General features: G+C 40.3%; 3 protein-coding genes across 7 annotated transcripts in view; 2 read left to right on the top strand and 1 right to left on the bottom strand.

Moving 5' to 3' along the window:
* The window catches only part of si:dkey-1j5.4 (leucine-rich repeat-containing protein 15), a 5,275-nt gene extending 1,852 nt beyond the window's left edge, over positions 1-3,423 (top strand). For both annotated transcript variants that reach the window (XM_020056127.2, XM_010882661.3), the window contains exons 3-4: positions 120-818; positions 2,535-3,423. In XM_020056127.2, the coding sequence (XP_019911686.2) occupies positions 120-818; positions 2,535-2,725 (890 nt within the window). In that variant the 3' untranslated portion in view covers positions 2,726-3,423. The remainder of the gene's footprint in view (positions 1-119; positions 819-2,534) is intronic.
* Positions 3,424-53,430: 50,007 nt separating this feature from the next.
* On the bottom strand, positions 53,431-97,056 carry cnih3 (cornichon family AMPA receptor auxiliary protein 3). Of its 4 annotated transcripts, none has more exons than XM_010882665.4 (6): positions 96,427-97,054; positions 88,947-89,015; positions 77,363-77,410; positions 61,575-61,687; positions 59,212-59,355; positions 54,716-54,848 (listed from the first exon to the last, which is right to left on the bottom strand). In XM_010882665.4, exons 1-6 carry the CDS (start codon positions 96,502-96,504, stop codon positions 54,821-54,823), a joined length of 480 nt encoding a protein of 159 aa, XP_010880967.1. In that variant the 5' UTR covers positions 96,505-97,054; the 3' UTR covers positions 54,716-54,820. The 4 variants fall into 4 exon arrangements, with proteins under 4 accessions (XP_010880965.2, XP_010880967.1, XP_010880966.1 ...); XM_010882664.4 differs by having other exon boundaries at positions 59,212-59,358; XM_034287980.1 differs by lacking the exon at positions 54,716-54,848 and adding an exon at positions 54,857-58,689 and having other exon boundaries at positions 59,212-59,358; positions 96,427-97,056.
* A 3,307-nt stretch (positions 97,057-100,363) lies between these two features.
* On the top strand, positions 100,364-104,220 carry LOC105017779 (spermatogenesis-associated serine-rich protein 1). The gene is made up of 6 exons (XM_010882666.3): positions 100,364-100,598; positions 101,294-101,418; positions 101,699-101,866; positions 102,980-103,079; positions 103,534-103,593; positions 103,775-104,220. The coding sequence occupies exons 1-6, from the start codon at positions 100,468-100,470 to the stop codon at positions 103,890-103,892; spliced, it is 702 nt and encodes a 233-aa protein (XP_010880968.1). The 5' UTR covers positions 100,364-100,467; the 3' UTR covers positions 103,893-104,220.
* Positions 104,221-144,179: the final 39,959 nt, after the last annotated feature.

The raw sequence follows: 144,179 nt of genomic DNA on the forward strand, positions 1-144,179 counted from the left end.
TTTGAAGCTATTTTAATAAGAATCAGTTGGCAGTTTTCTATAACCACATGAAAGAGGCTGGAAATACCCTCTTCTGTTGTTACTTTCTATCCCTGTCATTTGTATGGTTGTTGTCCTAGGTGAGAACGGAATAACAGACCTGCCAGCAAATGTCCTGAAACCCATCCCCAAGATCGAAAGCATCAACTTGGAACGCAATGCCATCAAATCAATACACCCCCAGGCCTTTTCTGGAGCCCAGAGGCTGATGCTGCTCAATTTGTATGGGAACCAGATCAACAAACTCCCCCTGAATGGCTTTCGGGACCTGCTAAACCTACGGTTCCTCATGCTGGGCCAAAACCACATATCAATGGTCAAACCCGACATGTTTACAGGCATGAGTAACCTTTCAGACCTGGACCTGCCCCTCAACTCTCTGACCGCTGTTCCCTCCAATGCTTTCAAGCCCCTGATCGCCCTCAAGGTCTTAGATTTGGCCTTCAACCGCATCCACAAGATCTCCCCCAAGGGATTTGTGGGCCTGACAGAGCTGCTGTTCCTCAACCTGGACAACAACAGCCTGAAGAGCATCTTGGCTGGGGCCTTCAAGCCTCTGGTCTCCCTGGAGATGCTGGTGCTAGATAACAACCTGTTGACCACGCTAAACTCAGCCAGTCTGGAGGGCCTGTCCAGCCTCCAGGAACTCTACCTGAGGAACAACCAGCTGGAGAGGCTACCCCCGGACCTGTTCAGACACACACCCAGGCTCTTGCAGCTGGCCCTCAGTGGGAACCAGCTCAAAAATGTGGATGGGAATATTTTCACCCAGCTGTCCGGTAAGGGACTGATACTGCACTGCAAACTATTATTTAAATAGACAAAAATGTTATACAAAAGAATGTATCACACAAAGTCATAGACGTTTGTATTACAACCCCGTTTCCAAAAATATTGGGACGGTGTGTAAAAGATTTAATTTTTTTAAGAATGCAATGATGTGCAAATCATTTAAACTAGTTCAAAAACAATATATCATATGTTGAATATGAGAAATGTTATTGTTTCCAGAAAAATACATGGCCACTTTAATTTGATGTCACCAACACATTTCAAAAAAGCTGGGACAGGTGCAACAAATGACTGGAAAACATCTGACAGGTGAAGTGAATAACACAGATAATCTCATTATCATGGCACCTGTCAGTGGATGGGATATATGAGGCATCAAGTGAACATTCTGCCCTCAAAGTTGATGTGTTAGAAACTGGAAAAATGGGCAAGTGTAAGGATCTGAGTGACTTTGACAAGGGACAAATTGTGAGGACTAGAAGACTGGGTCAGAGCATTCTTTTACATCATGTGGATGGCCAGGTGCATGTGTGTTGCTTACCTGGAGAACACATGGCACTGAGATGCCCTATGGGAAGGAGGCAAGCCTGCATTAAAAAAGACATGATTCTGTAGTGGACAGGATGTCACTGCATCCACAAATGCAAGTTAAAACTCTATCATGCAAAGAATAAATAAATAAACAAGATCCAGAACCGCCACGGACTTCTCTGGGCCCAAGCTCATTTAAGATGGACTGAGGCAAATTGGAAATCTGTCCTGTGGTCTGATGAATTATGGACGCTGCATCCTCCGGACTGAAGAAGAAAGGGACAATCCGGCTTGTTATCAATGCACAGTTCAAAAGACAGCATCCGTGATGGTATGGGGGTGCATTAGTGTACATGGCATAGGTGACTTGCACATCTGTAAAGGCTCCACTAATGCTGAACAATAAATACAAACATTTGAGCAACATATGCTGCCATCCAAACAACATCTTTTTCAGTGCCAAACCACATTCTGCACGTATTACAACAGCATGGCTCTGTAGAAAAAGTGTCCAACTTGCCTGCCTCCAGTCCAGACTTGTTATGAAACGAAAAATACGACAAAGAAAATAGAAAATCCTATCTCAAGCAAGAATGGGAATACATTTCACTTTCAAAACTACAGCAATTGGTCTCCTCAGTACCCAAACATTTGCAGAGTATTGTTAAAAGAAAACATAATGCAACTCAATGGTAAACATGTCCCTGGCCTTTTTTTTTTTTTAAACATGTTGCTGCCATCAAATTCAAAATTGGCATGTCTTTTTCCAAAAACAATAACATTTCGCAATTTCAACCATTGATATGTTGTCATTGTACTCTTTTCAATTTAATATAGGGATAGATGTTTTGCATATCATTGCATTATATTTCTATTTGCATTTTATGCAGTGTTGCAACTTTTTTGGAAACAGGGTTGTAAAAAGAAAAGGATTAGGGTCAATTTTAGAAACTGTATTTCAATAAAAAATGTGTTTGAATTCAAGACCTTAAATGTGAAAGTGTCATTTATTTTAAAATGTACATTATATTTTTTATGCAAAGATACCTATTTACATGTGATTTGCAATGCATTCAGAAGGCAATATACAATGCAATTCAAAATTGACTCCAACCCTGATGAACTTTTGTCAAAATAAGTATGGTAACTGAATGTCCTCTGCCTTGTGCCAGGCCTGAAGGAAGTGTATCTCCATGACAACCCCTGGACATGTGACTGCAACATCAACGGCCTGGTGCGCTGGATGTCCCAGACGAAGGCCAACCTCTCCCCTTTGGAAGCGCTGAGGTGTGTTGCCCCGGCAGAGTACCGCAACAAATCCATCCACAGCCTCAAAGACCTGAATATGCGCTGCAGAGCCTAACCTGGAAACACACCAGCTCATACATTACACCAGCATCACATGGCTCTAGCCACGGTCCGGCCACAGAATAACCTGTATCCGTGCGACACTTAGGCAACCACGGCCTAACGATTTACAACTGAATGATTAATTATTAGTGTACAACCATAAGCTGAAGCTGTTGTAACGATATACAAGCAAAAGAGAAAGAAGACCAAAAGGGGCTTGATAGCTTGCCATGAGCTTTCTGCCATTGGGACATTATACATTTCCATTGATGCCAAATTCATAATTTTCACCTTCATTAAACCTGTTATTATTATTGTGTAGTGAGAAACATTCTACTGTATTACCTCCTCTAAAATGACATGCATTTCTTTACCATAATGATCTTGATAAACCTAAAATTATCTCAACATGATAAACCCATCAAATATGTAAGGCAATTTTATGATTCTCAGATATGCAATAATCTTTTCATGCTTATTAGTTTGACATCTTTGAAGATTAGCCTTTGCTTCCAAGCTTGTCACTCACGGTTAGTTGTAATTAGCTGATCTCCTAATCTGAAGCACAATGAATACATCTCATTGTTTGCATCGAGTGAAACATATGCAAATGAAACCATAATGATCTTGCCCATGTACAACCTTAAAACAGCCTTTCCATTGTCTATACTCTAATTGAGTTCATACTGTATATTAATTTGTTAATAAATGAAACCGTACTATATACACAGCATGTTCTAACTAACAGTTACTGTATTGCAGTGGATTTTGTTTATTCACATTATTTCATCATATCAAGAATTATTCAAGCCTCAATACCAACCGCAAAATTATTCATAAGTTTAGAAAAACATTTCTGTTTTAACCACTTTTGTATAGAAGCAGTGCTGCTTTACAGATGGAAAGTAGGTTAAAAAGTCTGTTTTACTTACAAAGTGACAGTAAACTCTCATTACCACCTGAGAGGGAATAAGGAATTCCTCATCAGATCGTTATAGCTGAATAAGCTTCCATAGAAACCGTGGTTCCACCTCCACATTCCAGAGTCAGTCAGACAGATTGCTGAGGCAGCATAGACCTGAGCGTCCCTGCAATCCACAATGGCACAATTCTGTCTCCAACTGACACTAACCTGCCTTACCTTTCACGTGGCTGCCTCCTCATAGTAGCAGCAACATAAGGCAGGGGGTAGAGTAGGCCTATAGCCTGTGGTCCACTGGTGAAATATATTTAATTCAAAATTAATGACGTATATTTTACATGTCAGGATCATCGGTATTGAGCTAGAAAATGACACTACAAAAGGAATATTGTCAGGGACACGTACTGTAGCAGACAGGAAATGTGAAGGGGAATGTGAATCAGTTAATTGGGCAGCTTTGTTGTGATGGGTCGATAAGCCTGAACGAACGGTGTGGTCGTTGTATGGTAGTGGTATGAGGCCACTTAAAATCACGGGAAGGAAAAAACATGGCTGATGACACTCTGATATAGGTACTTCAGGGGAAGCACCTGGGGCTGACAACACTACACCCATGTACTGTACTGAAACAATGCTTTATTAATGTAAACTAATACTAAAATACAACTCAGACATCCTCTGTGACCTTCCTTAAATTCTTGCAGTATGGTAACAGATCACTTGAGACAGCCACTCCTTCCACACATCACATGCCTTTTCAAAACACACATTTGCCAATTCTCCAGTAACCGTAATGATGTGCAGATTCTCATACTTGTAAAAAAGCTACGGCTCAATAAGTCCTGGTTTTCTGTGATCTGACAGTGAAGTAATGAACCAGCAAATGGTGAAAGAGCAGCTGGATAACTGTCAGCCAGGAGCCAACAGGAACTGTAGCTTTCTGATGATGCTCACTCACCTAAAAATCCAAACCACAGGCCCCACATTCTGGTGTAGGATACCCTGTGGATGGCGCCTGATTGGAGCCAATTTCCTCCTACAACAGGACAATGACCCAAAGCAGCTCCAAACGGTACAATAACTATTTTGGGAAGAAGCAGTCAGTTGGTATTCTGTCTATAATGGAGTGGCCAGCACAGTCACTGGATCTCAACCCTGTTGAGCTGTTGTGGGAGCAGCTTGACTGTATGGTATGTAAAAAGTGCCCATCAAGCTAATCCAAATTGTGGGAGGTGCCTCAGGAAGCGTGGGGTGAAGAAAATTGACAATGAGAATGCCAAAGTTCTGCAAGGCTGAAATTGCTGCAAATGGAGGATTCTTTGACAAAAGTTTGAAGGTCACAATTATTATTACAATTAATTTCAATTAATCCCTATTTTTAACCTTGTCAATGACTATGTTTTGTATTCATTTTGCTTTATTTTATTTTCAAACACATTTCATGTCTGTCTTCATGGAAAACAAGGAAATAAAAGCCTATAAGATGTAAAATAACGCTACTGTACCTAGAATTAGGCAGCAGACAACAGTCGATTAAATGTCGGAAATACTTGTTTTTTACAAAACACATATATGATGAAAAGGCCAGGGAAAGCTGACAGGGTAAAATGTTGAGTTATGTAAATGTTGCTATATCAATTAGTGGTCGTTATTAAAAGTTGTGTGACAAGTTGTAGAACAGATGACAGAGAGAAGATATCTTTACAAATACTTGATCGATAACAGGAGTGGTAGGTTTAAATGGGGAAATGTGTAACACCTGAATCATATGGACGATAGTGGAAGGAGGAAGTGTATGTTAGTTAATGCTTCCACAAGTTGAAAGTATGTTGATAGCCCTCAATGTGGCATGGGATTGTGTTTTATTTAAATGTTGTTTTTTCGTAATTGATAAAACTTGAATAGTTGAATGTTTCCACACACAATTCAGCAGTAAATCAGTAAGCCTGGGTTCAGCATAAAAGTGTAAGAATGCAAGTTTTTCACAATTATTTTAGGACTGCAAATTTGAGACACACAAGCATAAGGAAATTATGTTCAGGTTTGCTCTAGTTCCCCTGAACCTTAACACATGAAAGGAAAATTGAACTTGTCATATTGATTTGGAACACACAACATCACATTAATCTAACAGGCTTATTACTGATTTAACACAGCTACATAATTCAGGTGAACACAAACCTCAACCTGAGGAGGAAAAGGTCTGAGAAGAACAGCATTTAGTATGTAGAAAACGCTCACGGCCACACAAATTATTACCAATGACCCGATGGGATCTTGGAATGTGCATTATTGAAGTTAAAATAACACAGAAATCAATTTTAGCATGACTATTGGTCTGATCTCCTTTGACATGAATGCGTGATAAAAGGGTTTAGAAAATGAATGAATGGTTCCTAAACATGCCGGGCATATCGTCCTGAATGCCAGATTCATTTAAAGTTATTTCTACTTCTAACTCAGATGAATAATGAAACACTTCAGAACAAATTAAAGCTTTAAATATGAATGAGAATTAAATAAGTTGTAAATGGGATCGCAGGTTTGGCACACCCATGACAGGGATAAACTTATGATGAGGGTACACTACCAGTCCTATAGTTTAAGTCCAGGAACTCTGAAGTAACTACCTTGTAAACTGTTTGGCTTCATTTCAGTTTTCTCCAAGTCTCTGTCTGTCGCCAAGCATAAAGCACCATGACAAGACAAGTTTAGCTTTGGAGTTAATGGAGGCCCTGAAATGTTTATCCAATTACTTGATTGTCTCTCAGAACTTCCCATGTATCTTGTCTTCAAAGGCCATTCGATCAGGGAATCTAGATCATCGCATCTGAGATGATTGGATTTGGCCATAGATATAGCTGGTCCAATTCTCCAGGCAATACGATGAGCTCCAGTACTGAGGCCAAGTTGTTTTTGGAAGGAGTACTGTTAAAATGTCTCTACTGTCTCTTGAGTATGAGAATTGCACATTTTGAACATAAATTGCTCACCAAACATACACATGTGTTTAATAAATTTGAAATGCTCCAAGCACAATGCATTCGTGCATTCACCAATGAATGGAGTAAATGAAGTGATTAAAAACAGCCAGATAACCTCTGGCAGAACAGCAGATTAGTTTTGTAAAATTATATGAGCATTTTAAATAAATAATATGTATTTTTGCCAATTATAACTGTCTCACTGTAAATGTATAATGACATCTTTTATTTTTTTTACTTCTATATATTTACATTTTGTGGAATGATACGGTGTCATCAGTCTGTTGTATTTTCATCTTATTTGATTAATATTCATTAACCCTTAGATCAATACCAGCTTTGCCCCACCTTTAACAACACCATACACTCTTTCTTACATTGCCTGTATGTGTGAGCTGATATTTAATTTAGGATATTATTTTATCAAACCAGGCTTTCTGAGAAAACTGGAGCAGAATAATAATGAACCAGGGATCCTTTTGGTCTCTTAGCTACTGTAACTATTAACCATATCTGCATGTGTCAGCATTTTCATCTTATCTCCCTCTACTTTTTTGACGCTCAAACTAAAGTAATTAATGGAATTTGGAGGCGATTGAGAGAGGAGATCTACAGATGAAAGGACTGTACCAAAACAGAGCGAGGAGGAGGTCAATAAGGAACTTAGTGACTTATACAACAGACTCATTCCGGCCCATTACCCCCATCCACTTCTGCCTTCTTATCGTTTTATTCTTATGATTTAGTTTAGGGGTAATCTCAGGACACGGTGCCAGGAATGGGATGTAGCAATTGTAAAAGACTGACTGAAGATTGTGGAGACGGCTGTAACACAATTCTTCTTGGGCACAGGCAGTTCTGCTCGTTGGTGAAACATATTCATTTCAAGTCTCCACAGAATCCCAGTGTGTGAGACATGTCATTGGCCTGTTGTCCTGCTGATGCTGGGGTTTAGCTACATTACCATCTGGCACACAAGTGGGATTTTTCACATTGAAAAGCCATTTCTAAAAGATGTCAGTCAGCTTTTTATCTCTAGCAGGTGCAGATAATATATCCAGAATGAGAATAGGAGCTGGTGTAGCAGCAAAAGAAAGAGCGGCTGTTTCAGAACTGTGTCCCATAATGAATTCAGTGGGAGGTGATTATAGAGCACAAAATAAAACCCTGGTATGTTTCCTATGCAGCACCTCTACTCCCAACTATTTGGTACTGCTACTAATGACATTGTGCACCTTACAGGTGTGTGGAGGGATTTGTAAGAGACACACATCCTCCACAAACACTGTCTTAGACTGGAGAGCTGACCTGCAGTACACAGTCAAGTCAAGAAAATGGGATTTGAGTAGTATTTGGCTCTAAGGCTGAACTAAATGAATGCCGGTACAAAAGACAAGTATTGTGCAATCATGCAATCATTCAAACGAAGGGGCTACTTTTTCAGTACTTTTGTGCAGGCATATATTCAGACCATGGCATGTGTGAAAAATAAGGGGCTTGTTTTCATGTGAGTCTTCTCCAAAGTTTGACATTCTTGACAACCATTTCTATTTTAGTGAGGTCTTTTGACTTTTCTCACAGAGGCATCAACAGTGGACCTTCTAGACTGAGTATGACTATAGAGATGAGATGGGAAAATCAGGAAAGAGAGAGAGAGATAGAAAGAGGAAAGAGTGAATATATAGGAGAGGGGGCAAGAATGAAAAAGACAGAGAGAAGGAGAGTCAACTTGAACAGTCCCACCCATTTTTTTTGAAAGGGGAGATCTATGGGGTAGAATATATGATAGATGGCTGGACGACTTAAGCCTTACACTGGTATTACATCTCAATCGAAGCAGCCAATAAAACAAACATTAAAGCCCTGATGGCTTTAACCCAGTGGTTTTCATTTCAGCTCTCTCTGGCTGCATGGCCAGTGTCATGTGAAAGTGGATATCAAAAGCAGTTTTCAGGGGACAGGATCTGCAGACACACTAATGTGTAGAAAATGAGCAGTCCCTAATTCAGTGCTGTTTTTACACTGCCACTCTCTCGAGGGTGTTCCATGGACAGTACGGTACGCCCGGCCGGCTGGCTAGCTGGCTGGAGGCTGGGTGCACGGCTCCCACCACTTCAATGCAAGCAGCTCCAGTGGGATGAGGTGTGAATGTGGATAAGTGAACAGGGGAGAATCACACAGAACATTGTGACCTTGTTCTTTGTCTTGTGCATTAAATGAACGTCCTGTCGCACATGATTCAGAAAAAGTTTGAATAAATGAATGCGCACACTGTGAATAAAAGTGCCTGCTAAATTACTTAAATGTAAATGTTCTGCAACCCTTCTCAAAGCAGTGCAACTCCTCGGAACAACACACAATCATTGATGGACTCTATTCCTTTAAAAAGAGTCCAGGATAAAAGGATGCAGACGCTTTAGAAGCGAAAGAGAATCCTGAGCATTGGTCTACAGCCTTAAAATCAAATACAAAACTCAAGCGAACCAGTGTTGGGCACTGGTCCTATGAAGCCTCAATACCAAGCTGGAGAAATGCCCATCCTTTGAGGATGAAATGATCAAGAACCTCAGCACTCTGGATCAGATTAATAGCCATCAAATCCCAGCATCCAACATGGTGAAGTAGAAGTAAGACGACTGCGTTTCAACTTGTGCACAGAATAAGCAATGAACAAGATATAAGGCCTAAAGAATATCCCAACAGTGAATCCTAGGACTGGAAATCTCTCATGAATTGTATGCAAACATCACTGTCAGCGTATATTCAACTTGTTAATGATTCTAGTTCAACTGGGCCTGGCCTTGGTCTAAGCTGGTCTAAACCTCTGGCACTGGTGCACCTGAAACATTCTGTCATGCCTTTCATCACCTGTCTAATACATAAAACACCTGACAAAATCCATGTTTAAAAAAGGAAACACGGTGCCCTCTGCTTTGTAATGCATGAAAACCCAAGCAGAAAGCAAACACGTCTAGAACTCTGTTTGAGATTGTGAGGTTGCAAAGTGAACAACATACTGCCAAAAGGTGCACTATTTGAATTGTCTGGGATTTTCTATTGATATGCAATCGTTATTTGCATTTATATGCAATTTCTGTGTACCTCTCTGTTTGCAAATATTCATTATTAAAAGACCAGATCCCCTCTCCCGCATGTACAACACTGTCACCACCTCTGGCATTCACCCAAAGATTCAGTCCTATTCCATAATCCCAGTACTGAACTAGAAAAATACAATGGACAGTCCATTAAAACATCAGTTCAACAAATTTCTATAACAAATTCTAATATACTGTAGATGAATGGTTTCAATTATGTAAATTAAAGATATCGGCTACATCACAAACTGAGGTGAAGTGTCAAAAAGTGAAATGTTAAATTGTTTATGACCAACATTTTGCCTAGCACTTGGATGCTTAATAGAAAATCTATTTTTCATATATAGAAACCATAATAAAGTCTTGAGTACATCTGGGAATGCTTTAGGCCTACTGAACATTCTGTATCTCCATTCAACACTTTATCTTCTTCGTCTATTTTTTATTATTTATAAGAGGGGTAGAGTGCAGCTTATTCTGAATACCTTTTCACACTGCTGGCCTGGCACTGATATATTATTCATATTTTCAATATCAGCACAGTTCTAGGCTTCAAGCAACCATGTTTTGAATTACTTGCAAAATGGTTAACACTTGAGTCAATTAGAAAATATTCATATCCAGGGCAATGTACAACATTAAATGTTGTTTTATTTTTGACATTTGGACATTGAGGCATGTCAAGTACAGAAGAGTTGGTGTGGACATACTTCCATCATAATGGCTTCTAACACAAATTTTTGTCATTTAGCAGTGCAATGATTACTGACTAAAAACCCAAAATGAAATTGATAATTTAGGGTAATTCAATCAGAGCACGTCTCTGTTTCTCATAATATTTTTCACATAGACTGCACTGTCTTCACCTGATGGATCATAAAAAAATACAAAATAACAAAATATATATATAATTAATTTACCCCATTTTCTAGGCATATACCACCAATATACCACCTTATTTGATACAAATCTTGATTTCAACTTTGTAAGACTATAAAGGGATTTAATATTCTATGTTATTTTGATTTAATTATCCTTTCAGAGGGGAAACGTTACTTTAAATGTTCAGAAAGGGCCAGGTAGAAATATGTTGTCCTCCGGGGGCCGGCATCCAATTCATTTAAAATAATCCATTCCAGTTATCCCTCATTTAAATAACATATAGACCCTTTATTAATAGCTATGTGTGTGTTGGTGCTAAATACCATGAATTAATGTATTGCATTGTACAGGGCTTGTGGAATGCTGTGCTTTTTCAGAAAGTACCTTCTGGGATCTTTTATTTCAGCTCATGAAATATGGGACCAATACTTTACATTACATTTATATTTCTGTACCCTAGCTGCAGAAATGGATAAACTTGCATATGAAAAAACGCTCATGCCAGACAAAACATTATTGTTTTCTTGTAGTTGTCAGATTTATTGGAGATATTTGTCATTTAACCCCACTACTGCCTACAAGGGGAATAGCAGAAACAATGTGTATTCGACTCTAGATTGCCTTATACGCTGACTAGATATACAGCTAGTGAGCTTGGCAATGTAGCTAACATTATTCAACGTGTGGTTTAGAATAACTTTATCACCTGACCACAGTACAAGTATATCCAATTGAACAATGCTTTCCATACAGATCCTAGGCTAGTGTTGCCCGACAAGAAGCCTTCTTATGCATGTGTTTTATAATGCACTAAAGCAGTAAAGGCAAATTTCAATGTAATTTTCAAAAAATACATACATATCTAAATAGATCCTAAAACGTACAATCAACTTCATAAATGATCCACGTAATAACCGTTTTCAAACAATTCCCTATGTTATCTGTACAGAAAGTGAACAGCAAAGAAGGTCACAGTGATTTTTAAAATATTAATTGATAACTGATATTAATTGATAATTGATATTAATATGGCAAAGCTTTGTCTTTCTTAGTATTCAGATCAATTAGAACCCTATGTTTTATTATGCTAGCAGAAGGCGAGAGACAAAAATAATTCAGCCGCTCATGCACACCTGTTCACACAGACACAAGGACACAGTCAACTACACACAAAAACACACACACACACACACACACACACACATAGCTTATGTATACGCACCCATCTCTCTGGTGGTTGTTTTCTTGGCCCAGATAGATCGGTTCGTCCCTCTTTTCATTTTTCTTTCTTCTTCCCTCTCTAACCCCCTCCTGTGTTAGCCTCCTCTACTCGTCCTTCCTCCTCTCAATCCTGTGGCCACGTCTTTGAGGGGGCTGATATCAAACGTCGGCTCTGGAGCTGCGCAGCTGTACCATTTCCCTGCCACAGAGCCCATACCTTTATATATGTGCTTATAGCATACTGCACAGCAAATTACATGGCGTTTACCCCCAATATCCCTACAGTTCTCTTCTTCTGTCCTCTCACTCTGCAGCCGTGTGTAACGGAATGTACTAATGGTGATAAACTCCTCTGGCATGCTGTACACCCAAACCAAAACCCATGAGATCATTTTTATCTGTATGTTTCAAATCATAGGTCTTACATTGCTCTAAGGCCGTTGTCTTTCCTGTTTCGTGCCTGCTTATAGTTCTTCACCCTGTCGCTGCCTGTTTCCTTCTTTTCGTAGGTCCCATCAGGCCTGGCGATCAGTGGCAAGAGGGACATAACAAGAGGTCAATAACAAGGAGTAATGAATGCTTGTAAAACATCTCCCTCCCATGAATGTTGTTTTCTCATTCGCTCCTTTCTTTGTCTTCCAGATCCCTCTTCTATCCCAATCTTTCTCTTTTCTCATTTCACACCCCCTCACCATTTTTCTCAATTTCTCTCTGCTTCTCTCTCTCTCAGTCACTCTCTTTCCCCTCTGTCTTTCTCTCTGTATATCTATTTCTAACTCTCTCTTCCTTTCTGTCTCAGACCCAACTGGGTGGTTTGGGGGTTTAAATATGCTCTTTTTGAATTGTATATTAGGATTAAACTCATCTCTTGCCTCTCCTCTTCCCTCCTGTCACATCAGAGTGGCTGCCCATTTTACTAACCTGAACCATACATATGCCATCTATCAACAGATAAGACATGTTCCGATTGGATACAATTTGGTGACAAATATATACGTCTGATTATATCACCAGATAACGCGTCCACTTTGGATTTCTGTTCAGTGATTAACAAGGATAAAAATGCTGCATTTTACACAGGGTGTTGCTGGATGTGTTATGCCTACACATTTCTATTTGTGTGTCTGTGTGTGTCAGCGTTTGTGTATACGTACGTGAAAGCAGGTCTTCTCTATTAAGCCAAGTTAGAGCCCCTGCTGTACTGCTGTCAGATTGGCAGTGGGATCTGTCTCCTGAGGCGCTTCCATAAACACAGCTCGACGCCACTTCAATGGGCCTCCCAGCTCTCTCCCATTCCCCGTTAAAAACACACACACACACGCACACTCGTACATGCAAGTGCATGCATAGCCTCCAGTGTGGTCACTCAGTTTCAGAAGTTTCAGAGGGCTACTGGGAGCAAATATTGTTTTCATGCCCATGACCTTACCAAACAAAAAGTGGCAAGCCATCTAGACACAACAGTTTATATTTTATGCAATGCTGCCTTTTTCTCATATCATTTTCAGTAATAATTCTTATTTTGTTGATAGGTACGTGTCTAATGATATTCTGAAGCAATCCCAATTCCATAGAGTCAGGGAAACCTTGCTAACTCTCGTTTACACAGCGGTTTGCTCTTACCTATGGAGCAAGATTATGTTTCTGTCTCCTATGGACAAGGGAACTGAACACTGTAATTATATAAATAAGATTGATATAGCATGTGGACAAAAATGGAAGGAATTATTGCCCAATATTTATTTGCAGCAAGCAAGCACATTTATCCCTTACAGCTAAAGACTGAAACATGAAGCACATTGCATTTGGCAGCCAAGGAGCTAGAGTAATCATTTTTGTGGTGTTGCTGGGGATTTTGTGGTGAGCACATGGGTGAACTATATGAATATGGACTGGTCCTGCTCTACAGTAGTGGTACTGGACTAGGCTAAGGTCAACTCAGAAGAAAAGATATCTCAGTGTTAGTGTAATCCCTCTCTAACACTGACACCAATCATTACTCGCACAACTAGCCCATAATGATCCTTCATTTTACAAAGGACCAAATCCTAATTAATCCCTCAACAGCCTTCACAGTCCTCTCATCATCCCCTGGTTCTCATTTTCCTCGCCTGTCCCTGCCACTTGAACCTTTAAAGTGTGTCTAGTCGGAAATCGAGATTCTAGAACATTTATGTATATACATATATATAAAGTGGGGAGAACAAGTATTTGATACATGGCCGATTTTGCAGGTGTACCTACATACAAAGCATGTAGAGGTCTGTACTTTTTATCATAGGTACACTTCAATTGTGAGAGACAGAATCAAAAAAATCCAGAAAATCACATTGTATGATTTTTAAATAATTTATTAGCATTTTATTGCATAACATAAGTATTTGATCACCAAGAATTCCGACTCTCACAGACCTGTTAGTTTTTCTTTAAGAAGCCCTCCTGTTCTCCACTCATTACCTGTATTAACTGCACCTGTTTGAACTCGTTACCTGTATAAAAGACACCTGTCCACACACTCCATCAAACAGACTCCAACCTCTCCACAATGGCCAAGACCAGAGAGATGTGTAAGGACATCAGGGATAAAATTGTAGACCTGCACAAGGCTGGGATGGGCTACAGGACAATAGGCAAGTAGCTTGGTGAGAAGGCAACAACTGTTGGCGCAATTATTATAAAATGGAAGAAGTTCAAGATGACGGTCAATCTCCCTCGGTCTGGGGCTCCATGCAAGATCTCACCTCGTGGGGCATCAATGATCATGAGAGTAGGTGAGCGATCAGCCCAGAACTACACGGCAGGACCTGGTAAATGACCTGAAGAAAGCTTGGACCACAGTCTCAAAGAAAACCATTAGTAACACTACGCCGTCATGGATTAAAATCCAGCAAGGCACGCATGGTCCCCCTGCCAGCGCATATCCAGGCTGTCTGATGTTTGCCAATGACCATCTGGATGATCCAGAGGAGGAATGGGAGAAGCTCATGTGGTCTGATGAGACAAACTCCACTCGTGTTTGGAGGAAGAAGAAGGATGAGTACAACCCCAAGAACACCATCCCAACCGTGAAGCATGGAGTTGGAAACATCATTTTCTGGGGATGCTTTTCTGCAAAGGGGACAGGACGACTGGACCGTATTGAAGGGAGGATGGATGGGGCCATGTATTGCGAGATCTTGGCCAACAACCTCCTTCCCTCAGTAAGAGCAGTAAGAGCAAATCAAACAATGTGATTTTATGGATTTTTGTTTTACATTCCATCACTCAAATTACAGAGTTGTTATCATGTTGGAATACTGCCCTGCGGCCCAGTTTCCGAAGGGAGGGGATCATGCTCTGCTTCAGTATGTGACAGTACATGTTGCCATTCATGGTTCCCTCAATGAACTGTAGCTCCCCAGTGCCGGCAGCATTCATTCAGCCCCAGAACATGACACTCCCACCACCATGCTTGACTGTAGGCAAGACACACTTGTCTTTGTACTCCTCACCTGGTTGCCACCACACACGTTTGACACCATCTGAACCAAATAAGTTTATCATGGTCTCATCAAACCCCAGGACACAGTTCCAGATATCCACGTCCTTCTTGTCTTCAGCAAACTGTTTGCAGGGTTTCTTGAGCATCATCTTCAGAGGAGCCTTCCTCCTGGGACGACAGCCTGCAGACCAATTTGATGCAGTGTACGGTGTATGGTCTGAGCACTGACAGGCTGACCCCCCACCCCTTCAACCTCTGCAGCAATGCTGGCAGCACTCATATGTCTATTTCCCAAAGACAACCTCTGGATATGTTGCTGAGCACGTGCACTCAACTTCTTTGGTCAACAATGGCGAGGCCATTGTGGAACAGGCAATAAAATGCTAATTAATTACTTAAAAATCATACAATGTGATTTTATGGATTTTTGTTTTAGATTTCGTCACTCACAGTTAAAAAATTACAGACTTCTACATGCTTTGTAAGTGGGAAGACCTGCAAAATTGGCAGTGTATCAAATTCTTGTTCTCCCCACTGTATATATATAAAACATCCCTGAGTAATGTGGAATGGCTGACCCATAGAGACTGTAATCTGTTTGATCCAGGTGGAGAAAGCAACACAGATGTTGTTACTGTACGTGTAGAGAGGAAGTGGGGACAACCAAGTGTCCCCGGAGAGCAGAGTGGACCCCTAGAGACTGTTTAGACCTTATTGGGACAAGCCCTCATGCAGTCTTTGTGAGTTTATTTTTAATTCATCATTGTGTGCAGTGTTCCCTGAGTCCTATCTGACACCTTGAAATGCTTAGACTGGGAGTTAGGAAACCCATTTGTGTTAGAATACTGTATCGTTTTAGTTTGCACGCACAGAACAACCGAGACTTGGCTTCCACATTCGATTCCACTAATTCGAAATTCGAGAGGGTTCACGGACTGTCACAATAAGCAATAAAGATTAAGTTTTTTTCACTTTGCTAGTTCTGCGATTTAATGTTAAAACCATTTTGACACTGGTCAGATGTTATAAGTGCTGCGCCTCCTGCTGCCCAGCTGAGGTAAAATACTGTATTTATACAGTATACATACACAGCCCGATTAGTTTTTCTTTACAGGTAAATCTAAACTTTGACTGCACTGGGCCTTGACCTTTTTTGTTTACTGCAGTCTGCTGCATGAAAAGTATTTCTATTAACTTGGGTTCAGTTAGCATTGTTGAACATTTAATGTGACTACAGAAGAGCCCAAGATTGAAGACATCATGTATTTATAGAAGAGACTGTTTTAATTCCCAAAACAGTAAACTAGATTCAGTACAACAGCCGATTTCTGGAGCCCTTCCTAACATATGCCATTGCTGAAGTACCTGTAACCCTTGGGGCATAAAGTACCCTAATGGTTTAGTGTTGGGTAAGTGAAATCACTAGTTTGAATCACTGAAAGTGGTGAAAAAGCTCTTGTGCACCTAGGACAAGGAACGTAATATTAATTAATTCTGTAATTTGCTCTGGATAAGTCTGTCTGCTAAATGAAAAAGCAAAAAATTAAATGCAATATATAAGTACGTCCAGTTCTCAACTATGTGCTCTACGTAATTGACATAATTTCACAGCAGGTGTGGGTCAATCAATGATTGAAACAAGTTTCTTCCGAAGCACATCTCACCAAGCCTTTCTGCTTGTTATCACACTGCTTGTTCAACAAGGGTGTTTTTGCAGGGCGCATATGTGCTCGTGGTAAATGCATTGTTTGAGCAACAACGACTGATCTCACAGGTAACCAATCAAGCATAAGGAGTTGCTGGAGTGTGGCGAGACAAAAAAGCCCAGTCCGACACCCACTCATCGACTGCTAGTGGCGCAAATCCAATGATGCGCAACCCTTTGCTGGAATCTTGGACACTGTCAGTACGCCGCAAAGCGGGATACACATACCTGACCGCAAAGAAGCATGTGTACCATGAAGCCAGTATGAAACACATTGGACTGATCAATCTAGATATCTGACCTTTGAACTGCTGAGGTCAGTGGTTATTTTAAACTGATAAGCTGATACCAGTAACCTGGAAAAGCATCTATGAAGGCAATGTGAAGGGCATTCTGTGTACAACTAGAAAGTCATAATCTGACCTTGTCAAGGCTGATCAGGCTGCTGATTTTAGGGAAACGTATGGCTAAATTCATTAATTAGCACCTTGCTGTTATCCTTCCATTTTATCAAGATAATTGTGTGATTTTTTCCTGAAGTACATCAAAGAATTCTTAAGCAGTGGCGTAGCGTGGTGTTGCCACCCCCCCCCCCCCCAACCAGGACGACAAATGAACGTGCGGTATAAGCTCACAGCCGACGTCTGACTAACACAGCCACATGGAACAACACAACATAAATCACAGAGGCCAAGCATGGGCCCTCCCACCCATCGCGGGCTCACAGCCCCGATAGCTAATTGACTGAATGCTCTAGTATTACTACCATAGTCACAGGTATGACAAAGAAGTCCTTTATCTTTTGTAATTGTGTTGGTTATTGGTTCATTATTGAACTGAAACATCTACCCTGTTTGCGGTATACAGTTTATGGTAAAGGTATCCAGTGTACTCAGCCTAAAAACATCCCTCAGCTGTTGTTTGGTCGTATAGAACATTTGCACCGGAGGGAAACACTTTGACTTGCGGACCCCCACAGGCTACACTTGAGACATGTGATCTAATGCCAGCTTGGTCCTCCATGGCAGGTGACTGAGATCACAGATGTACTATCTAATGCCAGCCTGGTCCTCCATGGCAGGTGACTGAGATCACAGGTGTACTATCTAATGCCAGCCTGGTCCTCCATGGCAGGTGACTGAGATCACAGGTGTACTATCTAATGCCAGCCTGGTCCTCCATGGCAGGTGACTGAGATCACAGGTGTACTATCTAATGCCAGCCTGGTCCTCCATGGCAGGTGACTGAGATCACAGGTGTACTATCTAATGCCAGCCTGGTCCTCCATGGCAGATGACTTAGATCACAGGTGTACTATCTAATGCCAGCCTGGTCCACCATGGCAGGTGACTGAGATCACAGGTGTACTATCTAATGCCAGCCTGGTCCTCCATGGCAGGTGACTGAGATCACAGGTGTACTATCTAATGCCAGCCTGGTCCTTCATGGCAGGTGACTGAGATCACAGGTGTACTATCTAATGCCAGCCTGGTCCTCCATGGCAGGTGACTGAGATCACAGGTGTACTATCTAATGCCAGCCTGGTCCTCCATGGCAGGTGACTTAGATCACAGGTGTACTATCTAATGCCAGCCTGGTCCTCCATGGCAGGTGACTGAGATCACAGGTGTACTATCTAATGCCAGCCTGGTCCTCCATGGCAGGTGACTGAGATCACAGGTGTACTATCTAATGCCAGCCTGGTCCTCCATGGCAGGTGACTGAGATCACAGGTGTACTATCTAATGCCAGCCTGGTCCTCCATGGCAGGTGACTGAGATCACAGGTGTACTATATAATGCCAGCTTGGTCCTCCATGGCAGGTGACTGAGATCACAGATGTACAGCGATCTGTTTTTTGTTCAGCAGAAAACAATTCTATCAGTGAAGGCTTGATGGGTTTTGGGCTTTGACATTTTGTTATCACCAAAAAGCAGAACATTCCAATAAAGCAGAACAGCGTAATGTGGTTTAAATCCCTCGCTGATTTCAGTATAATTAAAAACATTTATTTTCATTACTCAAGTTTGAAACATTCAAGCATGTGGTTTGAACTGCTCCCTGGACCCTCTCAGCCTGGATAAGCCTGAATAAACTACAGTTAACTGCCAGAAAACCAAGGGATTATTTACTTTTTTCTTTATGCCACAGAATTCGGTCATAAATCATCTCTTATTAATTAATTCACTTTATGAATTAGGATGTTATTTTTAATGCATTTGTCAGAATTGGTAAGCATTTCATAGACTGAGAAATTGACAATGGTGTTTTATTTTCAAATAATATTGCTGCAAATACCATTTCTCGATTTCGATACATTACCAGTGGTTACTAACACAAGCTATATACATTAAGAGCCATTTGCTCTGGTTTTGAGGGAGGGAGAGAAGAGGAATGATTAGCACATTCAGAGAAAGATGAGTCTGTGATCCTGTGGGAGTGCTTGATAACAGCTAACTGTGACAGAGTGTGACTGACCTCTTCCTCAGCACCATCTGCATTCCCCTGAGTACTAACACGTACAGTACACCATGGTCATCTGGGGGTCAAAGACAAATCTAGGAATTAGACTTTAGTGCACAGTAACTCAGGCAGTGACTTCCAATAGTGGAATTAAATTATTGTACTGCCGAACCTATCAAATCCTTTTCCTGGAGAAGACTGAAAATGTTGTTTACCGTCTTAGTTGACTTAGTTGAATTTTGTGACCTCATCTGGCTAGTGCCTGTGTGACCAGGGTTAATAATTATGGATTTTGCAGTCAAGTAAAATGATATAGGATCATTTGTACATGAAGCCAGGTATTCCAGATAAGGATTAATCCAGTCCAAAGTCAACGACCTTCGTAGCTCTCCTTGCAACACAATGATTTTCATTACTACATAATGTGATCATTAAAAATGTCTATTAACCAGAAATGCTTGAAAAGTCTTTATCCAATAACAGTTTATAGAGTGAACTATCATGAGATTATTTAGCCTAGTCACTAAACATATACTCATTACTGATTTATCTGTGGGCCATATTACAGTCTCCCAGTGAATTCTGGATCACTTCCTTAGGGAGATATCCACAACCCAAACCCACATGTGAGATTGGCATGTTAGTAAACTCCAACTAACTAGAGATCTGCTCAAGCCCAGCAGAATAACAACAGCCCCGAGCATGTTCTCAGGCGGAAGCTGATAAGATGTTTCAGTGATGTTTGTCTAATTAACATTATGGAATCACAGAATAAAGCAATCCTAACAGTAACTGTACAGAATCAGTGAGACCTCTGTGATGTCTCAGCATGACCGTGCTGAACCACAGTAGTTTGTTGAGCACCTCATGAGGTCATGACACATCTTTCCTTTTATGTATAGAGAATGAGGTATGTACATAGTTATTGTGAGGATAAAAATACGAATGGGGAGTGTTTATCTTTTTGAGGTGACTGTAGTGAAATTCAATTTCCGGTAATCACAGCTTTCCCTCTCCCCAGACACTTCCTCCAGCTCTTCCGGGGGGACACCAAGGCGTTCCCATGCCAGCCGGGAGACATAGTCCCTCCAGCGTGTCCTAGGTCTTCCCCGGGGTCTCCTCCCGGTGGGACGGGACCGGAACACCTTCCCAGGAAGGCGTTCCGGAGGCATCCGGAACAGATGCCCAAGCCACCTCAGCTGAACCCTCTCGATGTGGAGGAGCAGCGGCTCTGCTCTGAGCTCCTCCCGGGTGACCGAGCTTCTCACCCTATCTCTAAGGGATCGCCCAGCCACCCTGCGGTTGATTTTCTTATTTCCCATTCAGGAAGCAGTTATTTGGAGTCACACCACTTTCAGAGCTAAAATAAATCATAGTGGGTAAAGCTATGAAAACACTGGGTAAAACCCTGTTGACTTATTATCAGGATGTCTTGTCTCCTGCCATGTATAGCCATCTGAGGGAGTTTCATGTGGTTGCGTCATTTTGGAAACAGCGTCCACAACAACAATCTCAAAGCACTTCCATCAGGGAAATAACAGTATCTGGAGGCATCTGTGATGTATTTATGACTCTTTGTGATGGTCCACCCTGCCATATTTCACTCTACAGTGGAGTGAAATGTACTGATTTGCATATTTCCCAGGGCCCCTTTTCTATAAAATTGAAGTGTTACATCCCATAATTGTTTTTCTTATTGGCAGAGAAATTGTTGTTGAATTTTTACTTGAAAATGCCTGTGGCATTCACCAAGTGAGTTTCTAGGCCAATGTTGTAATTCAGAAGAAACTATGACAATGCATTACATAAATCACAAGGCCTTACTTTGATGGCCTAGTTTTATCCTGACACAGTGATGTTAGGAAACTCCTGGTTTACAGTGCACTTTAGGTCTGCATGTCACATTATACTGGCTTGCAAAGCAATACTGTATTACATTTGGAATCCATCCAGAGGACAGTCATTCAGAAGGACTGTCAAGGTTGGGTAAAAATAATGGAGACTAGATAAACCATTTAACCTGCAACAACCATTTCAGTAAAAGGTTCAATAAATTCATTTCATTTTTGAGTAGCATAAGAATAATCAAACAAGGAATGTACAAGTTGGATGCTGTGTAAAATGTAAATAAAAACAAAATGCAATGATGTGCAAATAATTTAAACCCGATACTCAAAGACAACATATTAAATGTTGAAACTTAGACATTTCGTTGTTTTCGTGAACAATATATACCCTCTTTGAATTTATTGCCAGCAACATGTTTTATTGTGGTAACAAGAGGCTGGAAAAGTTATGTAATGGTAAAAAGCTAAACCTGGTGGAAAATCACACAACTAATTAGATCAACTGACAACAGGTCAGTGACATGAATGGGTATTAAAAAGTATTCCAGAGAGGATGAGTCTGTCAGAAGTGAGTATGGGGAGGGGTTCATCACTCTGTGAAAGACAGCGGAATACTTCCGAAAACCATTGTCTGTGAACACAGAATGTCGTTGCATTCACAAATGCAAGTTAAAACTCCACTGCAAAGAAGAAAACATATATAAACAAGATCCAGAACAGCTGCCGCCTTCTCTGGGCCTGAGCTCATTTAAGATGGACTGAAGCAAAGTAGAAAACTGTCCTGTGGTCTGACAAATCAAAATTTGAAATCATTTTTGGGAATCATGGACACTGCGTCCTCCGGAATAAAAAGGAGAGGGACCATCTGGCTTGTCAGCATCCATGATGGTATGGAGGTGCATTAGTGCACATGCCATGGGTGACTTGCACATCTGTGAAGGCACCCCTAATCCTGAACAATATATAAAGGTTTTGGAGCAAGATATGCTGCCATCCTTATAACATCTTTTTCAGAGAAGTCCTTGCTTATTTCAGCAAGACAATGCCAAGCCACCTGTATTACAACAACATGGCTCTGTAGTAAAAGACTGGCATGCCTGGAGTCCAGACCAGTCACCCACTGAAAACAGTTGGCGCATTATGAAACGAAAAAACAACGAAGGAGACCCCGAACAGTTGAGCAGCTGAAATCCTATATCAGGTAAGAATGGGGATATATATATATATATTTTTTAAACTACAGCAATTGGTCTCCTCAGTTCCCAAACGCTTACAGAGTATTGTTAAAAGAAGTGGTGAGGCAACACAGTGGTAAACATGCCCCTGTCCCAAGTTTTTTGAAATGTGTTGCTGGCATGAAATAGTTTTTCCCCTTTTTGTACTATTTTCAATTAAACACAGACATAAATGATTTGCACAATCTGCATTTCACAGTGTCCCAACTTCTTTGGAAATGGGGTTGAATGTGAATGGGGTTGAATTTAAAAGGACATAAATATTAAAAACAATATTAAAATCTTAAAAACTCCTGTTGTAGTACATCGTGTAAAATGTATTGTTTGTCATTTAGAGAATAGTATTGCCCACAGTATGCATACATTTGTACCTGTACTGACCCCCTGTGGGAAACAGGGTAACACTGGTGTTGGAAGCACTATGTTCTACCAGCTGAGCTACACAGGATGTGGTTTTGATCGGCATTTTAACCCTCCACAGTGGAAAACATTACCCAGGGTTATTATAAACCAACGAGGGACGGTTTGGCAGAAACCCGGTACTAAGAAAAAAGCCTTTGAGCTTGACTTTTTTAGTCTAGGACTAGGTTTAATCTGTGTCTGAAAACCTGCCCTGAGTGTCCACTGAACTTAGACTTTAAAAAGAACCCTGGCCAGTTGACTGTGTGACTGTAGAATATGTGAGGTAGACATCCTCACAGTGAGTGTAAAGAAAACCCCCAGCAGACGAGTGCTTCATCATTTTGACAGGTTAAATTCCCTACACAGTCAACAGAGCCATTTACTCTGGGCAAAGCAAATCGTCCCACAGTGATGGAGCAACATCCAGGTAGTATGCAATTACAAATGTTGGCTAATGGCTCAATGGGTTTGATCATGCTGCTGGCAAGATCACGGTTGTGGGTTTCATTCTTAATTCGACTTGGTTTGTCATCTTGTTTTTGACACTTGAGAGCACAATCGCAACATGTCAGTCAAAGAACACACCGCGATGACCCCCACACCACACCCCTTTGACATTCTTGCTATGTACGCCCACACGTGCTGATGATCACAAAGCAAACGCAGCAGTTCATGATGTAAAAAAAAATGTGCACCTGGGAACTGTTTGTTTTGCAAGCTCACTTGCTTTTACTAATCACTTCTGTTTTGTGGTCTGGCCAGCTGCAGAGCATAGAACACTGCCACTTACATGTTTAGCCTATTGTAGCATGACAAAAAAAGATGCAGCCAAGGAAATACAGCCGCAAACGACAGAAAATACTATCTTTTTCGCTCTCTCTGTCTCCCTCACACACACACACACACATGCGCACACGTACAAACACACTTATTTTACTACAATTGTGAGGACGGAAATGTATTCCCATTCAAAACCCCATTTTCCCTAACCCTATAAATGAACCATACCCTTACACTAACTCAAATCTAAACCACAAATCTAAAGTTGATGTTTTAATAAGTCAGGACAGGCCACATGCCTTTTGTAGAGTTCTGATGTGTTCTGCTGACATGCTAGAAAACTCCTTAAGGATTCCCATAACCGTGGTAACAGATATTGTTACGTAAATATCCATTGCCTGATTAAATAAAGGACAACAACCATTTTTTTTCTTCATTCCTTTCCCAATGGTGTTAAACGAGAAAGGTTTTATATGCATGTTACCACATTTTTGTACCTCAGTGAAACAGAAAACTATGGAAATCTACAATACAGATCCTTAATACTGAGATGTATTTATCCAAAATATACGACACTTAGACAGTTATACAAATCCCCACCAAAACCACTGCTATTGGCATAAAATAATTGTTTCATCTCCAAAAACGTAGTCACAAAATCTTTATTTTATACAGCCTTCATTGATAATCTTTATCGGTGGGAGGGGGAGAGCAATCATTTTGGACGTGACTGTATTTAAGCATCACATTATTCCCACCCATTTTCATACTCCTTGTAAAAGAAGTAGTAAAAAGACCTGTGAGGTCAAACAGCTGAGGGAGGACTTATCTTTCTTGCCTTAATAATCCATAAATCCACAATCTGGGGGATTAGCACTACAAACAGACCTGGCCGGCCCAGTCGCCTCCCTAGGTCTTCTCCCTCAAATTCCTTCCTGCTTCTTATCATCGCAAAAACATTTTGTCTAATAAAGCACTAATGTAGGGACATCAGGTCTCAAGAGGGAGCTAACGAGAGAGTCTGCCCATGACTTGTAATGCTACTGGTGCCGCATGCCTTCGGGAGTAAGAAGTAAAAAAGGAAATGCAGGGACTCACTGGAAATGCAGGGACTCACTGGAAATGCAGGGACTCACTGGAAATGCAGGGACTCACTGGAAATGCAGGGACTCAAAGTTTGCATTTGAGCTAAATCCGTGTCCTCCCTCCCAAGCACTCCCACTCCCTCCAAAACATCTCAAAGTCTGCCGGGGACGTCTTGAGTCTGACAGCTATTCCAGAGAGGCTGAGGGAATCAGGTTAGAGCAAAGTCAAAACATACAGCGTTTAGAGGCTTCATTTATATTTTGGGTTATTAATTGTATTTTTATATGTACGGTGCTGAGACCCATGTTAGTCCTGATGAGTCCTGTGTGAACACATTACAAATCAATGCACATACCAACAAAAACCAACACACCCTAGACAAATCAATATACAATACACAAGAATATACAGATCAGAAAAAAAGCTAAACACAATCAGGTAATACTTTAAAATCACCTTATTACTGTATAGTGATAGCTTCCTTGTGACTTCCTTGTGATAGCTATCTGATCTGCATGGACTAGTTTACTCCACACCATCATAAGCCCAAAGTGTTAGCTTATATCTTTTGATAGGTGTTAAGGACAGCAAATCTGCCTTTATAACCCATCAAGCTCGTAAGGGTCTTTCCCATTTTTTTATGAATAGTGGACATAACGGTGAATTTAGAAAACTGACTAAATCTTTCAGGAACGCCGCTGGAGAGAGAAAGTAGTTCCACAGTCCAATGTTTGACACTTCGAAACTTGAGGCCTCTTATAGCCCTTCCTGATAAGTGCCCTTCTCACCCAGATTGAAGACAGCCTGTTATAGACAGAGTTCTCTCCATTTCAATGGGAATTTCAATATTCAGTTCCTTGGGAGTGTTCTCATGTCTTACACCAGATTGGCGCTTTTGAAATTCATTATTTTGGATTTGCTTTAAATGTGACTTCATCTTCATTATATACTTTTTGTTTTTGGAATTGTACTAATCAACCCTGGGAATTCAAATAGACAGGAGTATTTAACATAAAATCTCTTCAACTATCTAAATTGCATACAGGCGGACTTTGTTTAACCAATTAAGTGACTTCTAAAGACGATTGGTTGCACCACTGCTCCTTCAGATGTGTCGTAGCAAAGGGAGTGAGCACTTATGCAAGCAATTGCTTTCTGTTTTATATTTGTAATTTATTTAAAACAATTTGCTTATTTTGTGGGCATTTTTGATTTCATGCAGTAACACAATAAAATGTGGAAAAGCCCAAGGGGGTGAATACCATTCAGAGCCACTGTAGATCAACAAACTTTGGTGAACTGTTGGAATCACTGAAATATAAATATAGATTTAAAAGCAAAGTGGCATACACTATTCTTCTTGGATAGAACAATTGGTTCACTGTATTTGAAATATTAAATATTTAAAATACCATATTAAAATAATCTCAAAGGGACTTTGTTGAGCTTCACAATATATTTACAATAATGGATGATTTGGATATCAAGCCTATATAGGTCTCTAGACTTTGATGGCATTTGATGCCAGGCAAATGAAACCAAAGCAAATACCCTTCACTAGACCAACTACTCTACTGATCTGTGTAACAATTTAAAGAGTTCAGTTAATCAGGCTTCTAAACATAGAATACAAACCACACCTCAGGATACCAGTTATTTCTAATGTAACTCTAATGTAAGTCAAACTAATCCAATACGTGTTCTTGCCACTATATACCCAGTGCTGGTTTGTTTTTAATAGAGCAGTTTTTTGTGTTGATGCTCCTCATAGGAGGTGAAAAATACCTTCTAGAAGCCTCTACATTTACAGTCACTGTTTTAGTCTGGTATACACATAGACAGGTGAGGCTTTTTATAACCCACTTCTGTCAACGACTAATGAGCCCCATTGGGTCCAGGAATTTCTCTTCTATAGCCTAATGAGTCTTACCCGGGGCTTGTTGCATTTATAAACAAATCAGAGCTATCCTTCTCATTGATTAGCCCTTTTTTTCTGGGGTCACCAATGACGCTACTGGCAGTCCTTTTTTCAAACAGGACCTTTCTTCTAACTAAGTGACCATTGATTGTAGAAAAAGCTTGGCTTTTGTTTGAGAAGGGTCCCCTGGGAGTAGTAGACCTCTCAGCTTCACCAGCTCACTCCTTCACCTCACTCCTCACTAATCTGGTCTCTCCCAGTCAATACTCAAGGCACCACTGACTCATTCACCCGCTCAGTCAAAATGCTTTGAATGTCCTTGTCTCAGTGTCATCACTGGTTTGGGATTTGTCGTTAAAACAATTGCACTTTGAACAGTGTAACATTTGAACAGAAACCGAGTGAACTGTGTAGAATTTAAGCATTCAGATAATGACAGAGGGATTTTGGGACGGGTGGAACTTGCCCCCTGTCTTCCACTGTACAAGGAGAAATGATCATGTTTTTAAGTTCGAATGCAGACAGGGAGAGTGCCTCTTTTCCATTTGACAAGCCAGAAAGACTTTGGTTTACCAATAGAATCCAAAGACACTCTCCCTGCCCAAGTTTTGTGTGCACCCGAAATAACTTCTGTAAACACATTTTTGTGAAACACCATCATTCCACTATTACTGCAGATTATTATGAAACATAATTCCCGACCCGGCCCCGGATAAGCGGAAGAAGATGGTATGGTATGGTATTATGAAACATTTCTGATATCACAAATTTTACATAATGCCCCTTTAATAAAGGTAGTTGGGTTTTTTTACCCGTCTGGCTCTATTTTTACATTTTGGCATATTAAATAGTCTTCCTTTATATTAGAATGAAGAGCTTTGTATCTGTGTATACTGCAGACTGTCAGCTACTTAAGGAAAATTAATTACAAACTACCCTTTTCAGACACTTCTGAGTTATAATGTGACATAATGGCAAAAGAAAATCCCAAAACGAATGTTTAATTTTTTGCTTTTCATTCATAAAAGTGACACTTCTGGAGTATAGACATCACACTGGAATACCCCCAGGTTCTGAGAACCATTGTAACAGCATTAGGTGTATATAGCTATTAGTAAATAAAAAAACTAAACATTTTTGATTATTTGCCACATGCGTTTTATCAAAAACCTAAACATATTTGCCCAAAAAGGATCAGTTTCCATCCGGTCAGATATCTTACCTCATTCCAGATATTTTGAAGCAGCTAACGGTTACCAAGACAGACATTTCACCACTCCCTGACCTTCAGATCAGGTATATTCTACTGAGGAAGTGGAACAGTGGGGGTTGGGGGGAGGTGTTGGAGGCTCAGTGGTGGAATATCTCTGGCTGTCATTCAGGTATAAACAGAATCTCAGCTTTCATCTGGGTTAGAATGTAAGTCCTGGCATACCTGCTTCTACTACAATGACTAGAAATGTGTCTTACAAATGACTTTGTCAAATGACTTCTAAGGATTAAGACACATGAAATAAACATTTTAATTATGGTTGTTTTTACTAGTCCATTTGCCAGATTGTTCTAATCATTATATTTAATGCATATTCATCTACAATTTTCTGAGTCATACTGCCATCACTGTCCCTAAACTCCAATCACTCGTTAGTAACAGTAACTCTCTGACAACTTTGATTCCAAGAGGGTCAGCACAATTTGGACCACGTTTAATTCCGTGCAGCACAGAGGACAGTTAAATCAGTCTCACATCCTGAATCAGTACAATATAACTGGTATAGAGGAACAGATCTGGAATGCTATCTAGACCTTGTTTCTACTAACCCTGTGTCACTAACTCATTAGTTATGCCTTGTGTGTCAGCCGAACATGCTGTCATGACAATATCCTTGACAGGGCAATGGCATCATCCTTCAATTAGCCCGGCCATAATTATCACAAAAACATATTCTGGACTGAACGTGGTTTTTACCTAATCAATAAAATGTTATATGGGTTTCATGTTTCTTCTTTGAAAATTACATTCGGTTGTGAAGGAGAAGTAGTGCCTTTTGTTTTCTGTGTTGTTTTTGCAATTAGGGCGAGGATATTAGCCGCTACAGTATGAGGTGGTTCAAACAACCAGTCTTTCATGGGGAGACGGCAGATGAATGTCTCATGCTTGAAGGAAATCATTTGCAGTCTTTTTTGTCTCTAGTCTTCGTGTTACAGGCTTGCTGCCCTGCTCAATATGTCTGAGCATGTGTTGATTAGTACACAAGACATTCATAGGAAACAAATGAAGTGAAAAAACATGCCAGCTTTGTAATTGCATTGGGGCTATACTAGTCTAATTAATATGTTGGAGTAAGAAATTATCTTGTTTCTAATTATAAAATAGGATTATAATGATAGCTAGCTACAGTATCAGACCGTACCTCTAAATGAATGGACTGCCACAAGAACTATCACTAACACAGGGAGGGAGTGAGGGAGAGAGAGAGGCACACATTCAAGTACACACACAGCCTTTTCTAGTTTTACTATCACTAAACAATATAACAACATTTCATTTGAGTGTGGAAAACTGTTAATCGCTGAATTTGTCCTCGTTGCTCAATCGATCATGGAGAGAGAGATGCCTCAACATACCAAACAGCAAACATTACTCTAGGATGTTTTGAGAAAACAATATAATATCAGCAGTCATTATCATTAGGAATGTAACAATTAAAATACAGCTTGATGCAGATGTTCATGAATCTCCCTCTTACAGAAGCTGTAGGGAGAGGCATCAGTGTAACAGCATAGTAGTTTCAAAAAGACATAAATGAACGTTATTCCTTGAGGAACTAATATGCGATGTATTTAGATGTTATTTCAAGACCTTCTCAATGACTTGTGTCATCCAACTGAAGTTGCGACATTTCATCACAGCTAACAGTGTTGCACGGAGAGTTAAAAGACGTGGTGACAGGCCATTCTGATTCTTTTCACGCAGCTCCTCCAAACACAGTGTATCGCCACGCTCAATCAACTAACAACCTCACTTAGCGCCAAGTCACTTTGTGCGAAAGTTCTGTGAAATAAGGTTGGACTGTGGTAAACTCAGCTTGCAGATTTGAAAAATAGTCAATGTTTTGCAGGCTTAACATGTCCATGTAGCCCCACTATGTACTGTACTCGTACTGTTCAATGACAGTAAAGTTGAATCTAATATCAAATCTAAAAAGGTACGACCATGAACAACATTATTTTCGATGTGTTCCACAAATGGGTAGGCTACATAATGACACCAACTGACAACGGACGATGGGGTTACTATAGATAATAATAATAATGTAGCTATTTTTGAGAGAGGCAAATGTCATTTCAGATCTTAAACATTAAATACTCGCACGCGTGTATTAAAGATGATTAAATTGCATCCCATTTAATCCATTAAAATGTCTGATCTCACTGTGTTGTAATTTCTGAAGCAGTTTCCCCTTCCTCCTGGCTGGATGCAGCTGCTGTTATTCAAGTCTTGTAAAGATAGGGAAGTTCTCTCTTTGCCTAAGGCCCTCTACACCACAGCACTTGAGAAAAAAGCCTCTATGAAGCATTATTTTCTATTCAAAACATGAAAATTATATTAAGATAATTACATTTTTTAAAGTACGATTTTTAATGAAGTGTTTTAAAGGAATCTGTATTCATGAAGTAGTTCCATACAACATTGTGCAGGGTGCCAGGTCACTGGCATGGGCAGGCGATTAATATTGAATGGTTGGCTCCTGGGGTTGTGGCTTCAAGGCAATAATAAGGTCATCAGCTCTTCAGGAAGTGTATCTCACTGTGAGATATACCGGTGGGGAGGGAAGCTGAGACCAACCGGGAGGCAGATAAACACACACACACACACACACACACACACACACACGTATCAAGGCACAACCACACCTTAGGACAAATATTGAATAATAGATTTATTCCAAAAAAATTATTTCTGAACCACTAACCTAATCTCAATAACCAAATAATTTTAATGCCTTAAGCCTAACTCTTAATCCTTAACACTAACCCTGTCTCTAACCCATAAGTCTACAAAATAATTCAGAAAAGTCCAGACTTTTAACCATGTTTCATATTTTTAAGTAATTTCTCGATATTTTGGAAAAACTGTTGTCCTTTAAGGTGAAGAGGTACACAGACACACACACTTTCTTTTCTATCCTTGTGCAGACCAGAAAACCAGAAATCCCTTATACCCTAACCCAAAACCTTACCTTAAAATCACATTAGAATTTTACCTAAACTTAACCTATCACTTAACCCTGTAATGCCTAAACCTAAAAGTAACCACAATTCTAATACCACTTCCAAGTTTCATCCTGAACTCTTAAGCCGTAAATAGCCTTTTAGTTGATGGGGGCAGTTTGTAATGCCTTACTATTTTGTAGGGACTTCTCATCCCCTCCAAGTATTGTTAAACCTAAAACACCAACACACGTAAAATACTTTAGTTAGATCCAAATACTCCTCGGTCCCTGAATGTATGAACAGGGGAGAGAGAGCACCTCGTTTTCTTAACAGCTAGGCTGCCTTCATCTTTGTCAGAACTGCAATCTGGTACGCGGCAGAGACTGCCAAATATCAGCATCACCAGCTGGCACCTACATCTGAGCCTGTCCATTCTTGAAATGAGGGGCTGCTACTTAAAGGGAAATTTTACAGCTGCTCTATTTATCTATATGCTGTTTATGTCTGTTAATATTGTATTTACATATCAGGTCCCATCAAAATTGTGAATTTCCTCACACAATTTTACCTACCTGAAATGTAGGTAAGCCTGCCTTTGAGAGTGGGAACAGGGTTCTCGTCATTCTGTAGTCTTTATAAAGCCAGAGAAAATAAGTCAAACTGCCTGTCCTGCAATGTTGGATAGAAGTCCAGTTGCTCTATTGACCAAGGAAAACCACATCTACTCGCTGCTAGTGTGACCACGCAATTTGCAAAGCACATGACTCCATCAACCAATGAAGTAATTGGTTGAACGTTCCGGGTGTGAAATTGTAACCATTTATCTGTGGTGCATAGTTATTTCTGAAACATCTTCGATAAATCGCTCACAAATTTGTAAGGTGACTGAAAAAACACCCTAAATAGTGGATTTTCACTTTTAAGGGCAATGAATATCAAATAAGGAGTATCAAACAAGGAATATCAAACAAGGAATATCAAAAACGTATCTATGATCATGATGTCTCTAAGAAAAGGTCAACGTTAAAACCTGCAAAAGACATTCAGCACATAAAATGTATATAATGTATGCGTGCACCACAATTGATTGGGGTTCCCCACTTCTGTATTTTCATAGTGACAGAAAAGTAGTTCTTCACATAATTGCTATTTCAAAGAGTTCTATCAAATTGCATTATTAGTGGGAGTGCAATATAACCACATGGACATGTGCTCGCTTGAACCTGCTCTCCCTGAGTGAGAGAGTTGTGTGCAAAGAGTGGCAGTCTAGCAATAACTTCAAGCGGTTTATGAACTTAGATTTCCCCTTAAGGAGCTTTCTCTTTAAAAGCGTACTCTGTGTAGCAGTTAAAAGAGCAGCATCCTGCTCCGAACTCTACAAAACACTATTTGGCTTATTAAACATGCTAAAAATACATAATCATCAGCAATAAATAAGGCTCATCTGACAGTAGAATGATTTAAATATGTATTGTTGGGGAGACCAATCTTCTCACCTCCGTAACCAGGTCAACAAGTTGCTCATGTCTGGCAATGTACAAGTTATTTCATGAGTGGCATCCATGATCAACGTGTGCAGCCAATAAAGGTACATTTAACACAGGGGGTAAAATACAGAATGGTTCATGGTTTGCAAGGTATCAGAGGGCCAAACTGTACTTTGGCAGTAGAAACTATAACCTTGCCTTGGTAAAGGTTAGAATGTCCTGGTTACTGGCAACATTCTTATACATGGGACTTGAGACAGGGTACACAACATGATCACAATGCAGGGAGACCATTCAGATGACCACTACGTAGCGGTACTGGTATGGTAGTCCTTCCCCATGACAGTGACATGGCTAAATCACAGCTTGAGCATCTTACCATAACCATTCCCATTGTTATCTGTAGAGAATGTACTACATCCCTTGATGTCACAGCCTGGTGGGTATTATTCCATATTCAAAGTGCTGCTCTACCCTACCTGCATTGCATGTGTTTACGAAGTGATGGTGTTGGCAAGATATTCTTGCTAGAGTTACACAAACAAAACAAAAAAATCTCTAAAAACTTTGTATAAGTCATAAAGGTAGCAGAAGTCCTCTGCAGAGTAATCATTGACAAATCCGAGGCCAGACTCTATCTACAGACTGGTTAAAACAACAGAGAGGAAGAAGTGGAGCAGAGCGTATATGATATGAGGCAATCCATGTCACATCTGTTCCTCAATCTGAACCTCCATTTGAGTAAACACTCGAGTCCCATAGAGAATAACGCCTCCATTAAAACACACAGCATTTTACAACCCAACTCTAAGGGATACTGAAGCAGTGGATGCATCACTGCTTCAGTGAAAAGATATCAGCCAGAGAAGTTGACTACAACATGTCCACCTCCATCTCCTAACTGGATTATATCTCTCCTATTCATCCCAACAGCTCATAATACAGATCATGAAAAACAGGAGGGTTATGCTGGAAATAAGTCTGTCTTTGCTTAAGTTGTATGTCTGTTTCTATTATTATAATATTTTTTGTATCTCAATACTTTCCAATTATATCATAATGGGTATTTTATTCATGACATCATCTGTGCTTTGTTATCCACTGAAGTGCATGAATTTACTAAGCAGCAATGCCTGCAATAATTTTGAACTGGAAATGCAAATTAAGTTGGCATTACTGAAATATACAAATTCAAAAACATTTTAATGATAACATGGATGGCTTAATAATGAGGATTCAAGGCAAGTGATGAATAATAAAGAATACTGTTTTTTAAAGCAATGTCTCTTATAATGGTCAGGAATTACATCCGGTTCCATTACTGTGCACTACTTTGACCAGAGCCACACTGGGAATATGCTAAACTTGGTGATTCATCCATTTTTACCATCTTCAACTTGGCAACCCATATTTTAACCACATATATCCAAGACATAATATCCAGCAAACCAGTACTGGTCTATGGTTTCTTTTACTAGCAATATTTTTATATTTGCAGTAATTTACAGTGTGTATATACAGTATAGTGTGTTGAATTGAATATAGACACACAGTACTTGACAAATTACAGTCAATTTGACTGTAATACCATAGTAAAATAGAATTTAGCTACTGTATGTCAGTTAAATAAGAAAAATTTATAGTTTGAGTTTTCTATTCAAGCAGGACAAGCAGCCTACAGAACAAATACAAATCTAATTCCTGTATGTTTAAAATGAATAACCCTGCGATCCATTATGCCAGGGGAGGATGGTGTCTAACTCTCCTTGTTTCCTGTTCCTTTTAAACTTAGAAGGACATGGGGCCTTGGACCACACCTCTGGACAACCAGGCCTGAAGGACTTGTAGCTTTCCCTGTCCAAAGTCCCCTGGTTGTGTTGCAGATCAAGTAGTTGACGATACCTGACAAATCCAGCTGCCACTACCCTGACCCCACAGCTCTTTGGGGTTTCAAGCTGGGTGTGTGTAAAAGCACTATGACTGCTGATGTAAAAAGGGCTTAAAGAAACACATTTGATTGGTTGGTTATTCATTCTACTGAGACAATAGTTTTTTTCTGAACAGGCCTTGAGGTTCCAGTAGTCTCTGCGTATAGTTACATATAAAGATTGTTCAGACCATAGCAGCTGTTGTTCTTATTTCTTATTTCAGAACATACTGTACATGTCCTCCTTTAATCACACTTACAGTAGTCTTTTATGAGTCATTGACAGTCTGGAGTGAGTCATTTACTAAATGCATTAGAGATATTTTTTAATGCGAAAGTTGAAAAGAGATTCTGCAGAAACTCCTCCACATATCATCTGACATTTTGGGTGTGAACCCCTTTGATGCTTGTTGGGAACAGTGACACAGAAAGAGCACATTCATGATACTGAATCGTTACGCTGTGATGGCTGACTCTAGTCTACTGCTGATTGTTGCCTAACTGCATATCTCTTATGCATAAACCGCATTTCACAAGTCCTGTGTAATGCAATACAGTAACACCTACACTATAGGCATTGGGTGGCTTTGTCATAGGAATCATGTCAATATGACGTTGTTACTAGTAGGATCTTGTCCGTGTACTCCATGGACCCCATTGGAGTATGGTTTTGGCTAAAGGCTAAAGGCAAAGCCTGGCACTCAGACGCTCTAGTTTAGCAAGGTTGTTATACTGGTGAATTCGAGAGACAAGTTGACATAGTAAAGAGTCTCTAGTCTGGCAGAAACACGCACCAGGTCTACTTAAGACAGAAATGGGGATATAATGCAGTCTCAGATAAGGCTGTCGACCGCTTTTCAGTCCCGGAGTCATCTTTGTCTGAATATGTGCAACTACCGCATTATGACCAAATTATCAAACATACATTTATGTGTTTTATAGGGGGGCTATACTGACTATGTTTCAGTAAATGAGAATAGACATACTTATTCTAATGTGATAATTATAATAACATTGCTGATTACATAGTAATAACAGTGGTAATTATTCCTACATCACCGTATACCTACATACGCATCTCTGTAAACCACCTTCAATCTACAAAACTGTCCTAAATCATGACAATGCAACATATCAGATGAAAAGGAATGACATACACAAAACTCTAAAAAGACAACGAAATCAACTTGGGTCCCTATTACATCATCCAACACCCTGCTGCCTGAAAGATACATGCAGGGATACGGTCTGTAGAGTCTGCAGACTCTGTTATCAACACCATGAGTCTATGTACCACAGAGATGTCAACCGGAAGGTGTCCTGGTGTGGTCAAAATAAACTGGAACCTAACACTGACAAAACCGTGAGGGTGGTAGGTGACTTCATGCCACTCATCTAACCAAATTCAACCATAACAGTTCCCCAAAAATGGTATACTATATTATGTGCTGATGTTCGGCCCATATAATCAAAACAACTTGCATTCAATTTCATAGCCGACTGAGGTATGATAGTGATTCTACTTGTAGATTATGCACATTTAAACCATGTTTTACACATGCCAAAACAGGAGATTTTGAAAGATTATATTTGGGGAAAAAATCCTTTAATTGGATGCTTTGAGGATTGTTGACTCTTATAGCTTGCCAAAAGTGACTTCTTTATCCTTCGAAGCTTTACAAGTGTAGGCCTACTTACCCTAGCTAGACATTTTTTATGATATTTAAAATAGAGATTTAGAGATTCCTACCAATGTGTTGTGGCAGCACAATGTTGTAACACAAAGATTCAAGTCTGAATATGGCTATTAAGGTCAAGTACTGTGATTGTCTTTTATCCTCCTGGGAAAAATTCCCACGTGCCGTGATGCAGGTTATATCATCCTGACACTTTAGGTAGACTTTTAGCAAGCTAAATACAATGCTGAATTGATTGATTTGAGCTCCAGTATGGTTGGCATTAGGTATCCTATATCTTTGTTTGTGGAGTGAATTAGATAGCTAACATTAGCGAAAAGCCTTTAGACAATTAAACAAAGATAACTTCCAGAAAGATGTGGACTAATTAACTTCAAAGAAATACCAGAAGTGAACATTAGTGGGAGGATTACTGTCTCATATATATTTTGTGTATGATGATCTCTAACCATGTCAAATTAAAATACTGACAGGGAAAAGCTGGCTACCTCACTGGGGGCATTTGCCAAACACAAAGACCACTTTAATAACGAAGGTCTGAAATCTGTCCAGAACATTCTTTGATGTACCATTGTTATTGCACAGTTGTACAGGGAGCTCAAGGAGAGAACAGGGGTGCAGAGAGAAAAGTGAAGGAGAAGAGATTGAGAAGAAAACTCTGCTGAATGCTGTTGCCAATCTTCATTCTTCCTGCTGTTGCTTGACAATAATTAAAAAGTGAATCAGATGTGCAAGCCAACAAGCACTGTTAAAACAAAGGGTTTCCTAACAAACAACTTGTAGCCAATACCCTCTGAAGCACATCAGCCTGAACTGTTTTGAAACATAATGCATCACCACGTAATTAATTTTGCCTGATGCTTTTGATATCCATTCATCATGATACTCATACATGAGCTTTGGGTCATGACCGAAAGGACAAGATCCCGGATACAGGCGGCCGAAATGAGCTTTCTCCGCAGGGTGGCTGGGCGATCCCTTAGAGATAGGGTGAGAAGCTCGGTCACCCGGGAGGAGCTCAGAGTAGAGCCGCTGCTCCTCCACATCGAGAGGGGTCAGCTGAGGTGGCTTGGGCATCTGTTTCGAATGCCTCCGGAACGCCTTCCTGGGAAGGTGTTTCCGGTCCCGTCCCACCGGGAGGAGACCCCGGGGAAGACCTAGGACACGCTGGAGGGACTATGTCTCCCGGCTGGCCTGGGAACGCCTCGGTGTCCCCCCGGAAGAGCTGGAGGAAGTGTCTGGGGAGAGGGAAGTCTGGGCATCCCTGCTTAGACTGCTGCCCCCGCGACCCGACCCCGGATAAGCGGAAGAAGATGGTATGGTATGATACTCATACACCGTACTACTCTGCAAAACAATCTGCTCAGTACTAACATTAAAATGTTTGCTTTCTTTAAACATGCTCATAAAAAAAGAAACATTTTATAAACCCCCATTTTACAGCATCAGTCGTCTTAAAGTCCAAAAAGCAATCAGCAACAATATATTGAAGCACAGTGACAAGACTGAAAAAACCTAGGAAGGAACCTTGAGAGGAGCAAGACTCAGAGGTGTGGCAATTCCTCTTCTGTCTGTGAAAATATGGATATTAAAACAAAACTTCAAATTAAATGTTTGTCAATTTCAAATCACCCGAGAATAATGTTTACATGTTGGTGGTCATTGGAATCTGATGAAATTCCAATGACCTGTAACATTTTATTACCTCAGTCAATATTTATGAAAGTCATAAACAATTTGCATTCAAAGGGTAACTCCATTGAGGAAAAACACCTTCTATGATTGAAAACACATATATGAGTCACTAACATGCATTCTAAAATGTACAACATAGTGTAAACTGCATCATCTTAGTCATCCCAAATGGAGTTTTGTGAGGCATGTGAACACATCTTACAGAACTGTTTTGCTGTTCTGATGCTGCTACTTGATGCTGCTACTCATAACCACTTAAATTGAGGTTCACAATCAAATGCCACTTCTCAGTGGTGTTGCAATACTTGTCATGGTGTACCACAACATCTCGGTATATGGAGTCTTTTTAGTTTTACAGTAAGGAGTTGGAGAGAGAACGTCCACACTAGTTTTGAGCGTTATGCTAGTTTCCACATTAAAAGGTCCCATGCTGTGCAATAGAGCTGAAGGCAGGTGTTGACTGTTGATTTTAGGTTCCCTTTGATATAAAAGCAAGGCATATTGAGGGAGCAGCTGTTTTAGCGGCACAATACCCGGTTTGAGGTAAGCCTTATGAAAGCAGATATTGAAATGAGCAAAGTATGAGGGGAAGGAAATATACAATATATTTTAGGAAAATCAACCAACTGCACTTATGCTAATCCTTCTTTCTCACATCCCTTGCAGCAAATATTATTTCAAAATGATGCACCTTTTGTGTGTCGTGTGCACTGATAATCAAAGTATGATGGAGGAGACACATGTGGAGCGTCTAACATTGGCCTACGTAACCGCAGCCCCTAAGAAACTGAATCGAAGATGGCTAATGCGGCCCAAGGGTGCCTCGGACAGCCCCTCAACTGGGTATAACTGAGCATAACTGGGCATAACTGAGCATAACTGGGCATAACTGAGCATATCTGGGCATAACTGGGAATAACTGGGCATCTGTAAGCTCAGTTAATGTAGAAGAACAGAGTACGCATTCCCTCCAGTAAGTGAGGATAACGGTTCCTTCCTGGTTGTGCAATGAACGACACTGGATAGGCTTCGGAAGACAATCTTGACATTGACAACCGCAATTCCACTGGATGTATTGGTGATGAAGCATAGCCTAAATAGTGAATAGGAAGTTTTTCTATTGGGAAGAAAAGGGGGTCAATGTTTCATAATTATAATAATAGAAAACATGTCTATCACTGACCACTAGAATAGTGGTCCTTAAACAACCTTAAACCAGAAGCTGAACACACTTTAGCCGAGTCAATGCATTCATAAGTGCACTAAACGTATGCTAACTCTGAAGGCTGTTGACCTGTAGCTCCACCTCAGACATAATAAACTAAGTCAAAGGTAAACATGACTTTAGCTATCACCCCATAGTTTTGTCCTTCAGTCTCTTTGTAGAGGTCCTGGGTAATACAGTCCTTCCACCGTCAGACCACGCCCATACACTGTCTCCTACAGTATATATTATCAACTGATGTGCATGCATGTGTAGCCTACAAAACGAGTCTTAACAGCTTTTATGCCTATTGTTTTCTGACTTGATTAATGGCTGATGGAGGTTTTGCCATTCTTAATTGATGCCTCTCATTCAGAATAGGTGTTACAGTTGTGCTTTTTGTCCAGGGGAACTCTGGCTTTCCCGGGCACCCAGAGCGCTATCTGGTTATCTGTTTATTATCAACAGTCTAAATCAATCCTCCAATATGTTCATGTACTCCACAATTTACAGGATATTGTACAATCTAGCAAATAGCGGTAAGCAAATAAAACTGTTCAACAAAATGCAGACTACAATATCGAGCAGTTCTTTCTTACTTCACTTTTAATGTTTCAGAAATCCTTACATTTGTGATAAATATTACTTTCTGTTCTGCGAGAAAACTATGTGGCTCTCCTTGTGATCTCCCTCTTCCCTCCTTTTCCAGATTCAGCCAATAATGATGATGTGTTGTCGTCCAATTATCATTTACATGGTCATCAAAGTGCCAGGGTGGTGATTGACAAGGGGGGCAAAGACTTTGACAGTGGCGAACATAAACAATGCCCCCTTGTTAATTGAATGAAAATCTACTCCAGAAGTGAATAACACTATTGAATTAATTGGTGGGATAGATAGAAAATTATAGTTATAAAATGACAGTATAAGGTCATCTGTGCAACAACACATCTTGATTGACAGGGGAGCACAGATTTCACCAGTGGCTGGCAGAAATGGTTCCCCATTGCTTATCAGATGGAAATCTACTCCAGAATAAAATAACTGTATCGAATTAGTTGGTGGGAGAAAGACAAAAGAACTGTATACATTTAGTCATTTTTGCAACAATCCACCATGAATGACAACGGGCACAATAAATGCAAATCTACTCCAGAATGAAATAACCCCATTGAAAGTGCTGATAAGAGAGAGACACAATAACAATACAAATGTATGCAGTTTTTATACAATTCCTCTTTCTTGATAGGAGGACAAGGGCTTTTCCTGTGGGCAACAGAATATGTGCCCCCTTGGTTTGGCCTGAACGCATAAGCAGAGCCGGCCAAGAAGAGCGAATGTCGCTTACTGACTGAGTGAGTGAGAGACTGACTAAAATAGAATAAAACTGTTTAGCCTATATTGTGACTATTTCTCGTGGATTTTTTAAGTACGCATCCGTTCAGGATTTTTTGGGTAATATAGGCTTGATCAAAACCCCTTGGGCAGTAAAAGAGTAGGGGTTTTCACGATTCTCTTGGCTTTTCACTTTCCGAAAAAGTCAGTTATCGTCACCTATATTGATAGTTATTGTATCAATGAAAAACAAATGTTTTTGTGCCATGAAATAGCTTTGGCTGTGTAATGTTCATATTCAGTCTCGCTAGAAATTACTCAACTCTTATGACTATTCCAAGTAGTAATAAGTTAGATACTAGTTAGCCTATTACTGGTTAATCAGCTGTTAAAACCGCCATTGGCAAAAGCCATACAGTTCATAGGTGCTATTTCTGGTGGAGGTAAACTTAATAAGAAACGTTAATCATTAAGCATTAACTCAAGCGAAATATTCAAATTTGGCGTGATGTTAATGCATGACAAAATGATCTAATGTCGAGATGCTATACCGACATAGGGCATACATAATGCACTACCGACATAGGGCATACATAATGCACTACCGACATAGGGCATACATAATGCACTGTGGTGTAGTGGTAAAAGACACCGCCACTCATGTGGGAGGCCCAGGTTTTGAAACCAGTGACAAACAACATTTATCACTTTTAATTGCGGACAGGCTAAACTAGGCTTTCCTGGCTCCATTTCTGGTTAAATGCAACAAAACATTACACATTTCTAGATACTTGTTTAAATAGCAAATTTTTAAATCTTGTTGGTTTCTGGTATAGAAAGTACATCACAACCTCACACTGACACAATGATACAATGCATGTTTGTATTGCAGCTGAACTGGTATGTTCACTTCTGGCTTAAAATTCTACATAACCGCTCGCAAAAGAGTTCTGCAACCTCAGTATTACATTTTTAACCTCTGATTACTGAAAAGAAGCTGGAGAGTTTTACCATTATGTTTTACTTAATTCAGCAAGTAAAATAAGATGATGAAAACATGGTCCATACAGACAGTTGTCATATGCACTTCTACTTTATTTAATGAAACCGGTCCATTGGTTAGAATGAATACATTGAGTGTCACAGGAATATGAAATGTTCATTATACAGTCATTACGGGAGTCAAACATCACATCAGCCATGCTCTTTGGTGCATAAATGAATAAAAAAGCCCTCTGATGTGAGCAGGCTTTGGCCTTTAGAGCACGCTGCTTCAGAACAATGGATCAAGGTGAAAAGGTAACACCTGCTCTAAAACTGCAAAAACAAGTTCTCTCTCTTGTTAGAGGTACATGACCAAAAGAGTTTTGAGAAGGCCAGATCAAGGTGGACATTTAAAATATTAAAATATTCCAAATTAAGTCTGTATTTAAGTACTTGTGTGATTATGTTCATGTTGGTCATTCAAAGCAACAAGTGCCCAGTCAGAAATGTCTACAAGTGGATGACAATTCATTAATTCAAGGGAAGATTGCAAACTGAACTATGCCAGTTTACAAATGAAAAGGATTTGGCTACAAAAAGCAACGTAATGGTAGGCTGTTGCATCTGAATTTGGTTTGGAATTATATTGAAAACACGTTAAGGTATTAAGCTAAAAGCTTATTGTAGCTGGCTAGCGTTTTCTAGCTTTTTCTAGCCAGCTACAAAGTCACAGTTATGAGATGATAAATAAAGGCTTCAAGTTCTCTATGTATGGCTTGACTACCACCGCTTCTCACTTCTCACCACCGCTTCATAGTGCCAACCTTATAAGAGAACAACACAAGCACTTTTGCACGTTATAAATTAGTGTTCATGCTAAACAGGTACCTGTAAAAAACATGTACTTCAAATTGTTATATGCCATGGGCTTGATAGGCTGTAACATTGACAATTCCTAACCAAACGTTTGAAGTTTGCAAGATCTCAAAGTTATCTGGCTGTATCTAGTAAGCTGCTAACTTAATAAAGAGTTGTGAACATATGGGTTCTGCTATTCCCCTTGTTGACACTAGAGGGCCGAAATGGAAATAAAACCACTATTTATCAACCCTGTTAAAAAAAATAAAAATAAAATATTTACTGTCCTGCTACTTTCTAATAAATCCTCACACAAAATACTCTCATATCAACCTTCAAATATTAATCCTTCCCTGTCATGCTGAGGCAATCTATCTTAAGGATTATTCAGCATTTCATGGATCATGTCGCCAGTAACATCTGTTACTCCTAACTACGCTGTATCCACAACAATCCGCAGCCTATCAATTCTACTTTTCTCACTCTTTTTCTTAGTCAAACTGACTAATGAATGCTTTTTCATAAAATTGAAATTTTATTTACTATCAACATTTTCTGTCAGTGCACATTTATTTGAGAGATAACTCAATAGGTCTCCAAACTGCGTCAGAACAAGCTGTAGCACCAATTGATCCACTCACTGCAGTCTCGGGATAAGAGACATACAGTACATCATTATTAATTCTACATCTCTGGGCTTCCCTAGTGTCTCTTATTGAGTCTCTACTGTGTTCCTCCCATGATTGCACCATTTAGTCTTCCAACAGTCACTGTAGTCATGTTCCTCTCCACACTTTGCACACATTTCTTTTACACTTAGTTTAACTGTGCACATTTGTGAGGGCGGGATATATTGTCAGATTTTGAAAGGTAGGAATCGCATCTGTACTTCATTTTGGTTCCAAGCGCCATGTCTTCATGAGACGCGGTGTGGGTGAACGGATGATCGCCGCATGTGTGGTTCCCACCGTGAATCACGGAGGAGGTGGTGTGATGGTTTCAGTGTCAGCAATTTATTTAGGATTCAAGGCACACTCAATCAGCGTGGCCACCACAGCGATACACCATTCCATCTGGTTTGCGCTTAATCATTTGTTGGACCACAAAGGGAAGGGAAAGCAGCCAACAAGTGCCCAGCATATAGTGGATATAAAAAGTCTACACACCCCTGTGAAAATGCCAGGTTTTTGTGATGTAAACGAATGAGACAAAGATAAATCATGTCATAACTTTTTCCACTTTAAAATTGTACCTATAATGTGAACAATTCAATTGAAAAACAAACTGAAATCTTCGAGGGGAAAACCTTGCAATAACCTGGTTGCATAAGTGTGCACACCCTCTTATAACTGGGGAGGTGGCTGTGTTCAGAATTAACCAATCACATTCAAATTCATATTAAATAGAAGTAATTACACACCTGCCATAATTTGAAGTGACTCTGATTAATCACAAATAAAGTTTAGCTGTTCTAGTAGGATTTCCCTAACATTTTCTTAGTTGCATCTCAGAGCAAAAGCCATGGTCCGCTGAGAGCTTCCAAAGCATCAGAGGGATCTCATTGTTGAGAAATATCAGTCAGGAGAAGGATACAAAATAATTTCCAAAGCATTAGATATACGATGGAACACAGTGAAGACAGTCATCATCAAGTGGAGAAAATATGGCACAACAGAGACATCCCTCCAAAATTGATGAAAAGACGAGAAGAAAACTGGTCAGGGAGGCTTCCAAGAGGCCTACAGCAACATTAAAGGACCTGCAGGAATTTCTGGCAAGTACTGGCTGTGTGCTACATGTGACAACAATTTACCGTATTCTTCATATGAATGAGCTATGGGGTAGGGTGGCAAACCTTTTCTTACAAAGAAGAACATCCAAGCCCGGCTGAAGTTTGCAAATACAAACATCAAGTCTCCCAAAAGCATGTGTGAAAATGTGTTATGGTCTAATGAAACTGAAGTTAAACTTTCTGGCCATAATTCCAAAAGGTATGTTTGGGGCACAAAGAACACTGTACCCACAGTGAGGCATAGTGGTGGCAGCATCATGCTTTGGGACTGTTTTTCTTCAGCTGGAACCGGGTCCTTAGTCAAGGTCGAGGGAATTATGAACATTTCCAAATACCAGGCTATTTTGGCACAAAACCTGCAGGTGCCTGTTAGAAAGCTAAAGATGAAGAGGATGTTCACCTTTCAGCACGACAATGGCCCAAAGCACACATCCAAATCCACAAAAGCATGGCTTTACCAGAAGAAGATTAACGTTTTGGAATGGCCCAGCCAGAGCCCAGACATGAATCCAATTGAACATCTGTGGGGTGATCTGCAGAGGGCTGCACAGAAGATGTCCTCGCTATCTGACAGATTTCGAGCGCTTTTGCAAAGAAGAGTGGGCAAATATTGCCACGTCAAGATATGCCTTCCCATAGGCTCCTACCAAAAAGTGCTGTAATAAAATCAAAAGGTGCTTCAACAAAGTGTTAGTTTAAGGGTGTGCACACTTATGCAACCAGGTTATTGTGAGTTTTATTAAGTTATTTTTGTATTTTTTTTAGTTGGAAAAAATGTTTGGAAAAATAACTTGGAAAAGTTGGAAAAAGTTCTGACACTGATTTATCCTTGTTTCATTCTTTTACATCACAGGAACCTGGCACACAGGGGTGTGTAGACTTTTTATATCCACTGTATGTGGGAACTCCTTCAAGATTGTTGGAAAAGCAATCAAGGTGACTTCCTCATGAAGCTGATTGAGAGAATGCCAAGAGTGTGCAAAGTAGCAAAGAGTGGCTGCTGTACTTCAAAGAATGATTTGTTACTAACCATAACCAACGTTTTGTTTACTAAATTAATCTATATGTGTTATTGCATAGTTTTGATACCTTCATTATTTCTCTACAATGTGTAAAAATAAATACCCTTGAATGAGTAGGTGTGACCAAAATTATATTATAATTATATATATATATTTTCAAATATTATAGGTTATGTTAAAAACTGATATACAGCTCCGGATAAAATTAAGAAACCACTGCATCTTTTTCTTTCCTTTCCAAAAAAGTCGAAAAGGAAGGTTTTGAGTGAGGAACAGAAGGGTTAAAAATAAGAGACCACTGCAAATTGAACGCTTCTGTTCCTCACTCAAAACTTTCGTTTTCAACTTTTTTGGAAAGGAAAGAAAAAGGTACAGTGGTCTCTTAATGTTTTCCAGAGTTGTATAAATATCTTTTTGAACACAGATACCACACCAACATTTTTTTTCTCTCCTCCTGATAATAGGGAGTGGCTGATAATATGGGTTGTTTGTTATCACTTTATTGTAATTACTAGCCACTGCTGAGATGACTTCCTGAGTGTGCTGTAGCTAACTAATGAGGCAACCTCAGCATCAGTGTGGTACAAGCGATTGTTAGATTAGTCTTTTAATAACATTCATGTGTTTATGGTAACTTGTGTTTAGGGGAGAGAAATTACAGACATCTCTTTTACATGTGTGAATCAGGCAGGTGGACAGAATTTATTTTTCAGATTTTGACTTTCCAAGTACCCATGTAGCTGCCTGTTAGTGTGAGAAAGTTTATACTTGTAGCAGAGGCAAGGTCTATGAATCCACACGTTTGCGTTTTGCATGCTAATTACCACAAGTCTGTTATCATTGCCAAAGACTGCTTTCTCATGAAGTGTTTCATCATGTGTGCAATACTAATAGCTAAGTGTTTCCTCACTAGTGTGCTGTCCTGCTGCTACTGCATTGTGTTGGCCCTGGGCTAGACCAAGCAAGTGTGTGTCTCTCTCTGGGAGAAGTGATTAATGTGTACTTGTTGTTATTTTTTAACTGAACCTTCACAATAGTTGGTTGATTATGATTCTTGTAAATAACTTATCATGAGGCGATCAGCACCCAAGTAAATGCGAAGTGTACACACAGTGAAGTATTAAATATAGAATTAAGACCACAACATTGAGTACTCAATGTAGGAATAAACAGAATTCTAAATGCACAACCTTCAAAAAAAGACAGTGAGGAGGAGTAAGTTATGGTGCATAAGTCTTCCCATTGTCTGGATAAGGACATGCATTTGACCTAATTGAAAGCTAAGCCCTTCCTTCCTGCTGAGTCTTCTGCAGAAAACAAAACACTGGAGAAAAAGAGTGCTTGTGGAAATGCTGTGGTCTGGCTCAGTCTTTAATCCCCCCCTATAGAAAGACTGAAAGGATCTCTGACTGGCATTGACTTATTCCGCGCACACACACTCTCACACGCAAGCACACATAAAGGCAATGGCTATTGGAAAACAGATGCAGAGTTAGTTTGGCATGAATCTAGACTGTAGGGTTTTCCAGGCTCCATCGGTATCATCAACATGCCCTGTAGAGGCACATTAAAAATTGCCAGTGGGTGAATAACAATAGAGAAGAAACGGTTGTCATTGCGCGTGTGTGTGAGTGAGGGAACAATACTAGTACTGGCAATGTCACAATGTATATCATGTTAATGTTTTCAAACCTTGCTGGGTTGGCAGCCCAGTTTGCCCTACTATACCTGCATGGCTGCTCTTATCTTAACATGTCCTATCACTGCATAGACGTCCCTCCGATTCCAAACAGTAACTGAACTGGAATGGCTAACTTACACAATAGAACTACTGCATGTAAACAGATACCGTGACTAAACAGCTGCTGTATCATCTATAGAGGCAGATCAAAACTGCTACCAGGATGTCAAGACAATTGCCTTTACAATTTTATCTTCTAGCGGTTTTCTACAAGAACGGCCCAGGACCAACGTATGTGGCAGCACCAGGACTTTGAACACACCACTTGGAGATGGTGAGCTGGGTGCAGCTAGCTAGCTTTAGCCTGCAGAAACTGGAGTTATCCCAGTAGTCACACAGGAGCTTAGCTATTTTAGGAGATCCTCCGTCTGAAGCACCCCGCGGCTTTTTTTCTTTTTTTCCCTAGATTTGTTTGAGTAAACACAGCCCCCTTATATTGGCTCCCCCAGTTCAGTGTGCTGTGTTTAAGTGTGTTGTCTGTGAAACGTGTATGTTAATGTGTGTGTGTGTGTTTATTGTATTTTGAACATCAAGGCCTGAGTGTGTGTATGTTGCCAGTCAGGATTCTAACTATTCTTGTTGACTGTTCCTTTGTGGTTCCTCTTTGTGATGAGTCATGGCACGAACTGGCTTTGGAGTGTTGAGTAATTAAAGACCGTAGTTCTCGCGACTGGCCCAGAATTGACAACATTTGCAAGAGGTGATAAGATAACTAGGACTAGGAAACAGGGGTATTTGGTGCAGTGTGTGTGTCTGTGTTTCAGGGAAAAACATTCCCAGTTAAATCAGTAGAAGGTGAGTAATGCATTTCCCATGGGGAAATGTTTCCTATCCACATTTTTAATGCCAGAAAAACAAGATTTTCTTTAATAAAAGTTTAAGGGTTGTGGCAAAAGTTACAATTAGAGTTATGGTTAGAATTTAGGTTAAGCAAGTTAGGGTAAAGTTTAGGGTCCGAGTTATTATTAGTAAAAATCCTTTTTAAAGGGCAATCAATGTTTATATTCCATTTAAATAGCATATTAAACGTGTGTGTGTGTGTGTGTGTGCATAAATCGCAGGCAGTGCCGGAGCCCTATGTTGGCCAGCCTTTAGTGGAGGTGGCCCCAGGCTGTGGATATGCTGACATATCTGATGTACAGACACAACCCTGGACTATCAAGCTCTATGCTGGACTACCAGGCTCTATACTGGACTACCAGGCTCTATACTGGACTATCAGGCTCTATACTGGACTATCAGGTTCTATACTGGACTATCAGGCTCTATACTGGACTATCAGGTTCTATACTGGACTATCTGGCTCTATACTGCTCAGCCACTTGATAACCATGCACAAACTCCACTTCCTTCTCACACTGTGTGGTGTTCATTATATGGCGTGGTATGTCTGCCGCATACAAATCAAAATGTTCAGGTCCTTTTCAGGTTTTTTATGTCACCTGCTCCAAACCATCCATCATACTGAATCCTTGCAAGCTAAGAGCCCCGCTTGTTCCCCAGATATACAGTCTGCAGTCTGCAGGAGTCAGTGAAGAAAGGCCTCTAAAATACACCTCTGTCCATGTTTCCTCGGCTGAGTATCATCGGATATGAAGTAAAGCATACTCTAGGATAGGTGGAAGACAGGGACACGGTAAAGCAAACAGATATGAGCTAATGTCTTAATTATAAGCAGCTTATTTTCTTTAAACATGTGGAACAATGAAAATTAGAAGCTTCTTGAAAGGAATGGAGCGAAGCGGTGTGTGCGTGTGTGTGTGGGTGCGTGTGGTCAGTAGTATGCGTCTATGCACAGCATCATCATGTGTGTATCCGAACACTTTTGCTTTAAAAAGAAAAACGTAATATGAAAGGTGTGTATTTGATTTGATGGCTTGCAGATGTACAGTTCAGGTTGCCCAGACCGCTAAACCATCTGTCACCAACTTTGTACTGTTTTTTTAGCTGTACTGGTGGAGGGAGTAGTGTTTGAAGGTCAAATCAGTTCAGAGGAGAAGCACATACAGTGGGTATAGAAAAGAATCACACCCCTTTAAAATAATCACATTTTGTTGCTTTGCAGCCTGAAATGAAGACAGACAAAGTTTTTGTTTCATTCAGCTGTATTTACTCGGTGCAAATTATAACATCCAAGTGAAAGACATAACACCAACATAACACAAAAAAATAAAAGAACATAATCAATGAGTTGGAAAAAGGATCACCCCCTTGTGCCAGTATTTTGTTGAACCAACTTTTGCTTCAATTACAGCCTTTAGTCTGTTGGGATATGTCTCTACTAACTTTGCACATCTAGACGTTGCAATATTTAACCACTCTTCTTTGCAGAACTGCTCAAGTTCAGTTAAATTTGATGGTGACCGTTTGTGGACTGCTGTCTTCAAGTCATTCCACAAATTTTCAATGGGGTTTAAGTCCAGGCTCTGAATAGGCCATGCAAGGACATTCACCGTTTTCTCCTTCAACCACTGTGAGGTCAGTTTTGCTGTGTGCTTTGGGTCATTGTCATGTTGGAAGGTAAATCTTCTTCCCATTGACAACTTTCTGGCAGAGAACAGCAGATTTTCCTCAAGAATTTGACAGTATTTTGCCTCATCCACTTTCCTTCTATCCTGACAAATGCTCCAGTCCCTGCTGCAGAGAAACAACCCCATAACATGATATTACCAAAAAAGAAAGAGGCCAAATAATTCCATTTTAGTCTCATCTGACCATAACACCTTTTTCCACGTGGCCTTAGAATCTTCAAGGTGCGTTTTGGCAAAGCTCAGTCGTGACTGCATGTGAAATTTCTTTTAGGAGTGGCTTTTTTCTTGCAACCCTCCCAGACAAGCCACATTTGTGGAGAATTTGTGATATTGTTGTCACACGCACACAATTACCATTCTTTGTCATGAATTCCTGCAACTGCTTCAGAGTTGCTGTAGGCCTCTTGGTAGCCTCTCTGAGCCTCCCAGTTTCCTCCTGGCTCCTTCATCCAGTTTGGAGTGACGTCCTGACCCAGGGAGTGTCTGTGTTGTACCAAATACCTTCCACTTCTTAATAATAGACTTCACTGTGCTTCTAGGCACTGATAAAGCCTTTTAATTTTTTTTGTATCCATCTCCTGACTTGTGCCTGTCCACAACTTTATCCCGAAGATTTTTTGACGATGCCTTGCCACCCATAGTTGATTGTTTTCTTCAGTTGCACTACCAAGTACTGAAATGCTTCAGGAAAAGCTTGTTTCATGCTGAGCTAATCAAGATGACCAGAGCTGTTGAAAGTCAATTGGCTTTGTGTGCTATTGAGAAGGTGATTGACTACACCTGGTTGGGTTTACAAGTCATTTTTAGTAGGGGGGTGATTATTTTTCCAACTCAGTGATTGTGTTTTTTTATTTTTTATAGTTTTTTTCTGACAGTTGGTATTATATCTTTCACTTGGATGTTATAAGTTGTAAATACAGCTGAAGAAAATTTTTTTTTTGTCCGTTTTCATTTTAGGCTGGTGATTAGGGGGGTGATTATTTTCTATAGTAGTATCTGTGGCAATTAGCACTGAGAGTCCAGCATCTGTGTCTCAACTAGCCATTGCACACAATAACACAAACACATGGACACGCACATTCACTTTCCACCTACAAAGTCACCAAGGTGTGCTTTTGCTCTGTTGGAGAAAAACATTTACTGCTTTACTCTCACATCAATATCAAACCTCAGAAGTAATATTGCATTGTAATGATCATCCATCGCCCATGGATGGCTTTTAATAATTTTCAATATAGGATATTTGCTCTTGTAAAGAGTATTTTTAATACTTTGACAAATTCATTTTTATAATTGTTTTTCTTTATTGGGCTGATGCTTCATTTTGTATTTATATATTTCATATTCAATTGGGAAACAATCATTAGAATCACAAATCTCCATGGCAAGCAATCTTTGGCAGATCGATTTTTGAGATTATAGAAATTCCTTGTTGCTTTCAAATGATCTGATGACTATAGCTCACCTATACCGTGGGTGGCAATCCTCTGGATTATGGCAATCGGCAGAGATATAAAACTGGCCCTGCCGAGGTTGGATAGCTGCTGTATAACTGGTGCTTTTTCTATGAATGACTACTTCTGCAGCAATTCTGTCAGTTCCCTGCTTGCAGTAAGTACCTATAGGGAATTTGAATAATTGGGAGTGATCTTGCTAGTGTAGTTCAATATTTTATAATAATGACATCTGTGTTGGAATCCAACATGACAGACAGACACCTTCCAGTATTCTCATGTCTAACTAAAGAACTTTAAATCACTGTTTGTTTCAGAAAAAAAACATTTAGCAACATGCCTGGAAGGGTGTCACAGATGCTCACTCTGCTCATTTGTGAAGAGTAAAGTACTTTAACTTGACCCAAGCTAAGATTTGTCAGTCAAAGTGAATATTAAAGAGAAAAACAATTTAGAGAACACTGAACACTGAGGATGATAGTGTTGTAAAGTGATTAATGATAAGCCTCCATAGCAGCTCACATATTTTCTAATTAATCCAGCTTTTATGTCTCTGAATGTGGACTCTATAGGCTCTTTTTATAGAAGGCAATTATATGTTCCTAGAATGCAAAACTCTCAGAATATTCAGAGGTTCATTTCAAGCATCAGAAAGAGTTAGTTAGTAAATTGCTAGATATTTATTTTTGATGTTTTGATTATGTCAATTTAAATAGGCACAGAGACAAAGTCATGTCTCAAGGGATCCCCAATACCACTTTTTCATCGAAACCGAGTGCTAAACTTTGAGCATGTGCTGACACTGAGTACCGATCCGATACTGCCATTTTTATTTTTGTTCACGTGCTATGAATGTCATAATTCTTCTACATGTCATACAACTTTTCATTTCGTCCAAACACAACCTGATCAAAGTGGCATTAGAAAAACTTAGACTTTTCAGGTGATCAATCTGGCTAAAAATGAAACTAAAAGAAAAGGGTATACCACAGCAAACAGATAAGCTTGCTCTTTAGCTATTAATCTGAATTGATTTCATGAGTAAAATTGCACAGTAAAAAGAGTTGTATCTTCAAATAGTCTGGTGCTAACTAGCTGGCATTAGCTATCATCTTCCAACGTTTGCCAACTTAGCTAGCCTTACCTGGCATGACATTACTTTTTAATCTGACAGGTTCAATATGGGAGTTTTACAGCTTTCTCTAAAACTACCAATAACAAATACAGTAACCTAGACAACTGCTGTAACTTTCAAGAAAATATCCCATTAACCTTAACAGCAAATATATGATTGGTCTACTGCCGGATTTACAGTATGCCTTTTACTGTCACGTTCAGATTATAGTTTTGACAGCTCAGATGCCAAGAGCAATTTAGCATTTAGACTATTTAACAATTTATACTCCTGAAAAATACATTCTGTTATGACACTGTTTCGGACTCCCTAAACAGTGTCATAACAAGTTCTGATGGGGGAAACTGTACAGGGTGTTACACGTTCAGATCCAGGGTTAGAATGAGTGGAAGAAACAAGCAGGTGAAACTGTCTCTCGCCCAGGAGCAGCTGAGTAATGCGAGCTGACAGGATGGGCATTTGAAAGAGCCAGTACTCTGACAGGTTGCCTGTCTGCAGCGGTTGGGGTCACAACCACACATGTCAAGCTCCATAATGCTTAGTAACAGCTTCCCATCCGAGGATAAGTCAGGATCAGAGAAGACAGTGACACATCAAGGAACGTGCAACGTAAGCAGGAAAGTAAAGCATGGAGGGAGGATAAAAGAAGTCCCCTAACAAGGAAAAAAATATTTTTTGACTTTTGACTTAGGGCGTAAAATAAATCCAGAGATGAGGTCTTTAGGAAAATTATTTACCAAGTAGCGAGATATGACATCAACATCTTTGGCACTTGATCACTCTCTAAAAAAAAAAGATCAAAATGAGATGTCCTGTAAAGAACCTCTAAGCACATTAAGCACATCACATCTCTGTTCAACAACACAATGATCTCTGTAGATGGGTAATGGACTCTTCTGAGTGTGTGCAGGGTAGTTGCAGAGAATTCTACTTTGAGCACCAGAGGGGTTTGACATGAGCAGAATGCCATTTAACGTCTTTAAGTGAGGGGTGTCAGATGCTACTAAGGGGAGCAGACAAGGGTGCAGGGGAGGGAGGGAACCAGCAGTCTGACAGTAGTTTCATTATGAGGCATGTGGATATGATCTGGTGAGTGCCAAAGTGTACCACAGGAGGACAGGCTGTAACTGATCAGTTGCCACCCTTACTGTTGCATGGTGACAACGGCGCAGCTCTGAGGGCACAGTGCTAAATGAAAACACATTATCAGCAAACAGGTACAGATGGTGAAAAACAGCAATATCTTCCCACGCTCTTCAAACAAATCACCTCAGAAAAGCAAACAATCCCTGATCCTCCAAGGAACTAATACAAACACCAGACAGGTGGACAGGATACAGCAGGAAGAGATAGAAGGCAGGACAAAAATAATTTATGAACATGTAAGACTGACAGTGTTGATGTGGCCCTCACATCTGAAACAGACATGCTTCGCAGAAAATTACTAATCTTTTTTGACAGATTTGGTTCCTGTGACTGACATTAGCTAACAACTGATAAATGTGTGGACCAAAACCTTTTACTCCATTACTTTAATAACTGCAGGAAAATATAAATAATTAAATATATACATTTGATTTAAAAAGAAGAAAGGACCTGATTTTACATTTAAAATAGCAATACTTTATTTCTTAAACAATTATCTAAATTTGTCTTGGGTAGACACATACAGTTAAGATATAAAATAAGATGAAACAACAATATGGGCATTCCTTTCTTGTCCTTGAGTAAAGGTTGATGCAACACTTGTGAAAAAAGATGCATGATCATGAATTATGTGGCTACCTGGCATCAGAGATATAAAAAATTCTGGAGACAACAATAAAACAGCCCATTGATGTTTCAGACTATCTATTATTGATATCATCCACTAGATTTTGGTAATGACAGAGTGAGGACAGTTATAACTTTATTAATAGGGTTTTGTGAGTAGCACTTAACAATTCAATTTTAATAACTATGAATAAATAATGAGTATTATGTACCACATCTGGTTGATTATAGAAACATAATTTTCCCACTAATTAAAATAAAGAGTTGAATACAATCTTTATATACTGGAAGACCTTTGCCCACTTGGGTAGACTATGTAGTATTTAAACAACCAAATATTGCAAATATTGTGCAAAAAATAACAAACACTATTGTGCTGTAATTAGTGCTTTTCTATTTCTAAAAAAAGTTTTCTTTATTAATAGATTTTTTTGGGGAAAAATGTATCCACCAAATAACACTACAATGACAGAGAATCACACAATATTTCATTTGGATATAATGCATTGTAGCTCATATTTCAGTCGGAAATGCTTTTGTTTAGAATACACAAAATGCACACATCACAAAAGCCATTCACATAGTAATGTAATGTTGTATATAAACACACAAGCCATGTAATGTGGCAGGTAAAAATGCAACATTCGCTGACCTGGTTTCCTTATCCCTATACAGAATATTCACCATGTACAGCATGTGTCATCTCCCCTTCCCTTTAGTGAAGAAGAAGCTACTATCAGTGAGACTCTAAGGGCAGATGGGTGAAGAAGAGCACCATGACCTTCATGTCCTTAAGATGGCCACGGTGCTCTGTTTTCCTTGTTGTGCCTGAGACAATCTGTATAAACCCTACTTTGCCCTGCTATGCTTTGCGGCGATGCTACTTCACTTCTGCGGGACAGGACAGGCTGTGAGTACAAACATTGGCCAGGCAGTGACGGACAAAAGTAGATATGGTTGTCTCTGTGACACATCATGGGCTTTTGACCTATTAAGAACTGTAAACAGAATTGTCCCTTCACATACATTAAGAAGACGATGGGGACTGGTGTTGAAACCGTTCCTTTCTTCTCAGACCAGACAGGACTGTTGTTCTTCACACGAAACACAAAAGCTGTTACCCAAAGTGCAGTTTTTTGCTCCAACGTTTTTTTTTTCTCTAATCCGCTCAAATTCCAGTGAAGTGTCCCTGATATCCCGAGGATAGCTGAAAAACTGCTGTTTTCTGCTGTTACGAGGTTACCAAGGAGTAGACCATACTGAAAAACAAGAGGGGAGGGGTGCACAAGAATACAAATCGATGACCCATGCAATATAAAACTGGATCAAACAGTGAAACAAACAACAATCACTACCAACAGTGGCAAGAGCAATAAGATCATAAACCAGTTCCCTTAAAAATATTATTATTATTCACGAAAGAAGCATCCAATCATTGCCTTGAAGTGTTTAAGGAACATTTATAATATTTGCGCTTCATTTAGTAGAACTGTGGTTAGCGTGGTTCGCCATTAGATCCCATGTCTGGATGCCTGCCAAATTCAATAAGACTTCGGCTGCAATTCAGTCAAATCTGTCATAGCATTGTTTAGGCAGGGACTTTATTTTGGATTATTCATCCCATTCCCAGATACCTCGAATTCTGAAAAGCAAAAGCATACCTGTGAGGGGCTTTGCCCTGGTGTTAAGATTCATGTTTTAATATAGTGCCCAGTCTTTGAATTAATCTGACCTTGGGAATAAGATCTGCTACGTAAATAATGCAATGCAAGTTAGATTGAATTCAACCCTTGATTTTCTATTTATAATTACAATTAAAATAGCCTTTTTACATAGCACCTATTTTGCTAATTAAAAATACAAGCAATTCAGTAAGCAGTAATTCAATGTGAGGTAATGGTAAAGTTATATTTTTTGGATACTGTTGATATACCAATCTTGAGGAGAATTTCAGGATTTTAGAACCAGTTGCTTGATGGTTCCTCATGCTGCACATAGTCTATGGACCAAGAGAAACTGTTATCCATGGTTTGGTTTTATGTAGTTTGTTAGTTCAACACTTTTGCCTTATTTTCACTATCTATATGCTTGGAGTTGGTCTCCAAACATTTTTGTTTTACATTATGTCTCAAAACAAGGAAAATTGGTTGGCACATTTTGCCAAGTCACAACTTGCCATGAGCTCTACAACAGACTCACTCTTAATAGCTGGCAACATAACAGATTTCTGCACCTCACAGAATAAATTATTTTTAAATAACTCTTTCTGATTCACCCATAAAAAGACCCACGCTTGAGCTGGTGAATAGTGACAGACTTCGTCCTAGGCTAATGCAAATACTTGAACCAGAAACAAAGATCTGCTGTTGGATCTGACAATGAATCTTGTTGGTTATTCGTCAATAAATAGGATTTCTCTGAATTGTTTCTGCCACAGACACCTATATGTATGCTATTCTTAAGACACGCAGGCATCCTAACTGTTTTGAGAATGACTAAGCAAACAGCTGGAGGTGGGGCTCCCCCATACAGAGCTCCATTATTGTGAAATTATCTGCAAATCCATCTTAGAGATGCCGTCTCAACCTTCATGTTTTTGCTGAAGACTCATCTGTCCAGTAGGGCCTATGATTCAGTGTAGTCTGTCCTGGGGGGGTCACAATGCTGACCCTAAGAGGCTAAATGACGTTATTCCAGGGTTTTCACCATACCCAACATCAATGAGCTCCTTCTGTACGAATGTGATCGTGTGTTGGGACAGAACTCTACCGGCTATACTAAGCCTTGTCTCAGGGTGGTTGATGGTCTGTTTGTGTCCCAAGGCTATGCTTGGCAAAGTGGGTGGAGCTATTTCCCGCTTGGTTGGCCCTGTCCCGGATCTCAGTCCCCAGTATCCATGCTGCAATAGTGTCATTATCCTATCTGGTATCCTGTATGATCTGACCCTTATGGTAGAATCCCGCATAAGGACTAGATGCTTCACCTAGTTGTCCCTGTGCATAGTCCACATGGTTGTGTTGCTCATCTACATTCTTCCTGACAACTGCTGCTGTCACTGGCCACCTGTGCCCACCTGTAATTTCATTATCTGTTCGTCTGGGTGTTTAAAAATATCATTGAACAATTTCAACGTAAAAGGTCATGTATTCTGAAAATCAGTAAGAGGAGGACTGCTGATGAAAAAAGGGGCTTTAGATACAGCATATTTGATTGAACATAACACAATAGGAAAATGTGACTAGTAATGTAAAATAAAATGGTCTAAAGAATGGGTTCGGTGGTCCAGGGGTAACAGCTCTCATCTCTACTCTTCACAACTTCATCTCCTCTTCAGATGTGTCCCTATGATTCTGAATTCTCAATATAAACTTGACAAAACAACAATAATAATATGTAAGGAATGTGTGTGCTCGCATGCTCTAAAAAAACTCTTCTCCTCAATTTAAATGACATCTGAATTACATTTTGGAAAAATTTCTCACCCCCCGGAAAGAGTGAAAATACCCTTTAAAACAGCCATTTCTGACTTCAAAAAAACATTGTATTTGATATCCATTGTATTTGCTTTGATGTTATTTTAAGGTAATTAGGCAATTAAATAACTCATTCCCCATTACATCGCAGGCTAATTTGGTTAAAGTTTGTAATGGCTGTTTAACAAAAAACACAAGGAACCATTGATTACTGTTTCTCTTGGCCCATTTAAGAATCTGCCGTCCTCTGCCGTGTGGCACTAATCCCTGCTGCTGCCATGAAGCCTGAGCCCGCCCGTCTGTCTACATTAATGTTTCCTAATGTTGTAATGGAGGCACAATAAGTGGCATAATAAATATGGTGGCCTGGATGTGTCATACAGATGGCTGTGTTGGAGAGAACCAACGGCAGATTAGGCAGATGATGACCTCTCCATCAGCCCCAGGTTTAATAACCCCTCAAGAGCTGTTGCTATATTAATTGGTTGCCTTAGCCAAAATATACTGCTCCTCACCACTGCATCTACTTAATATGGCTAACACATGATAACTAGGCCTCATTTACTGCACAAACATCTCCATTATAACTTAGCTGTTATGTGAATTAAAATTGGTTCAATCACCTGGGCTAAGTAACCTGGCCCGGAAAATTAGATTATATCAGTATGTGACTTTACAGTATGAGATGTGAATGGGACCACATTTAATTTTCAGACTGCACTTCATGGTAGAGAAGACAGAGATACTAAAACTGTCCTTGCCATCGGCTTGTCGTCTATATAACTGTCATCAAGGTTGTTTTAAATCGCCCTGTAGCTTGGCTTCCACAGGCGAATGTAGCGCATACCTCACCGAGGGCATGTCATAAATGTTTACAACGAATGGAGCTCTGCCTCCTTGTCAGAGCTTCACAGTCATTTCTTGTTCTATTAGGTTTAAATGATTGTTTGGCTAATGAGCTGAGGCAAACCTTGCTATTGTAATTGGGAGGGTTAGGCTTCCGGAGTGAATCTTTGATTTCCCATCAATCTGTGTGTGTATGTGTGCGTATGTCTGTGTGTGTACATGTGTCTTTATGCACCGAGGGATCATGCCAAAGACATATAAAGAAACAGAGGGGTCAGAGTGGTTATGGCCTTGGAGGATGAATGCAGTAGACAAAAGGGAAGCATTCAAATACAGTAACATTACAAAATATCCATAGCAGTGGTTAAACAACAGAAAACACAACACATCAAGGTTATTGGAGGGATATTGAACCCAGTACTGGACTCCATTAAAGGAACAGCATACCCTGTGACAAACACAAGTAGATCATGGCATTGGGAGTAACAGAGGTCAGAGTTTAGGGGTTAAAGGTTGTTTCTGTGAGGAGGCCCATTTTCCAGACAAGGCTGTTTTCATTTCTACCACACTGCTGAGTAGGGAGAAACAGAGAGACAGTGAGCGGTACAAAGGAGAGAGAGAGAGAGAAAAAGAGAGAGAGAATGATTCACAGGTGCCGTGTGCAGGGTGCAGAAGGGTTGTGAGGGGGTCAGTATCACAATGTGACGAATTCACTGAAAAAAGACTCACTACTAGAGGAAAGCCAGCGGAGTGTGAAATGGCAGGTCAGGTCCAGTACACGCTACAGCCGAGAGGATGAGAGCCACACCACCAAATTCAACACTTTCCACTGGTCAATTACAAACGCACTGTGCCTCTGGTGGAAACGATACTACCAAGGGCTGAAGGGTCAGTTCCATTTCCATTTAGTCAATGAAAGTGTTTTACTTCAGGAATTGGAAATGACCTAATCACGACCTGATTTGGCTAAAAGCGAAGGAACTGACCCCAACCCTGGGTGCTGGTTTTAGGGCCGCAGGGTCAATATATTCTGACCAGTACACATACTATGCAATGCACTGCCTGGCCTAGGGAGACATGAAGAAGAGTTGGTGTTATGAAAGAAATATGTGCCAGGAGGCCAGCTACTGGCGGCATGGCATTATGACGTTATCCTTGTGAATCCAAATCATGATTTAGGGTTGTGAAACCAAATACTGATTTGGGGTTCCACATCCCGAAACTTTGTGCTAAATGATTATCATTGCCCAGCTTACCGCCAAACAGATTACCAAACATCACAGTCAATTCCATAGACACTCACCAGTAGAGATAGTAGAAGAAGGAGAGAACAAAGAAGGACATCTTGCACCATGCCTCTTTTTGGCAGAACGTAAGCGTGTCCCCGTTCATAACCGAAGCCGGGTCGTAGAGGAGCTCCTTAGTGTCGGTGGGGCTGTGGAAGTACCTACCGAATAGGGACATGACATACGAGGGGTAGTTGACCCGTAGAGGTGGATGGACCATGGGGAAGATGGAAGGAAGAATGGAGACATGGAGGATGAGTAGGGTGGACGGACACCCTCTATACATGAAACATCTGACTGTTCATGATTAGCGTGATTAGGTTGTACATGATTAAGGCTGAAGTCATTGTAATGCATGGTTCATGTGTATGGGTGATTCAAACAAAACCGTTTCTTATCGCGTCTGTAGCCAATTGAGTTATGATGCATCTGCAGAAATCACAAGAGGTGTTGCTTTTGTCTTGTTTTGAATGTCAATTTTAATTTAAATTAAGTTAATTTCACACTCATTCACAAAATGCTTCCTTGTATCAAATTCAAGGGTTATTTCATAAAATTAGATTTACAACCACAATAGAGCTTGCAGGTTCACAACTACAATATAGAGTAAGTACAGTGAAATGAGTGCAACCTTGTCAAAAATATTCTATGTTTAACTTAGGCTCATATCTGATAAAAATATGTATGAATATATGTTCAAAAAACTATAATACTTATGATATAATGACAGATCTCAGTGGTCCTATTGAATCAGTTTCATGAGAATAACCCATAAAGGAACATACTTATACTGATGTTAAAAGATAAATGAAAGCATGGTTTATAATGATTTACTAATAGTTTGATAATGACTAACAAACTATGGAAAAAACTAAAAAGGAAAACATTGTTTGTACCACATAAAAATGTGACAGGGCTATAAATGAGAATGTGTGTGAGAATGTGTTTTCAGTTATCTTAAATGTACCTGGTCAGATAAAAGTTGGTCAACAATAAACAATACAAAACCATAAGCATTACGCCTACCTACTAAAGCAACACCAAAACAAGCCTGTAGATGACAACGCGGAACAGCGTATGAGCGGGAATCTCCGCTAACACCCCCGCACAACATTACCTCCCCGTCAGGACATGCCCCCCCTCCCCGTAACTCGTCTTGCCTTAACTCGTCTCAGAGAGGGGGTCTATTTTCTTACAGCACACGGCGTCCCCATCATATTGGTGAGGGCTGCCAGTGACCGCAGCTCCACCATTTCTCACACCACCTCTTACACCACATGAGGAAGAATGAGGTACAGCCACAGGGGAGACCCATGTGGATGTTAGACCTGTTGGTTGGCCCTCCAGGTCCTGTAGCTGAGACTTGCTATAGCTGCATAGTTGGTTTGGGCCCAATTCAATGTGACTAGTGTGGCTCAAAACTGGGGTCCCAGGAGGGACGATTAAGAACCACGTTGTTTGGGACACTGGCACATTTTGGAGGCAACAGAATCCGACCAAACCCGGAAGACCACAGTGGTCCTCCATTAATGAGGTTACGGAATTGTCCCTAACCTGAAATATTTAAGGCTGTCTCCCATAAACGTGCTGCTTTACACCGGCCGTGGTGATCTGTTACTGCAGAACATCACTGTGAACCTCCGCCTGTTAATGTGTCTACGTACAAGCTCCTGTGTGTCACTGAGCCCTTACTGTGTGTGGAGGCGTGGAGGAGAGGAGAGGCTGAAAGAGAGGCAAAGCCAATGGGGGTCTGATGGTAAGGAGAGGGTGGGGGACGAGTTGAAGATATCCGGCATCAGCTGTGCTCGCTGAGAAGGAATGCAGAAGATGCACAGATCTGTAGCTGCTGTTGGTCTCCTTTAATATCTCTGTACATCGCTTTCTCTCTCTCTCTCTCTCTCCCTCTCTCTCTCTCTATATCATCACCCCTCTAACTGTATGTCTCTCTTTCTCCTCAGCTGTGCAAGGAGAACAGCATCTGTAGCTAGCGGGCATCTGGCAGAGTTGACAATTATTGAGGCAGTAAGTGTAACTTCAACTGGCTTGCCAAAACAATCACAGAGTGTGCAAGAGGTTTACATCAAATAACAACATGATACAGGCACAACCTGTCTGTCTGTTATTGAAGTGCTAACTGTTTTACTTGAAAGACTGCCCCTTTAACAAATGGAAACAAAACAATCTGTTACCATATTTAGGCCTACTTTACAATCATTGCACAATCACCATACTGTATCTTCCCCATCAAAGCTGTTTTGTCTGTGCAATTCTATGACATCGAGTGAATGTGAAAATGTCAGTATCAGTGCCACTATTCTGGGCATCACACTGAATTCATGAGAAATTAAACAAAGACAAACAGGCTAGCTTCGATAGTTACCTCCATGTGTTGTAGAAGAAAAGAGGGATGTTCAGGCCGACTGTTAACCACTCCTGGGCGCACAGAAACATGATACAGAATAGCCCATGGATAGAATACTCTGGAAGCACCAACTGGCGGGGGGGGGGGGGGGGGGGGGGGGGGGCAACAGAAAGAGAGATTTGTAGAAGAGGGGGATGGAAAGAGAAACGAATGATGATTTTTGTCAATGTATTTGATAGGATCAATAAATTCACTGATCATGTGCCATGTCATGCGTTTGACAGCATTACTGTACTTCGGCTTCTCAAAGTGAACCTTCACTGCGCCCTAAATATGGCACAGCTGCCTAATCAAAAGAGTTTGGAAACCTTCAACATAATCTGCATAATTTTATTTCTCCGGATTGAGCGACGGTTTTATTTCAGATAGCGGTGGAGATTAGTGAGGATGCTGAAACGCATGATGGCATGCGTCTGTCAGTCAGCCCTGGGAGCAGAGCTCCAGACGTGGTTAGAGCCTGGCAGTAAGCACTGACATTACCGAGTCGTCATTAGTGCTAGTTGCAACGCTGTCTACAAAGAGCCAGCGCCAAGGCAAGCCATTAGCATTTTGGAGGCCACTTGGAGCCCATCCAAAAGACAGCGCAAGTAAAAAATACAAAATCTATTTAAATATCTTTATTGATATGATTATAATTATAAGTTAGGTGTGTAAGTCATTAAAAAATATGGGGTGCTTATATTCGTCTTCTTCCACACGGAAACCTTATTTCCAATATCCATACAGGTTTGTACAAAAGGATTAGTAGGTGTGTATTCGACCTGAAATTCAATGCGATGGCAACCACAGTGTAGATAAATACAATCTATTCAGCCCCGAATGCCTTTTCCAGCTGTTTCTATATGAACACACTAAAAGTAGTTTTAGGTTATTATATTTGACTCATATGGCCAGTTTTATCCTAGGCTGAGGGCATAGGATAAAAGTTACCACAAAAAGCAGCTCAACAATACCAGAATATATCTTCCTTTGCAGCACAGATGTACCCTTTTGAAAACTCTGAAGTGTGTAACTATCTAAAAGGAAAAAAAGCTTTTGGAGGAACTAAAAGGGAGTAGCACAGGCCAAGTTAAACTATGTATGCTTAATGCTATTCCCAAAGCCCTCGACAAGTTAATCTATATTTAATACGCTAAAGGCACAACTGGAGCTTTGTCTAAAACACCTAGGCTTATAACATCATGTGCATTGGGTAAATTATTTATTATTCACAGCACTAAATAGTTTAGAATAACATTAAAACACATGAATGAGTTCTTCAACAGCAGGTGATGGAGAAAAGACAGCTCAGACAAAACTATACACACACAACACACTGCCATGCTTAATGACATACAAAAAGATAAAATAATATTTTTATTGCCCCCACTTAATTCTCAGTCTCCTCCATCAAGTCTCAATCCTGCCCTCTGTGGCTGACCAAATTGTAAACTGACAAAATGACAGCTGTTTTCAGACTGTACCACTGCCATGCTTTCTGCGCAACTAAAGTCAACAAAAAAAATACTAAATGCACCGCAAGCAAAGAAAGAGTAGTCACGTCTAAAACAAAGAGATGATGTAAAGGGTTTTGGATGCAGGGCAAAGCTACATTATACGATAGGTCTAATAGAGAGGAGAGGGTAACAACTCTGGTGAATTAATTGATGGTATAAGGCTTGATGCAGCTGTGTACATCTCTGGGCATATCTGGGCCAGATGAGGCCAGAATCAGGGCTATGTCTCTGAGTCCTGAAGGGTCCCTTCGTCTACGATTTGCGCATCCAACTATCCCGGGGCAAATATACACACACACACACACACACCCGCACGCACACATATACACACACAGTCTCTCTTATAACTCTTCGGCACATAAAATGGAGGTGTACTGATGTCAGCTTTTATTTGTGAGGTCTATGTAATGCAATTCGAAAGACGGACCAACACGGGACGTCCCTTGTTTGCTGGGCATCTCTCTTTCTCCATTTCGGCTATAGAAAGCAGAGGAACATCAGACAAAGACATTTACACACCAGAACACTGGCAGCATGTGTGTTGCAGAAACACTGCAAGACAGTCTTCCTTCTAAAAGAACCACTTGTCTCACTGACATACAGTATCGGCTAAAGAAATGAACATTCACAAAAAAATAATAAGAATATGTACTGGAAATCATTCGAATTTAGTATGAATATCCAAATGTGCCTCAAAACATCCCAGTCCAATACTCCAATAATATTATAAGCCAGGGCATTCAGTGCTGCCCGCCAGGCAAATCCTGCTCCGAGGCCCCAGCCGGTGGCGAGACAGAGCTCAACCTGTCGGCCAATTAGAACAGACTCCTGCGAGGGCCCCACTCAGCCAAATTTCAAGAGGTTGCAGTGCCAGAGTCATTTCCAAGTGACTTTCGAGGCAGCCCCTGGGAGGAGCAGCAACACAGGACGGCAGGCTCTTTACAACACACAGAGCTAATGAGAGAGGGCTAATGGCAGCGACTGCGGAGCGACTGCTGCTGCTGTGCTATTCCACTCAGGCGAGCTGCAGAGCTAGCGCCCACTCTCCTTGTCTCAGCTCCTTTCATTCTTCTTCTCTTCCTTCTCCTTAAACAGTCCATTCCTTCTCTGCCAGCAGACTATTTGGGGTTATTACGCTATCTTTATGTCACTCTATGTCGGGTCGTTTACAACAGCCAATTAACTCCACTTAACACTAATTTTAGTAACAGGGATTTTCTTTTTCTTTGTCTTTATACTACAGTATTTTGGAGATGAAAATGTTTCATATGATTTGTAATTACAAAGGGTCACTTTTCAATTTGAATGTATTTTCACATGTCATTTATGGTCAGTTTATGTCTTACTGATAGAGAACAAGTGTGCTGAAATAGGTCAGAATGAAACTCCAGTTTAGTACTGGTTCCCATATTTCTTGCTTTTAGTGATTTATTCAACAATGTCTGAAATAATAGCACCAATACAGCAAAGCAGGTTATACTAGTGTCATGACAGTGCCCAATGTTGCTGTCAGCGATGGCTTTAGAATGTTCATAATTATATAGTAGCAGTATGTCCATTATAGTATGAATAAATTAAATTACTCTCTGTAACTTGAAGCAGAATGGGCTTAACCGAAGGTTATCTGGTCGAGAAAAACCCAGTAATCTCTCCAGGCTTAATATGAAATGTCTGTAACATATATGCAATCACGTATGCAATATTGTTCTCCGCCTAGCTCATTTGCTTTTGTGACTAATCTGGATATAGTGCCCATTTTAGAAACAACACATTTCCTTCGCAGTGGCCAGAGATCAAAGACTACTCTCCAATTACTGTCTCTCTCGTTACAACAGCAACGATAATTAAGTGTAGCAAATAATTATACATTTTTTTCTCTTTAAAAGATACGCATTCCTGTGAGACCTGATAGTACATGAAACCTCAATACATTTAGTAAGTCAATCTTAGTGGATAGATGTTGGTCACAAAGGCTGGAGTGAAAGGCCTTAGTAGAACCTTAGGATACAACAAGGTTCTTCATCTGTCCCCATAGAACAACTATCTTGTTTTCCAGATAAAACCCCTAAGTGTATATGCTCCAAAAACATTTTGTGTACGTTTTGTTTTGTTGCCAGGGAGATCCAGTACTTCAGGTAGGATGACAAAGTTGCAGAAGCTGGCTTGTTCTATGTCAGTGCATTAGTACAGGGTATCATGGCAGGATTCCTAGGTCACCTTTCCTAGGGACACAGGGACCTTTGGCTTTATTGTTTTGGGGCTTTTGGGAGGGAGATGAAAAAGAGGAATAAGATATATGCCCCACAGTTTGGAAGTCAGAAAAGCACATCCTAATCTCAAAGTGTAGCTTAGTCTTTTCGGGAAAGTTTGGGTATAAAAGTGCAGTCTGAATGTGAATGCCCACTATACATCCATGACATTCACTGCAGATGCTACCATGATTACATTTTGATTAAGGTACGGGTATAGAGTTTTGCACAGCTGCAGCCCAAGCTGAACACTGATTACGTCACCAAGGAAAAAGCCTCACGGTTATACCTTTTCTGAGCCCCATGATACATACTCACCTATGTACAAGCAGAAGCACTAAGGGGGAAACACCTCATTAATCATTCATAACACAGAGGCGCTACATTTTCCACAGATGGTCCCAGAGACGGTGATAACATTGACATTATCAGTGATCAACTGGCATATGTTTGACTGCACAGAAAAATGACACATTCCAGTGTTGGCTCATCTAGGGATGGGAATACAGGGTTTCTTTGGCCGTGTGTCGCTCAGTTTCGCAGTGCGTTGACACTTGCAATGCCATGTTTGTGGGTTCAATTCCCACAGGGGACCAGTAAGAAGTATTAACATTTATGCAGTCCTCCCTACTGTAAGTCGCTCAGGATAACAGCCTCCGCCAACTGACTAAAATGGAAATATCCACCTCTGATCCCGAGTATCCAGAATTTTTCAATTCTCCTTATATAAGTTTTCAGACAGTTTGCTACCTTGGTATGCTGCTGCCAGTCCCTTTGATGCAGCGTCCAGGGACATAGCAAAAACCTGCAGGACCTGGAGGAGTCATTAACATAGAGCTCAGACGTGCCTCACTCACTTTTATAGCCTACTCACAGAGAGGTAGAAAAACACATGATGACAGAGACGTAAGGAGCAAGTCTCAGGTAAACAAAGTGGAATCCCAATGTGAGTGCATATTCACAATTCATTGCAAATCCAGCCTTCATTCGGCTTCGATCAACACGTTTTGGCAATATGTAAATCTGGACCGCTGACCGGTTACACCACTTGTTTTATAGAGGAATTAATAGGTGTGGGTACATCCCTCCAGACAGCTATAAAGCAAGTCAAGTAGTGCTTATATAGTCACACAATCCTAACCTTTCTAACATCTCCGCCGAACCATGAGGAAATGGCTTCCCCGTGGGCTTACCATGTATCCAGCATTAGTAGAACGCAAAGGGTGAACTGCTAACGAGGCGACTCCTCGAGTCATCATCCAGAACATGGCGGTGGTACTTTTTGGCAGTACCTGGTTGAAGCTAGGTTAGCATTAGCATGCGTAAATCACATCAACTCGGCAGTGAGCTGCCAATCTGACAGATGCCTTCCAGGTGGTAGTGTTTGGGCCAGCTGTTGGTTCCCCTGCCGTCAACCGCTAATAAGTCACCCGAAACGGTCTGCCTATGGATGATGAAGTGAAAAACTGAAGCCCGTTGCAGAGAATGCAATGTATTAGCCCAGTTTCCTTGTAGTTCAACACAGAACGATCTGTTAAGAGGATGGCTGGTTGAAGACATTGATTGGCACTTTGATTGGCTACGTTTCACTTTAGAGTCTTTGCCATAGTATTTTCCCAATCGAAATGTACTGTTTACATTTGTAATGCTACATTCTAATGATCCGACAGACTGGAGTAGGATATGTAAAGCACACCTGAAGAACTGTTCAAAATTAATATTTGCTTTAAATTACTTGCAGACCAACAACATAGAATAGTAAGTGCATGCTTTTTCTTTGTTTTCTTACGGGCCCCACATGGGAATTGAAACCACAACCCTAACGTTGCAAGCTCCATACTTTACCAACTGAGGTACTGTACACAGCACCTGTGTGGTACATAAGGTTACCACCACACTCTCTTCATCGACAAAATACAGCGAGATCTCTCAGTGAGTCTTCTTCTGTCATTCACATGGTGTTTTAAAGACAAATAGGTTTGGGCTCCAGGACGTTCTGGCTACTTATCCACAGTGAATTCCAGTACAAAGCGTGTAGATCAAGCTGTTGCTGCAGTGCCACTTGCCGATAGACAGTTTGTCATGCATATGCACAGCACCATTATAACTGGAGGTAATTGCTTCAGAGTTTTATGCTAATGCATTGCTGTCTGTCATAAGACTGTGATACTGTTCAGAATGTATCACTTTGTACAGGATGTCTCTGTGTCAGTACATAGTAAATAAAGTAACCTATAGGTTTGCAGCCCCAAGTTCTATTGCGCTTTTTGAAACGACCCGGACATGAACATGAAGTCCAATTGTCACAAGATAGCCCAGAATCACAGCCCAAGGACCTCAATGCAGTTTATTAAACAATGTTGTACCTCCTGCTCCAGCAACTCCACATCAACGGTTCTGGTAGGAGCTTTATCAAAAACCAACAATTCCTCTGTGGCCTACATCAGACAATGTTTCTACAACATCAGCTGCCTGTGTTTCTACAACCACCAGCCGCTTGTGTGTACTCTGGTATATATCTACATTCTCAATGAGCAGCACTCATCTGTCAGGCCCAACCAAACCTCCCTGCCTCCAATTCGCTGCCAACTGAAAATCCTATGCAAATTTCTTGGGAGATGAATGGGGTGTGAGGCAATGTGATGGAGGGGATGGAAACCTCGTACTGAAACATCAAAAGTAGCTCCTCTTTTGAAGAATAATCATCTGCCGCTACAGCAACCACCGGGGACTATTCTGTACTTGTTTGCTTGCTGGGCACTGATTGGCTGTGATGGGGATTTGGAGTACGAAAGAACGAAAAGGTTGCTTATTAAAGCAGAAATTGGGCAACCAGGTACAATGAACTCACTCCATTTTGAAGGGGAAAGGAGGAATGAACAGGGATTGACACGTAGAGACAGAAGTGTGGGGGTGAGTCCTGGGATAGCCCTTTGGGATAGCCCTATAGAAACAATGAAGAGAAGCAGAGTAGCACAAGAGCAATACCCCCATGATAATAATCGAGGCTACAGGAGCAACTCCTGTGTAAGTTGAAACAGAAGTCCTTAGTATCAGAGTTTCCATTAATTATTAGATTGAATGCAAGCCTCATTCTACTATTATAACATACAATAATTAATTGCAAGTGTACAACAGCAACAGACAAATAACTCAATGTTATGTATACTCCTCAAATCATAGTTCCATTTACAATGCCAAACACACTGCACGGGCATGATTAACAATAAATCCAATCGCTAAGCTGTGGCTGTCAATCAGCAGTTTTATTTTATTTTCCTCTCTCCCAGCTTGGGATCAGAGCGCTGGTTCTTTTGCATAAGCTCTGATTATTCTGGCAGGGGGACAAGTTGGCAACTTCACACATATGGGCATTGAGGAAATATTCAGTCACATTCCTGAGCTCGCAATGAAGTGTTGTTTGTTGTATCAGAATGCTACAATTCCACATGCATGATTTTAATTATTGTATTAACTTATTTGCGTATCTCTACTGTAGTTTAATTCTGTAAATTTGGCTACTGGGTTAGGCTGACCTGTAGCCAAACAAAGGGTGATAGTACAGCCCTGTTGGTTCCATGTAACTCAATTGGTAAAGCGTGGTGCTTATAACGCCAGGGTTGTGGATTTGCTTCCCACATGGCTCCAGTCAGAAAAAAAGATGGAAATGCATGTACCCACTACATTAAGTTGCTCTGCATAAGAGGCTCTTGTAAATGGAAAATGTAAGAGATGTCAAGTAATATCAAAAATCCCATTTAATTCCCATTTTAATATCCTGCGAAGACACAAATCTACTAAGACTCACTAACCATAGTTATCCCCTCATCCTTGGTTGTCATACATTTACAGTAGATTCATATTTCATCATCATATCTGTGTGCTATATAATGCAGTACCACCACGTTCCACTAGTATGACATTCTGTAACATGCACAAAGGCACACAATATAGTATAAATGCCTTGACAGCTATCATCAGGCCCTATCACTTTCTACCACCTTACACTGAAAACAGAATCAGAGTGCAAACTAGGTGGACGAGGTAAAAGGCAAATTTTAAGTTCATAATGCTCTGTATTGGGAAACAATATATAGTAAGATGTTCTGAGAACTCTGCATATACTCAACTATACCTGGGAGTCATAGAGTATTTCTTTTATCACTGCCCAAATAAAATTAAGGGAATAAGTAATCATCACAGTATAACACCAAGTCAATTAAACTTCAGGGATATCAATCTGTGTGAATCCATGTCACCTGTTTTGGTTCAAATGAAAGTGACAAAAGGTGTACTGGAGAGGCAACAGCAAGACAACCCCCAAAAAGGGAATGGTTTTGCAGGTGGTGGCCACAGACAGTTGATCTCTCCTCATCCTTCCGGGCTGATTCATCTGTTGTTTTGTGTTTTGCTAGTGTCCTTGTCACTACTGGTAGCATGAGGCTATACCTGCAGCCCATTCAGGTTGCACAGGTAGTCCAGCTCCTCCAGGATGGAACTTCCATATGTACAGACGCAAGGTTTGCTGTGTCTCTCAGTACAGTCTCAAGTGCAACATTTTGGGGCGTTGTCTTGCTTTTGCCTCTCCAGTGCACCTGTTGTAACTTTCTCTTTCACCAAAACAGGTGACACTGATTAACAATCGCTTATGCTTCCTGACTGGACAGATTGATAACCCTGAAGCTTAATTGACTTGGTGTTATACGGTGATGATTACGTGTTCCTTGAACATTTTTTGAGCAGTCCATTTGGAAAAATTACATAATTCGTAGTTTTACATTGCTGATCGGTAGTGGTAATGATTAAACACTGCCAGCTATAAGGGCCCCAGCCTTGTGCACCGGAGGACTGAAAGCAAAGACAAACAAACACTTTTAGCCTAATTGAAAAGACAACATGGGAATATGATTCTGGAATAATTTCTAAATCTACAAAATCCTCTCTAACACTCATTATTTGACTCGAACCCCGGTCGCCCACGTGAAAGGCTATATATCGCTAACCACTACACCACAGAGCTCTACAGACAATGGGTGTCAGTATAGCCTCTTGTGTCTATGAACAAATCCTCTTTTGCCACTGTCAGTTTTAACTGCTAATTGGCCATTCGTGAATGATATTGATACTGGCAAACGTTTCTCACTAAGTTTACCTCCACCACAAATTGTGTCTTTTGCCACTGGCCGTTTGAATAGTTTATTAGCCAGTAATAGGCTTTACCAGTATCTACTAACTTACTGGAACAGTCATAAGGAATTGATCAGTTGCTAGCGAGTCTGCCAAAGCTATTTCATTTCATGGCATAAGAACGTATTTTGTCTTTCATGGAATAACATACTTTTGTCTTTCATTCATGAATGACCTTGATACAATAACTACCAAGAAAGGTAACGATAACTAACTTCTTCATCAAGTGAAACGACGAGAGAATTGTGGAAATAAAATAAATAAATGTTGTTGTTCACAATAGATTCGACATTGAGCCTTCCACGTGAGGCACTGTCTTTAACCATAACGCCACGGCATTACACATTTCACCAGTTTTCATCTATACGGAATAATTCATAATGCGTACTTTGCTTGGCCTGCGAGGAGATTCGAACCACTACGCTTCTCTAACCACTACGCTATTTAACAAGTGGTGGGTGGGTGGGTGGGTAGTCAGTCAGTCAGTCAGAGACATTCGCTCTTCTTAGCTGGCTCTGCTTATGCGGCCCGGCTAAAAGTTAAGATACCACTTCACCTTTTTCATTCCTTTCCAAAAATGTTGGAAAGGAAGGTTTTAAACAGAAGGGTTAAAATTAAGAGACCACTGCAAATTGAACGCTTCTGTTCCTCACTCAGAACTTTCCTTTTCAACTTTTTTGGAAAGGAAAGAAAAAGTTGCAGTGGTCTCTCAATTTTTGCCATTACTAAGTAACTCTTGGCTATGAACCTATTCACATTAACAAGAACTGTTTGCCAGTATAAAACAATTTAAAAACAGCAACCATTATTTGATGAAGCCAAATGACCTCAGTAGTACAATTTGGACAGTCATGAAAACCATGACTCGCGCAACACCTGAATGCCGACGTCAGCATGTGCCTGTGACCCAGATCGGCTGTTAGGCACAGCTCCACAGACTGGGGTATTTCACGGTGTAGCAATTTTTTAAGGGGTGAGTAACGTAAACTCACTCCAGAAGTTAAAATGTCAAGATCAAGCTATCAAATTGGTATCATATGTTTAGCTCCAATGATTGGAATGTAGTCAAGGAGGGTGGTCACTTGTCTTATGTACTGTAGGATTTGGACCCAGTGTCGTACAGGGGGACAGTTGATGAAGGAAGCTAAACTGTAATCAGCAGTACATTGACATTGGTTTAAACACCAAATCAATTTGATACTTTACGTAACATTAGGGAAAACGCTAATAAAAGTTTCTTTTGATCACAAAATGTATGATATGTTGGGAATAAGATTTAAGGCTTGGTTCAGGTTAGGCATCACATTGCTGAGGTTAAAGTTTGAGCTAAGATTAGGAGTTATGGTTTGGAAAATGAAAAAAAAAAGATGTTAAGGTTAGAAAACAAAAAAAGGTAAGGTTCAGTTTAAGGTTAGCGTATTCCCCAGAGACCAGCCTGGACTGGCACAATTCACTTTTACCATGTTAAAATAGTTGGATCTATTGCATCTTTTAGCTTCCAAGTTCACTATGGTGGTACAAATGATCTGATGGTAATGTATAGCCTTTGCTTCTCCATTCATTCTTCACTTTAAAGGTGTATTTTATTGCAATTTCAGCTTGCCAAAAGTGTTTTTCAGGTACTATTTCCAGGTCCTGTCTGCAGGTTGTTTGATTCCTGAATGGTGTGTGCTGCCTTAGGCCAGTCTGCAAACCCAATGCCCCAAAGTGGAATTTGGCCTTTGTTCTGGATTTGCTGTGGGCTCCCCCTTTAGAGTAATCTCAATGGGTTTTCCCTGTGCACCCCTCCTGCTAGGAATTTGTCCATTATGATTCATAAAGCAGATTCAGGTTATGATGTCATCAAACCGGTCTAATTTTCTGGCTTTCAAGACAGTAAATTAACGTGTTTGAATTCTAAATGTATAATGTTGTACATCATTCCTTCCCTCAGGGAATGCTGAGTATAGACATAATCTTTAGATTTGGATGACACTCTCCATCCATTGTTAATCTTCTGAGCTAAATGATGCGTGGTGGTGCAGCCTGGAGAGTTGGTTCTGGAGGCTGCCTGCTCAATCTGTCGTATTGCTGCCTGAAGAACTGGAAGCTGTCTACACTGTCAGACATGGTGGTATGGCATAGGCCCAGTCAGACACTGTGTGTGGGGAGCAGATAGAGATTTCACCATACGAAAATTCAGAATCACCAGAGCACTGCAGCAGCTGTCTGATTTTTCCTCCACCAAAAAATTGGTGGGGGGAATATCTATGACGTCACAGTTTAGTATGCACCTCACGTAACATCTGAGATACCACTTGCCCGATACTGACTACATTTGGGTGAATAATTCTTCTTGTCCTACAATAACAAGAGGTTCTTCATTGTTTACAGTGGGGAGAACAAGTATTTGATACACTGCCGATTCTGCAGGTTTTCCTACTTACGGTGTAAGTAGAGGTCTGTCATTTTTATCATCGGTACACTTCAACTGTGAGAGACGGAATCCAGAAAATCACATTGTATGATTTTTAAATAATTAATTTGCATTTTATTGCATAACATCACCTACCAACCAGTAAGAATTCCGGCTCTCACAGACCTGTTAGTTTTTCTTTAAGAAGCCCTCCTGTTCTCCACTCATTACCTGTATTAACTGCACCTGTTTGAACTCGTTACCTGTATAAAAGACACCTGTCCACACACTCAATCAAACAGACTCCAACTTCTCCACAACGGCCAAGACCAGAGAGCTGTGTAAGGACATCAGGGATAAAATTGTTGACCTGCACAAGGCTGGGATGAGCTACAGAACAATAGGCAAGCAGCTTGGTGAGAAGGCAACAACTGTTGGCGCAATTATTCGAAAATGGAAGAAGTTCAAGATGATGGTCAATCTCCCTCGGTCTGGGGCTCCATGCAAGATCTCACCTCATGGGGCATCACTGATCATGAGGAAGGTGAGGGATCAGCCCAGAACTACACGGCAGGACCTGGTCAATGACCTGAAGAGAGCTGGGACCACAGAAAACCATTAGTAACACACTACACCGTCATGTATTAAAATCCTGCAGTGCATGCAAGGTACCCCTGCTCAAGCCAGCGCATGTCCAGGCCCGTCTGAAATTTGCCAATGACCATCTGGATGATCCAGAGGAGGAATGAGAGAAGCTCATGTTGTCTGATGAGACAAAAATTTAGCTTTTTGGTCTAAACTCCACTTGCTGTGTTTGGAGGAAGAAGAAGGATGAGTACAACCCCAAGAACACCATCCCAACCGTGAAGCATGGAGGTGGAAACATCATTCTTTGGGGATGCTTTTCCACAAAGGGGACAGGACGACTGTACCGTATTGAGGGGAGGATGGATGGGGCCAACAACCTCCTTCCCTCAGTAAGAGCATTGAAGATGGTTGTGGCTGGGTCTTCCAGCATGACAATGACCTGAAACTCACAGCCAGGGCAACTAAGGAGTGGCTCCGTAACAAGCATCTCAAGGTCCTGGAGTGGCCTAGCCAGTCTCCAGACCGGAACCTAATAGAAAATCTTTTGAGGGAGCTGAAAGTCTGTATTGCCCAGTGACAGCCCCGAAACCTGAAGGATCTGGAGAAGATCTGTATGGAGGAGTGGGCCAAAATCCCTGCTGCATTGTGTGCAAACCTGGTCAAGGACTACAGGAAACGTATGATCTATGTAATTGCAAACAAAGGTTTCTGTACCAAATTCTAAGTTCTGCTTTTCTGATGTGTCAAATACTTATGTCATGCAATAAAATGCATATGAATTACTTAAAAATCATACAATGTGATTTTTGTTTTAGATTCCGTCACTCACAGTTGAAGAGTACCGATGATAAAAATTCTAAGTGGGAAAACCTGCAAAATCGGCAGTGTATCAAATACTTGTTCTCCCCACTGTATATGTTCTTCACACTGAAATTGTGTTTTTCTTGGGACATTTTAAAGGGTATTTTAAGGATACATCTGAAGAAGCCCAAAAAGTTATTCAAAAGGTTACTCAAGGAACCATTATTAAAAGAGCTTTTTTAAAGGATTCTTGAAAGCATTTAAGCCTTGAGAAATAAATCATGCCATCCTTAATGTATGGAGGGTGGCATGATATCAGACACCCTTAGCAGTGGCCCGCATGACTTGCAATGAGGAAAACTGACTTAAGGGGTCCCCAAACAAAGTTCCCCCAAAGAACACCTAAATGTGCCTCAAAATCGAACATTCACTTCATGACACATTACCCCAAAAGTGGGGCTACAATAATCAACTGAAATTCTTCAGTTATTACTTTTCCGACATCATTGGCCTGAATTTGTCTAAAGTATAGTGAATTATGTGTGTTGTCATAGACGACCCGGATTTTCAAAATTATTGGCCCAAGGGGGACACAACACTAATCAACTGAAAATCACACAGAATGTCTTAATTGGCCCAAGGGGAAGAGCTGCATCATTCATTGGGGAGAACATGTTTACAGTTGCCTTGTTATCACTCCTTTTCTATCTCTTTTGCCCTCCACTCTCTCTCCATTTTGTAGAACCCTGGACGAATAGTTTCTGCTCTGGCAAAATCCCACTTTAAACCTCCAACTTTCGATCATTTCAATACTCCATTTCCTCATCTCCATGAAAACGGGCCTCCTGTGTATTAGAATCAGGAACAGACCAGTGATATAGGCAACATTGCCTTGCAAATGAACAAGCTCGCCTTGCCTGCCGCTATGCTTCTGTTGCGGTACTCACTGAGGTGTGTGGGGACTGGGGAAGGGAGAATGAGACCAAAATAAAAGGGAGAGATAGATGAGTAGCACTCTACAGTCGGTTCTGTTGCTGTGACAACACCGCTGTTTCGCACTCCCAAATTGAACGTGGCAGTGAGAAATAAAACCACCCGCTAGTGCTCCTCTGTGACTGGCTTGTAATGTACAGTACCTGCTGACATAAAACCAGGCCAGTTTGAAAATAAACCCCACAATCCTTCAACAACATCAAGAGGCGTTTCTATGTAAAACTGTGAGATGGACATTGGCTCAGGTAACACTGCCCATGCAGGGCTAAAGAACTTCTGGAAAAAAATGAACTCAAATGAATATGTGACAGGCCTGGTAGAACAATAGGGGTTATCCTCTGTTCTGATCTGACTTGGTTGTGTAGCGCCACACTAACACTGGGTCACTACTGCAAGGACACTTGTCCCCAGAGGTGACATATGAGCTTCAGGCACATAGTAGACAACACAGACAAAGAACAACAGCCTCAACTCCACAAGCCCTAGGCACACACACAAACATTCACATGCACACACACTCCACAGCGGTAACTTCAGGCTCAAAGACCTCAGGCACTAGGCACAGACAGTGCAGGGGGAAGATTTAATCCTTTGCAAAAACATCCTTATTCATGATGTGAGTCGACAAAACAAGAATATTAAAGGGATAGTCCACAGTTTTGTTTATTAAGTTGTATGCTTTCTATAATGCAACAAGCTACCCTCAGGCAAATTATTTTGACTCACCCCCAAGTATTTGGGAATATATTATATTTACATATTTTATATGAATTGAAAATGCATTTGTGGGAATGATTTAAACAAATGTCTTACTCAAAATGCCCACATGTAATGTTCAAAGGAAGAGCTCGGATCCACCATTCGTTCCACACTTTTTAGATCAAAATGTTCTCTTACTTTCAAGCATATTGTTTTGAGCTCATTTGGACATGAAAGTTATGTTACGTAGACCCAACTAACAAACACACACAGATAAATAGGCATACATAAATCCCCACAAAAATTACAATTTCATAATTCATAGGCCTGCATAGGTGATTATATATATTTATTTGCATGCTACCTGTTTTTGTAGACTTCAGGTCACTATGTTAAAAGTGGTTAGCACTGGCTTGTGAAACTACTGTGCCTGCAGCTTCTTTACTGGACAAAAGGTACACAAATGTAATCCATGACTCTAAATAAGCTAACTTATCAAAATCTCACACTATTCCTTTAATGTTTTTTCAGACACAGTATCTATGGTACATTATGTACTGCACAAAGCCTATCTATAAAGATTAATAACTGTATTAAAAAAACAATGTCCATCTGGTTCATGCCAGCCATAGAACATAAACTGCACTAGCCAAAGTGATGAATGACCTCAGACTGAATGCCGATGATAAGAATCTATCTTTCCTTGGCTTAAGTGCAACTTTGACAGTACAGATCACAATGTCCTACTGAGCTCTCTCCAAAATTGGGTTGGCTTGTCAGGTCTAAAAATGAACTAGTTTTGGACGTATCTTACAAGTAAATACATACATATTGCTTGTGGAGAGCATGTATCTAAAAACGAATGTGGTGTCACCCTAGTATTATTGAGAATCATGGTGTGTATATTCAAAGCTACGCTGATGTTACAGCAGCTGTATATCTCTTTATCCCCATGTGATGTTAGCCAAATACCTGCATCTTTCACAATGATCCTGGCCTGTGAATCTGCTTGCCAGAGGATCTGAGGGCCTTAGAATTTATTGAAACTATTTTTATATATCTCTAGTATCTTTAGTCTCTCAGGTCCACTGTATTATAATTAATATAGCTATTTTACCATTATAATTTGTGTAATACTATTGAAAATTGTTTTGTTTTAGATTTCTCATCTTATTTTCTCACTCCCTGTTTTAAGCACCTTCAAATGCCCTTATTTGTACTACATGAAGTTTGAATGATTGAACAATGTAATCAGTTGGTGGCACTAAAATGTCTATATGACACACTATACTCACATGAAGTAATGATGAGTGAGTTCTAAAAAGAACATTTATTTACCTTTCTCAGCAGGCAGCAGATCCTCTCAATGTTCCGGAGTCGCTCTCTCTGTTGGAGCAAACAGGAAACAATAAAAAATATTAACCCTTGCATTAGAATATATAGATAGGCCGCATATCCAACTTTTTGTCTGTAGTCCATCAAACCAAAGATCCGGAATTTGTCAGCTTTTGTGCATATGCAAATACACAGATATAACTACCTGTAACTACTCCATCTGCTCTAAAATAATTTAATTGTAGGCTATAACTCAGACCTGTATGCCCATTAATGTAAACAGATGGATCACAAATAGTTAATATGGTGAATGATCCTGAATATATTTTTAATACATACATTCATCATTAAATGACCAGGTGTTTTTGCCTTTCATTAGCCTGAAGTTATACTACACTATCATATTACATATTGTTATGTAGAATATCATATTATAATCATTATGTATTCTTGTAGACATTGAGTCAACTTTGATATAACTGTACTTAATTTGCCAGAGTATGCTGTTCTCTACAAATAGACCAGAAACTGTGTGTGGAGAATAAATATGAACAGAACATAAATCAGCAAAAAAGCTTCTGGAAACCCTGAATCGTTTCATCTAGCAGACTACGGAAACACAATAGTTTCCCAAATAAGGGTGCAGAGGTAAAGAAAAGAAATGCTATTCAACACACTTCAATGAATACACGAGATACTGTAGTGAAATAAGCTGTCTAGTCATTAAGACCTGTAGTACACAACGCTTGAGCCACTAGTCTATCTGGCGCCCCACAATGAGACAGGTAGGAGACTGGCCTCCCCAGAGGAACAGGCAGACTTCATCTTCCTCTGCCTGTGTCTGTGTCTGTGGTGCTTGGGCTTTGTGGTGCCAACCCAACACTGCCTAGAGCACTTGTCTACCCCCCACTTCTTGGCCAAGCACTCCTCTCTCTACAGTGCAACCAGAAACTGGCAAGGACAACAAGGACCATATTTAGAAACACCCATGCCATGCGAGGTGAGAAGGCAAGCTCTTTTTCTTGAATGGCACACGTGAGCAGAATGGCATATGGCAATTACCCAGATATGTTTCCTAGTTTGGGCTGTGGTTGTCTCTATGCCTGTTGTGGATGGATACCTTGCCCTGAGAGTCACAGTGTAAGTCTGTATGTTTCTCCATAATACCAAGTTTACATGGTTGAGTCATGCTTGCAATGCTGTGCTATTGTGAAAAGCTAATTTAATGAACATACATATTTAATTCGTAGTTTTGAAAATCCCCTCACTAAAGAAGAACTTCATCTGATGGGATGTATAATTCATCACAGACAGCTACTGTATGCTTCTAAATAATGTAATCTGAAGTAACACAACTGTAGAAAGCAGGCAAAGCATATGTTCTTACCAAGACCACTCTAACAGATTTGCTGGCACACTATAAACATGCAGACTGGTGGCTAATCTCGATTTGAGTGTCAGATAGTTACACTGCTGTTTTTCTTATCTTACATCTCCAAACCTGAAGGGACAATCTATCCCTTATCTTACAGTAAACTTAGTAAACCTTTACATTATTCTATTTCTGAAAGTGCAGTGTGCTGATTTTTAAATGCATGACAAAGTTTTACTTTAATATTATTAACATTACATGGACTTATTTTTGCTAATGTGTCCTTGTAGATGATCCCAAATCATATTTATATTGAGTTTTTCACAGACAAAAGCGGTTTGGTTCAAAAGACCTGCAATCTGACCTAAAAATAAATAGAAGCAAGTACTGAATGCAGGAGACATAATTTAGAATTGGGTTCTGATTAAAGTTTTTATATTTACTGTATATTTACACTGATGAGCCAAAATATTATGACCACCTGTCTAATATGCTGTTGGTCCTCCGCGTGCCGCACAAACAGCGCCGACCTCCCGAGGCATGGACTCTACAAAACCCTGAAGGTGTCCTGTGGTATCTGGCACCAAGACATTTGCAGCAGATCCTTCAAGTCCTGTAAGTTGTGAGGTGGAGCTGCCATGGATCGGACTTGTTGATCCAGAACATCCCACAGATGCTCAACCGGATTGAGATCTGGGGAATTTGGAGGCCAGGGCAACACCATGAACTCTTCATCCTGTTAATCAAACCATTCAGCGTCATGCTGCTGAAAGAGGCCACTGCCATCAGGAAATACCATTGCCATGAAGGGGTGTACCTGGTCTGCGACCATGTTTAGGTTGGTGGCACGTGTCAAATTGACGTCCACCTGAATGTCCGGACCCAGGGTTTCCCGGCAGAACATTGCCCAGAGCATCACGGCTTGTCGCCTTCCCATAATGCATCCTGGCAACAGGGCACACGTAGACGGCCGTCCAAAGAAAACAGGACTCATCAGACCGGGTAACCTCCTTCCCCTGCTCCAAGGTCCGGTTCGTTGGCGCTGTTGACGGTGGGCAGGGGTCATCATGGGCACTCTGACCGGTCTGCGGCTACGCTGCCCCATACGCAGCAGGGGTGCGATGCACTGTGTGTTGTGACACATTCCTCCTGTAACCAATCATTAACATTTTCTGTGACTTATGCCCTAGTAGACCTTCTGTGGGTTCAGACCAGATGGCACAGCCTTCGTTGCCCTCGCACATCGATGAACATTGGGTGCCCAACACCACTGTTGACCGGGTGCACCCTACAAGCCCTGCTGTTTCAGAGGGGCTCTGACCCAATCGTCTGGCCATAACAATTTGGGCCTTGTCAAAGTTGCCTTTACTCCCAGTCATCCGGCCCATTTCTCCTGCATCCAACACACTGACTATGAAAACTGATTGTATGCTCACCATCCAATCTAGCCAGACCTTGACACATGCCCTTAGTAGGAGATGATCGATGTCATTCGCTTCACCTGTGGGTGGTCATAATGTTTTGACTCATCAGTGTGTATATATTAACTCAATCTGCAGGATACTTTCATGTTTCCCATTTGCATTGCCCCCTCACCCCTGTCCTTTCATGACCCAACACAGCACATCAACATGAGAAACCAACATCTATGCAAAGTTACAGTAAATTAGCCCTATTTTGGGACTGCAGCACAAAATTTGGGCAAACCTGAACTTGCCTCTTACATGTTTTTCTCTGCTATCATCTTCAGGAGCATGAACGAGGCCATGCTAATATATTCCTGTGGCAGCCATGAAGATGCCAGATAGCTGCTGACGTTTCAACGCTCATTAGCAAGCAATTAGAACGGGCTTGCTTTGAAATATTAGTCAGCGAGAATTTGCTTGACAAGCAAGTGTGCTTGGGCACTGTAAATAAGATAAACAAAAGTAAACTGAGGTTCAGGCTGAGAGGAGAGAAGAGATGTTAAGAAACTGTCAAGAGAAGATTGTTTGTCAGATTAGAAGCCCTTCAGTGTGTACCTTTACAGAGTTGACTACAGTACACAAAGTGGAAGATGTGTTCCGTCGCTTTATATTTGACCATTTGTTTCTAACTGCACATTAAACACTGGCTACCCCAGTTCCCCTAGATGAAAAGATAAGTATACTAAAGTGTCTTTTTTTCTGGTGCCTCTAGGCATTTCTGCGCTGCCGATTTGATTTGCCCGAATTAGAGGCAGCTGCCTCACGTTGTATGTACACAACAATTGCATTTATTCTCTTTTTTGCCTCTCTAAAATATGCATATTTTTTATGCCAAGACAAGCCCCATGTAAATTTAGCAGACACAGCGTATAGCATTAAAAAATATGAAAATAATATTTGTTCCATTAAATTGACGGTCATAAGATAAAGCAGAACAAGATGTTCTCATACCCAGGTTTTATTAAAAAGCAAAACATTTCCCATTGGTTCTTCATCAATACAAATCATGAAAGTGTTTATAGCGAAATACACTACCATACACAATAAAACATATAGGCTATTTGTTGGAACATTTTACATAGCCTAATGAATAACAAAATACAAAACCCAGCAAATTGTGTAGGAGTATGGTCCAGAATCTTCCCAGGGATTGCAACTAAGAAAACCATCAGCCATCTATTTTTATGTATTATAATGTAATCTGTACTCACAGTTTGAAAAAGATGGACTCTTTTCAAAGTTGCACTAACAGGGAAAGTTTTTTTTAACAACTTTGAGGAAAGCGATGAACAACTGCCAACCCCCAGATAGCAAGTAGATTCCATAGAGATTATACACATGCCTTTGTTGACAAGAAACAACCCATTTTACCCATTATTTTTGCAGTGGAAATATATATATATCAACTTCATTCAGCTATCTTACCAGCGACTGTTTTTATAATAATCAGTAAGAAATAAAAACTCATTGTGAAAAAAAGTGAATCAGTGAATAATTAAGGCTTGGTTCTCCCAATTGACCATTACAAACTATTGTTTAAAGGAGATCACCTATTTTGAGCAAAAGATCTGTCTCACTTTGTGTCCTAATCCTTACTCCTATGGATCCCCATGTGTTACCATTCACAACCATTTTCCACCTTTGAAATGAGCACAATAGACAAAAAGATGACAGTATTCTCTTCAGCTGACATATCTCTATGTCCATATCTTCAGGCAGAAGTACAGGAGTTTAAATGGGCTGGGAATTGGTAGTGCTGGAGAACCAGATTAAAGACTGTAACAGGCAGTGTAGGGACCAATGTGCCAATGTCACTAAAACATGAAGTGGCAAGCAGCTTTTGTTTGCGATTTTTTCCCCACTAATGAGAAAAGTGTGAGTCAATCTGTTGCATAAGAAGGAGGTGTGTTTTATAAACAGGTGCTGGTCATATAATTAGAATATCATCAAAAAGTTGATTTATTGCAGTAATTCCATTCAAAAAGTGAAACTTGTATAATCTATACATTCATTCCACACAGACTGATATATTTCAAGTGTTTGTTTCTTTGAATATTGTGAAAAGGTTCAATAGAGTGTGTGGCAGAGAAACCTGGTGCCACACTCTAATCAGCTAATTAACTCAAAACACCTGCAAAGGCCTTTAAATGGTCTCTCAGTCTAGTTCTGTAGGCTACACAATCATGGGAAAGCTGTCCAAAAGACGACCATTGACAACTTGCACAAGGAGGGCAAGACACAAAAGGTCATTGCTAAAGAGGCTGGCTGTTCACAGAGCTCTGTGTCCAAGCACATTAATAGCGAGGCAGAGGGAAGGAAAAGATGTGGTAGAAAAAAGTGTACAAGCAATAGGGATAACCGCACCCTGGAAAGGATTGTGAAACAAAACCCATTCAAAAATGTTGGGGAGATTCACAAAGAGTGTACTGCAGCTGGAGTCAGTGCTTCAAGAACCACCACGCACAGACATATGCAAGACATGGGTTTCAGCTGTCGTATTCCTTGTGGCAAGCCACTCCTGAACAAGAGTGGCTTGCCACACAGCGTCAGAAGCGTCTCGCCTGGGCTAAAGACAAAAAGGACTGGACAGTTGCTGAGTGTTCCAAAGTTATGTTCTCTGATGAGTACATTTTGCATTTCCTTTGGAAATCAAGGTCCCAGAGTCTGGAGGAAGAAAGGAGAGGCACAGAATCCAAGTTGCTTGAAGTCCAGTGTAAAGTTTCCACAGTCAGTGATGGTTTGGAGTGCCAGATCATCTGCTGGTGTTGGTCCACTGTTTTTTCTGAGGTCCAAGGTCAACGCAGCCGTCTACCAGGAAGTTTTAGAGCACTTCATGTTTCCTACTGCTGACCAACTTCATGGAGATGCAGATTTCATTTTCCAAAAGGACTTGACACCTGCACACAGTGCCAAAGCTACCAGTACCTGGTTTAAGGACCATGGTATCCCTATTTTTAATTGGTCAGCAAACTCGCCTGACCTTAACCCTGTAGAAAATCTATGGGGTATTGTGAAGAGGAAGATGCGATACGCCAAACCCAACAATGCAGAAGAGCTGAAGGCCACTATCAGAGCAACCTGGGCTCTCATAACACCTGAGCAGTGCCACAGACTGATCGACTCCTTGCCACGCCGCATTGCTGCAGTAATTCAGACAAAAGGAGCCCCAACTAAGTACTGAGTGCTGTACATGCTCGTACTTTTCATGTTCATTCTTTTCAGTTGGCCAACATTTCTAAAATACATTTATTTGTATTGGTCTTAAGTAATATTCAAATTTTCAGAGATAGTGAATTTAGGATTTTCATTAGTTGTCAGTTAGAATCATAAAAATGTAAAGAAATAAACACATGAAATATATCAGTCTGTGTGGAGTGAATGTATACATTATACAAGTTTCACTTTTTGAATGGAATTACTGAAATAAATAAACTTTTTGATGATATTATAATTATATGACCAGCACCTGTATGTGAATGGGAATTTGGACAGGCATCACTGCCATTTATTCCTTTTCTGACCAAGCAGAGTTGGTGGCATAACTTTTTGTATTATCTCTCAGTCAGAGGAGGAGATTATTTTTTGGGAGCCCAAAACTGCTGAATATTCTGTTGACCCAGCAGGCCTTTTCAGGAGAAGCTGGTCCCTTCGTTTTTTAGATAGATGACAGCAGGGCAAAAAGGGCAACTCTATTTAGAGCCTTTCCTTTAACCACACCCCTTCTCTGCTCTTTCTCTTTGCTTCAAGCAGTTTGGAAATGGTGGAACAAAGACAACAGTGTTGAGATGCCTGACAGAGAAATACTGTGTGCAGTCGCCAAAGAAATGCTCTACACACAGGAACAAACATCTGTCCAGGCCCTTTTACCAGCAGTCCACGGGTCATAGTTTAGTAGATTTCACCTGGGTATTAAGATCAAATCCAAATGCCTGAGTGTCAGGTGCCATTTTTCAAACGAACCATTAAGTGTGTCCTGACTTGGGTTACAAAAAAATCTAATTGGACCTGCAACCTGGTGTCAGGGGACTACGTAGACTATTTTACATTAATCTTTGACAGCCAAATTCGTAAAATATATTATATATTATCTAATATATTAGAGTAAATATCCAGAAAAAAATGTAAAAAGCAATGTTTCAACCCCAGGTGCTTCCGCTCCACAGATAGGTGCTCTACCCACTGCGAGTACTCACTGTGCGTAGTGGTGTTAAAACATCAATATGTTACAAGTGATTTTTTTCTAACCCAAACCTTAACCCTAACCTTTACCCCAGTGCTGTGATACCTAACCTTAACCCTAACCTTACCCCAGTGCTGTAATAACTAAAGTTAAAGTAACTGTAACGTTCAAATACATTTATGACATATTGTAGTGACCTTGGTAAGACCATTACTTGTCCCCCCTAAATCCATTGTCCCTGTGTGGAGGAGTAGGTAGGATGCCTGCCTTCAGAGCTGAATGTTGCTAGTTCAAAACATGGCTTGGGTGTTTTGTGCAAATTTCTGATACTTTTTCTTACCATTCGTAACTTATGACATGTTTGTCTGGCATTCGTAACATATATGTTCTAATTGCATTCGTGAAATATTATATGTTTCAATAGCATTCGTAACATATGTCACGTTTTAGCCAATTCGTAATGTAATAAATGTTTTGGAGGCGCATTGTAATGTAACCTAATGTAACATTACATATCATGAGAATTCGGGTGCCATGGATTTACATAAAATAGTCTATGTAGTCCCCTGAGTTCAGGTTGCAATGTGATGACAGGGCAAACTTAACAACCTGGCCACATTGTATTAGCAATTGTCATTGTCAAAATGTCACCTATGTAAAATGTCCTGGGTGTCAGAGCAACCAATCAATTAACTATCCCTAGCTGATTCCAATAAGCAACAGAGGCTACTGGGAAATAAAGGACTGAGCGCTGCAGGGAATAAAGCACTAAAGCATAATTTATTCTCATCAGGCTCTGCACTGCTGTCGTCTGAGTCTCTGCGTTAACATTGATGGGGAAAAATGAATCTGGGCCTGAAAGACACATTTATGACTCTATGACTCACCTTAACATAACATCTGAACCATTATGACTGACCTCAATCATACCACCTAACCCTAAATCTAATCACAAACCTAAAACTAAACCCAATTGTAACACTAACCTCAATTTTAAGTTTTACCCTAAACCTAACCCCCAAGCCACAAATAGTATTTTCTTGGCAGGGACATGAAATTGTCAGGTTGCACTTTTTTCATGGGACATGTATTGTTAAACCAGGATCACGCACAAACTTGTGCACCAGAAACAGACACACCTCCAAACTGTTCTTGAACACACACCCTCTAGCAATACATTTCTTTCAGGCATCCGTTGGCACTACTTCCTTTTGTAGCCCAAATGATAATAGGATCTGTCGTCTTATCTGTGCCTGCAGCCCCAGGACCACAGAGACTCACAGACGTGTGTTGAAGTCGATGTTTGTTTGTTGTGCATACTGTAGGTTTGCGTGAAACGTGTGCGTCTGTGTGCGTCTGTGTGGATTCCCACTGCGGTTCCTTCAGGATGAGCCCTGACTCGCAGAAAGACCCCTGGGAGGGGGAGGATGACAGTCAGGCACTAATTATCCTGCTCCCTGGGTGTGAGGGTAAGGTGGCAGAGGTGGCAAGCATGGCAGGGGAGTAGGGTGGTCCTCAGGGAGGAAGTCATACATCTCCAATAACCCCCGGAGGGAGAGTAGGAGGCAGGCTGGTATGCACATCACAGCTGAAGGGGACAGATAGAGTCCCGGGGCCTTAGGACAGAGGGGCATGTGCCCCCTGAGATCTGACTTCTTTTCAGATGTCATATTCATTATTACCTACTGGGTGGTTTGGGTCCTGAATGCTGAATGGCTAAAAGCCAAAGGCATGACATCATGTAACTTTTTTGCTCTTCTAATTGTGTTAGTAACTGTATCATGCAGGCAAGAGTCGGGCCCTTCACAGTCAGTGTCTGCCACACAGGACATCACTGCCATGAATCTTTTGAGTCTCTAAAAGATTCAAAAAGTGCTTTGACATTTTAAGCCAAACAAGTAAATAGTGTCACCCAGAATTATTTGAGCCTTAGCAAAGATTGGCAAATGAGGCTATGAACAATTATTGCTGTCCTACACTCAAAATATGAGAGAATCCAAATGAGGTAAACGTGTTCAAAGAAAAAAAAAGTATTCTGCCAATCCAACATCACTGAGTCTTTGCCCATAGAGCTTGATGAAAAATTAGAACACATCTGAGACCGATCATCCACGCAAAACCTCTCAAGATTGTTTTGAGACCTTGGTCCTCACTTGTGGATTCTCCTCTTCAGGTCATCCCACGTTTTCGATGGGGTTTCGGTCAAGGGACTGGCTTGGCTATTCCAAAACTTTGATAGATGAGGTCGGTGACCAGTGTTTGTGTGGAACTGGTTGCATGCTTTGGATCATTACTGATGGATGTTTCAAAGATGAAAACGTTTGAGGATCCTGGCACTGATATATACAGATATGGCTTTAGAACCTCCAGGTACTTTACAGAGAAAATGACACCATGTATCCAATCAAGGTATCCAGGGTATTTGGAAGCCAAACAGCACCCCAAGATGACTAAGTAGGTTTTCTTCTGCATGACTATACATCTTTAAAAAAAAAAAAGTTTGTGGCCAGAAAGCTTTATCCAGCCTGGAGCAAGGCAAAAAAAGAAATAATATTGGATGCGTGGATCAAACTGAAAGCTGGACTCCCCAAAAATGTTACAGTGGCTTTTTTGGTTTGAGAAATGACCACAAAGCCACACAAAGTAACTGCTTTTAGACATGACTAAGTGCAATGGGTTCCCTACATGTTTTATTCTGACAGTATATTGACAGCACACTGGGGTATACAATGCAAGTCAAAGTCACCTCTAAACAATGTTTTCACAGGGCACTTAAATTGCTCAAATTATTCTTGTCTATTCTGGAGTCAGAGGGAATAACAATCAAGAAACCCCTGAAGGGATTCAAGGAGCAGAACCTGTCCTTTATCAACCCCTAGTGTTCCATTTCCTCACAGATGAAGTGGTCATCATTAATACTAAGTGTGTGCCTGAAATAGCACTACATGGCACACTTATTGTACAGTATTAGAGGCCATTTATTATTATGGTTAAAAACTATAAATTTACATTGTAGAATTGTATTGCTGGTCTGACCTTTTTTGAACAGCAACTACTACAGCTACTGTAAAATAAATGCATTGTAATTAATACAAATATTACAAATAGGTTATTTCTCATCAAAAGTGCTTATTTAGCAGCATGAAGTTAAATGAAAGAATTTGTTTTATTTCAACTGGATATAACAGAATGAAATTAAAGTGTGCAGTTCGGAAAAATAGATATGAAATTTCTTCAGAAAACGTACATTTACAAAGATAAAATATGTTTGCTGAAAGTCATGTCAAGAGCGAATAAAGAACGACATTGTGAGCATACAGTGGGGAGAACAAGTATTTGATACACAGTCGATTTTGCAGGTTTTCCCAGTTACAAAGTATGTAGAAGTCTGTAATTTTTATCATAGGTACTCTTCAGTGACGGAATCTAAAACAAAAATCCAGAAAATCACATGAATTTGCATTTTATTGCATGACATATTTGATACATAAGAGAACTTAATATTTGGTACAGTTTGCAATTACAGAGATCATACGTTTCCTGTAGTTCTTGACAAGGTTGGCACACACTGCAGCAGGGATTTTGGCCCACTCCTCCATACACTCCAGGACCTTGAGATGCTTCTTACAGAGCCACTCCTTAGTTGCCCTGGCTGTGTATTTCGGGTCGTTGTCATGCTGGATGACCCAGCCACGACCCATCTTCAATGCTCTTACTGAGGGAAGGAGGATGTTGGCCAATACATGGCCCCATCCATCCTCCCTTCAATACGGTCCAGTCATCCTGTCCCCTTTGCAGAAAAGCATCCTCAAAGAATGATGTTTCCACCTCCATGCTTCACGGTTGGGATGGTGTTCTTGGGGTTGTACTCTGTCCTTCTTCTTCCTCCAAACACGGCGAGTGGAGTTTGTCTCATCAGACCACATTACCATCTCCCATTCCTCCTCTGGATCATCCAGATGGTCATTGACAAACATCAGACGGGCCTGGACATGCACTGGCTTGATCAGGGGGACCTTGCGTGCACTGCAGGATTTTAATCCATGATGGCGTAGTGTGTTACTAATGGTTTTCGTTGAGACTGTGGTCCCAGCTCTCTTCAGGTCATTGATCAAGTCCTGCCGTGTAGTTCTGGGCTGATCCCTCACCTTCCTCATGATCATTGATGCCCCATGAGATGAGATCTTGCATGGAGCCCCAGACCGAGGGAGATTGACCGTCATCTTGAACTTCTTCCATTTTCGAATAATTGCGCCAACAGTTGTTGCCTTCTCACCAAGCTACTTGCCTACTGTCCTGTAGCCCATCCCAGCCTTGTGCAGGTCTACAATTTGGTCAACCGGCTCTCACAGTTGAAGTGTACGTATGATAAAAATGACAGACCTCTACATGGTTTGTAAGTAGGAAAACCTGCAAAATCGGCAGTGTATCAAATTCTTGTTCTCCCCACTGTGTATGTTAACACTGCCCCACCACTTCCCTTGTGGGAATCAAATCACACAGACACACGCAACACATCATTTGTCAAAAACATCCCACACACACAACACAGTAGATAAACATACGTACCGCATGGAGTGGATTGCCCTGATCGATGGGGACCTTAAAGTCTGCCTGCAGCTCATCAAAAGCTGTTATCTGAGAGAGAGAGAGAGAGAAACAATAATTGTTTTAGATCTCGGTCTGCATCAGTGTTTATCAGTCAGTGGCTGTATCATTAACTTTAGCTGTGTAACTCGCTGTGGCTGTTTTGAGGGTTGTTACTGTGTCGTGACTCTAGCTGTGTCTCTGGCTCTAGCTGTGTCGTGGCTTGCTGTTTCCTGTCTAGCTTTGTTGTGGCTCTAGCTGTGTCGTGGCTAGCTTTGTCGTGGCTCTAGTTGTGTCGTTGCTAGCTTTGTCGTGGCTAGCTTTGTCGTGGTTCTAGCTGTGTCGTAGCTCTAGCTGTGTCATGGCTAGCTTTGTCGTGGCTCTAGCTGTGTCGTGGCTCAAGCTGTGTCGTGGCTCTAGCTCTGGTTGTATACAGTGGTTGTATAGGAAGAGTTATAGAAGGAGTTAGCACAACAATCATAGGATAGCAGGACAAAAGTAGCAAGGCTAGTAATTGCATAGGCGAGTATTGTCCTATAGAGAAAGCTTTGATTATATGTTTGTTCCCTGGCCAAACAGAGGCACAGGAGAGAGTTAATGTGTTTGTATCTAAATCCCCAGGGTCACGTGTGCATTTCTATGGCAAATGTCTGTGTGTTTGTGTGTCTGTGTGTCTGTGTGTGTGTGTGTGTGTGTGTGTGTGTAGTGGAGAGGATTTACTTGTGTGTGTGTGTTTTGGAGGGGATTTACTTGACACAGGACTGGAATAGCAGCTTGAAGCTGGACTAGGTTATTTCCCTTGGTAGACAGATACATACTGTGGTGATTCCAGCAGGCTCTACTGTATGTTTTTGATGTCCCCTGGAATCTTCATGTGCCGACTGTTTCTAAATACATTGGGCAGTCTTGTGTACTGTGGGGATGAAATATTCTGCACATAGAATATGCTTACCATCCTCACCGCATGATAACATCCTGTCTCTGCATGGTTGGCATCATGCAGTTGTAGAAGTTTTCAATAAGTATTTGAACTAAATGTTTGCTAAACTTTTACAGTGATTCATTTTGCTCATTGGGTGTGAATGTCCATTCATTAACATGTTTGGCTGGACATTTTGGTCAACCGATTCTCTATCTAGAACAATTTCAACTTTGATTTTAGTCTTAGGATTGTCCCGATACTGGAATCGGTTTTGCTGCAAAGAAGCTGCTGTTGCAGAGGATTCAACCTTTATTATTATTTTTAAAAACAATATTACATTACATAATAACACCTTACTTTGAGAGATAGCGTAACACAGGTTTACAAGCCATATCAAGTGTGCTTGGCACATTCTGCAGCCTTACTGTTGTTGCCCATTGCATTAAATTATTTAATGGTCGACTGACAACTTAACTGCTGCTGTCTGTTTCTTTAAACATGGTCCCTGCATTACACCACTGCTATTCTGCATTAGGCATTCATATAAAAATGAATAAATAAAAAATAACACCACAAAAGATATTGAGAAAATCAATTCAGATGACGAAGTATACAAGTTTTGTGTTAATAATTGAGAAGTAAGAGGTAAGTAACCATTATTCATGGTTTTGTCAACCCTAAGCAGAATACCATTGATTAATGGAGCACACAAGTCAAGGATGTGGGATAGGGTTGCTTTGGCTTGGTGCAATAGTGGTAAGGCACCTGTTTGTTCAATCATGTTTGGTGTCCTGGCAATGTGCTCTCTTCCAGTGTGTATGTGCCGGCGAACACTTCTTGGTTAACTTAGTGAGCAGTGTGATAAGAAAAAGGAGATATGCCAAATTGGAGAGGTGCGGTGCGCTGCCATATTCACTGCCGTGGGAAGGAAGGGTTTATCCCCAGATGAGATTCTGAAATAATGTTTTTGAGTTTGATCTAGCTGCCTTTCAATTACTGGCTCAATGTTCCTAAATGCTATGCTATAAACTGCCCTTTTCCAGGTAAATTATTTAACTAGCCAGCAAGCTAGCTAACATAGCTAAAGTTATTACAAATTGGTTACTATAACTATAGCCAAATATAGTTTTTTATTCTCGATTATGCTAGCTGGCTAACACACTGAATGAAACAAGCTGTCCTCATACACTATGAACATATTTTTCCAATTGTCAATAAAAGAAGGTGCCTGTCGCACCAAAAAATTTGCTTTTAGTAGTCTGATTGCCAGATCTGAATACAATAGAGCTTTTGTGAGCTTAGGCACCAATTTTCAATGCAATCTTTGTATTCTGATAACAGAAGTTGAATGTAAATGGCAAGCGGAGACCCAGCCAAAAGAAAAGACTGCAAAGGCAATCATGGACAGGTCCTTAGTCTGGTCTTCAAACCTTCACTGCTGGCAGATGTCCCGACTCAACAGACTGAACTGAATACCAACTAAATGCCTGTGCCCAGTAAAAGCATTTGGAAAGCTTACAAATGGACAGGAGATTGTCCATTTGGGGTTTGCTGTTGTTTTTTGACGTGGCAGGAGAATGCAGCAGCTGCACTCAAACAGGAAAAATTACTTTGTTTTCATTTATTTAATTATGTCTCTTGAAGCTTCCTGTCCAAAATGTTGAAATACTATTTGCTCCATAAGTGAGGAGGAACTGATCCTTTGTAGGTCTATCCAAAGACCAGCATGGCAAGAAAAATGTTGTTTTTACCCCCAGCTCAGAACAACAAAATAAACGGGCTTTAAAATCATAAGAAAATCCTATACCGTATACAGGACAATACATACAGTGAGAAACATAACTGATGGTCACATCAATAGATGTACAGCCGATGTGTGTTTTTCACAGGTGGGGCTATGGAGTATTGGCCAATGCATGCTGCAGCCTATGTCATGAACATGAGCGCAAATGCCAACATGGCTAGAACATGAAACTAAGGACATTACAATGTTTACCTTGACCAACACATAATGTCAAATCTACACATTTAACAGTGTAAAGATTCTTTAACAGGGGAGTCAATTCTATAGCAATCCACAATACTAGATTGCATTAAAACACCCAGACAGAATCCATGACTCCTTCAGTTTCCTTCCTTATACACAGCAGTGTAGAGCAAGTAGGGTTGCAAAAATCCTTCCAACAAAGATTTCTAGAGGGAATTTGTTAAAAGTCCCAACGCAGCCCTAACTGTAACTGCCATCCACTAAAAGCTTCAGAAACACATAACAGCCACAATGTGAGTAGAATGTGTTAACATATGCTGTCTTTGCCAAGGGGGCCATACATACAGTATGGGCACAGTTTTTTTTTCTCATTGGATCCACTGGAGCTGTTCATGGGTGTGTTAATGAGACTCATAATATGTTAAGAGCAATGTTGTTGGTGAGTGTGAACCTTAGCGGAATACAGGACAACACAGTTCACTTTTGTATGTTACCTAAACAGAGTGGCTGAAGATTGGTATTTTGGGAGTTTCTATAGTCTGTCAAACCCAAAATCCAGAGCTTGGCGAAGTTTTCGCACATATACGAATCAAGTTCATCAACCACGCCACTCTGCACAATATTATACCCACGTAGGCAGTTAAACTACAGTTTGCAAACACAATCTCAGCGGCTGTGAGACATGTTTACTGTTGCCTGAATCAAAATTCCTGTATTCTCGTATTTCCTTGAATTTAAACCAATTGAGCACAGATGATTACTAGCCAAATTGATCCTGGATGGATATTTAAAATGTTATCATTCACGATTCAGTGAGATGGTGTTTTTGTGTTACAGTACCCTAACATTATATTGTGCTATAATATTAAGTCATATCATGAAGCATAGAATATGATCATTATGTGACAATCATTATGTGGTAGTGATTCAGCTGATCTATGAAAGGAGCAAAAACTATGTGTTGAGATTAAAACACTAGGACAGAACAAGATCCTCACAAATGGATCCTTTCCAAACAAAATATGCTGAAAAAGTTCTCTCTCCTGACAGCCCAATTACAATGCCCTGCAATCTATAACAATAAAATCCCAGAGAAATACTATAACCAGGATTTCATTATGGATTACTGGCCATTACACCCATGAGCTACCTTTTGAATTAATTAGATATACACTGTGTCCATTACAAAATAGCTTTCGCTGGATAGGGGTAAGATTTTAGAGTTTTTCGTATGCCAGCTTGTCTTTGTCACTGAAACTTGTGTAGTTAAACATAGAAAAAAATCAGCTATAGATATTGCATTTCAGAGACCACCAAAGCCCAGAAGCCGGAGTAACGTACAGTAAGGAAATAGGAAAAAACTAAAAAGTCACTGAGACTGAAAGAGTGATTTCATGTAGGGCAGCCAAACGGCCCAAATTCTCCAGACACTGTAGTGTCTAATAGTGTTTTCATTAGTCAGCCCCAATACAGTATAGTGAATGTCCTGTGAAAGATGAGAATACCTGTAAACAGGCAGTGATTAATCACAAGACACTTTCTTTCTGAGTATCTATCTCTATGGGTGAGACAGTTTAAAGATGAAACAGACAGAGGAATATAGGTCATATTAGGTTAGGGAAGTCAAAGCCAGGCAGGACATGTTACCCATGACAGGTCCACTTAAAAACAAGCACTACTGTAATAAACCTGTCCAGTATTGGGATAAGATAATGCGCAGGATCATTAGATGAAAGACAGTTAATAAAATGGTTCTTTGCTGTAGCATGTATGGGCTAATTTCATTTTCATTGTGTATATGGATCATGTCTTAAAACTACTTGGATGATGTCTGGATGAAGCCATGCATTTCACTATGCATGTGTGCCATCCTACCAAAGCGATTTCATAAAAAGCTGTTCTCATTATGCAGAGTTAAGTACTGTAGCTTTTATCACAGCTTAGCGTCTGTTTTTGAATGAGAATGAAAGATCTGGAAATATATCCAGCCTGCCATCACAACCATTGGGGTTCCCATAAGTCTCTATTTTGTTGGAACAAGACCACGTTTATGGGTATAGACCAAGTTTATGGGTATAATCAGGTATGGAATTGGGGTTAGGGTTAGGTTTTGGCATTACAAATTTGGTTTAGATATAAGGACTGGGTTTAGCCTAAGCATACATTTTAGGATATAAAAGTTTATGTCAAGGTTAGGTTGAGGGTTAGAAGAAGTCCTACATTTTGGGTTACGGGCTACGACAGAGGGAAGATAATATTTTTTAGGATACTAAATTTCTCATCTTCTATTTGAAAGTAGTTCTGTTGCGTGTGTGTAAATGACCACATTATAATAAACACTGATCAGCCATAACATTATGACCACATGCTTAATATTGTGTAGGTCACCCTTTTGCCGCCAAAACCACCCTGACATGTTGGCAGCAGATCCTTTAAGTCCTGTAAGTTGCAAGGTGGGGCCTCCATGGATCGGACTTGTTTGTCCAGCACATCCCACAGATGCTCGATTGGATTGAGATCTGGGGAATTTGGAGGCCAAGTCAACACCTTGAAATCATTGTTGTGTTGTTCAAACCATTCCTGAACCATTTTTTGCTTTGTGGCAGGGTGCATTATCCTGCTGAAAGAGGCCAATGCCATCATGGAAAACCGTTGCCATGAAAGGGTGCACATGGTCTGAAACAATGCTTAGGTAGGTGGTAAGTGTCAAAGTAACATCCACATGAACGGCAGGACACAAGGTTTCCCAGCAGAACATTGCCCAAAGCATCTCACTGCCTTCACCAGTTTGCTTCCTTCCCATAATGCATCCTGGTGCCATGTGTTCTCCAGGTATGTGACGCACACACACCCGGCCATCCACGTGATGTAAAAGGAAACATGATTCATCAGACCAGGCCACCTTCTTCCATTGCTCCGTGGTCCAGTTCTGATGCTCACGTGCCCATTGTAGGCACTTTCGGCCGTGGACAGGGGTCAGCATGGGCACCGTAACTGGTCTGTGGCTAAGCAGCCACTTGTGCAACCAACGATGATGCACTGTGTGTTCTAACACCTTTCTGTCAGTACCACCATGAACATTTTCAGCAATTTGAGCTACAGAAGCTTGTCTGTTGGATCGGACCACACAGGCCAGCCTTTGGTCCCCCTGTGCATCAATGAGCCTTGGCCGCCCATGACCCTGTCGGTGGTTAACCACTTTTCCTTCCTTGGACCACTTTTGATAGGTACTGACCACTGCAGACCAGGAACACACACATAGTAGAAGTTGCTTTGATTGTTCTTAGCCTCACTAGTAAGTCGCTTTAGATGAAACAAAGCATTTGCTAAATCACTTAAAGTAAATGAATTTTTTTTATATTTTACTTGATATTAAGTTGATTTAAAAGAACATTATATAATTTTCATAACATTTAGCATATAACAAAGCATCAGATTATTATGATTTTAAATAAATTGTACATTTCAATACACCAGAACATTTGTGCAGAAATTATGTTAGAAGAAAAAGGTAGGCCACAGTTATATTTAAAGAAGAGTTAAACGAAAGCAAGAGAGGGGATATTACAGAGAAAAGACCCAGTCATTTCAAAATGTTTCTGTAATAAATGTGAAAATCTAAGAGGATAAGGAGAGGTTTTACATAGAAGTGAACGGGGCTTTGTGTGTGCGAACATTACATGAATTTGGGAGTTGGGGATAGGGGGGCCTCCAAAGACACTTGTGCCCAGGGGCCTCATAGAATGTCCACTGCTCTGTCTCCTATAATTGCTTGAGCTCTCTGTAGTGAACCTGATGCTCTATGTCAGTCTCAGGTCTGTTGCTATGCAAAGACACGCTGGGGCCCAAGGGGTGTGATGTGCAACCAGACCTATATCTGTTACATAAAGCTCCACAGGAGGGCGCAAGGACTTGCAGAGTAAATAATTCGATTATAAAAATATTGTAATGCGTTGTTATTTGGGTGTCTGTGTTGCAGGGACTCACAGCCCGTTTGAACGAAGAAAATATAACCCAGATAAAAGTGTGTGTGGAGAAAATTAGTCTTAGTCGGTCAGAATAGCGTTTCCAACGTCACTGACAGATGTCCCAGTAGTTGCAGAGTGGTGCGTAATGCCTGAGTCAGATAAAGAATTGCAACATCTTCTGCAATAACAAAATAAATACAAAATACGACCATGTAGAAGAATGACGCGAATATACAAGCCAAGAATGCTGTTCGTGTAAATGTCCAAGATACAGGTACACACTTTAATCTAAACTGGATATTTTTCATCTTCTCACCGAGCTGGTGGCATCAGCAAAGGGTAATCATAATACAATTGAAATAAAAATAAAAGGTTGAGCTTTCAAATTGGACATCTGAATACATCAAATACTGTATTAAAATTCTCTTCAAGCAAATAGAATATGAGCATGCACAGTATTACACTAGACTATTACACACCCATTCCGGGATCTTGTCCATAACCATTAACATTCCGAAACAAAAAGCTAAATATATCATAAAAACTCAAGCACCAACAAAAATAAGTAATGAAAACCTCACTTACATGCCATATCGCAAAGAAGATCAGGGAAGCACAGAGGACCAGCGACAGCATATAACAGAAGGCAGCGAAAGTGAACATAATTGAATAACACGAGAAATATCTCCCAAAAGAGGACTCGGTTGAATTACATTCAAACCCCAAAAATCATTAGGTTGCCATGGTTTGCCGAGGTGATAAGGACATCACTTTGCTCTGAATATTTGCAACAAATTGTTGCGGAACGGGTCTAACCAAATCGGTCTTACTTTGAAGTCCAAACGTGTTGCCGCTCAATTTCCTAACTGAAAATTAGACTAGGACTTGACATAATAACAACGTGACATTTCAGTGCAGAGATTGTTACACAATAGAACATAATTTAAATCATAAGTCCAAACGATGTCACGAAATGGGTAATCAAGATATCAAAATTAGCCTATGCGCAAAAACATCCCGGATAGGAAGGACACAATCGGCAGGCAAAGGTAATCCATAGTAAAGCGACCAGAGAATCTGGTTGGCTACCATGCGATTGTGTTAAAATAAGCGCTGTGCAACACTCCTGGCACTACACGTAATAAACGGCATCTTCATACCACAGTTAACCTATAGCCCCACCACACCGAAGGCGCAGACACTGGCGCCCCAACAGGTGGATTTAAAGGGATATTTCTTGTATGTGCACGTTACACCTACTTTTACACCCACATTTAGTATTGAAGGATTAACCAGAGAGCTTCTTTGACTGGTATGGGTGTGTGCCATACTAGTGGTATTGTAGTGACTCACCAAAAACATCCACACAGGAAACTCAAAGGCCATGTCCCTGCGGTCTATAAACGCGTGTCAGTATCAGAATTCATTCCTAAATCTCCTGTCGAGAATACACGTCTGTTAGTCGATAACGAACTGTATTACTGAACAAATCAAAACGTAGATTTAACGAAGAAAACGGTACTCTATTAAAATTACAAATTACATATTTGTTAAACAAAGCCTCATGTATGGCATATTGGATTGTGTACAATATGAAATTTTTATTATTTTCTACTGCTTTTGCTATTGTTTCTTATTCATACAGACTTTATTTTCGTTTTCAAAACAAAAAAGCTAAACAGGAAGGATCCCTTCAGTGTTCAAGCCTTCCCAATTCCCATTCGAAAGCACATGATTTTTATGATTCTAAAGTTTAAGCAACAATGCCCATATACACGCAAGTTATTGTTTTTAAGCAAGAAAATCTAAAAAAGATTATCCCAAGTAATAATACATACATTAACACGGACTAGGTTTAAAAATCAATCCATGCCTGAAGTAAGATGCAGTCCATAATTAAAATGGTAGACTGTCTGCGATGACTTGTTTTGTGATATAGCGTGAAATGTGTTTTGTATGAACTCTGCCAAACCTAAGACTAAAGAACATCAGTTTACAATTGGCTATACAGTATACAGTAAAACATTTAGTTTCGCAAATAGTTTGTGGGCTTTGTTGATATGTTTGCGCCATCTAGTGACTTAAGCTACCTTATAAACAGTCTGGGGGAAAAAACTGAAAGAAATGAAACATGCAAATAGTTTGTGGGCTTTGTTGATATGTTGGCGCCATCTAGTGACTTAAGCTACCTTATAAACAGTCTGGGGGAAAAAAACAGAAAGAAATGAAACATGCCCCAAGAAATGCCCCCAGAGAGGTAACTTGTGACCATAGAAAATTATAGAGGCGTCTATAATGGACAATTGTATATGGACACGGCTTCCACCATTTTGAACAGTCTTGTTGACTTGTACTACTTGACTATTTAAAAATTCTGATCTCAATGTTTCTGCCCACTGGTGCTCACTGAGGCCATACTTGTGGATTCATAGATATGTTTCCTCTATCTACTGTAGTCTATGCACGACTAATTGGTTATAAAACCTCATGTAACTTCTGCAGCTGTATTTGTAATTGTGATTTAGGTATTTTAAAGTAACAGTCATTTTCCATGTGGTGTATCCGTTATTTCGTCTACCCCGTGGATCGTTCAGAAAATGACACAGTCTGGAGGCATCCATGCCAGTTTTCCTGGAGTGGGTGCAAACCAACTTGTCTGCATGGTTCTTTAACCTGCCCAGACAAAAGCAATCCAACGGAGGCTTCCAAAAACCTTTGTACAAATGTGGATAACCTTAAACAATCAAAATGCACAGGTAGGTACAGTTTATGCTATTAAATTTGGCCAATGACTCAGTTACGGACTAAACTTACTTTTACGAGTTAGGACGTAGAGCTCCGGAAAAAATGAAGACACCACAGCACCTTTTCTTTAATTTCAAAAAAGTTGAAAAGGAACGTTTTCAGAGTGGAACAGAAGCGTTCAATTTGCGGTGGTCTCTTAATTTTAACCCTTCTGTTCCTCACTCAAAACCGCAGATAGGAAAGAAAAAGGTGCAGTGGCCTCTTCATTTTTTCCGGAGCTGTAGGTGCCATTTCAAAGTTAGGTAATGCATGAACAATTTTTTCACTTGTTATGTCATTCAAATGGGATGGATAGGTACGTCTAGTCAGCTATCTGACTAGACGTTAGCAAGCAAGGCACATATCCAATGGATGCCTCCACTGGTTTAGTTAGTCACTTTCACTCAGATAATATACTGTGGACAGATATGAACTGTACTGTACATCTGTCATGAGACATGCAGAACCGGCGGCAATAGAAGAGGCTGAATGACTGAGCATACTAATCAAGTGAGGAAGCAAAGATCACTACGAATTTCAATAAGCCTGTAATATGCCATTTAAAAAAGTTCCAATCAGTGATTCTTCGACAAACAATGAGCTCCTTCTCAATCCGTCAAATCCGTGAAGACTTGACTTCTTGGCCACATTGATATCTAGCATGGCGAAGCACACAGCGTTCTAAAAAGATTATTATAGCTAAAACAAACAAAAAATTGAACGATCACTACAACTGCTTTGTTAAGTAGCTTCACCTCGTCCCCAGACCTTTCCTTGCTGCGCGCAATAACAGGTGAAAGAGTTATAGGTGTAGGCATGATTGTGTTCTTAACAACAACAAAAAACACGGAGACCTATCATGTCCCAATGCTTGTAAAGTAGCCTGAAGATAGATTCTACAGGGTGTTTTACAGGCAGAGTTGCGGAGTAACGGATTACAAAAATGTTGTAATCGGATTACAGATACTTTTTAAAATAAGAATGATTACTTTTGGATTAATTGAAAAAGAATAGTTGCGCGAAAAAAACAAGTGCGCGAAATAATTATGACACTTTGCCTGTTAGGTTTTTTAAAACATCTTTATTGGAACCAAAATACCAATCCTCGTTGTCAACGCGCCTCGTTGTTGTGTGTGATCATCATGCGGGCAAATGTGGCTGCGCATAGCCAGATTAGTGACTTTTGAAGCCTATTTTTAATTGGTAAAAACAAATTGTATCTATGATTAGAAACCTACCCATATAAAATGTGATTTAGTTTTCCACTCGACGGATCTTTCTCCGAACAATGATCCTTAAGCTATGCATAGTTTGTTATAAAGCCCAAAGTTTGTTTATTTAATTAATCACACTTTTCATAACTTTGCCAAATAAATTGTTCCTAATGGGGGACTGAAAGGACCAGTAAGTAGTTATTTGGACCAGATTCACTGTCTATCTAAAATACAGCATTCTGTGTAATAGCCTACAGCCCACCAGATGAAAAATAATTGTTACTAACAATTGAGTACAATCACCCCCCCCCCCCAACCCCAACCCCACCCCCAGGAATCAAACCTATAAACCTGGCACTGTAAATGTCAGGATCTACCAACTGATCAACACAAACCCTAATCGTTGCATGCTTTGTTCAAGGAAAATTCTCAGAGAAGTTTGTCTCTGTCACCTAGCAACAGCTTGTAACTTTCAAGCGTTTACAGTAGCTCTTCATTCTAGGCTAGCTTTTTGTATAGGCTATTGTTTCCAAGACAAGCCCATTCAAGACACTTGATCTATACAACACACATCACAACTATCAAACCGGGTCGAAAGAAAATAGCTTATCAGGTTAACTAATGCGCAATGTGGCTCCCATCAATGATGTGTTCTTTCATCGCGTTGGAGAAGCTCGGAACACATAGGAGACACCATTCGAATGGCGTAGAGAAAGAATACAGACCGCACATTCGACATATAGAGCCCAACCTAACAGAGTAAGTGTCTTCCTGACTATTGAATCATCTTAAAATGCTGTTCATAATGATGGGTATTCAAATGTAAGAAGTATAAAAGAATGCAACTTTTGTACCCCGCATATTCCTTCATTCTGTCAGCTTTGTTTCTAATCTGGATGTTTGTAGGGCAACTGAGCTACAGTTCCAAGGTAACTTAGATACAGCCAGAACAGGCACCTTGACAGTTTAAAAGTCCAAGTCAATCAACAGATCGCTAACAGATATTTGAGAACACCAAATGGTACCTTTAGCATTCCTTTATAGTTCAACTTCAGCCATTTCTCCACCACGATTTTGCAGTTGACAGACAGTGTGATGAAGACAAAGTAATTACCCACGCCACATAAGTGTCTCTGAAACTGATTTGTTCGAATTGCAATATTCTGGCAGGGATGTATGACTCATCATTAGCTGTGTCACAATAGCAGAGCAGAGGAAGATGCAGCGGAGCCAGCAATCATTAATCCCACAGAGCTACTCCTACACAGCCGCTCAGCTTACTGCAAATACACGTACATTTTTTAATCTAATCATGTTTGTGACATCTTTACCTAGAACAGCCAGTTGAGTAATTGGTTGTTGATGCTTGGTTGACGATTGGCTGACTAGCTCTGTCAGGTCTGTTAGGATTGGTGAGTGGGAGCTGATAGGTGTGTTATATGTCTATGTTTCAGGTGTGACCTTGACTGGAGCTCTCGTCTGCGATGGCTGCCTGAGCCTCACTACAGTGATGCTCCGCTCCCTCATATTAAAATGGTTAAGTTCCCTGAGGAGACCAGACTCCTCAAGCCTTTTCCACGTAAGTCATTCCCACTCTGTTTCCTTATTACTCTGAGTGAGGAAAAGTGGAATTTCAATTACATTGATTCAAGCCAATATGAAAGAGGCATTGAATTCAGAATGTTCAAATTTCAACAAATAAAGATTCGAAGATATGACATCTAGAATGTCATGTTTGTGACCCCTGTTGAACTTACAGAACGACATCATAAAGAGAACAGTGTTATGTCATTCTTTATTAAATCACTGTTTTCTGTTTTGCATGCGGTTTATCAAGCGCTCTACATCATTTTTTGTAGAAGCCAACATGGTGTCCCAGACTGAGTGGACATTTTATCCCAACTTTGGTCAGCCCAGAACCTTCCATGCTGGCAAACGCTGTTTACTACAGGCAAGTCACCATAATAGGACCATAGAGTGCTCTTCAGAAAGAACTTTGGAGTCCACAATTGGGAGGAAAAAAACAGGTACATGTACAGCAACTATTAAAGAGGATAGAAAGGTTTTGCAACATGTTTAAAACAGCATATTGTTCAAACCTGATGATCTCAAGTCTTTTGTGTTGAGACATTGTTTATGATTTCTTAGGCTAAATTAGGCTAAAAGAATATGTATTAAATCAAATATGCTCTGTTTAATCTCTGATCAACAGACTACGGCCTATACAATCCAGCACAATTTTAGTTCCTGATATAACTGAAATATTTTCAACATTACATTCATCATACTCTCAGTTTACGCAATACAACGCCTTTGGAAATTATTCAAACCCCTTCCATTTCTCCACTTATGAACTTAATTGATAGTTGATTTAATATATATAAATGTCTAGCCATTATTTTAGCAATTTTTTGCCATTAATGCCCATAGTCTGTTGATGAGAGATTGAACAGAGCATATTTGATTTAATACCCAAGTTATAACTAAGTGAAAACAAGTATTTACAATATATCTAATGTACATAAGAATTCAGACCATTTGTCATGACACTCAACATTGAGCTCAGACGCATCCTGGTCATCCTTGAGATGTCTCTACAACTTGACTGGACTCCACCTTTGGCAAATTCAAATGATTTGACATGATTCAGAAAGGCACACAACTGTCTATATAAGGCCCCACACTTCACAGTGCAAGTCAGAGCAAAAACCATACATGCAGCCCAAGAACTCTTATAGAAATGTGTCAAGGCATAGATCTGGGGAAGGTTGTAAAAAAGTTGTTAGAGCAAATCTTGCTACTGCGAATTAAAGCATTGGAAGTTCTCAGGAGCACAATGGGCTCTATCATTATGAAACAGAAGATGTTTGGAACCACCAAGATTCTTCCTAGAGCTGGTCATCTGGCGGACCAGACTGATGTGTTTACGCTTGTATTTATGGGGTATTGAGTGTTGATTGACAGGTAAGTTATAAATGATGTCTATAACACAACAAAACATGGAAATACCTAAGGGTTCGGAATACATGTACTTTCCAAAGGCACAGGAACTGAAATCCTGTGTTATTTCATCAATTATGTTTATCTAGTTGGTCCAAGCAGATTGTAACATAATGTAACTGTTTGTTCCTCTGTTCCAGTCAGGTTGAACTGCCATTGTGCACCTGGCTCAAGACCTTATCTAACCCCTGAGTACAGTCCTGACTTTCACAAGATTGGATCAGCATTCTCGACTACACAGTGAAGTTTTCCTTGACGTTGTGCTTTGTTCTTGGTCGTATTGGTACATTTAATTGGAATTGGACTATCACTGCAGTAGTCTAGTTTTTAAGCATGAAGTACTACAGATGGATGACAGATGGTGCTATTGGCTTTCATATTATACAGTCAGTTGCTAAGAACAACCAGCACTATTGTATAAAAAAATGTATCACACATGGTGCACCCCAATAATATGTCCTTTCTCCTCTTTTATAATATTCCCAAATCTGAAAGCAGTGGATTGAATGTTTCATGTGTTTTATGGGTTTTCTCCATATCTATGACATTTCCTGTCAAATCACAGAAGGGGAGTAGGCAAGTGCACACTTGCACACTTCAGGAGAAGGGGAGATCATTTGAACATCACAGTTTAACATAAAACATGATTAGTCGTATGTTCATTAATGTATGATAATAGTAGTTTTCTCTTTAGGTCTCAAGCTTTCTATGCAGACACATTCATTCCTATTCAGCTACATCAAAAAAAGACATGGTGAGAAATACAACCAAAAAGTTTTGTTTACTTCTGAGGAAATGGGGAAGAAGTTTAGCATAAAAATCTAATAAGATTATACAAATGTACATGGTTGATGGAAGGATTTGATGAAGCAATCCAGATGTATTGTTTAGCTTATATGTCATTTATTTGTGGTTGGTGTGTTTCTTTTTTTCAGTGTTCCTTATGTAGAAAGGAAGAGGATGGAGGACAGGCAGGCAGAGGTCCTGGAAGTGAAGAAGTTGTGTAAATGGAAGCCTGCACCAGTTATATTCAAAACTGTGCTGGACAACTGATGAAATATAGCCCTCTGAAAAAACTAATTAATTTGAAAAGTTACGGTAAATGTGTTACAGTGCTGTACAGTCACAATGTTTTTCTAATGTAGTTTTAGTTTTCAATGATTCTAATGTAGTTTTATAAGAAGGTCATGGGCTGGGATCACATCTGTAATATGTTTCTATCAAATGTAAAGTGTGACTAACAAATTAATCACTGTCAGTATGACTCGTGATGACAATTTTTTAATTGAGTCCTTTATATATGGCACTGCCAACTTTTCAAGTTCTGTAAAACCAATTAATTTCAAATTATCTGGAATGAAAACATATAATATGGGCCTATTTATATAAAAAACATGAATCTGGAAAACAAAAGGTTTTCATAAAATATACAGTAATTCAATTGAATTACTTTGTTATGAAATTTAAATCCAAGTTGCTTATTCAGCAGACTACTTAGATTTTTTTAATCCTTTAATGCAAATTAAAACAAAGTATTTTTGGTGGATTGAAAGTAGACTGTTCCAAATATCCTCCCAAATAAAACAATACAGAGTTGGTTACACTACCACTGTGATCCTTCAGAATGGGCAGAACAGATACCACAAAACATATGGTTCAAATGTAATGTACTGATTAATCTTATATATTTGATTTTAAAAAAGACCCGTCAACTGCATCAGCCTGCTCTTTTATTGAGGATGAAGTGTAAATTTAACTTTGTTATAATACGTACAGTATGTTTTTAATAGTGAGTGTTGCACCTTTTTCTTATTATCCAGTTAGATTGGGAATAAATTCAGTAAATCACTGGCTTGATTTAGAAATCCTGAGTTGTTCTAATATACTGTGTTGTATAGCTTTCCCTTCAGGTTTTAAATATATTTGAATGGACTGCTGGATCCCAGCAGCAAGATGGGTACTGGATGTTACACTTCATAACCCCTCCCCCACATGCCAAATATAATATAGAAGAGCCATCAGAATAATCTGCATTATCATACAGACACTTTGGATTATCCTTAAATGTCCAAATATATATATTTTTTCATCAGGTATACTGTAATCAAATTTAAATCCAAACTGGTTATTCAGCAGTCTTCTAAGGAAGGCACATTCACTGTTTAAAAAATGACTGTTTGCTGTTACGCAAATAAAAATATAGATATTTTCAATATCCTTCCAAATAAAGCAATACAGAGTTGGTTACAGTTACAACTTGACCCTCCAGAGGGGCAGAACAGATACCACAAAAATGACTATGGCTCAACTGTAATGTACTGATAAGACAAAGACTCAACTGAAAAAAAACATTGTAAATTATAATGACATTGTAAACAGGGATGGTAAAATCAAGTCACACTGGCAATAACTACTTATTAAGTGTATGGAGAAGCGTGCACTGTACTGAAGTACAATCATCTCATTGCAGCCTTACAGCATCAGCCGAAATGGGAATTCATCTAAAAAGAGAGGAATTAATTAGCCTGTCAGCCACCAATCAAAAATCAGGCATGGCGCTAAATGAATAATATTAATCAGAAAATGTAGCTGAGTTTAAGGTGAAAAGTGGCTGCTATGCCATATAACATTCAAGTCATTTGAGAACAAAGCTTTGGTATATCAATAACATGGCATTGGGCCTATAATATGATATACACAATTGAAGTTTCCATTCGTGCCTCTGATTCCCACAAAAATGCTGTTTAAAAATAATCTTTCTTTTACGATCAACCCATCACTTCTGCTGTCATCTGTTATCGCAGTTCAGTCACATTTAAAAAAGAAACACAAATGAAACTTTTTTTTATATATAGCTACCTAGATCATTTTACTAGCTGTTAATGTTTGAGCAAGAAGTCAGTAATATGCCTGAATATAAAAAACATTCAGCAGTGTGTGACAGCAGTTTGGAACAATTTTACGTTTTAACTCTGTTGTAATACAATATGTACATTTGTGATGGTGAATGTTGCACGTTTTTCTAATAATCCGGTTGAACTGGGAATACATTTAGTAAAAATGTTCTTAACTAAAGCTGGCATGATTTAGAAAGTGTGAATTAATCAATTTTACTGTGTTGACAGCGTTGTATAGCTTTCCCTTCAGGTTCAACGTATATTTGAATAGACCACTGGATCCCAGCAGCAAGATGTTTACCGGATGTTATATGGATATCTAGACCAGGCTTCTGTTTCTATTTTTCAAAGTGATAACCACATCAGCCTCACCTATTGTAACTGTGGGTAAATGTCTCTCACTTGGCAGTGTGTGTGTGTTTATGTGTGCGTTACAGTACTGTAGTACTGTACTGGGTCTAGCAGCAGAATGACTCTTGCAGATCACCCGTCCTTCATGTTTATTCATCTGGATGGAAAATACTTAATGCATGTAAATCTGCAGTTTTGTAGTTTGAACTGAACGCATTGGCATGTTTTTATTCTCTATTTTCTTTAATATCATCTACTGTCCTCTCTCTGTTAACACCATCTACTGTCCTATATCTTTTAACACCATCTACTGTCCTATATCTTTTAACACCATCTACTGTCCTATATCTTTTAACACCATCTACTGTCAAATTAATTACACCATCTGCTGTCGTATAAATAACAGCATCTACTGTCCTATATCTTTTAACACCATCTACTGTCATATTAATTACACCATTTATTGTCATATAAATAACACCATCTACTGTCTTATTAATTACACCATCTACTGTCATATATATAACACCATCTACTGTCATATTAATTACACCATCTACTGTCATATAAATAACACCATATACTCTACTATCAATAGCACAATCTACTGTACTATAAATAAAACCATATACTGTCCTATAAATAAATCCATCTGTTGTGTTATAAATAACACAATATACTGTCCTATAACTAAAACCATCTATCGTGTTATAAATAACACTGTATAATGTCCTATAGATAAAACCATCTAAGTTATTATCAATAACACCATCTACTGTACTGTATACATTACACAACATATTCTCATTCAACACCTTGCATTTTACTGTAGGACTGAAGAATCACTCAATATTCCTTTATAGGGGAAGTACCTATTGACATTTAAAACAGTAGCTTTGTAATTTCAGAACATTTAGCAACCTTGACATTCATTAACAATGACATGGTCAGTCAAGAATTACAAAGCTATAAGGATTACTTACAGCAACCCAATGAAGTTGCAGCAGTGTAAAAACATAAAACTTTCTTTAGTGGAAAAAGACTTTAATGTTACGGCTACTGAATGACAAAAGATAAAAATGATTACAATTGAAATATTTGCTTAACTACTCTGATGACCTTGGCACTCAGTACTGTGGCAGGAAGCATATCAAAAAAGCTATCTTTTCATCCCATTCTCATAGCACTTACTCATAAGTAATTGGCAAATAGCTGATAATTTTATGAAAAACCCTTGTTCTTAACAGAGGAAGGTGCACTCAGTTTCCCTTTCAAAAGCCAGGCAGATTTTTTGCCTGGCTTCTTTACTAAAATCATCTTAGCAAATGAATTGCCCCGTAAATTACACTAAACAAAATTATTAACGCAACACATTTGTTTTTGCCCCCAAGGCCTATTTCTCTCAAATATTGTTCACAAATCTGTTTAAATCTGTGTTAGTGAGCAGTTCTCCTTTGCCGAGATAATCCATCCACCTCACAGATGTGAGCTCTGGACCCCCCCAATACAGTGAAACTGCACATTTTAGAGTGGCCTTTTATTGTGGCCAGCCTAAGGCACACCTGTGCAATGTGTTATGGATAATGAACACAGGTGCATTTTATTGATGGCATTTTGAATGCACAGAGATACCGTGATGAGAACCTGAGGCCCATTGTTGTGCCATTCATCCATGACCATCACCTCATGTTGCAGCATGATAATGCACGGCCCCATGTTGCAAGGATCTGATCATCCCAATTCTTGCATGGCCAGCATACTCACCAGACATGTCACCCATTGAGCATGTTTGGGATGCTCTGGATCGATGTATACGACAGCGTGTTCCAGGTCCTGCCAATATCCAGCCACTTTGCACAGCCAATGAAGAGGAGGGGACCAACATTCCACAGTTCACAATCAACCACCTGATCAACTCTATGCGAAGGAGATGTGTTGCACTGCGTGAGGCAAATGGTGGTCACACCAGATCCTGACTGGTTTTCGGACCCCCTCGGACCCCCCAATACAGTGAAACTGCACATTTTAGAGTGGCCTTTTATTGTGGCCAGCCTAAGGCACACCTGTGCAATAATCAGGCTGTCTAATCAGCATCTTGATATGCCACACCTGTGAGATGGATGGATTATCTTGGCAAAGGAGAAATGCTCACTAACACAGATTTAGACAGATTTGTGAACAATATTTGAGAGAAATAGGCCTTTTGTGTACATAGAGAAAGTCTTAGATCTTTGAGTTCAGCTCATGATAAATGGGGGCAAAAACAAAAGTGTTGCGTTCATCATTTTGTTCAGTGTATGTTTGTTGTTGTTTTTAATAGCTTTAATAATATACATAGAGATGTCCCTAATATTATCTATTGTTTTTAATGCCTGATCTTTTATGACTCAGTGATGTGACAAGTACAGTAAAATCTTTTTTTCAATTTTACTGCCCCGGTCCGTTTGGCCTTGTAGCATATTGATTAACACATTATCACACATTGATCCATCGCCATCAACGAAACACCCAACAGTGCACTCTGCATGGGGGACAGCTGTACCATTCCTCAGATTATTAATTGCACTGCATTTCCCTTCAGTTGGCCTATAGGGAACCTGCATACATGGACGTCATCTCAGATAAATAGATGAGGATGCTCCTGCTGTCTATCTATCTCCTGACATAGAGCCAACTGGTGCAGCTCCCAGCAGACTTTCATCAGATGACTACTAGACCACATCCCTGACACCACTCTGCCCTCCACTCCAATTTGGTCCGAAATCCATTTTACGGACCATGTCAATATACTTCACAAAGAGAAACGAGGCCTGAAAGGCTCAGTGCGGTCGTGGGTACCAGATAGAATGACCGCCTAGCTGGGATGAGGTTACCTGTTAGCCAGGGTAATTATCTTCTAGGACAACAGACAGCTGAGGCAAAGAAGCCAGAAGATGTACCAGACTGAAAGCTAGCTATCTGTTGTCTTCTCTAGCCTCTCCCTTGGCTAAAATGTTAAGCCTTAGCTGTATTTTGTATGGACATCTTTTGATGCATTCCAGACATTTTAGCAAATGGTAGGTGTAGCTCGAAGAGAGCTATCTCTCTCATACAATGACACACTGTGTTATATACCTAACTCAAGTATATGTAAAGGCCTATTCACACTGGTGAGACCTGAACATTAAAGCTCAGTAGTCTGACATGAATCAATATTGTAATCTAAATTTAGAACAATACATGTGTACCAAGACAGGACCTCCCTAGGACAAACTGTCTGAGACAACTAGCTGCAAGGGACCCCTAGATTTTAGGAAGTCTTATCAGTCTCAGCCTACTATTGAGACCCCTACTGCTGGCCCTGGGATCTTGATATTTGTGAAATACCATTACAGATACATGTTCTATGTGTAACTATGTCCATTATTTATTGGAAATAAGAGCAAAAAAGCATGTGCAGGGTTTTCACCACAATACGAGTGGACATAAATGTCATGAGATCATGTTATGGCACACTCCATCTAGTCAATTCTAGGACAGATAATTACTGTATGACCTGAGTCACCTTGGGATGTGAACATCCCTGAAGTTGATGGTAAGTCTTTCTTGTTTCTGAGTAAAAATGTTTCCATTCATTTGCCGAAAATGTTAATAAATGATACTGTAGGAATCGTAACTAGCACAGTGAGGTTGTACAAATGCATGTTAACATAGAACATGCTACAACTGACACTGTGTTTTAGAAACAAACCACTAGAGGATGCTTTTCCCCCCCTTTTTTAATCATGTTTGGAAACTTAAGTAAATAATAATTTTCCATGTACTAATATTAAAGTGATATGTACAGCACGGGTCATTCAACTCTCTTTGTCTCTCTGATGTTGATTTTGAATTGCCGGAATGTCAGTTCATTGAATTCTACTGTCTAACTGTTGAAAGAGAGAGAGAGAGAGCTGCCTGCTGTGCTGCTCCAGCTCAATGAGAGAAACTGGTGCAAAGTCAAAGTGGTCTGGCCGAGGGTGATTCTGCACCCTGAGGGGGGCTAACCAACAATTCCTGCTAGCATGGCAGGTTAGCCTATCTGTGTAGGACACAGTGTGCTGAATCAGCGCTTCGCTCTTACCCGCTCTATTCTCCAGGCCCAGCACCCCCTCTAGTCTTTTCCCCTCGTTTTATCCTCTCTTTCACTGTCTATTGCTTTAATCATTTCACTAAGAGTTTTACCTGCCATTCAGTCAGAAAGGCTCTGCCTTTTAATTCAACTTTAGTAGGCAGTGAAGTCAGCATCCTTTAAATCAGCCTGACAAATATCTCTGGGAAGGAAGTGATTGTTAGTCAGCCAGGCAAACTAAACTTGTGTCCTCATGAGCTAGCAGCATTCTCAGATTTCACCTTGATGTAAACGCACTGCTAATCAATACAGTACATTATACACACAACAATAGGATCCAAAGGACTGCCTCTTTAGATGCAGGCTGGGGAATAAGTTTACATAGGGGGTCATTGTTGCCAGTTCCTCAGCTTTGTTCCCATTTGCCCTATGTGTTGTATACTGCTTGTTATACTTCATGAATGCAAGTGTACTTTTAATTATATTTCACTCGAAAATTGGTCTTGAAGTAGAGTTCCATTACTTTTTATTTTTTGGACTTCACAGTTGTTTTAATGATTAATGAAATATTGAGTTTGTGTTCAGTTCAGAAATATACACTCACCTAAAGGATTATTAGAAACACCTGTTCAATTTCTCATTAATGCAATTATCTAATCAACCAATCACATGGCAGTTGCTTCAATGCATTTAGGGGTGTGGTTCTGGTCAAGACAATCTCCTGAACTCCAAACTGAATGTCAGAATGGGAAAGAAAGGTAATTTAAGCAATTTTGAGCGTGGCATGGTTGTTGGTCCCAGACGGGCCGGTCTGAGTATTTCACATTCTGCTCAGTTACTGGGATTTTCACGCACAACCATTTCTAGGGTTTACAAAGAATGGTGTGAAAAGGGAAAAACATCCAGTATGCGGCAGTCCTGTGGGCGAAAATGCCTTGTTGATGCTAGAGGTCAGAGGAGAATGGGCCGACTGATTCAAGCTGATAGAAGAGCAACTTTGACTGAAATAACCACTCGTTACAACCGAGGTATGCAGCAAAGCATTTGTGAAGCCACAACATGCACAACCTTGAGGCGGATGGGCTACAACAGCAGAAGACCCCACTGGATACCACTCATCTCCACTACAAATAGGAAAAAGAGGCTACAATTTGCACAAGCTCACCAAAATTGGACAGTTGAAGACTGGAAGAATGTTGTCTCGATTTCTGTTGAGATGGTAGAGTCAGAATTTGGCGTAAACAGAATGAGAACATGGATCCATCATGCCTTGTTACCACTGTGCAGGCTGGTGGTGGTGATGTAATGGTGTGGGGGAAGTTTTCTAGGCACACTTTAGGCCCCTTAGTGCCAATTGGGCATTGTTTAAATGCCACGGCCTACCTGAGCATTGTTTCTGACCATGTCCATCCCTTTATGACCACCATACTTCCAGCAGGATAATGCACCATGTCACAAAGCTCGAATCATTTCAAATTGGTTTCTTGAACATGACAATGAGATCACTGTACTGAAATTGCCCCCACAGTCACCAGATCTCAACCCAATAGAGCATCTTTGGGATGTGGTGGAACAGGAGCTTTGTGCATCCCACAAATCTCCATCAACTGCAAGATGCTATCGTATCAATACGGGCCAACATTTCTAAAGAATGCTTTCAGCACCTTGTTGAATCAATGCCACGTAGAATTAAGGCAGTTCTGAAGGAGAAAGGGGGTCAAACACAGTATTAGTATGGTGTTCCTAATAATCCTGAGTGTATTTCTAAATATACAATGTAACGTCAATGCATTAGAATTTTTTTTTGCGATCATAAGACAAGATCAACTAGCACTGTGATCCATCACCTTCTGCCGGTCTCAGACTGAGCTGGGTCATCACCTCTCACCTTCTTGTGTGACTGACTGAGTGCTCTAGGCACCTCTGGGCTACTCAATAAACACTGCAGGTAAATCCACTGCAGATAAACTCACTGCAGTTCCACCCTGTCAGATGTCTGGGGACTATGTGGTTACACGTGGGCTGTTGTGTGCCACGAGTCTCTCGAAACAGATCACTCTGTCAGGAACAGGATGAAATGACTAGTAATAAAGAAATGTATACTAAAGAAAACAATCAATAACCTTTAAGATGGTCGTGTTATTGATCTATCCAAATATAATTCCATGTTTTGTCTTCATAAACGTTCACTCGTGTAGTCATTGTAATATATATGATATTTGGAGCAAACCAATCAAGAGGTCCATAGTTTGGGCAGGTACTTTCTTATCTAAATGGTGGGTAAAACATTTGGTTCAGAATGCATTTCAGCATTAAATGAGAGAAATGGCTTCTGACGAAAAGTGTGTTGATTTGGATGATGTGTCCAATATATTTTAAAACGACTGGTTTATGTGAGCAGTTCAATCCATCGTGTTGCACACCCAGTACGATGGCTTTTAACCTAGTCAGACCCTTGTTCTTAGGCGTAGAAAATGTTATTTTGTGACTACAGTATGGATTATGCTTCCTGAAATCAGTATGTGTGCTGTGAGATCAATATTTAGTAATTTTTGTGTATTTGTCGTATTCAATAAGGTTAACTAAAATAATGTTTTACAATTTACGCCTTGAACATTAGAAAATATCAGGTGTTTATTTTTACTCAAGTCTTGGTGGAGAAATTCCAGAGTGAAACCCTACTCAAGGTTGGGTCAGGTCCTGACTGTGGCCTCCAGGCACATAGAGATGCTTAGGGGCTCCAAGCCAGGACCTGACAGGTTGAATGAATGTGATTGAGGTGTTTCTTAACGGTTCCCATTTACGGTGATATAAATGATGCAAACTCGGTCCAGATGGATAGCTACACACACACACACATCATCCCTGGGTTTTTTCTATGAAAACTCAGCCCTTGTATGAGCTCAAATAATGATGGAGGCACTTTGTTATACGACCACCGACTGAACCTCCCGCAGAAAAACTCCCTGAATAGCTCTGCCTAGTTGGAAAAACCAGATAACGAGAGTGCCTCACTTTTGTCATAGAAAGTGTTGTATGAACCGGATTCCTCTTCGGTTTTCTTTCTTTCACTGAACTCATTACCGGTCATGTGGTCCTGTGAAAAAAAGGATGGCTTAGTCAAAACAAACCTCTAACTATGAACCTGTGTTCATTTCAAAAGATACTTTGGGAGTCAAGACATCATGCTCTCTCTCATGTTCAAGTCTGCATGCTGGATGGAGGAATTGTCTGGTTAACATGTAGACAGCAGCCTACAGTATATGGTCATTGAATTTCTCAGACAGTTAGGCATGCCTCTTATTTAATGTGTAATACACAGCCTGCAACTAAAAGCCCTTTTGTTTAAACTAAAGACAATTTTAATAAATGATATCTAACTTCAGCATCATGATCCAATGTGCTGGGCCGGTAGTGGGAACTATGTACATTTATATTTCTTTTTTGTTGTTGTGCTAGAACTTAGAAGCATTCGTGTCATCATATAAATTAGCTACAGTATTGCAGTCACATTTACAGTGAATGACTGAAGTGAAGCATTTAGCAGATTCTGGCCTACCTAAAATCCTAGCTGAATGGGTTGATCCAGAGAAAAGGGACACATCCTGTAGGGGTGGTCACAGGTGATGACATAAACACACACACCAGTGCCCAGCAACCTACCTCTGCCAGTGTTGCCTGACACCCATGTCTTGTTGCACGCGGTCCGTTCTGCCAAATGGCACACACGTGCACCTCTCATTCTGCTTTCATCACACATTGACCCATAATCTAGGGCTGCATTTTCCAAAACCCCACGCATACATTCGCTAGCTAGCCTAAATCTTTAGTCCATCTGTTGATTCTGACAGGACTGAACGAAAAGGTAGTGCTTTCTGATCTCTGATCAAATTTCTCAGTTCACATTTTACAACATCATTGTAATTATTTCAGACAAAAAACGTTACATATTCGTTTATCTATATACTGGAGACATGCACAAGAGTAATTGTACAGGTATTGGCATAAGGTTCTGCCATCAAATTATCTTGTAAACGTTACTAATAATAATGATATCAAAACCATAATATAATTAATTGCAACCCTCATAGGCAATGGTAAGGCAAGGTATGCAATACCGATTCCCCATTAATAGAACACAGAACCAAACAGGCAGGGGGTGTGTGTTCGCAGTTGTGACAAAGTGCAAGGGGCATCTTTCTCTTTGAGGTATCAGATACCCGGTCAGAAACCTAAAAGAAAAAACCTAGGACCAAATCTAGAGAGGAGTGAGACTCTAAGTGGTAGCCAATCCTCTTCTGTTTGTGCAGGTTGAAGATTATGACTACATTTCCTTTTTGGGCCAGATAATTTTTTTTACATATAAAGACGACCAGCAGGTTAATTACTGCAGGTGGTCTTTATCCAGAGTCTTTAGGCAGATTCCAGATCAGTTGCACAACCAGATGTACAAGGACAGGAACAACCAGGTGTGCTGTGGGCGTTATATCCGCATCATAACCAGGTAGTCCTGAGGTGTGGTCCAAAGGCTCTGGTCCAGTTATTCAACAAAACACCATAGAAACAGAGGGACCACTCCTTAGATCCAAAATGATACCTCAGCATAGAATTCCGATAAACCCTAGTCCCCCATCACATTAACTATTGCATTGTAATAACACGGGTCTGAGATGGGGGGTTCAGAGACACTGTGGCCCCGTTTGGAGATGACCCTGGGCAGGGCCAAATAACAACCATTTTAGAGGTGTCCTGTACGTTGCTATATGAGGCGACCTTGTTTACAAATGAGAACATTTAAAATAATTGCTTTAGGTAAATGCACCAAAGAAAAAAAACGCTATTGAATGAAACCTCTATGAGAAAAAATCTGTTTGCTTGCAAGTGGGAGGCTTTTCAGCAGTCAAAAAAATTCACATTGAATATTTCAAACATTTTAATAATTTTCTGTCATATATTTCTCTCTTTTTTCCTTTAGACATTAACATGTGCCTTCTACTGCGATTTCGAAGAAAGAAAGATTCACCACATAGCTGTGTTAACAGTTGAGATGCTTTTGCCCACTTCACGAGTCATTTAGCAAACTTACTATGTGAGGAAATGTTCAGCATGTACAGTAGATGCCCTGATCTATTTAATGAAATCCTTCCAACAATTGTTTCTTCCACAACATAGCAATCATACTGTATTTTAATTAAACTTGACAAAATAAGATCCAGAAATTAAAATGCAAATAACAGTTGAGTAATCATAGATGGCAGAAGGTTAACAAGCTTATAAAGGCTGCTGGCAGGAGAAGATACTAGGACACCAAATAAATAGAGATGATTAAATAAGGTGTGACTAGGGGGAAAGGAGACAGGTGGGCTGTGATGGTAGTGACTGTTGTTGAAAAAACTAAATATACATTAAATCACTTCTGAAGACTCATGTGCCATTCTAATAATTTCCTTCAATAACAGATAACTATGAATCAGAAAATCAAGGAACAGCAATATAGGTCACTCAGATGAAAAAATCCAACATAAAGTATTACAGTAAGGAAGGTTGACTCCCTTTCATTCAATTAATATTTTAACAAATGTGTGTGATCGTCCTTCAGTCAAGAAGACAACGGATCTATGGATTGGAGTGAGTCTAATTACAATTACGATCCAGACATCCAAAATGATGCAGAGAGAGGTTAGCATCTGAACATGGGATGACAGGAAGATGCCTGATAACTGAACCAATAACAAAGACAGGACAACTACTGCCGGAATTACACTACCATTTTACTAAGAGGATAGGGAATACCTGTAACGTCTGCTCCGTTGTGGCATGGCAGATTCTCTTCCTCTCCGGAGCTGCACCTCGCCAGTGTATTAAACAGCAGCTCACCCTGAGGACACACCTGTTCCCACTAGAGGCGTGGCTAGGATCACAAAACATTCGGGGCTTAGCCCCCCCCCACCCGGACAGAGAGTACAGGGTTTTAAACACTGGCGAGCTGATGCCAGGCTGGGGTGCAAGCTGTTGTACAGGCTAGTGATGTACACGCTAGCGGCCTACACGTCTACAATGTCATAATGCGTGATCGGAATTATAGATGAATAGATCAGAGGCTATTATTTTTTTTGGTCTGTCCTCCAAAGCAAAAAAGAGGTAGAGTACACGTTTGAACCATTAGCTTGTTTTGTTACCCTTTATTTTTCAGGCCTCAATTTTACGCACGCACTCGCACCATCAAAGAATAGTCAGACAAACCGAGGCACTTCTTTTTACTTTCATTTTTGGAATACGCTCTTTTGGGACCTTTTTTATTTTTTCCTTTTTCGCACCACTCATCCTGGGATGAGCCTGGGCGGCACGATGGAGAGTCCGGGCCTCCTGGGCGAGTTCTGGAGCTTGAGGATAGACTCCATGCCCTGGAGGGACAGATTGCCGGATTAGTTACAGCTTTCGGCGAGATCATGCCTCACCTGGCAACATGGTTGAGGGAGGAGAGCCCTGTTAAGCCTGCCGGAGTGGCAGCGCCTCCTTTGTTCAATCGTGTGGAGTCTAATCATGCCCAGGAGAGGGAACTCCGGAAGGATGTTGCGGTTTCCTAATTTTTTTCGGAGGGGGACCTATTATGCGCCCTCGAATGGGCCACAGGTTCATGGCGCAGTTCCGTGCCTTGTTTGACCATCCCGCAGAGGTTCAAGATGGGGGCGAGCAACATCTGCATTTGAGGCAGGGCACCATCACAGCCTTGGAGTATGCCCTTGTGTTTCGGACAGAGGCAGCGTCCAGCAGATGAAACGAGCACGCTCTTCGGACAGCCTTCTGCAAAGGCTTGCAGGTGGAGGTCCAGATTGAGCTGGCGTGCATGAGTGGTTCCATGTCGCTAGATGCCTTTATTGCCCGAGAGATTGCATTCAACGGGTAGCTCCGGGACAGTCACTACCTTACATGCTGTTCCCATCTTCTGCCCTCTCGAGTGAAGCCGAATCCAGAGCCCATAGAGTTGGGAATCACCAGACTCTCCAAGGAGGAGAGAGAATGCTGGAGTCATCAGGAGCTGTGCCTGTTCTGCAGGGAGAAGGGGCATTACCAGAAGTGATGCTCCTTGGCCCAGATAGAGAGCAGATTTCCATACATCCCATCATCATGTGTCATCGACATCCTACAAGAGGCTGCCCCTGCCAGAAACAGGACACCGGCTTTGGACACTGTGCGCACAGCCTAAGGTGCAGCGAATGGCTCCGGCCTGGAAGCTCCATCCTCTCCCAATACCTCAGCAGCCTTGGTCACACCTGTCGGTGGACGTCCTCACAGACATAACACCTGCAGAGGAGACCTCGACCATCGCCGTGTTGGTGGACAGGTTCTCAAAGATGGACAGATTCGTCCCATTACCCAGCCTCCCCTCTGCCCTCCAGGCCGCTGAGATGATATTTCAGCAGTTTTTCCGGCTGTATGGGCTTCCAGAGGACATTGTGACTGACTGCGACCCCCAGTTTATCACAGGTCTGGAAGGCATTCGTGTCCTGGCTGGGGGTGGCGGTTAGCCTCACATCCGGGTATCACCCGCAGGGTGGTGGAGAGCACAAACCAAGAACTGGGAAGGTTCCTCCGGTCCTACTGCATAGGCCGTCCAGGTGAGTGGACCCGCTTTCTCCCCTGGGTGGAATATGCTCATAACTCCCTGCGCTATTCCTCCACAGGTCTAACCCTTTTCCAGGTGATACTTGGGTTCCATGAGTGGTTCAGGAAGTCCGACGAGGTCTGGTCCGACACTCCTGAGTACTGCCCGTTGGACAAGGTGTGGTTGTCCACGAGGGACCTTCCCCTCTGTCTGCCCTCCCTATAACAACATCTCAACAAAATCTCACCACCACTTTCCATGTCTCTCTCCTCAGGTCAGTGGTTCCTGGTCTGCTGAGGGGATACGGCTCCGCAGGGGTCCTGAGGAACACAGCTGGGTTCAGGGGGTGGACATCTGTGACCCCTCCCTGAAATCGGACTTCCATGCTCACTTCCATGCCTGGGCCGGCCTGCTCCTCGACCTCAGGGTTGCCCGGGGCGCCGGTGAGTGGCGGCATCCGGAGCCATGCCTGGGGGTGGTACTGCTCCGCAGTTTGCTCCACGTGGCACAGCAGCGCTTCTTCCCTTCCGGCGCTCCACCTCGCCGGCGTATTAACGACCGGCTGGAGAGTGATGACAGCATGTCACTCCGAGGACGCACCTGTTCCCATTCACTAATCAGTTGTGTATTTAAGTGTTGTTTGCCCATTGCAGTCAGTCTGTTCTCCAAAGTAATAAAGACAAACGTTTGAACCGTTCGCTTGTATTGTTTCCCTTTCTTTTTTGGTCTCACTTTTACACACACACATCTCACTCGCAGCATCACAGGGATACCACTGCTACTAAATAACGTTTCTATAGACACGTTTGGATGCTGTAAGGGTTGAGGTTGGATTATATTTTGTTGCGTATCTGTCTTTGCTGACAGTAGTTTGAATCTTGTTTGTAGCATATAACTTTAGAAGGTGGTTCAAAATGGCTCCTCACCGTCCGGGGTGGGTGGTGGGTGCATTCATCCCCCCCTCGGAATTTCAACCTGTTGATTTTATTTTTCACTGTGACAAGCTGGATTATTTTGTTGTCGATCAGTACCAAAAATCGTCATATTTGATGCATTTTGATGTTGTTACACATATGAGAAAGTCCAAATGTGTGAATACTTGTATTGTATTGTATTGGCTTGTATTATCTCTATACATTTGTAAAAACAACTGACTGTGTTATACTCTAGGTTACTTAGCTTCTCTCATTCCAACTGAAGCACTTTGCCAGCAGCCCTTTAATATTAGCCATTCAAGTGAAGATGAAAGACATACTGACTAATGAGTTGACTCCAAGTTGTTCAAACAGGGCAGGTTGCCAGTATCAAAACACAATTTCGAAATCAGGCAAAAGAAATGTTGCCCGTAACGCTACTTTTTAACAGAAACCTGTATTACTACAGCAGTCATTACCACTTCTACAGCAGTCACCACCACTACTACAGCCGTTACCACCACTTCTACAGCAGTCACCACCACTACTACTGCAGTCACCACCACTACTACAGCAGTCACCACCACTACTACTGCAGTCACCACCACTACTACAGCCGTTACCACCACTTCTACAGCAGTCACCACCACTACTACAGCCGTTACCACCACTACTACAGCAGTCATCACCACTACTACTGCAGTTACCACCACTAATACAGCAGTCACCACCATTGATGGAGCAGTATCTACCATTGATACAACAATCACTACAATAACCAGAGCAGTCACTACCATCACTATAGCAGTCAATACCATCACTACAGCAGTCAATACCGTTGTTACCGCCATCACTACTGACAATAACTTATCTTGATACACATTACATGCACAATTCGTTTTCTAGTTTAATTGATACAATTGTTTCTATAAATATTTGTCTGTGATCCATCCTAAAGTCAAGTTGAGGTCAAGTAGGAGTAACCCATAGCAACGGCTGGACAGAACACGCCCCTGGAGACTCATATCACTTCTGGAGCACATCAAACAATTTGAAAAAAGCCAATTTAGAGACATTGAGAGGATTAAGTGAATATATTAACTTTTTACAAAGATGTTTATAGGAGGGTATAAAAAGCATCCTTTTCTAACTTTGCCAAGCTCGCCCCTTTTTTTAAAAGATCAAAGGGAATGGGAGAGCATGTGAGGTTGTGGTTATTTACAGCAGCAGGCAAAGGAGAAGTAGTTTGAGTACCTTAAAGCACAATCTTGTTTTTGTTCAAACTTAATTAACATTTGCTGCATAGACATTTGAAAGGTTCATCTTGAAGATATAACTTTGCTTATAAGATGATATTGATTTTGTTTTCAAAGGGATGTTTCTTCTGCTGCCAGGGAGCAGGGAATTGTAGGAAGGTTAAGTGTTAAAGACATTCCAACTGGGAGGACAAATGAGGAGCACAATTTGATGTAAACGTCCTTTTCACTACACAGTAAAGCCCAAATTCTACCCACCAAAAATGTTATTATTGGGTAGAGTACTATTGACAATAATATCTATCAATCCATTCCAACTACAATATCTTTTTATTTTAGGTCCTGGTCCTGGTCATTTTCATGATCTTCTAGCCTATACATTTTTCCATAATGTTCCCAAAGAAGAGAAGAAAGACTTGTCTCCATCAGTTTCTGTCTGCCAAGCATGTCATACATTATGAAGTATGCTGAGCGTGTTTCCGTGCACAAGAGCCTCCCTCTTGTTCCATTGAAAGTCTGTGCAGACTGCAGCAGACAGCCAATGTTGCTATCATGGATGAGTAATTTCTTAGTGGAAGTAGTATTCCTCCATCCCACGCCCATTCTCCCCCAGTCATATCTACTCACATACATCACATCAACACACATCTGTCAGCTTGTTCTGCTGCCTTCATATCTGGAGGGGCCGGGTGTGTGATCTAAATGGAGGGACAAAGGGAGATTCAATGTTGATGGTGGTTAGAAGAACACATTTTGAAAATATAGATGTGTAACTGTGGTGGGTTTAAAGAAATGTGACTCCCGTTCTGCCGCATTTTCAAGATGCAGTCCAGAACTTTGGAGAATAACTAAGAAATTAACGTCCCATTTTACAAGTGTGTAATAAGTTGTTTTTATTTACATAATATATAAGTAGGACTACTATCATACCTCATACAGCGATAAAATTTTTTATAACAATGGGTGCATATCAGCATGTACGTGGCGCAGTACAAAATCTTCGGCAACCCTCTTTGGCATGATAGCGCCATTTTTAAATCCTGAGATGCATCTTCAGCACTTTCTAGCCTAAGTTCCATTGCTGTTGAGAAACCAGACCCAAGGTTGCAGTAGTGATTTCAGGAAGAGTAATTTAAGTAATATCCAATGTTACTTACAGACTTCCTGTAATCAGGCAGTAAGAAAGAACAAACATTTACTTTCCCCCTATAAAGGAAAGTGCCTTTGAGAAATTCAGAAGGAATGCTGCAGTTTCTTTCCTCCTGGTGTTTGGAATGGCTGATAAATCAATAGCATGATTGGGGAAGGTATGAGTTTGAAAGAGGATTTGACAGCCAACAGACTGAGGATTTTTATCACACTGTAAAGTAGCCTTTCAGCAGGTTTAAGATGCATATTAATATTCATGATAGGTGTTCACCAATGTAGCGGTTCTCTAGGTGCACCACTGTGTGGCCTGCTGTGAAAGGATGCCATTAGTATTGCAGGCACATCGCTCTCCACGTGGAAGACACACTGGGACACCACAAACGCATGCACACACAAACGCATGCACACACAAACGCATGCACACACAAACCAGGACCTATAATGTTAATGCTTGTAAAACACAGTCATCATGGTTCATTAAGACAAAGAGTCGAAAGCCAGTGTTACATGATCGGAGGCCAATATCTAGTAAGACTTTGAGTTCAAAGTGAATTCAATAACCTTTTGAAAGCATCCCTTAAGTAAAAAAAAAAGTTGGCCATGGAAGAAGTAGCCAGAAGGTGACTTTTGGTTGTGAATGCAAAACCATTCACTAAATAAAGGTGCTCAATTAACCATGTACCCCGCAATACCTTTGACATGTGTATATATATATATGTGTATGTATATATATATATATATATATATATATATATATATATATATATATATATATATATATATATATATATATACACTGAACAGAATGATTAACGCAACACTTTTGTTTTTGCCCCTATTTTTCATGTGCTGAACTCAAAAGATTGTTCACAAATCTGTCTATATCTGTGTTAGTGAGCACTTCTCCTTTGCCGAGATAATCCATCCACCTCACAGGTGTGGCATATCAAGATGCTGATTAGACAGCATGATTATTGCACAGGTGTGCCTTAGGCTGGCACAAAAGGCCACTCTAAAATGTGCAGTTTCACTGTATTGGGGGGTCCGAGGGGGTCCGAAAACCAGTCAGGATCTGGTGTGACCACCATTTTCCTCACGCAGTGCAACACATCTCCTTCGCATAGAGTTGATCAGGTTGTTGGTTGTGAACTGTGGAATGTTGGTCCACTCCTCTTCAATGGCTGTGCGAAGTGGCTGGATATTGGCAGGACCTGGAACACGCTGTCGTATATGTCGATCCAGAGCATCCCAAACATGCTCAATGGGTGACATGTCTGGTGAGTATGCTGGCCATGCAAGAATTGGGATGATCAGATCGTTTCAACATGGGGCCGTGCATTATCATTTATCCCCATATTTAACTGAAAATATTACTGAGGCAACATATCAAATGCTGAGACTGAGAAACATGAATTTGATGCCAGCAACACATTTCAAGTTGGGACTGGGGCATGTTTACCACTGCATCACCTCTTCTTGTAACAATACGTCTGGGAACTCAGACCAATTGCTGGAGTTTTGAAAGTGAAATGTTTTCCCATTCTTGCTTGATACAGGATTTCAGCTGCTCAACAGCAATCCTTTGTTATGTTTTTCGTTTCAGATGAGCCAAATGTTTTCATTTGGCTCAATGGGTGACAGGTCTGGACTGCAGGCAGGCCAGTTTAGCACTCAGACTCTTTTAGTCCATAGCCATGCTGTTGTAATACGTACAGAATGTGGTCTGGCGTTGTCTTGCTGAAATAAGCAATGCCTAAGTCATCTGGATGGCAGCATACATTGCTCCAAAGCCTGTATATATTGGTCAGCATTAATGATGCCTTCACAGATGTGCGTGTCAACCATGCCACGTGTACTAATGGACCCATACCATCACGGATGCTGGCCTTCGAACTGTACACGGATAACAAGCTGGATCCACTTTAATCCAGAGGACGCAATGTCCATAATTCCCCAAAGTAGTTTGCATTTTTGATTTGTCTGACCACAGGACCGTTTTCCACATCACCTCAGTCTGTGTCCATAATCGTTTTTGGAAGTGTTCCTGAGCCCTTGCAGTGATTTCTACTACAGACCCGAAGATCATGGCCATCCAATATTGGTTTCTGGCCTTGTCCCTTCCATATAGAGATCTTTCCAGATTTTCTTTTAATTATATTATGTACTGAAGATGATGAGATACCCAAACACTTTGCAATTTTACGTAGAGAAACGGTATTCTATTGTTGCACTATTTGCCTGTGCAGTCTTTCACGGAGTGGTGAACCCCTCCCCATCCTCACTTGTGAAAGGCTCACTAGTAAGTTCTCACTGGGATGTCCTTTTTATACCCAGTGTTACTGACCTGTTGCCAATTCACCTAATTAGTTGTGAGATTATTTTTTTGTTGCATTACACAACCTTTCCAGTCTTTGGTTGCCCCCGTCCCAGCTTTTTGAAATGTGTTACTGGCATCAAAGTCAAAGTGGCCCTATATCTTTCAAGAAACAACAACATTTCTCACTTTCAACATTTGATATGTTGTCTTTGTATCATTTCCTATTTAAAGGATTTGCAGATCATTGAATTCTGTTTCTCTTCACATTTTACCCAGCATTCCAACTTTTTGGGAAATGGGGTTATGTATATATATATATATATATATATATATATATATATATATATATATATATATATATATATATATATATATATATATATATATATATATACTGTATATATCCTTTTCACAGACAGGATGTACCTGTGTTTTTGACTTGTCGATCTCAAATGATAATTTCAAAGGACATGGTGTAATGTTACAGTGCCATACATACCATTGTCATTTTCCAATAGGGCAAAGTCATAAAAATCTATAAGGACATTTCTTCAGATTGAAGAAATGACATGCCATTGCTTATAAAAGCCCACCGTGGATGTGCAGTGTCCCTGGGTCATAAACAACCCTTTCAGTGCTGAATTTAACAACCCACAATAAAGTTACCTTTAGACCTGGCTCGGTCCATTTCATTTGTCTTAGAATGGGAGAAAATGTTTTTTAATCAGCATATATCATAATCTGTTGCGACCTCTAATTACAGGTATTTATTTACGGAATCCACGTTGCTATAATGATGTGAATAATACAAAACAGACTACATTCAAAACAACAGAACATCTTGTTGAGTTCATTCAGGATTTGGCTCAATCAAGTGTTGGAAAATCTAATTATTATGTTGTAGCCAGGGAGATATTTTTATCCATATAAAAACCACTTTTGACTGAGAGAGTGGTGTTTTAATGCTCTTTGAATGTGGACTAGATTGAGTCTGATCTCTCCCAGGCTTCTGCTGAAATTTGTTCTACTTAACCGGGTACTTCAAATTCTTTTTATCATCCATAAGTCGCTCAGCCCAATATTTGCATTTGTGGTAATAACACGTAGACTGCTTTCTCAAGACCTGAGGATATAATTTGTCTTGGGTCGCCCCAGCCCTCCATAAAAACTGGAACCAAACTGGAACCTTCTTAGTCTACTTTCAGATGTATTTTCTATATCTTCAGTTGGAGGGAAGAAGAGCCACTTTCCCTAAAGTAATGTCAAACACCTCAGCTATAAGCTGTCATTGCACATCCAGTCAAATGCAGGGGAAGTGGGACTAGTCGACACAGGGTCCTCATGAGCAGAATGGAGAGCAGGGCACCGCTGGAGCTTCTGCTGCTGAACAGATCTACAGCAGGCATGGGGCTGATGGTCCAGCCCTCTGTGCAGAGAGTAATGAGATGTTCCCTGTTCACCCATGGGGCCTCTTGCAGTTAAACCTCTCAAAAGCCACCCTACAGTCTGACTGCCACAAACGAACTGGCCTTACTGGCCATAATTTATGGCAGCGATTTGTTTTATGTTTAAATTCAATCGATGAGTGTAGTTTTATGAGGCATTTTCCTTTATCACACACAAATGGAGGCTTTCAAGGAAATTAAACTCTGATTGTTCCGCTGCTCCATGAAAAGAGTTTGACTCTGAATGCAACATGCATGCATTGCTATTTACAATAATTTAACCGGCCTGGTATATGATAATGTAAACCATTTCGATCTAGGTTTGTCTTTTATATTCGAACAATAGTTTACACTATCAACATTTTGGACTATTGTGGTGTTGTTCCAGTAATATGTATTATTTGAGATGATGGATTACCCCTGATGCCATGTTCCTATGTGGGTATACATCAACATGGAATACATTAAACACATTAAAGATATTTCTCATTGGAATCATTGAAAAGTTGTGCACAGACAGACACAGCATCCCCTATCCTACAATCCTCCATCCTGTTCTGTGTGTACAGGCCTCCCCCAACTACCCAACCCACCTCCATCTCCAAGCACCAGATCCCAATTCGAGACTAGATCTTTAATAATATATGTAGAATGCCATGCCCAGGGTCTCACTCTGTGGCACATTTATACAGTCCCTCAAGAAATGTGATGTATCTGACATGAATTACCATTTTGTCTCAGTCAACATTTTCTCTTTTAGCCACAATGTTGAAGACTCACAGTTCTGTTAAAATAAACGTTTATATTACATAGCCTCAGTCATTAATTGGACCAATTTTTGTGGATAAGGAAACATGGCCAAGTGCATGAAACAGTGGTGGCGGAGCGGAGGTAATTGTGGGTTTATTTATGGTGAGGCCTTAGCCTCCATTCCAGGCTCTGTTGCCCTCCGATGCTTTAGGTACATTATCAATTATTTACCATGCAGCTTTCACAAGCTCTGTCTCTCACCATGCAGAGCCAAGAGGTTGTTCTACTCAGGGATATACAGCAGCAAACTGTCACTAACCACCACCTTACCCAGCTGGGAATGTAATGGAAAATTCCACTCCAACTCCATGGTTCCTAACACTCCCCCATGTTTCGTCTGGGGCATCCTGGAATTACTAGGAAGAAATACACTTACTGGAATGTTCTCAAGCTGGGAAGACATTATACACACTGCCTCACTCCACATACAGTATGCCCAAGCATTCTGACAAGATTACAGAAAGTGTCAGAGGGTTCTAAATTTAGAACACCCAGATGTTGATTTATGAGGGAATGGATTGCGAAAACAAAAGAGTTTATAAATCCGGTGGATGAATGGAACTTTATTTCAATGTAATATCCGCCTGTCAAACAGCCTTACTGTATTTGGCAAGCATCTATTTGTTTCACTTAGGGTGCATTGGGATGATGAAGACCTATTTCTTTGCTCTTAATAAGACGGCCTTGATCAGATTTGCTGTAGGCTGTCCAGCCATACTGGATGTTTTTGGATGGGTGGTCAAAATGTGTTTTGCCTTTTTTGAAGATACTGTTACAGACATATCCAATTCAAACCGACCAATGTGTGTCATTACCAAACAAGACCGTGACCCTTGCATCTACATGTTTTTCTCTCATCCCGGTATGTTTGCAGAGGCCCATAATTCCCCACCATTGTTACAGAAGCTCGTTATAGGCAATGTAAAAATAGCAGCATAAAGATGAGAGGAGTGGGTGTCAGAACAAAATGTAGAGCAAGAATTCTGCAGCTCCTGGAATAGAAAAAAGGGAATAATGATCAGAGGCTTATTATGACATCTTACTGACTCAGCTAGTCATCTGATGTGGTGGCTCTGTGGCAGCTAACAACATCAACCACCTTCACAGCACTGCTGAAATTAGGAATAATTGCTTAGAGAAACAACCAGGGCCATTTTATGCTGTTTTAATATAGAATGATTTAGATAAGTTTAGTATCTGACTATCTACAATGATTATAAAAATAGTGTTTTGACCATAAGTAATTTCAGTCTATTCTGTCATCAGGGATTTCAAATGACATTTTCCTCAAAGTACGGGACATCGAGTAGACTGGTTTTAAAAATGGGGTTGTGGGAAAACCTCTGAATACATATAAAAATTGAGAGATACACATATGTATATACAGTATCTCACAAAAGTGAGTACACCCCTCACATTTCTGCAAATATTTGATTATATTTGCTGAAATGACACTTTGCTACAGTGTAAAGTAGTGAGTGTACAGCTTGTATAACAGTGTAGATTTGCTGTCCCCTCAAAATAAACAGACAAATATTTACAAAAATGTGAGGGGTGTACTCACCTTTGTGAGATACTGTATGTGTACACTACATTGTATAACAATATATCATGACATCTTTGAAAGATAAGAATCTCAAGTGTCTTGTTGCCATCTATAATGCTGACATGCCACACAGGATTCATAAGTGAAAGAGTGGACGAGACACAACAGCTAGAGTGTTTTTACCCTACCATAGTTTTATTTAGAGGAACAAGACTTGTTGACAAATTTGCAAAGGAGACGAAATCTATAGAGGTATATTATCTCAGATACAAATTTGTCAACAAGTCATACAAATAAAAGTATGGTAGGTTAAAACACCCGTAGTGTTCATTATTGTCCTCTTGTCCACTTGTCCAGGTCTGGAAACCACTGCACCTTTTCTTTCCTTTCCAAAAAAGTTGAAAAGGAAGGTTTTGAGTGAAGAACAGAAGGGTTAAAATGAAGAGACCACTGCAAATTGAACACTTCTGTTCCTCACTCAAAACTTTCCTTTTCAATTTTTTTTGTTAGGAAAGAAAAAGGTGCAGTGATCTAAATTCTTTCCGTAGCTGTATATATACTACGTGCACAATTATTAGGCAAGTGACTATTCTGAGCGTATTATCATTTCTATGCACATTTTCCAAATCCAAAGCATATAACCTTGAATGCTCATTGGATTGAATCATTTTCTGGTGATATGTATTTGTGTAATGAAGGAAGGTGTGGCAATAGTGAATAACAACTTATATCAAGGTGTGCATAATTATTAGGCAGCTTCATGACCGTAAAATGGGCCAAAAAAGAGATTTAACTGAGACTGAAATGTCATGAATTGTGAAATGCCTTTCAGACGGATGCAACTCTCTTGAAATACCTAAACTATTGATGCATGACCACCGGACACTCAAACATTTTGTTGCGAATAGTCAACTAGGGTGCAAAAAATGCAAAAGATGCAAATTAACCTCAAAAGACTTTAACGTGAAGCTACCAGGAACCCATTATCCTCCAGTGCCACCAAATTCCAGAACTGCAACCTACCTGGAGTGTCCGGAAGTACAAGGTGTCAAGTGCTCAGAGACATGGCCAAGGTCAAGAAGGCTGAAAGAAGACCACCACTGAATGAGATTCACACGTTGAAGCGTATAGATTGGGCAAAGAAATACCTGAAGACAGATTTTTCAAAGGTGTTGTGGACATATGAAATGAGAGTGACTCTTGATGGACAGGCCTGCGGCCATCACTAATGGACACAGGGCACCACTTCGAGTCAGGCTCCAGAAAGGTGGAGGAGGGGTACTGGTATGGGCTGCTATCATTGAGGATGAGGTAGTTGGACCTTTTTGGGTTGAAGATGGACTGAAACTCAACTCCCATACCTACTGCCAGTTTCTGGAAGATTCTTTCTTCAAGCAGTGGTACAGGAAGAAGTCCTCAGCATTCAAGCCATGTTCTTTATGCAGGATAATGCATGCATCACATGCATCCAAGTACTCCACTGTTTGGCTAGCAAGCAAGGGCCTCAAAGATGCCTGAATAATGACCTGGCCCCCTTCCTTACCTGACTTAAATCCTATTGAGAACATGTGGACCCTTCTCAAATGTGAGATTTACAGTCACGGAAGACAATACACCTCTTGGAACAGCATTTGGGAGGCTGTGGTTGCTGTTTAGCGAAAGTTGATCGTGAACAGATCAAGAAACTGACAGACTACATGGATGGAAGACTCATTGCACTTACTGAAAAGAAGGGCAATATCGGTCAATTCATATTTTTGGCCAGAAAATTTTATTTTCATTTTGTGTTACTTATTTGTTGCACTTACTCTAAACATTTTGAAAACAAATGAGTTTGAGAAGTTGTTTTTGGAATAATTGTGCACATTTAGGTATTCCCCAGAGAAAGACCAAAACAAATGTTTCCTTTGTTAAACATTCAGGTTTGAGGTTCAATTATATTTTGGATTGACTGAGAGCATTGTGTTTGTTCAACAATAAAATAAATCTTGAGGAATACGATTTGCCTAATTATTGTGGACACAAATATTTTCACCCGTTTACTCATACACACATACATATTAACGGGTGAAAATGTCAATTGCTGCACGTCAACTTACAAGGTGTAAGGTGAAACACTTCCAAAAGGTAGTCCCTGAGGTCTAAATACTTGCATATACAATGATTTCCAGATCTTCTGAACTTTCCCAAAGCTTTTGGATGCAATTCATTGACTTCAAACAATATTTCCTTCAGAGTCTGGATGCATAGACAAGACATAGTCCAATATCCATAAATATTGGATGCAAATTAATATAATATTACATTTGTGTTACGATCAGGAGGTATTAGGACACAAGCGCAGAGATCTCAAAAGCAAAAGGTAACTTTAATAGACTCATGTGGTGAAAAAAAGAGGCTCTCAATAATTCTTTTTTCAGAAACGGGAAACAGCGAACAGGGCACAGTGAACAATGACCAACAAGAAACATTGGGGGAGGAGGAACGTAAATAGGGACACAAGGAGGGACCAAACAAGACCATTCAAGAACAAAAGACAAAAACCAAACACAACAAGCTACATTCACAAAAACCAGAGCCAAACCAAACAAAACAGAACACAACCTTCCAATTTGGCACAAACACTAGGGGCCAATGTGATACCTGGCAGTTTGCTGGCGCATCATGGACTGTAATGGTGGATTGGTGGTTGAGGCATAAATCCTCTTCTCTGGGACACCCAGCCATTCTGTGTATCGGATCTATTCCAGAGCTAGTACACAAGGTTAGACTTGTCAACTAATCATAGAGCCATTGATTAGTAAATCAGGTGTGCCTGTTCAGGGCTACAACAAAATCCTGAAATGCCTGGGGGTCCCTGAGGAGAGGGTTGGACCACAGACTATTACTCTTACCTTGGAATTAGTAACATGCCAACCTTTTTGCAAAGTTATAACTTATCATGCAGTACATGTCAGAAATTGCAACATCCTGGATCATATGCTTAGAGAAATCTGCAACATATCATGTATGTTTCTAATTTGTAACATTGTACAACTGCCAATGCATTGGTAGCTTAATGTAATACAACATATCATACTAAAGGGAGTCTGAAATATACATAGAGCGTTAAATACTGTGAGGCCAGATTGAGGCAAAATACGTCAAAAAGATTGTAGACTGTCATAGCCCCAATGGAAAAAACAAATGAACCTTGGTAACAATCCTCTGTCCTAATTCACGTTTGTTATTATGTTACTAATTACTAGTCTTCTAAATGGCTTTGGAGTAATAAATACTGACCATAAATAGCACATATTCTATACATTTTCATCTGTACTTCATAGCCTACATACTTCATAAATCTGAATCTAAAATGTTTGCTAAGCATTCAAAATGAAGCAGCTCTCCAGGCATTGTTAAAGCACGCACCCTGTGGTGTGATCCAGCTACCACACACCCACACATCCACCCACCCAGGCAGTCAGGCAAGCAATAAGTAGCATGGTAGGCATTGTTAATGTGGATGTTCCTGTTCTTTCTGTGATTGTTGTTCTGGTAGGTGTTCTGGTTTATTGAACAGTTGGCCAATACACCAGTATCTCTGCCCTAAAAAGAACACAACATAACTTTCCTGACAGGTGCCAGTATTTCATCTATTTTCAATGTTCTCAAAGTCTCTGTTTTGCTATAGGCATTATCGTCTCTTCTTAAGTAATCCATATTAATGTCTGGTCTGGCTGATTTAAATGTTTGTTTGCTTTATGTTATTAAATTCAGTTAGTGTGCCCTCTGTAAGTATTGGGACAAAACATTAAAAACATTTTTGATAGTTAAAGATTTTAAGTCAATCTAGACCCCGTTGACAACACCATAGTATTTGATTACAGGCAAAAGCACAAAACTCTCCAATGAAACAAAATCTCTTGGTGTAAATGTCTATTTTCCAGTGTAGGCGATCTCCATTATCTCTGTCATCTGAGCACAGGAAAAGTGACAGGGATTAAGCCTTCACCCAGACCAAGATGGCTGCTGCTTCCCCGCTGTCATTCCATCAGCATGAAACCTAAAACAAATGCATGAACCTGGAGATATGCCCAACAACAACGTATTCAGCAATTACAGCCACCTTCAGGGATGTCCTGCCTCCCGACTTGACACATGCAATTGTGGCCAGGGCAGATGACTGCCTAGCACTTTTACGACTATCGCTAACAAGAGCAAATAGTACAACAACTATTATTCATAACTCATTCTGTCTATGATAGCTGTATTTTGACGTGGGTCTGAAGTGTACAAGAGTTGTGGGTACAAGGTGCCATTTAGTTTCAAGACACATTTATGTGACAGAAGGCCAACAGAGAGCACAAACCTTGATATTTAGCTACAACTTACAGGAGGACTGTTTTAATCAGGTTAATGACCAGAAAAGTAAATGACGATAATGCACAGTAGTCGAACGCTCCATTCCTCCTAATTATCAGGAAGAGTAATGACATTTAAAGTGACCTTATATGTGCAGCTGTCTCAACAGACACTGCCAGACTCATGCTGGAGGCATCTGTCAAACAATGTCACAAGTGCTTTTTTCCCTGTGTTTTCACCCCTCTTCTGCTACTATTCTCCCGTCCAAGTCCAAGAGGCACATACTGTAGCAGCCTGCTTCAGCAGAATCATACACTTGCACCATGTATGTGCAAAACTTTCTGTTTCTGTTCCTGTCAGACATCATTTTAACTGCCTGCCGGCAGTTATGATGTATTAAGATTCAGTGAGAACGCATCACTGAAACTTGTCTGTGACTGGGGGATTGTGGTGGTGAGACCTGAGAACCAGAGTGACATTTAGAAATATGTATTTAGCTCAGGATGGATGAAAGGGAATTGAGAAAATTCATTTTTAAGTTGCAGAAAGTGTTTGTCAAGGGTCATCTGAAAAAGCCCAACCATTCTATTTAAGGTATCAGGACAGTCGCAGGCTTTCTGCTGAAGAGTATGAAGCTTAGCATATTTATCCCATTTTTATCACAGACTGTATTGGAGGTTTACTTCAAGCCACCATCCACCTAGTGGGTGTACAATTGACAGAATGTCCATAGCAACACATATGTATATATACATAATAGCCGTGTGATGGCAGAAGTAACAGTGTTACCATGTACATGAGCCCCCCCCCCCACCATGTTTTATTTTCTGACAGCAGTTTTTTAATTAGCGCTACACTACATAAAAGATGGTACATATAAAATGTAGATAAAAATCCAGGATCCTGCCAAATAACCAACAGAAGGCTGTACATGCACCTCATTTGTGAAATAGAAATGACTGCACTACCAGCATCAGGGTTGTTCTCTCATTAAACAATGTTTGGCCGCTTTTAGGGACATGTAATGTTTCAAAAACAAGGCAATATCCATTTATTTGTTATCCAAATCCCCCTAATGGATTTAGTTTATTTATTTATTTCTAAAATGTACTGAACGTATGCTACAGTCGAGATTCTTTAAGGAATTTCTTACATATACGTAGGCAGTGGAAATTCATTATTATATAGGGTTTCTGTCCAGAGCGACACACATATAGTCACGTCTCACCTTGGTTTAGTGCAATGTAACTCAGCTTCTTTGGGGCTAAATGTGTTGACAGAGCAGATGAGAAAAATATAGCAGTCAGGAGAAATCAGAAATTCGGTACTGAAATTTGATAGATAAAATGAAAGACAAATACTGGGCCTTGAGCTCAGACCTTTCTCACCAGGCCAGCAGGTTCAGTAGCCTTATACAACATTTGCACAGTTTTGAATGGCAGCTTTCTCTGTGACTGCTCTGTTTGCATCTGTATGATGTTCATTCATGAAAAATATAAATAATTCAGTCAATGATTCAAATGAATACAGTAACCATCATTGCGAAATTGTATTATCTATTGTCACGTTTCCTATAATCATTCTGAAAAGGTTTTGCCACCTTAAAGCTTGTGTTCATGTTGAACATGGCAAATTCAGCCTAAACTGGTATGTTATTCTGCCTAGTTTGTTAAAGCGTTGGATTATTATATAAAATGGCTGCAGGTGTCACAGTAAGGCAGGTTCCACTCTATAAGCTAACCTTAAGCCTATTGTTTTGTTTCCTTTCCCTCCTTTTGGAGGTAAATTTGATGTTATTCTACTAAATCAAAGCGTCCATGATAAATTATTACATTTCAGAAGAGTTTAAATTGAACAAACATAAAAATAATAAATGTTCAACTCACCTGAGATTGGTTATTATTTTCTGTGCAATATCTCTAGCACAGTGGTATCATTTATTACGTATTATAAACCAATTGTTTATAATGAAATGAAGGCACTCGCGTAGGATTTCCCTTTTTAAAATCTAGTTTCAAACTTTATTACTCTTCCTAATTGTCTCTCAAAACGAAATGTCTGAAGTTTACCATTTCTAATTTCCACAACTCCCAGGCTGGTTAATTGGTAATTGCCATGCATTAGTACACTCAGCTGTGGCTTATGAAATATGTGCGTGAGGTCTTTCTCTCTCTCTCTCTCAAGGGGAGTGCGATTAATATGTCCCACAATGACCTTTATTGTGTGCGGACGGCAGCAGGTAATGGGACCACTGTGTAATGTGGAGTGATGATTCCTGATGTAATTAGAAAACATTCCTCCCGGTCATTAATAAAGCCAGCGTTCTTTTCTGAGGCTTCTCTCTCTCTATTCTGCTGAGACGTCTCTGGGAAACCTGATTTATAATCAGTCCGCCCGGGTTCTGCTATGGTGAGAGAAATATTACTGGGTGATAAAAATCGGAAACAGAAGACAATCGATTAATATATCTGTTATCTATAAGCATGTCATCCAAACTGACCTAGGATGCAGGTTGTTCAAAACAAATATTTCCCCATTCCACGCATCACTGATCCAGTGTGATTATGTCAAGGATACACTGTCTTAGTCTGATTAGAGATAATGATTAAGAACTTTCGTAGTTGGTCATTTTCATCCCAATCATCACTCAGTCATTTATAGATCAAAATACTAGTATGCCCCCTGATGAAAGGAATACCAAAATGTGACAATTTATGTTCATTTACTGGGAATACATTCTCAAATAGTTGAATGATCTCCCTGTGGAGTTAAAAATGTAGAGCAGCATCTTGAGCTAATCTTCAGAGTAACAACTGTCCTTTGAGTCTGTGGTACCTTTTGAGGGTACATCAGATTTAGTCACCTAAACGCGGGGTCTATTATCTTCAATTAATAGGTTAGTAGCATAACTCATGTTTTCATTCAGAGTATTTATGCTATTTCAGAAGAGTGATGAAAACAGAGGTATCAGTAATACGTTAGTTTTGTTGACAGAACTGTGTTGGTTCACCATTTATGTATTATGCAAGAATAGGCAGAGGAACCATCTTTACATACAAACATACTATATATTGATAGAATGGCTAAAATTGGTAAGAACCCTTGGAGTCAGACACATATATTCACTTTGACATTATGGACTTCTGTGTTGATCAGTGGCAAAAAAACAACAACATTAAATGTATTCAAATTTACTGTTTTTACACAACAAAATTGGGAAAGGTCTATGGGTTGAATAAGTTTGAGTGCCACTGTAGGTGAATATAATACAAGATTTGACTCTAGACTACCTTGAGTCAAATCAAAATAATGCAGTTTATTAGCCCACAGAAGAAATATTTTAAGATTAATTCACTGGGTGGTGAAACTGGGATGAGCCTGATGCCTCAAACCAATGAATAAAAAGGGTTTTATTCCGTGACAAGATTATTGATGTGCGGCTGCTGTTTTGACAATTAAAATACAATAACTTTTCTTATCCATAATAATTACATTATTTATGGAGATTTTCTTAAATAACAATTTAAGAAAAATGCTCTAAAGATTAAAATATCTCAATAAATTACAGTGTAACTAATTAAAATCTTAACTAACAAAAATCTTGTATCATAAAATGGCTAATGTCCCATTATCCTCCTTAAACTCACCTACAACCTAACAACATTCGCAATAACAGTTTTTTTTACATCCTATGACTGGTGTTGTTTACTTATCTCGTAGATTGCATTGGCTGTATTTTAGAAGTACAGATGTGAAAATCATTCTGAATTGGATTCTGATCGGGTGAATGACTTGGCCAGTCAAACACTTTCCCAAAAGCTCCTGGGTAGATACGGTAGGTTGTGGTCATTATTCTTATGAATGATAAAGCACCATCCAGTGTGTTTAGGGGTATTTTGTTGTACATCAGCAGACAAACAATTAACCATTTTACCCCATAGTGATTCTATCCTTTCAAATACAAAATAACAGAGCTAACAAAAAAAATCTAATGCCACTTTATGTCAGTACCTTTTGAATTCACTCTATGTATCACCTACAGTATGGCATATTTATTGAAGTGTTGCCTATTCTTTTTGACATAATTTTTTCAATTGAATGCATGTGAAAATGTTAAATTCCAATCGTTATGCTGTTTGGCCTCTACTCTATAGCCAAGCAAAGATTTGTATGATTAACTATGACTTGTAGTTGCCATGTGATACAATTGCTTTTAACAGGAATCAGATTTCCTCACACACACTGATGTTGGATAGGATCCTCTGAGTAAGTTAATGTACTGTATGCTAGCGTTGATGTCTTTTAATGCATCCCAATCTGTAGTGTTAAGGCTGTCCTTCGGCCTCATCAGTATATTTCTACACCATTCGACTAGCTTGGCCATTTTAAACTGGCCATTTGGAAGAATTTTTATGTATTACCTGTCTACATAGGATAATGATTTACATATTTGATTCCCAAAAATTGTGCCCAAGACATTCCCCATTGAAACTTTTTCACTGGTCTGTCAGACCATCCTCACCCCCATGTACTATGCCACCCAAAACCTGCTCATTTTTCATATGGGGTAGTTCATACATTTACGGTCTCGTTCAGTAAGGGAGGGGGCAGCAGTTTTGTCATTGTGTCATTGTGTCATTGTTAAATATCAGTCAAGTAAATGTTAGGGGCAGGATTCTGCACAGTTCAGCACAGTTGTTGGACATTTCACGCATTACTTGAATCGGGTTAGATCCCTTTTAAGGCTTGTGTCATTAAAATCCTTTCAGCCTCTGTCATCTGGTCAGCCTGGTGCTGTTGTGCTGTCATCACACAGGGACTTGCAGTGGACAGTGGGAACTCTAGCCAAAATGACGGAACAGAAATCACGGGATGAATAGTAAAGTATGCCCTGGATGAAAACAGATTTCAGGACTGGCACCAACCTTGACTGACATAAAAACGCTCTACCACCCACCCCTGATTTAATTGTGTAGTTCCTGGTTGTAATGAGCAAGGTACAACTAAAGCTCTTGTTTGGCCAAGATTACATTAAACAGAATGCAGAAATGAGAGGGAAGTCCTTTTCATGTTTTTATGATGTGAATTATGTTGAGTTGTCTAAATATGTTTTGATATGTCAAATGTATTGCAAAATTTCTTAAATCCAAGTCTGATTTAAATGTTTATTTGAAACATTTAAATGTGATACATTACAGTTAAGAAAAATGCCGTCCTTATCGGAACGTATAGTTTTAGAAGAAAAGGTGCGTGGACAAACTCTCTAGAGAAGCCCTCTAGAGAGCACCAGCACAGTATAACAGCTGCTTTGCCCTTTGGCATCACTTGTGGGTAGCACATAATAACCTGCTTGGAAACACCGCAGCCATACCCTAGCCACTCATTGGTCTTATGTAATACAGCCAAGCTGCCCTTCCTCCGCTCTTCTCCCAACCAGAGCTACCCACAGTTCAAATACCCTGGGTGTAAACAGAGACTCATCTACCAAAATTACCTAATCCTTTTATTAATACACTCAACAAATACTATTTTCGAAATTTTGCCATAAATACTGCTTGAAGAGCAGTTATTTATGAGCCAAATCAAGAAAGCTTTCAGCCAGTAGACATATGTTTTTGGTCATTACCATGACTTTATAACAAAAACAGATGCATATTTTAATGATATAGCAATGTCATATTGAAAATGCCCCGCATTCAGGTTTTGTCAGTGGGGAAGGATGCAGTAGACATGGGCCTGCACCTTATCCTACAACACGCTGATAATCCAGGAACCTGTATCCTATTGGTGGATTTTTGCTCTGCATTTTACACCATCACACTAGAACCTCTGGGAACCATTAAGCCATGACTTTCTGTTCATTCCTGGGACATGATTTTATTTCATACCTACAGCGAGATTGTCAATATCAAATTGAAATATCATTTGAATGGTTCGCTGTGTGTTATACAGTCAAAAAGGTAATGACATAACATCAGCAAGCCAGGGGTGCTAACCTTTGACTTTACATGCATAAGTCTTTGGTAGGTACCAAGAAAGTGTGAGGCAGTGGATTCCAATCTAAGCACTTGTACACGCAAGTCCATTTCTCTAACCACTATGCTACTTAATAATGAATAGTTGCTAGGCAGGATTTCAGAATTATTAAAGACATGAATGCAGAGTACTGTGTTGAACTGGACACTTTTGATGATATTCTTTAAGCCATGCCTTTCTGTTAATAAATTCGGCACAGACAGGAACAGTTAGGTATGGGTTAAGGTTAGGTATCACAGCACTGGGGTTAAGGTTAGGGTTAAGGTTTGGGTGTAACACTACTAAAAATTGCTAATCAATTTATTTTTCTGAATTATTACTCTAATATTACTTCACCTAACATAACATTTCTTAAGAATCCGGCCGTCAAATATTAACGTAAAATAGTCTACATATTCCCCTGATATCAGGTTGGTTTATTAGGGGAGAACATTGCTTACGTTCATCAGCCAGTGTTTTAGGAACTTTTTTTTCTGTCTAGAAGAGCTATTTACCTTGAGGAAGGGAATGGGAATGTTATCCCTTCCTTCTAGCTACGACTGAAGTACTTTAGGCTGCCATTCCGGCAATGGCAAGTATGCAACATCATTACATACATACGGATGAATCACTGTGACATATGCATTACAAGTGATAATCCCCACAGGTAAAAAAAGCCCCACTCGCGTAAAATAATTAAATCCCAATAGTTCATATTCAAGTGCTGATTGGTCAGTAGGCTTATTCAACAGGTTAAAGAGTTATTTAACATATTAACCTTGAGACACAAAGGCCCATACTGTATATCGTTCCACAGTGGTGTATTTTAGCACTGCATTTTTACAGGCCTAATAACCGGACTGCATTTGCTTCAAGTGAATATCCTGCCCCCGCGGACAGCTCAACTGATGCAGCTACATTTTCCTTTTGGTTTCCTTGCTTGGTTTACTGAATTTAACTAATGATGCTTATAGCCCACTTATCCTCCTTTGATTATTATCTTACCTGGCCAGATTCGATACCAGGTGCCCTGTGGGGGAGTCTACAGTAGGTCTCTAACCACAATGCTGTTTATCAATAGGTAGTCAGTCTGTCAGTCCGTCAGTCCAAACATTACGCTCAGTTGTGGTTGTCTATGTATCTCAACGTAGGCCACAATAACTGTATACAACCATATAAAACAGCGCAATTATAAGAAAATCTCTGGAGAATCACTTGGGGGAAACTTGCCTGTCTATCTGTCTTCCCATAAGAATATCATTTGGCAAATAAGGAATTTGCAGCAGAGGCATCAGTCCCTGGTTGGGACTGATGTGACTGAGGAATGCGCAATTTTTTTTGTGTGTCAATAAATCAGTGGGGAATCCTGAAAGGGGGTGTGGATGTGTGAAGAATGTGGAGCCAGGCTAACAGCTGGGAGCAGGCACGAGGAGGCTGGATGGGGGGAGGGCGGCCACCTCAGAGGGGTTCGATGACACAGCTAATTGATGTATTAGCACTCAAAGCCAGGCTGGTTGAAATGACCCAGGACACAGAGCTTTGGCTCAGTCTATCAGTTAGGGCCAATGCCTCCTCAGTTCTAGCTTAACAAAATTGGACCTGGCGTCAGCCTACACAACCGTTTTTCTCTGGCTACATTTCATATTTTCATATTATAAAAATAGGAATGAAACTGTTTAATCATCATCAAGACCCTTTTAAGATCCCAAGGACGTTTGAAGATGAATGTGAATTTAAGCGTAGGCTTACTTTAATAAAACATTACTTGGACAAGTCTATTTTTAGTAACACGTTACTGCATAGTTGTTATTATGCAGGTTATTATATTGGTTGTTTAAGGCTCATAGATTCAACACGCTGAAGGTTAAAGAAAGCAAATACTTTAATTTGTATCAATTGATTTTCCATGGCTGGAATGCAACGGATCGTAACTTAATCAAATCTACTCTTTAAAGAGAAATGCTGCATGGTAATAAAACAAACGATGCCAGGGCTCAGTGATTTTGCTTAAAGTAGGTATATTGCTTGAATTGTGGTTCATTTGTGTGATTAAGGCATATTTTGTCTTTCATTAAATTGCATGCAGACCTCTTGGATCTTTTATTTTCCTGGTAATTACTTGTTTCAGAGTCATTGGAATGCTTAGTGTTAGCGATGCTTGTTTTCAAACAAATCTAAAGCACCAGATATCAACCCCATAACAGACACTTTTACAGAGATCGCCTACTAGCGTGGCTGCCCCAAAAACATGCCCCCTCTGAGGACACAAACATTAAGGGGACTAATAACAGAGCAAGACCGGCCAAGAGGAACTCATTTATCTAGTTTCAACAAACCTCTTTAGCTGTGCACAATCACACATGCACTGATAGTGGAGCCAACTGAATTTGTTCTGCTGCAGCTCCGACGCACCAGTTCATGTAGTATCTACATGGAGCAGATGTGTCTCTGTCTGTGGCTGGAGAGGGATACTCACAGCACTACAGCTACGGAGTTTCCATAACCGTGGGTGATTGGGCATTTGAAACAATTATTAGCAACAACACAGATATTCTGTGTAGCGCAGCAATGAGGTACAGTATCTCACAAAAGTGAGTACACCCTTCACATTTTTGTAAATATTTGATTATATCTTTTCATGTGACAATACTGAAGAAATGACACTTTGCTACAATGTAAAGTAGTGAGTGCACAGCTTGTATAACAATGTAAATTTGCTGTCGCCTCAAAATAACACAACACACAGCCGTTAATCTAAACCGCTGGCAACAAATGTGAGTACACCCCTAAGTGAAAATGTCAAAATTGGGCCCAAAGTGTCAATATTCAGTGTGGCCACAATTATTTTCCAGCACTGCCTTAACCTTCTTGGGCATGGAGTTCACCAGAGCTTCACAGGTTGCCACTGGAGTCCTCTTCCACTCCTCCATGACGACATAATGGAGCTGGTGGATGTTAGAGACCTTGCGCTCCTCCACCTTCTGTTTGAGGATTCACCACAGATGCTCAATAGGGTTTAGGTCTGGAGACATGCTCGGTCAGTCCATCACCTTTACCCTCAGCTTCTTTAGCAAGGCAGTGGTCGTGTTTGGGGTCGTTATCATGTTGGAATACTACCCTGTGGTCCAGTCTCCGAATGGAGGGGAACATGCTCTGCTTCAGTATGTCACAGTGCATGTTGGCATTCATGGTTCCCTCAATGAATCAGTGCCGGCAGCACTCATGTGCCGGCAGCACTCATGCAGCCCCAGACCATGACACTCCCACCACCATGCTTGACTGTAGGCAAGACACACTTGTCTTTGTACTCCTCACCTGGTTGCCACCACACACGCTTGACACCATCTGAACCAAATAGGTTTATTTTGGTCTCATCAGACCACAGGACATGGTTCCAGTAATCCATGTCCTTAGTCTGCTTGTCTTCAGCAAACTGTTTGCAGGCTTTCTTGTGCATCATCTTTAGAAGAGGCTTCCTTCTGGGATGACAGCCATGCAGACCAATTTGATGCAGTGTGCGGCGTATGATCTGAGCACTGACAAGCTGACCCCCCACCCCTTCAACCCCTGCAGCAATGCTGGCAGCACTCACACGTTTATTTCCCAAAGACAACCTCTGGATATGACGCTGAGCACGTGCATTCAACTTCTTTGGTCGACCATGGCGAGGACTGTTCTGAGTGGAACCTGTCCTGTTAAACCGCTGTATGGTCTTGGCCACCGTGCGGCAGCTCAGTTTCAGGGTCTTGACAATCTTCTTATAGCCTAGGCCTTCTTTATGCAGAGCAACAATTCTTTTTTTTCAGAGGTGCCATGAGGTGCCATGTTGAACATTCAGTGACCAGTATGAGGGAGTGTGAGAGCGATAACACCACATGTAACACATCTGCTCCCCATTCACACATAAGACCTTGTAACTATAATGAGTCACATGACACCGGGGAGGGAAAATGGTTAATTCGGCACAATTTTGAATTTTCACTTAGGGGTGTACTCACTTTTGTTGCCAGCGGTTTAGACATTAATGGCTGTGTGTTGAGTGTTTTTGAGGGGACAGCAAGCTGTACACAAGCTGTACACTCACTACTTTACATTGTAGCAAAGTGTCATTTCCTCAGTGTTGTCACATGAAAAGATATAATCAAATATTAGCAAAAATGTGAGGGGTGTACTCACTGTGAGATACTGTATAGAGATGATTGAAATTCCTCCAGTGTCAAGCAATTACTGTACTTCTTGTGCAAATTAAAAGGGTGATGCAGCCAGCAACCATTAGGTGTTTTAATGAATGCATAAGTAATTGTGTGATTTGTATGCAAACAAGGGGCCAATATATGCATGAACGAAGTGCATAATGGACTGTTAGAGGGGTCATGCATGCAACATTCTCTAATGGGTCGGCAGCAACCATATGCATAATTTTTTCAGGGAAAATCATGGAAGCTTGTGACGTGACATCCGCTTTGGGATATTTACAAAATCATCGTAAATCTTTTCTGGTTTTGTCGCAGAAGTGCAGAAGGAAACTTTATGGCATAGGCCATATTGTGTCCTGATTTTGACTTGAGGTGCCAATAAAATCCCCTAGGAGCAAGAACAGCAGTGTGCAGTGTTCATCTTGGTTGCAACATATAGATACCACTTTATAGTTACCACACGTCAAGTGAAAACAGTTCTTTGGAATTTGTGTACTGTATGTTGTGCTGATCGAGACTAATACACCCCAAAACCACATATTACATTAAAACAAACATCCATCCCAGAATGTGCTATCACAGAAAGGGAGCTCTATTTATATTTTATAAATACTAATATTTTGTGTGACCAATGTAGTGTCTCTCAAAAAGATGGGCATGCCATTAGTCCAGTAAAACCGGATGATCCTTAAGGTGTCAAAACAGCATGTAACTCATCAACAGTTAATAAGCACGCTAGACAATTTGTTGAGTCAGCAGTCTCCATCTGGTCAATTGCCAGCTATTGAATGCTTGCCCATATTTGTTTCCTGCAGTTTTCAAATGTTCCATCACAAATCCTAAACCAAAAAGACATTTTTACAACTAATGGCCAAGAATCCTGGAATGCATCTTTAATTCCTGAAATACTGGTCGATTGGAAGGCTTCCAGTCAGATATACAGGACACCTAATCATGACGCATAAGGACACAAAACAAAAACTACCACAAGTAGTTCAGTATTTATAGAACTTTAGAGCAAATAGAGCATCCAAAACATGATAAAGCATATATATTAATAGAACATGTAAATATAAATGAAAACATGTCATTTTTAATAGTAAACTTTAGCTTCTGTTGTTGCTTTTGTACTGTGGCACAAGTGGGATAAACACTTTTGTTCTGTACATTACTTTTGAAAGTAATGTACACCTTGTCCCGTTGTGTCATACATTATTTCCAAGGTGATATACAGAACATTGGTGTTTATCCCTTACTTAAGAGGATGATTAGACTGCCTTCGAAAAACAACGGCGGGCCATGGTATGATTGGCAAAACATCAGGGATGATGTTAAAGTACTCCCTGTCAAGCAACAGGAAAACCGGAGGAAAAATATCGACACCCTAAAACGTCATGCTTTCATGGCTTATGCTGCTACTGATAGAAATTGACGGCTGTTGAATAAGTGATAACATCTGTCCAGAAGTCAATGTCCCCTGGTATTTATGGAAGACACCCTGCGAGGAGTGACAACTGAGTGGCTTTCCTCAAAGGTTTCACTAATTACCACCTGGCGTCTTGGCTCAGAGAGGCAAATATCATCCTAACAAGCCCGCTAGGCTTCCCTGTGTGCACATGCAGAAGCAAGCATCCATACATTAATGTACTGACAGGAAATCTCCCCTCTCCCCGCTTCCCCACATATTCCCAGAATGCATCAACCCAAATATGATTTCCAATACATTAAAAACATGTCTTACATTATGGCCCTATTGGCCTTCCTCGACCAGAGTGAGACATTCACTATTCTTCTCTGGGCAGCTTTGCGTCCAACCTTTTGACAGGTACTGTATGTTTTCACCTGACAGTGATGCTGTGTCAAGTGATGTCAATTGTAAATGTGTTCAAAAAACAACTCCAAATACACCGGTGGACCGATGTTGACCACAATCGGCTTGCACATGGTCAGCCAACAGAGGTCTTATTTGTCATGGCTGTATGTACATTTACACAGACTCTCATGCAAATCTCAACACTGATATATCTTCCACTTTCTATGAAAATGATACCGAGCATGCTCTTATGCATGTCTGATAAATGATTAACCAACTAGCAGGTAGAAACAAGAAACAGCAGTGTTTCAGCCCTGCTGGTCTGCCCATGAATATCCCTGACATTAGTGGATTAGCATGAGCAGTGGGCCAAATGTCACTCAGCCCATCAAAAGGCAAGATCAAGCCGAATGAGTGTGGTGTCAGTAACAAATTATCCTTTGAAAACAAAAATACGTTAAAGGATTTTTTATGTAATCATATACTTGAGTGGAAAGCAGACTAAGACAATAATTGATCTCAGTATTATGTATGATTCATGCACTTCACACAGATGGACTCAAACATAATTGCTTCATCACCTCTTTGTTA

The sequence above is a fragment of the Esox lucius genome, chromosome 18 (assembly GCF_011004845.1).
Source record: "Esox lucius isolate fEsoLuc1 chromosome 18, fEsoLuc1.pri, whole genome shotgun sequence".
In the NCBI taxonomy this organism is placed as follows: Eukaryota; Metazoa; Chordata; class Actinopteri; order Esociformes; family Esocidae; genus Esox; species Esox lucius.

Excerpts from the sequence above, each read along its gene's own strand:
- cnih3 (XM_010882663.4), bottom strand. The coding sequence starts at position 96,504 with ATGTTCACTTTCGCTGCCTTCTGTTATATGCTGTCGCTGGTCCTCTGT. Across the intron at positions 89,016-96,426 it reads TCTTCTTTGCGATATGGCAT|ATAACAGCTTTTGATGAGCT; the intron begins GTAAGTGAGGTT and ends TCTCTCTCTCAG. Across the intron at positions 54,849-77,362 it reads TCTGCTGCCTGCTGAGAAAG|TATGGTCTACTCCTTGGTAA; the intron begins GTAAATAAATGT and ends CTTGTTTTTCAG.
- LOC105017779 (XM_010882666.3), top strand. The coding sequence starts at position 100,468 with ATGTGGCTCCCATCAATGATGTGTTCTTTCATCGCGTTGGAGAAGCTC. Across the intron at positions 101,419-101,698 it reads ACTCCTCAAGCCTTTTCCAC|AAGCCAACATGGTGTCCCAG; the intron begins GTAAGTCATTCC and ends CATTTTTTGTAG. Across the intron at positions 103,594-103,774 it reads CTACATCAAAAAAAGACATG|TGTTCCTTATGTAGAAAGGA; the intron begins GTGAGAAATACA and ends TCTTTTTTTCAG.